The 126,172-nt window shown below is 40.6% G+C and overlaps 2 protein-coding genes across 6 annotated transcripts; one reads left to right on the plus strand and one right to left on the minus strand.

Annotated features, from left to right (window-relative positions):
- Nucleotides 1–47,357: 47,357 nt before the first annotated feature.
- Nucleotides 47,358–84,447, minus strand: klhl31 (kelch like family member 31). Of its 3 annotated transcripts, XM_016996694.2 has the most exons (5): nt 84,358–84,444; nt 79,981–80,121; nt 63,467–63,523; nt 58,718–59,925; nt 47,358–52,687 (listed from the first exon to the last, which is right to left on the minus strand). In XM_016996694.2, the coding sequence occupies exons 4-5, from the start codon at nt 59,887–59,889 to the stop codon at nt 51,955–51,957; spliced, it is 1,905 nt and encodes a 634-aa protein (XP_016852183.2). In that variant the 5' UTR covers nt 59,890–59,925; nt 63,467–63,523; nt 79,981–80,121; nt 84,358–84,444; the 3' UTR covers nt 47,358–51,954. The 3 variants fall into 3 exon arrangements, with proteins under 3 accessions (XP_016852183.2, XP_008116065.2, XP_062839118.1); XM_008117858.3 differs by lacking the exon at nt 79,981–80,121 and having other exon boundaries at nt 84,358–84,447; XM_062983048.1 differs by lacking the exon at nt 63,467–63,523.
- LOC134299643 (elongin-A-like) lies at nt 78,245–118,362 on the plus strand. Of its 3 annotated transcripts, XR_010006883.1 has the most exons (12): nt 78,245–79,108; nt 80,025–80,137; nt 84,193–84,919; nt 87,508–87,604; nt 92,929–93,096; nt 94,968–95,065; nt 96,872–97,052; nt 97,795–97,906; nt 98,502–98,632; nt 116,280–116,347; nt 117,840–117,952; nt 118,156–118,362. XR_010006883.1 is itself a non-coding variant. In XM_062983056.1 (11 exons), exons 1-10 carry the CDS (start codon nt 79,055–79,057, stop codon nt 116,330–116,332), a joined length of 1,734 nt encoding a protein of 577 aa, XP_062839126.1. In that variant the 5' UTR covers nt 78,245–79,054; the 3' UTR covers nt 116,333–116,347; nt 117,840–118,362. The 3 variants fall into 3 exon arrangements, 2 of the variants coding, with proteins under 2 accessions (XP_062839126.1, XP_062839121.1); XM_062983056.1 differs by having other exon boundaries at nt 117,840–118,362; XM_062983051.1 differs by lacking the exons at nt 116,280–116,347; nt 117,840–117,952; nt 118,156–118,362 and adding an exon at nt 100,851–101,388.
- Nucleotides 118,363–126,172: the final 7,810 nt, after the last annotated feature.

Consider the following 126,172-nt stretch of genomic DNA (forward strand, 5'->3'; position numbering starts at 1 on the left):
GTCAGAAGCAAATGCAAAGGAAGAAAAAGGTGAGGCCTGCAGGGATCTTTGCCTCGCCTGGTTATTTGCATGTGCCAAGAGCAGCTTTGTTGGGTGGAGTAGAAACATGTACTTTGTACTTTTGCATGAAAAGGGGGATGTGTGTTCAGTATTTCTAATCTGGGCCCATCAAAGCTTTACAGGGAGAGAGAAAAAGAGAGAATGAGAATGCGTAAAAGAAATCAATGCCCTCACCCTTCTCTCAAGGGGAAAGGTGCTGATTTAACTTCACATGTGTGAAACACAACAACAAAATCCCAGTCTAATTATGCAGCAGGCAAAATAATCCTGAAAAGCATTTTACTCTGATGTCCTATCACTGGTGATAGTCCTGCAGTTACTATCCTGTGAGGCAAGATACTGCCAGTGCATCTGCACTGTAAAATTCATACAGTTTGACGCCACTTTAACTGCTAAATACTATGGAATCAAGGGAGTTATAGATTCACAAGGTCTTCAGCCTTCTCTGCCTAAGAATACTGATGCCTCATAAAACTATAAATCCCAAGACTCCATAGCACTGAGCCTGTCAGTTAAAGTGGCGTCAAGTTATTAATTCTAAGCCGTGGCAATTAAAGTGGTATCAAAACATGGTTGTTCCAGAGCGCGTTTGAATGAACAGGCCCAATACAGCTGGCATTAGAATACTTTTCTCTGTTTTAAAAGCGTACGGCACTTTATCACTCATTTCCATGACACAGCACTTTATGAAACCTGTCCCCGTTGGTTTGTTTTTAATTCTCTGATTTTATTGCTTGGATTTTAATGTATTGTCTATTATTTATTTTGTGAATCGTTGGAATGTTTTTGGTCAAATATCTTGTGTTGTTGTTTTCGGGCTTGTCCTTGTTGTGAGCCGCCCCGAGTCCCTTCGGGGGAGATGGGGCGGGATATAAAAATAAAGTTTATTATTTATTATTATTATCAAAAGGCATTAATTCTACTGTGTAGATCAGCCATGGGCAAAACTTCAGTAGGCTGTTAGGAATTGTGGGAGTTGAAGTCCAAAACACCTGGAGGGCTGAAGTTTGCCCATGGCTTGTGTAGATGCACCCTAAGCCTAGGTTTTTAAATGTTTATTTGATGCTTAGCAGGGAAGTATTTTAATGGCACTATAAGGAAAAACCAGAAAAGTGCCAGGGATTTTTTTTTAAAAAGGAGGAAGTCTGTGAACAGGCTTCTTTGACATGGAGAATAGAGCAACAGCCCCGCCCCCCCATGGCCAGAATTGAGCACAACCTCCAGGACGCCAAAGATGGAAAATGCCTGAATACCTCTATCTGTACTGTTGTCTGTCCTGTCTGTATATAATGGCATTGAATGTTTACGGTATATGTGTTCTGTAATCCTCCCTGAGTCCTCTTCAGGGTGAGAAGGGCGGAAAATAAATACTGTAAATAAATAAATAAATAAAATAAGGCTGCATTTTCTGTTAAAACCAGGACATTTAATTCTATGTCTCAAAATAGTCATAATAAATGTAATTTTGCTAATATGTTAGCTTTACAATTATCCATTTTTGTTCAGAGCTCTTTCATGGAACAGGACAAGATATGCCCTACTCTCCAAAGTATATTATCTTGAACACACAGCTAAATGTTCTGCAACTCACTGCTATGGTGTGAGAAGAGGAAGGCGCAAAGCCATCTTGCCAAGGCCCAAGAACAGAAGAAATGCTGGTTTTAGAGGGAAATGAGAGAAGCCAGGAACAACTCTATCACGCCTAAGCCCAGATACAGATGAAAAGCCCTGTCTTCCATCCCAATGGCCACTGCCCTGGCCTTAGAGAGGAGGAGAAGCAGTACCTACTGGACTTAATACCTTTTGTTCCATGTCTTAATTAGATTGTAAGCCTGAGGACAGCGAATAGATTTGTTCTTTGCCCTACAAAGCATCATGTATGGTGATTGCACTATAAAATAAATAACCACTGATTTATGAAAGAACCTATTCCCAAGGAAGAGTCAGGACAGCAACTTCACAGTACAACCTTCTGTATGTTCATTTGTGTGTTTTCTGGCAATGGGATCAAGTCTCTTCTGCATGGACTTAAGAGTTGTGTAGTAGTAAACTCCCTAGGAGAGGCAGCGTTGTGGCAATATAAAGACACTGCCCAATTGTTCTCATGTTTCATTTAATTTCCCTTCTCCAATAAAAGCACAGTGACAAAGCAAGCCACTGTTTGACCCTTTGCACACAGCATACTGCAATGCTTGTGTTGAGGTTATGCAACGTCCCATGTCAGAAAGAGCCATGTCATGCTGACAGAAGAAATATGATCATGCAGCGATGGAGTGGAGGAACTCTCGGGTTTGACAAAGGCCAGCTTTTTATCAGATTGCTCATACCAATATCCATGGTTTCTTGAAACAACCATTTGTTTACTAAAAAAAACCTCACCAATCTCAGTCTCAGGGTGCATCTACTTTGTGGAATTAATGTAGTTTGACACAGCTTTAACTGCCATGATTCAATCCTATAGATTTTAGGGATTTGTAGTTTGATGAGACACCAACACTCTTTGGCAGAGAAGGCAAAATCCTTGTAAAAGTATAACTCCCATAATTCCATAGCATTGACACCGTGGCAGTTAAAGTGGTATCAAACTGGATTAATTCGACAGTGTAGATGCACCCTATGTCTGCAAATTAATATATTTTTGGTACAGTCAGGGCAATGAGACACTAATGCCTTGGAGGAGCAAACTGAAGACATTATTATAGAAATTCCATTCCAAAATAGGAAAGTTGCTCAGTGTGTTGATTTAAATTACAGTCGCCCCACCATATTTGAGGTTTTACCTTTCAGATTTGATAATTCACATATTGGGGGACACGGAAAGAGCCTCCTCGAAGATTGAGTAAATTCAGTCGGGTGTCCCCTGGGCAACGTTTCTTGTAAGCAGCCAATCTTTCCACCCCAAAAGCATTGGATGAATGGATGAGTACCAAAGGTCTTTATCAAGACCATTGCTAACGATTATGTCTATTAATATAGAAGGTTTGTCACTTGCTAAGGAAGAACTATTAGCCAAAATGTCTGAGGACATTTCGTGTGACATCCTATGTATACAGGAAACACACAGAGACATCACAATGAGAAGACCAAAAATTCTTGGAATGCAACTGGCAGTGGAATGACCTCACAGACAATATGGCAGTGCCATTTTTGTACGATCTGGTGTAGCAATCTCTGCAACTTCCCTCACAGAAGAGAACAATATTGAAATCTTATCTGTGGAACTTGATAGTTGCATCGTATCATCACTCTATAAACCACCTGGGGCTGATTTCTATTTTACGCCCCCAACCAATTGCCACAATCATGAAGCCCATTTTGTTGTGGGAGATTTCAATAGCCATAGCTGTGTCTGGGGCTATGACGAAGATGATAGAAATGGCAAAGCAGTTCTAACGTGGGCCGACAACAGTAGAATGAGCCTCCTCCATGACAGTAAATTACCACCATCTTTTCATAGCGGCCGATGGAAGCGTGGTTATAACCCTGATCTGATTTTTGTAAAGGAAAGCATAATCCACCAATGCATCAAAAGGGTATTAAACCCGATACCGAACACACAACACAGACCAATATGCTGCGTAGCATATGCAGCTGTAAGACCAAAAAGTGTCCCATTCCACAGAAGATATAACTTCAATGAAGCTAACTGGACAAAGTTTACAGAGACCTTGGAAGCTGCTATTTCTGATATAGAACCTTCTATAGAAAATTATGACCTGTTTGTAGAAGCTGTGAAAAGATCCTCAAGGCTCTCAATCCCTAGAGGCTGTCACACAAGCTACCTACCAGGCCTAAACGAAGAATCGCTAAATCAGCTACAGGAATATCTCAGACTATTTCAAGAGAATCCATACAGTGATGGGACTATAGCAGCAGGCCAAAAACTATCTACAGCCTTAGCTAATGCTAAGAAAGACCGTTGGATAGAGCTGCTTGAGAACCTGGACATGTCCAAGAATAGCCGAAAAGCCTGGCAACTGCTGAGACGCCTGGATAGTGACCCTCTGGTCAACCATGGACACGCAAACGTGACACCAGACCAGATAGCTCACCAGCTAATTCAGAATGGGAAAACTAACTGCAGCAGAGTAAAGATGAAAATCAACAGGGTGCCAGAACTTGAAACCCACCAGTTGTCTTCTCCTCTAAACCTGAAAGAACTCAGAGAAGCCATCAAGCGATGTAAGACTGGTAAAGCACCTGGCCTAGATGACCTGATGATGGAACAAATCAAACACTTGGGCCCCAAAGCTGAAAACTGGCTTTTGAAATTCTACAATCAATGCTTGGCACACAAACAGATTCCCAGAGCATGGAGGAAAACTAAGATCATTGCCATTTTAAAACCTGGTAAAGATGCCTCCAATGCCAGGAACTACCGACCAATCTCCCTCTTATGTCATCTATATAAAGTCTATGAGAGGATGCTATTAAAACCACTAGGACCTGTTATCGAACCCAAGCTTATTCCACAACAAGCAGGTTTCAGACCAGGGAAAAACTGTACAGGTCAAATTCTTCATCTGACTGAGCATATCGAGGAAGGCTATGAGAAAGGCTGCATTACGGGAACAGTTTTTGTGGAGCTTACGGCAGCCTATGACACGGTACAACATAGAAAAATGCTGCAAAAAGTCTACCATATCACCCGGGACTTTGACTTTACAAAAACTGTCCAGACCCTCCTGGAAAACCGCAGCTTCTATGTGGAGTTTCAGGGCCGGAAAAGCAGATGGAGGAGGCAAAAGAATGGTTTACCCCAAGGCAGCGTTCTTGCACCGACCTTATTTAACATCTTCACCACCACTCACAAAGAGCTTTATATATGCTGATGACCTTGGCCTTACAACACAAGCGAAAGATTTTGAAACAGTTGAAAAGCAACTCACTAATGCCTTGAAAGATCTCTCCAGCTACTACAAAGAGAACCACCTGAAGCCTAACCCTGCCAAGACACAAGTGTGTGCTTTCCACCTACGTAACCGTGAAGCCAACAGGAAACTGAAAGTTACTTGGGAAGGCCAAGAGCTCGAACACTGTTTCCATCCTAAATATCTTGGTGTCACCTTAGATCGAATACTAACATATAGGAAACACTGCACGAACACCAAGCACAAAGTAGCTGCACGCAACAACATCCTGCGGAAACTGACTGGCAGCTCATGGGGTGCAGACCCACAAGTAATAAGAACATCAGCCCTGGCCTTGTCTTTCTCAACTGCTGAGTACACCTGTCCTGTTTGGCACAAGTCTGCCCATGCAAAGCAAGTGGACATAGCAGTAAACGAAACATGCAGAATCATCACAGGATGCCTTAAACCTACACCTGTTGATAAACTCTACAAGTTAGCTGGCATTGCCCCTCTGACGTGCGACGGGAAGTTGCTGCTAATGGTGAGAGAAATAAGGTTGAACATTGTGAAAGCCACCCACTGCATGACTATCAGCCTCCTCCCAGTAGACTCAAATCAAGGAAGGGCTTCATGAGAACCACCACTCCTCTTGATGTTCCTCCAGCAGCAGCAAGGGTGTCCCTCTGGGCAGCTAAACCTGGCAATTCTAACTGGATGGCCCCCCATGAGGGTCTGCCTCCAGGGGCAAACCAAGAATGGGCAACTTGGAAGTCCCTGAACAGACTCAGAAGTGGAGTGGGCAGATCTAAAGACAACTTGGCAAGGTGGCACTACCTGGAGGAATCCTCCATCTTGTGTGACTGTGGAGCAGAACAAACAACTCCGCATATGTATGCTTGCCCACAATGTCCTGCCTCATGTACGGAGGAGGAGTTGTTTAAAGCTACGGACAATGCGGTTGCTGTTGCCTGATTATTTATTTATTTATTTATTTACAGCATTTATATTCCGCCCTTCTCACCCCGAAGGGGACTCAGGACGGATCACATTACACATATAGGCAAACATTCAATGCCTTTTAACATAGAACAAAGACAAGACAAACATAGGCTCCAAGCGGGCCTCGAACTCATGACCAGAGTGATTCATTGCAGTGATTCCTTGCAGCTGCTCTCCAGCCTGCGCCACAGCCCTAGCCCTAGTTTCTGGTCTAAAACTATTTAGTTGTTTGTGATTTCCTCTATTTTTTTTTCTTCATCATTTTTAAATGTATTTGTTATGCAATGCTTTTGACACGAAATAAATAAATTCACATATTTAACTAAAAATGTTCTTGCTAGGAATCTCTTGGTCCTCCGGTATGATTTGCTGGTCAACCTCAAGCAATCATGCTGGAGGACCTAGAGATTTCTAGAGAAAACAAAAAATCTCATTGGAGGATATAGAGGTTAGAGAGGAGTTCTGGGAATCTCTAGTTCCTCCAATGCGATTATATTTTGAGCTTCCAGCAGAAGTTGATCATAAAACCATATTCAAAGACCTAGAAATTCACAGAGAGGTGAGGTGTTTCTCAGGTTAAAAAAAACCCTTTATTTGCAGTTTTTCACTTTTACAAAGATCCTATTCCCTTAACTCCAGTGAGTGTGGGGGGTTGATTGTAGTTTAGGGAAGAACTGGGAGAAAGAGGGGAAACAAGCACTAGGAAAAAAAAACATCCATAAGAGTATTAGTTTACCTCACAGAGAGGTTCGAATAGGGAGACAAGGAAGGAGGACACTTTAAATCACTCAACCTAACTCTGATACTAGTAGTAAGAGATCCTGATTAAGAAGTAGATACACCAACAACTTGGAGAAACAAACTGTAGCTGTTATTATGGGAACTCCATTCTAAGACAGGAAAATCACTCAGGGTGCTAATCTAAATTATAGTCATCCCTCCACTTTTGTAGTTTTAACTTTGGCAGAGTCATGGATTTGACTAAAAATGTGCTCCCTAGGAATCCCTGGGTCCTTCAGTGTGCCTCTGTGGTCAGTGTTCTCCAGTGATGATGGAAAACCTAGAGATTTCTAGCAAAAACATGGAACTACATCGGAGGATCTAGAGATCCCTAGAGAGGAGTTCTCTCTAGGAATGTCAAGTTCCTCCAGTGCTATTTGATGTTCAGCTTCCACTTTGAGACAGTCATGACTCTTCAGTGCTAATTATTATCACACTTCCAACTACTGTTGTGGGAAATGCACATCATGCCAGTTCCAGCTTTAGGAGCAAGGGCCACATTCAATTCTTATCAAAGAAATTGGCCACCAGCAGTAGCTGTTTAGTGGCCACCAAGGCCAAGCTGTCCCTATCACTGATTGTACCATGTAATGTAATCTGTTCCCATATCATTTATGTCACTCCCCCTCTCCACATGCACATCTATCCATACCTACCACTTCCTTCACGTGATTAATTGGTTCAAGTCTGTCAAAGCTCATGGCACAATACATGTTTTAATTTTAAGCAAGTGTTCTGGAACCTGGCACCCTCCAGATATATTGTACCACACCTTCAACCAGCTAGTTGTGGATAACAGCAGATGTTGCACAATATATCTAGAATGCAGCAGCTTGAGGAAAACTGTCGTTAAATTTGAGATGCCTTAGGATTCTGCTCTGGCATCAAAGTGCATGATACAACACGCCATCCATTGATATAACAAACCGTTTGTATAGTTTGTTTGTTCATATACATATGAAGTTATTTAAGAGCAGCCTCACCCATAATTAAAATGCCTAAAATCTTGCAAATGTATAGTAGCTGCACTTAAAACTTCCTTACACATGTTGACCTGGAAGTAAGACTTATTGTGTCATTAACGCTTGCTCCAAAATATGTTTCCACAGTACTAAACACACAATGTGATTTCATATATACCTCTTCACAAGCCCGTAGCCAGTTACAAAGTTTCAAGTCTTTAAAAAACCTGAAAATGATTCCAAATTGGCAATTTATGCTTACAACAGAATACCACAATGTCTGTTTGAAACACTTGAAAACTGTGTCAATACACTTTGACAGAAATCAGGTTCCATGGATACACTTCAGCGGACACTCAAGAGTGCAAGTCCAATTGGTCTTTCTTGCCCCACTCTGCTTCTTATGCATGTTTTCAAATGTTTAAGAGCTGAAGACTACCTTTGATTTGTAGCTGTTGACACTGGCAATGTTGCCGAAATCTGAAGAAGTTTCTTTACATTCAGAAAAAAACTGTCAATCATAGATGAGATATGCTTCTAATGCATTTGATGGTTTTTCTGCAGGTGCAATTTTGCTTCTCATAGCATGGGGATTTGGTTAACCAGTTAAAATTCATGAGTAAACCAGGTTTTTTTAACCTGAAAATTGGGGGGGGGGGGATGTTTGAACCCCAACTCTCTTCCCTGGCTACAGGCTTGCCTACTCAGTCGTAAAACCCAATGAGCTCTGTGGGATTTATTCCCAGCCAAATGTACATGTGATCATAGCCTTAAGTCTTTTCTGAAGGTCTATTAAATGTTATTCCTGCTGTAGACTAAATGTTTGTCAATTAATCTTTTATCACTCTTTAAATGATAGTTGAAATTACACAAAAATGCTGTTCCATCTGGCTTTCTAATTTGGATGGGATTCAACCTGAAGATTGTCATTGCCCTCCCACTTCAGTTTCCTGGAAAAGTCCTATGTCAAATCCTGTCCTAATAACTGAATTTGTGATTCTGAAGGCTTTTCCTCAACATGAAGTTGGGTGTAATCCTTGTCATTAGATTCAGGATTTCAGTCTGAGTCTGCATTAATATTCCATGACAGCTGAGTTGTTTTCTAGTTATGGGGTGCATCTACACCAGTGGTTCCCAACCTTTGGGCCTCCAGGTGTTCCCAAAGGTTGGGAACCACTGATCTATACAGTAGAATTAATGCAGTTTGACCTCACTTACTGCCTCATCACACTAGAGCATGAATCCACTTTAAATCCTGTTTCTGCTCCCTGCAAAATTCTGAGATTTGTAGTTTGGTGAGACCTAGAACCTGTCTGTCTGAGCTGTTTAAAGCCCCCTCCCTAAAGTGGATTTAAAGTGGATCCAAGCTCTAGCATGATGAGAACTGCCATGGCTCCATGGGAATTGTAGTTTGGGTAGGCACCAGAATACTTTGGCATAGAAGGGCTAAAGACCATGTAAAACTACAACTTCTAGAATGCTATTAATACTGGAGCATTACAGTTAAAGTGATACCAAACTGCATTAATTTTACAGAATAGATGCATCCTTTGTCTTTTTTTTTTTGCAGTGTTACTTTTATCTTCTTAAACTTTTGAGCTACATTCTGAACTGGCAAACTTTTTGGCAAGATAAAATTCCATACTGAAAGATTGCATTCAAACAAGATGGCAAGCACATAGGCACATAATGCTCAAACAAATCACCTCTTGTGCAGATAAACAAGAATAGCAGTAACAGAACAGTAATTCAATTGTGATGGTTCAGTGATGAAGAAAACGCTCAATGCATCCTCAGAAAAATGAATTTCATACCTCATCTAGAGTTTTTCTTATACAGCTGTGTGTAACTTAGGACAAATAATCTGTACATTTGAGGAACATCTTTTCCTGGGGACACCCTCCCTTATACTTCTAGAGTTCAAGATACTGTGTTCACATTTTTTATGTGTGGACTCAAGATAATCAATTTCAAAGCAGATACTGTGGATTGTCCTGCCTTGGCATTCTGGGTTATATAGGTGTGTGGGAGGGCCTTGAGTCTACACTGCCATATAATCCAGTTCAAATCGGATCATCTGTATTTTATAGGTAGTGTGGAAGAGGCCTAACTGAACCCTGGCTGTCCCTTAGCCGAGGGGGTTGCTAGGAGACGAAGTGGGCGGAGCCTACCCTTCTAACTGGCAGCAAGGGGAAAAAACAGTTCTTCCTCTTCCTCTAATTTGGAATTAATTTTTCTAGGTTTTTTTGTTTGAAAGACATATTTTGGATGACTATGTGTTTTGTGGCCAAATTTGGTGTGATTTGGTTCAGTGGTTTTGTTGTTTACTCCATAATAAAATGCACATTACATTTTTATATATATAGATTTTGAGTATGCTGTGAGGCTGGTGAGACAGTTTTATCTGTTCTTTACTTTTCTTCTAATGTTCACATATGGACTTGAAAGGATTGTGGAGTCAGCTGCTTTTGTGATCGAGGTGACCCCCCCCCCCAGGACTTTGTAAAAGATAGTTCAAAAATCAAGACTTTATGTTCTATATTCCATATATTTATAGTAGAAGGTGATTGAGACTTTTTACTGGAGTTTACTGTGGATTATCCCTGCACTCTGAGGCAAGAGATAACAACTTCATGAATTGTAAAATCATGCTGCTAAAACTCCACTTTTATGAATTTCCATGCTGGGTTCTCCAGATGTTATGAACTTCGTTCTTATCAAATATTTTTAATTGTTTATATCATTCATGATTCCCTTTTATGCAATGTAACTCACTTTTATGAATTTTCCCTTATTTCCATGAAATCTATCTATCTGCCTATATGTATTTGTACTCTTTGGGATCCCCGGAAAATATGTATTTTTCCCAGCATGGTTTATATTCCAACTTTATTTTATTTTTCATTTATTTCATATAATTGTCAAGTCATGAAATCAAATAGGAAATATTTTGAACTCAACCTGAACCCCAGAAGTTATCCCATTTCCTATGACCCAGGCTTCCCTTCCCAAAAACAAAAGGATAATCTGCCACCGCTAAACCCAATCAAATTCAGATTGCATGGACAATATAGGGCTTGAGTCGCCGAATTCGGAGTGTTGACCTAAAGGTGATTCGCCCCAAAGCAAACATTGTCATATCTCACCCAAAGGAAAAACCAGGACATCTCAGGAAGGCGCCCTGCAGAGCCTGTCAATATGGCTCATCACCACCCATCTTTGCTTCCATCTCTGACACCCCAAGGCATATCTGAAATCTGTATACGTGACAGAAACCCGGACACCCTTGATTGCTGCCATTAATCCCTTTAGAAATCGGTCTAGCAGGTCTTAATCCAACAGTTCCTGCCCTGTCACCCCATTGTTTCGATAACTCCCGCCTTCTCTTTCCTGATTGGCCCGAGTAGAGACAAAAGGTAGCTTCCTATTGGGCCAACGGAGCAAGGCGGGAAACGAAAGCCCGCCTCGTTCAACCTTCTAGCCTATCAACGATCAGATGGGCGGGGGGAGCGGGGCGGGAAATTCAAAGGGCTGTCAGACTGAAATTTTGTATAAATATGGCTTTATTTTGATTATGTGGTACCCTAGTAGACTGAATGATCGCTACTAGAGTCCTCTTCAGCTGAATTGCTCAATAAAGACTCCTTGGCGGATTTTCCTTCAACTTTGGCGGACCTTCTTCATTTCGACTTCAGGTTGTATTGCGGCTCATATTTTCCTATTGGCTCCCCCAAGGTCCGTTCTCTCAGGACCGGATCGGGTCTCTCCTTAAGGGCCCGATCCCCTAAAACGCGGTCGACAACATAATTTGGCTTTACCACGAAGGGACTTGCTTGGAAGTTCCAAAAAATCAATTTTTAGGCTAAAATTCCAAGCGGCGACCTTGGTCCAGATATTCTGGAACAGGTTGGGGAGAGAAACGGCTGCAAGGAGGGCCCTCCGACCAACAATTTGACCTCATTTCACATCCAAATTTCTCTGGCAGTCCCTTTCTCTCTCTAGATCTGATTCAGGGTACTGAACAAAGGAGCCAGATAGGAGGAAGCAGATTTTTAGCTCCTCGAAGGAAAGGCGCCAACGTGAAACAGGGGACGCCCTGAAAAGGAACCGGTTCCGTTGTTAAGACCCAGGTGGGAGGAGCTCTGGAGGTATTGCACTTCGGATCAGAGCTCGGTAACAAATCCTGGTGAAACGCGGGAACACCTGGCACCTGAAAGCATGTGAGAGCAGTCTAGCTTGCAGATTGCAGGTTCAAGGATCGTAGGGTAGGGGAACGGTGTGCTCCCGGGTCACCTACGGATTCTACGGACGCTAGCCATCCAGCCTTAGTGGAGGGGACTATTGAAAGGACGAGCTGCATCCTACCGGTTGGGTGAGTCGTTACTCCATTAACTGTCGGTGTAGGCAGGGGCTGAGCTAAGGATGGGTGTTTGTTCAGCATGTCTAGGGTGTCCCACCCCAGCAGACATCCCCAGGGATTCTCCATTGGGTAAGATCCTGGCCAATTGGGGTGGGCTTGCATCGAAAAACATGGTGCAGGCCAGGTTGGGCCAACTCAGCGTGCATAAGTGGCCCCTTGTGGCCCTTGAAGGGGGAACAGCTTGCCCCCCCCCCACATGGCAGTGTGAATGAGAGTCTCATCTTGAGACTCCAGAGCCATTGCCATGGGGAGGGCAGGTGGTTCCAGCTTGCTTATGCCGCGATGTTCATGGCCCTAAGCCAGGGAGAGAATTGGAGGGGGGAGGGGGTCCACGTCTTCCCATGCAGAGATTTGGGCTCCAAAAACAACCCCCCCCCAAAGATTCCTCTCTAGACCCTTTCCCCTTACCCCCTCCTCCAGAGGATTTTCTGGACACATTTGCTTGCCTTCTCCCCCACCCCATCAGCCCAGGCCCTCTGCCCCATCCCTATCCCTACTTTTCCCATCCCTATCCCTACTTTTTCTCCTCACCCTGAGTCCTACACTGATCTAGGACTCCCAAATTGGCCTTCCAAGGGAACCCTTACTTCAGGGATCCCCCCCCCCAAGAAATTCCCCTCCAGAGAGTTCAGCCCAGTCTAACGTGGAGGAGGGCTCCCAGCCCCCTCCCCTCTCACCCCGAAACACACCTGATCCAAAACACTGTTCCTCTTCTCAAGTCATACTCTCTCAGCCCCCATCCCAGCCGTTCCTTTGAAGCCTGATGCCCCCCCCCCCCCAAATTGTATCTGCCCCTGCCACTCAACTCCTGCCACATTCAGAGTTTTCCTCAGATGGGAAGAATCACCCCACCATCCCCCCTCCTTCTCTTGCCCCCACCAGGCTCTCTCTCTCTCTCCCTGCGCTCATTCCTCTCTTGGAGAGAGAGGAGAAAGAGGGGCCGCGGGGAGGTTGTGCAAAGAGGACACTTTTTTTCTCTTCCTGTTTTTGGAGGGGCAAAGGGGGGAGAAGATTCAGCCCTGAAGCCTCCCACCAAGATCTATAGTTCTCCAAGGATCCCTTCCTTCTTTCTAATCAAACCTTCTCCAACTTGATATTCTGCCTTGCCTACCCTCAAATTGTACCCTTTTTTTCTTTTCCTCTCTCTCTTCCCCGGCCTGAGTGAAAATCTCTCTCTCTCAAATCTCAAATCCATTTCTCCTCTCCTTCCTCTCTTCTCACCTTTTAAAATCCCTTATTTCCCTTTGTTCCCATTTTCTAGACACTATCCCTAAGATTTTACCTCAGTGTTGTCTTATATTTCCTTTGGTCCTTACAAATGGGGGGAAGGGGGGCATTCCTTTAGCCGCTTCTGTTTCTTAATTTCCCCTTTTCTTTCTCTCCCATCTGGGAAGCATGGCAAAGGATTTGGGTGGGGGAGGGGGACTCCCAGAAAAGTGTTGGTTAAATTTTGTGTGTTTATGTAATGTGTGGGCTGTATACTCTTCTCTACTCACCCCTTTGCCTTAAAAGCCACCAGTGATATATAGTTTTCTGGGAAGGAGGGCTGGAATGGACTAGCTTAGTGCTATGCTCTCTCTCTCTCTCCCTTTTCTTCTGTGCCATCTCACCTCCCTATTTTCAAAGGTTCAAGCCCTAATATTTTGTGACCACCCCCCCCCCCCCCAGAGAAATCCTGCTGCTTCTGTGGTTTTAACTTTTTTCTTCTCTCTCTCTCCTCAAACCTCTCTTATCTTAGGGAGAAAGGGGTGGGGGGTGGAAGAATGGATGTATTTTTCTATATGTGAGTTTTTTTCTCTCTCTCTCTTCCACTTCATGTTTTCCTAGGCCAAAATGCACTTCAACATTCTCCTTTTTCAAAGCTTCCCCCCCCCCCCTTCCTTCCCCTGTGAAGGGGACTCCCAGCATCCCCATTTCTCCTTATAAACGTACAGTCAAAATCCTGGTTTACTTTTATAGTAAAGGCACTCTTTCACTCTCCACAGTTCCCCAACCATCTCCTTTCTTCCTTTCGGGTCCTTCTCCCTCCCTTTCCCTGAGTGCATGCGTGTGAATGTTTTAAAAATCCCTCTAACTGCCTTTAAATATGAGGAGGGCATTAGAGTCCAGGGGACCTTCCAGGCACAGCTGAAGAGATCCAGAGGACCGGACCCAACCACCTGACTGAGGACATCAGACCAGACTGCAAGACCCATAATCCATACCTGCCACCATGAACAGTTCTAAGACCTGGGTAGGGGCTCTCGGAGTGCGCTGTGGATTTCAGCTAGAACCCGGAGGCCATTGGAGATGGTCCTGTGAGGGTAAGCCTGGACCCCCAGTCACCCAGAAGAGACAGCCCCACCTGTGGCTGATCTGAGACCCCCACAGGGGAAGCAGCCCCATCTGCCTGGCTCAGGGGCTAGAGACTAAGACACTGCTGAAAGGATTCTTGCACATGGCAGGCCTTTATGGCCAGACCACCGTATGGTGCCCTCCAGCTGGCCTGATCTGCCCTGGCAAAGGGCTACTGAGTGCAGGTCTGCCTTTGACGCTGCCAAGGAGGCCCTCATGACATCACCAGGGGACAGAATTGGCCGCCATGGCAGGAGATGTCCCAGAAGAAGTGAACAGGATTCTACCAGTGACCACCATGAGGGAAGGATGTTCCACTCTCACCCGAGCTGTGCCAAAGAAGAACCCCAGGACTGCTGGAGCCCTCACAAGGTATGAGTGACTTCCCTGACTAACCCCACCATGGGAGGGAGGGGGGGCTTATAATCTGTCCTTAGTTTCCCTAGGCACTCTCTCCTTTCCGTCTCCTCTGTTGGAGTGCTGGACCTGCCTGCAGTCACCAGGAGGCGCCGTGCTGTGAGGCGCAGAAGCTGTGCCCAGTTGCCCCCAGCTGCCAACTACAAAGGGGGGCCCAAGCTGCAGCCAAGAAAAGGCAGCCAAATGGGAGTACTGCACCACAGCCTCCATCATCCCCAACCCTCACCACCTCCACCTTCATGCTCCAGTTCCCATGACTCCAGACCAAGGGACATCTGCTTCAACACCATGGGATCACCCACCACTGACTGAACCTCAGCTTTCACCTCTTCAAGCTCCTGCCCTCCAACAAAAGGCACAATCTGATCTACCAAGGCAGAGGCCCTGCATGCAGTGAAATGTCGGGGCTTTGGGAAATGTTCATAGCCATTTCCAAGCCCCGAAGGGGGGAAAATGTGATCGAGGTGACCACCCCCCCCCCAGGACTTTGTAAAAGATAGTTCAAAAATCAAGACTTTATGTTCTATATTCCATATATTTATAGTAGAAGGTGATTGAGACTTTTTACTGGAGTTTACTGTGGATTATCCCTGCACTCTGAGGCAAGAGATAACAACTTCATGAATTGTAAAATCATGCTGCTAAAACTCCACTTTTATGAATTTCCATGCTGGGTTCTCCAGATGTTATGAACTTCGTTCTTATCAAATATTTTTAATTGTTTATATCATTCATGATTCCCTTTTATGCAATGTAACTCACTTTTATGAATTCTCCCTTATTTCCATGAAATCTATCTATCTGCCTATATGTATTTGTACTCTTTGGGATCCCCGGAAAATATGTATTTTTCCCAGCATGGTTTATATTCCAACTTTATTTTATTTTTCATTTATTTCATATAATTGTCAAGTCATGAAATCAAATAGGAAATATTTTGAACTCAACCTGAACCCCAGAAGTTATCCCATTTCCTATGACCCAGGCTTCCCTTCCCAAAAACAAAAGGATAATCTTCCACCGCTAAACCCAATCAAATTCAGATTGCATGGACAATATAGGGCTTGAGTCGCCGAATTCGGAGTGTTGACCTAAAGGTGATTCGCCCCAAAGCAAACATTGTCATATCTCACCCAAAGGAAAAACCAGGACACCTCAGGAAGGCGCCCTGCAGAGCCTGTCAATATGGCTCATCACCACCCATCTTTGCTTCCATCTCTGACACCCCAAGGCATATCTGAAATCTGTATACGTGACAGAAACCCGGACACCCTTGATTGCTGCCATTAATCCCTTTAGAAATCGGTCTAGCAGGTCTTAATCCGACAGTTCCTGCCCTGTCACCCCATTGTTTCGATAACTCCCGCCTTCTCTTTCCTGATTGGCCCGAGTAGAGACAAAAGGTAGCTTCCTATTGGGCCAATGGAGCAAGGCGGGAAACGAAAGCCCGCCTCGTTCAACCTTCTAGCCTATCAACGATCAGATGGGCGGGGGGAGCGGGGCAGGAAATTCAAAGGGCTGTCAGACTGAAATTTTGTATAAATATGGCTTTATTTTGATTATGTGGTACCCTAGTAGACTGAATGATCGCTACTAGAGTCCTCTTCAGCTGAATTGCTCAATAAAGACTCCTTGGCGGATTTTCCTTCAACTTTGGCGGACCTTCTTCATTTCGGCTTCAGGTTGTATTGCGGCTCATATTTTCCTATTGGCTCCGCCAAGGTCCGTTCTCTCAGGACCGGATCGAGTCTCTCCTTAAGGGCCAGATCCCCTAAAACGCGGTCGACAACACTTTGTCCTTTGCCTATCATAGGCAGGCAGGCAGGACTACAGTAAGATTGATTAGAGCACTGCTAGTTAAACTCTGAGTCCCCTCCCCTTAACTCAATGTTGGGGTCCTGAAAAATTGGCAACAGTAAAAGGTATCTGAATGGCACCCCTTTACATAAATCTGTTGGCAACAATGTGTAGTGTTTCCAGCGGACTCTGCAGAAGGTGCTTCAGTTGTACTCCACAAAAAGGAAAATCAGCTTGTTTAGCAAGTTTTGCAAATGCTGATTTATTATCAGGAAATGTTTGGTTTTTATACCTATTTTATATACCTATATAAATAAGAGTGTGACCACATATCTGAAAGGATCATATATTTTCCCCCAGTGGCTTGGCATTTAAAGTCCTTGTTTGAAGTTGATAATGGAAAAGAAAACAAGTGCATCTACACTGAAAAACTGATGCAGTTTGATACCACCAATTGCTATGGCTCAATGGATTGAAATTATGGGAGTTGTAGTTTTATAAGGTATTTAGCCTTCTCAGCCAAAGAGTGCTAGTGTCACATTAAACTACAACTCCCAAGATTACAGTTAAAGTGATATCAAGTCAGTTAAAGTGATATCAAACTAACAGTGAAGATAGACCCCAAATCTGAGCACAGGTAGAGCCCTGTAATGACAACAGAACAAAGCATGGCTATTGTGTGCATGTTATAACAACTGAATCTCCAAGATGAACAAATGCTTAGTAAAGTTATATTCTTAATCTTATTGGTTTTTATTATATTATTTCAAAATGCTATACAAAGAAATATCCCTCCATTCTAGGACACTTAAAATAATTATTTCAAAATACTATTATTTCTGTTTGAATTCCTCACAATGTCCTGTTCTACTTTGTAAACGAGTATTAAATTGATTCACTTATCTTCGTCTCTTTTATTTTACAGTAACCATCTCTTTCTTTCCCTGCGCTTTCTCCATAAACATTTTGAATTACGTTGCTAAGAACCGTGTTGTACAATTGTTTAAGTGTGATCTGGCCATTCATGGGGAACAATGGACTTTTCAGGCAATTGGCTGCTCAGCACAAGGCTGTTTTGTGGTGCTAGGTAGAGTAATGAATGGGGAACAATTTTTAAAAGCAAATAATCATGTATTCTCAGGTGGATGTATTTACGCAATTTGGTGTGTCAGTGCAGCAATGCACAAATCCCTTTGCCTCTGAAATGAACTTTGAGTCATATACTGATCGATTAAGAGTTAGGGCTGAAATCAGTTTTGACAGAATTGCCTTAATACATTGGGGCATCTCAATTGGTAGTTAATTTCTCATCACTTGTGGAAGTAAGTCTTGAGCCTTTTTGCAGATATTTTGCCAATTTCTGTAAGTCACCCTGAGTCCCCTCGGGTGAGAAGGGTGGGGCATAAATGTTGCAAATAAATAAATAAATAAATAAATAAATAAATAAATATTCTTTCCAAGCCAAAAAAGCATACTACTGTGTAATGGTAATACTATTGTAGGATCAAACCATGAACATGTAGTATAAAGATGAACACATGCTTATCACAGAATATAGTAAGTCTGTTGGTTTGTTAATCTACAACATTAACAACAATAATGAGTTTAGTATCTTGAGTTATCTTAAATACTAACAGATTTATTATATGCTTTCAGAGACATACATCATGCATAGAACAACCGATTTTTTCTATGAATAAAACCTAGAGTTACCATGTTTTCTTTTTTTCCTGCAAAAAGGCAACTGGAATTCTCAATCCTATAACGCTTTTTTCTGATAATTCTGTGACCATAAGTCATTCAGTTTTAACAGCCAGTCCTCTTTTCTGAGTATCAAATAAAGTCTTCCTTCTTTGTGCATACAATAGTTGAGCTGCGGTAGTCATATATTATAATAGTCTTCTATATTTCTTTCCAATTATTCATCCATTAATTTGGAAAAGAAGAGGTCCAATTTTAATTGATATTAAATTTAAAAGTCTTCTGTATTAAATATGTATTTGAGCCTTAATCTTTTTCACTTTCTCACACATTGACCACCTATGATAAAATGCATGCTGTTCACATTTCAAACAAACCTATTTTTATGCTTTCTAACCAACCTACCTCACTGATACATCATTTAATAAAAGCTCTCTTTAAGATCATAACACCAAGTATATTTTAGCCTGTTTGACCACATCCTTTCTTGCTGTTCCATTCATATAGTACAGTGGTTCCCAACCTTTTTTTTTGACCAGGGCCCATTTGACCAGGGTCTACTTTGACCAGGGACCATTCTCCAACATTAGTACCAAAAGGGTTACAAATCAGTTTTTTGTCAACTTTAGATTCAGTTTGGTTATTTGGGGTGCTGATTCAGAAAATTGCATTGGATAGACCGCATCAGCTCTTGTTTCTGATACAGAACATATGCCATCCAGTAGTTGCCATCTGCTTGCCCACGGAAATCCATATTTAATCATCTAGAGCTGATGTGGTCTATCCAATGCAATGGTCAGCTCTGCAGAAAGGAACAGAAATAAAATTAATAAAATAAAATAAATAATCAAAGAGAAAGGAGGTTCGCGGACTGGATTTTCACTCTCGCAGCCCATTGCTGGGCTGCAGCCCATGAGTTGGGAACCACTGATATAGTACAATGGATCATTGATATCCACTGAGGTTTGGTTCCAGGACCCCCTATAGATACCAAAATCCATGTATACAGTACTTATATCTTATAATATGCAATGGTATAGTAAAATGTATATAAATGGCAAAATCAAGGTTTGCTTTTTTGATTTCTAGAATAATTATTAAGCCAAGGATGCTTGAATCAGCAGCAGTGTGAAAAGCGTTTTGGGGAGGTGCCTCTATATGTAGAAAGACTAAAACAGTCCAGCCAAAAAAAAAAATGTTTCACTGAGCAGCGAATGCTGACAGCTGAAGTGAAGAAAACTGAGTAGAAATGGACTGCACTATTGTGGAAAAATATATCATACCGTACATACTCATGTATAACTCAAGGGCGAGGTTTGGGGCCAAAATTATGGATTTTGATATGACTCATGGATATATAGTTTTTAAAATTGATTTTAAACTAAAATTTCTAGACATATACATGAATATATAACATGTGGGTTCATAAGCTAATCAGACACTGGTGGTTTTTCTTCTTCTTTTGGAGCATGAATCTTCCCCTATTTTGATGATATGACAGAAGAACAGGTCCAACATAACAACAAAACACCCTCTTTCCTTCTTTTGCACCATCCTAATATTCAGACAATTGTCTGATTCAAGGTGTAAAGGTGACAGATGTTTTTCCTGCTAGAGAACCCCTTTGGGTTTCCTTCTCTTTGTCTAAAGATGTAGAGAGATGTACCCCATATCCTAAAGCCTCTGCAAATGCTCTCCAAGGACTGTTTGCATTTTTAATAATGAAAATTTCTGCCATTCCTCTTCCATTGCCTAGGAGTCAATGTAAATGTTCCTTGCCTAATAATTAGAGAGAAATGCAATAGGTGTGTCAACAAAAATGTAATAGCTTGCCTAATACTGATAGAAACGTTGAGCTGAAAATGACAGGTTTTCCTTGATTGCTGCAAAATGCCATAAATATTTCTTGATACTCATGCAGAAGAGTGGACATTGGATGGACAGACATGCAGGTCTAGTCTTTTTTGCTTATTTGTTTTCATATTTTGTCATGCTTTATATGCTTCTTTGTGTGTTTCCAAGCTTATAAACAAATCAACCATGTAATTACATATTTTAAAAATCTGTCAGGCATTAGCATGCCATACAGCCAGGTGTGTCAGGAATGAATGTTAACAAGGTTCCTCATTACCCTTTGCTAAGATTTCCCCAGGGGTGGGAGAAACCTTTCATTTTCTTACTACCTTTCCCCAAGTTCCACCCATCTTTTTGTTGTAAATGAAGCCATAGTAGATGTTCACTAAATCCTAGTGGATCAAGTGTGAATACAACCTGTGGCATGCCATTGATATGTACAATGCCAGATGTAGACAAGTAACATTGGATTACTGGCCTAGACTTGTCCAAAAACAGACCTCTCCCATCATAGTGTTCCATAAGTAAACTTTGATGTTTATTCTGGCTACAAATACAACTATTGAGGCAATATTTGTAATGAAGGAAAAAGAATCATACCATGCTAACATTAAGCTTCTGCTTCTGGTTGTGAGAGAATCAGCTGTCTACAAAGACATTGTCCAGGGGACGCCCGGATGTGTCACAATCCTGATGTGAGGCTTCTCTCCTCCTATTACAATGCAGCCTGAGCCCTGCCACGTGCACAATGGGGGACCTTCTTATAGCAACACCAGAGGCATTCCAACTGGCCAGCTACTGGTCAAAGGACATTTAGTATAATGCCAAGTTTTTAAAACTTTGTTTGTGTTTTCAAACACATTACAACTTGTACCCTCGGTTCACTTCTGACACGATAAATAAATAACATTAAGCTGCAATCTTTTTGCCTCTGGCAACTATAAATTGCCTCAAGGCAAACAGGTAGGCAAGTGGTTTTATTCTTCTTCCCCGCATAAACAGTAACTCTGTATGGGACATCAGGCCAGTGCAAGAGCTCATGTTAGAGTCTTCCATTTTCTGGATTTATTTCCAAGGTTTAACAAGTACAAGAACCTTTGTGTGCATCTACACTGGAGAAGTAATGAGTTTTGACACCACTTTAAATATCATGTTTCAATATCATGGAATTGTGAGGACTGTAACTACAATGTCTTTTGTCTTCTGTGCCAAAGAGGGCTGTTGCCTCATCAAACTACACCTCCCATAGCATTTAAAAGCAGATCAAAATGCATTAATTCTACAATGTAGATGCATCTTTGATTTAACTGTCAGACTTGTCAATTTTATGCATGGGTTTAGAAAACAAATCCTCTTTTTCTTTGCCCCGGGCATCAAGATGTTGTGAACAAGGCTGGCCCTGACATTTTCTAAATTTCAGCCGTCGGTGGAAGCCATTCACTAGGCACAGGAATAAACACCACATGAATGGGTCCCAATGCTGAGATGGTATTAGCTTCCCTGTTCCCAGCAATGGAGTCATTTCTCATAGCCCCTTGCCTAGGTGTGGTCTTGCAACACTTTCACCTGGCCTTGTACAGAGCAAGAGCACACACCCTACAAAATAATCCAGGAACAAAAGTAAATGGGCCCAATGTCATCTGATAGATCAGAGACAGAGTGAAGGCTGGGATTTGTGTTAGTTTTCTCTTTGTTTGCCTGTTCAATTCATGACATAACAGGCTTTTGTTAGATGTCTGCCCTGCCTTGCCTTACCATTTAGCAAGCTTTCTGTGGTTTGTATTTTAGAATAGTATCGACTGGACACTGTTAATGCCGATAAGCTCCCCTTGTATTTAGTCTGGGAATTTTGTAACGTGAGTACTCACATGATTTGAATAATGCCACTGTGCTAAATCAGATTGCATTTTGTGATGGCTGCTTTCCCCATCCCTCTTGCGTATCTCAGCCATTTTGAGTTCAATCAATTGATCAATCACTTTATTTATATCCCTCCTTTCCCCCCAAAATGGGATTCAAAATTACTTACAGGCAGGAAAAATACGCACAAGCAAGGGTGCATCTATCCTGTGAACTAATATAGTTTGACACCACTTTAACTACAATGGCTTAATGCTATGGAAACACATGAGTTGTGAAAGGAAACCATAAAAAACTTCTTCTCCCACATTATAACGAAATCTGCTTGGGATGGTGATGGGTTTGAAATAAATACTTTCCCCAAAGATCCTCGGCTTCAGGTAGACTGACATGGGAAGGTTATCCTTCAGATAACCTGGTCCTTATTTGTATGGGACTTTATCAGTCATAACTAATACTTTTAATTGTACTCAGAAATTGACTGGCTGTTAATGAAAGTGTTGTGAGAAAAGAGATCATGCAATCCCTTTAATCAATGTAGTATGGCCCCTCTATCCATGCAGGGTACATTCCAGAGCTCTACAAGAAAATGCAAAACTGAAAACATGAAAGCACAGTGAGCCCTATTGAATGAAGGACTTCTGGTGGGGCATACCATAGAATCATGATGGAGGACCTAAGAAATCCAAGGAAGGAGGAGTACCTCTAGTCATAACTAGGTCTTCTAGTGTGACTCTATCATTAATATCTGGAAGAAGTATACCATAGAATCATCTGTTGGAGCCAAACATTTCTTATTCGTATTTATTTTGTCAGATGCAGATAAATAAAGCTGTGGACTTCAATCCCACAGATGTAGGTGTTGTACTGTATCATTCTAACTGGATAAATAAATAGTCTGGCCAGATATAAAACAGCTTACAATAGCAAACTGATGGAATACCATAATTATGGAGTGTCACTGTTATTGACTTTCCATGGAACAATAATTTCAATAATATCACATACACCAAAAAAATAACAACTATTTGTTTGACCCCTAATTTATTTGAAGGCTGGGATGCCAAGGGGGCATTACAGCAGTTAAAAGAAAGGAAAGGAAGAAATTATATATTAAATTAATTCATTTTATAGCCCAACCAAAAACAATTTTGGTTTTTAGGCCTGTTCCTGGGGTCATTTGGAGTGCTGATTCAGAAAATTGCATTGGAAAGACTGCATCAGCTCTAATTTCTTAGATATGGTTATCATTACTTTCTGTGGGTGAGTAGATGGGCAACTGGTATTTGGCATATGTTCTATATCTCAAAAACTGGAGCTGATAGGGGAAAATTGGTGCTATTTTTGGAATCAGGAGGTCAAATATACCCAGAAACAGGTCTAACATTCGAAGCACTAAAATGTGTGTTGGATAGTATATTGACACACTCAATGATTTTATCAATGACCTCATCACACTGGGTTATAATTGGCGGCATGTGCCAATTTTAGCCTAGATCACCCACGGAGCTGGCTGGCTCCGATCACATGCCATAGCCGCTCCGTGGGTGAAGGCGGGCGGAGCTAGGGCTTGCCACTGGCAGGGCAACACAGGAGAGCTCACACTTTCCCCCATGTGATCGCCTTCCCTTGGATCTGGGCGATGTGGGGCATGGGGTGTCGGATTCCCCATGCCCCACAGCGAAGTGGAGCACCATCATCGGAGGTATAAGGTCATAAAAGGCAGTCTAAAATGCCATAGTAGTAAAAAAGGTATGAAAATGTAAAGAATCCCAGCATTTCAGATTCCTGGGTATAACAGGCAGGTAGTTAATTCTTAAAGGTCTGTCATTATAAACAAATGGGCCTAAAGGACTCAGCTCTGCTATCATATTATCTTGAATTTTGCACAAGTCCTGCCTTTCCCTTTGCAGTTTTATTCGTCCCACTTTTTGGTTGTTGTAGCCCAGCCTGAGATTGGGCCCATTCAGCCAGTGATTGTCTCTGCACCAGCTTTGCCAGAGGACTCTGGGTTTGGGCCTGAGATACAGCCAGTTTTGCCATAGGACTCTGAGTTTGGGCCTGAGTTGCAGCCAGAGTCTGTCCCAGTGGATTCTGGGACCAGAGACAGAATGGTTGCAAGCAGGCATTTTGAACCACATTCCTCCCAGCAGTCAAGGCCAGATCACCAGGTGTCAGATGGACATTCTAGTTGAGAGGAGGATAATGAGTTTGACAGGAGAGCAGTGATAACTCACTGGAGGGAAAAAGAATGTTTGCAAAGAAGCAAACGGTTGTTTTTGAAGCACTCTAATGAGTAGTTTTCTCATGAGAGCAAGACCTTGGGTTTTCCTTAAAATGCCTTGTGTTTCTTAGCCACAGCCAGAGGTGGCAACTTTGCTTATTCAAGAAAGAAGGGTATTTGCTCCGTGTTCCTGTATCTTGCTTCAAGTATCAGCCTTGCCGTGAATCCAGTGGAATATTCCAGTGACTTTGCTGTTTGGAGTTTATTCCAGTCGAGACCTTTACCTTTGGTTTCATCTTTATACCTTGGAACTATTCCTGCATTCGAGTCTTGCTTTTTCCTGTGTCTTGTTTGTGGATAATCATTGACTCCACACCTGGAACCACTTTGAAATTAATCCTGCACTCCAGTCTTGGTTTCCTGCGATTATCCTTGATTCCTGTCTTGGGAAATAATCCAGTTTCGGACTATGCTCTTTGAATGGTTTTTATAGACTCTTGTCCCATGAACTTTAAATACCTTGCTCTTTTGGATTTAAACCTAATTTACTGACTGAACTATATTTTGCTTTTTCTTGCTTATAATCATCAATAAACAACTTGCTTGCTTATATTCTAGGGCTTCAGTGTGGTTTTGAGGTGCCTACGCAGCCTAGGGGTGCAACATTGGTTCTTTGATACATATTGATGTATTTGATCCTTATATTCTGTGGTATAATTGCTTTTAATCATATTGTTATTATGCATATATTTTGTATATCTTATATACTTGTCTTCCGGGCTTGGTCCCTATGTAAGCCGCCCCAAGTCCCTTCAAGAAGATGGAGGCGGATTATAAGAATAAAGTTATTATCTTCTTCTGTACCAGCCGCAAAACCATGCTGAATACCACAAGGGCAGAGAAATCCTCCTAGAGGTATGGTGATATGTCTGAATCAGAATGAAAAAGGTGTCAAGGTCTAAAATATAGGCACCTATCTATTCACAGTGCCGTAGGCAATTGAGGCCATTTAAAATATGCAGTGTTTGTATCACACAAAACCCATGGATTCTAGGAATGCGGAAAGGTTTCATATAAGCCCTGTCCCATTTATGGCAGTAATTGGATTAATTTTTAATATTTTCTGCCAGAGAGACAAGGATTTCTTGGCCTTTCCATGAACCCAAAAGTAATTTGTCCTCACAAAAATATAACCCTTGCACTCAGAAGGTATCTTGGTATTTTTCACTAACGTGAAGGAAATCCATTTGCTAACCCAACAAAGGAGGCTTTTTGCCAACGTAAAGTTAATGATCCATTATGTCTATAAGGAGGAGAAAATTCTAGAGGCTAGCAAAGTTAGTGCTTGAAGAGACAACATTTTCCTAAGACTTGGAAGGTCATCTTAACATGACATTAACCTGCCACAAATAAAGATGCCTGTTTTCAATTACAGTCTTACTAATCGAACTGAATATAATCCCTTATAGTTTATTCAGGAGCAAAATCCATTGAATTTAATGCAGTGGTTCTCAGTCTGTGGGTCCCCAGAGGTTTTGGCCTTCAACTCCCAGAAATCCTAACAGCTGGTAAACTGGCTGGGATTTCTGGAAGTTGTAGGTGAAAACACCTGGGGACCCACAAGTTGACAACCACTGATTTAATGGATCCAACCAAATTCACTCTTGATAGAATCATGGAATTCCATTGGATGATTACTACTTAGTGGACTTCTTTCCTCTTCACTTAATACAAAAAATCAATTTACTAAGATGATAACAATCCACTGTTCTTAGGATGTGCACTTTATTATATTGAGGTCATTTAAACCGTAAGACCACCATGACAACAGGGATTATATGAATGATTTTTCTGCTAGTTCTAGAGCTCAACGTATTTTGTTGTTGTTGTTGTTGTTGTTGTTGTTGTTGTTGTTGGGAAAGTGTAATACAGTTGGTCCATACACTCTGCATCCATGGATTCAACCAAGCATGGCTCGATAATATTCGGGGGGGGGGGGGGGGATTCTAAAAAACAACCCTTCATTTTGCCATACACCAGGCACTACGCTGATGCCTAGGCATACCCTGCCATTGTTTCACAGGTCTCTGAGGTCTTTCCAGCACTTGTTTGAGTAGTTTGCTGTTTTATTTAATGGATGCATCCATGGAACCAAAGCCCAGTTAAGGCTACTTCAAGCAAAATAAAAAATTAGAATCAATGGGAAATTTTGCAAATCTTGTTTGTGCTCAATATTAAGATTGGGTAGTGAAAACAGGCCATGCCCTGTGGTCTCTTTCCCATGGGCTGAATGCTAGCGGCTGGCACATCTTCTCCTTGCTAGTGTTAATCTTTTCCATTCCAAATCCAACTGAGGCCAAATGCTGATGTGATCAATTTTGGAAAGTGGCCTATAAATCCCAGCTACATCCCATTTATAAATTGACTTCTTGGAAGAAAGGGAACCACTGATCACATAGGCAAACTGATGAAGAAACACAACCTACAAACTATCTACAGACCCACAAAGAAAATCCAACAAATGCTACAGTCAGCGAAGGACAAGAGGGATCCTCTCACCTCTGCAGGAGTCTACCATATACCATGCAGCTGTGGACAAGTCTACATAGGGACCGCCAAATGCAGCGCCCAAACACGAGTCAAAGAACATGAAAGGCACTGCAGACTAACTCAACCAGAAAAGTCAGCCATAGCAGAGCACTTGATGAACCAACCTGGACACAGTATATTATCTGAGAACACAGAAATGCTCAACCACTCCAACAACTATCATGTCAGACTACACAGAGAAGCCATTGAAATTCACAAGCATGTGGACAACTTCAACAGAAAGGAGGAAACCATGAAAATGAACAAAATCTGGCTATCAGTATTAAAAAAAACTCAAAAATCAGAACAGTAAATAAGGAGCAACACTCTGAAAACAGAGGAGTTCCAGACATGAATCAACCAGGGGCAGCTAACGACTCTGAACAAAGGATGCCCCCAGGCAGGAAGAAGCCAGGAGATGAAGCTATTCAATGCTAATTAAGATGATTAACTACAACATTCACACTGGCCTCCAACTGACAAGAGTTCTTCTCTCACCCTGGACTTTCCACAGATATATATAAACTTTCCTTACTTAGTTTCTCCATACCTCACAACCTCTGAGGATGCCTGCCATAGATGTAGGCGAAACGTCAGGAGAGAATACTTCTGGAACATGGCCATACAGCCCGGAAAACATACAACAACCCTGGTTATTTATTATTTACAGTATTTATATTCTGCCCTTCTCACCCCGAAGGGGACTCAGGGCGGATCACAATGTACATATACATGGCAAACATTCAGTGCCATTAGACATATGACATACAGACACAGACAGAGATAAAGACACAGAGGCAATTTAACATTTTCCAGCTTCATGAGAGTATGCTCAATTCTGGTCACAGGGGGAGCTGCTGCTTCATCATCAACTGTGACACTGAGTCTTTGATGGAGTACTTCCTCATTCTTCCGCACATTGCTGGACGATTTTATGGTGTAGTAAATTAGTTAAATTAACCACCCTGCATAAAGCAGTACCTAAATTTCCTACTTGATAGATGCAACTATCTTTTGGGTTGCTTAGGTCAACAATGAGCTAGGCTATTTAATGGTTGGGTGCTCAAACTGATCCGGGCTGGCTTGAACTCATGAGCTCTAGGTCAGTAGTGATTTATTGTAGCTGGCTACTAACCAGCTGCACCACAGCCTGGCCCTTATGTCTATCTGTCTCTGTTAAAACAGAGTTAGGAAAGGATTAAATTATTCTTGGTGTGAATTTTTTGTGGGGGATTCTAGTTCCCGTCATCCTATTGCCTTCACTGTTAATCTATACCTTGAACGTTTGTGTGAGAAGCAGAAAATAGGAATTGCTTTTTGGTATGATGTTTAAGAACTTGCTTTGTGGGATTGCTATTTCTCCCATTTCTCTTGTATACTGTTAATGCACAATCTGAAACACTCTCAAATCCAAAACTACCCACAAGGATGGCCGAGACAGTGACTGTTTTGCTTTCTGGTGGGACAATGTACTCAAACTTTGTTTTATGCACAAAATTATTTAGAATCTTGTGTATAAAACCTTCAGGCTACGTTTATACAGTATATATGAAACATAAATGAGTTTTGTGTTTAGATCTGAGACCCAAATAAATTTTGTTATGTATATAGATACCAATGCAGGTGTTCATAGAATCATAGATCATAGAATCATAGAATAGTAGAGTTGGAAGAGACCTCATGGGCCATCCAGTCCAACCCCCTGCCAAGAAGCAGGAAATCGCATTCAAAGCACCCCCGACAGATGGCCATCCAGCCTCTGCTTAAAAGCCTCCAAGAAAGGAGCCTCCACCACAGTCCGGAGGAGAGAGTTCCACAGTCGAACAGCCCTCACAGTGAGGAAGTTCTTCCTGATGTTCAGGTGGAATCTCCTTTCCTGTAGTTTGAAGCCATTGTTCCGTGTCCTAGTCTGCAGGGCAGCAGAAAACAAGCTTGCTCCCTCCTCCCTATGACTTCCCTTCACGTATTTGTACATGGCTATCATGTCTCCTCTCAGCCTTCTCTTCTGCAGGCTAAACATACCAAGCTCTTTAAGCCGCTCCTCGTAGGGCTTGTTCTCCAGACCCTTAATCATTTTAGTCGCCCTCCTCTGGACGCTTTCCAGCTTGTCAACATCTCCCTTCAACTGTGGTGCCCAGAATTGGACACAGTATTCCAGGTGTGGTCTGACCAAGGCGGAATAGACTTCCCTGGATCTAGACGCTATTCCCCAATTGATGCAGGCCAGAATCCCGTTGGCTTTTTTAGCTGCTGCATCACATTGTTGGCTCATGTTTAACTTGTTGTCCACTTGTTGTTTTGTGTTTCAAAATCCAAAACACTTCTGGTCCTAAGCATTTCAGATATAAAATACTCAACCTGTGTGATGCATAGACACTTACACAATTCTCTTACTTCAGTGGATTTAGTGTAGTTTGGTTTAGTAATTAGATTAGGATTAACATTTAAATTAGTGATGTAACTTTCTTTTACTTGAGCAGTAGGATTGGTGATGTAACCTGTTTCTGCTCTAACAGATTGAGGATGTCATCTGCTTCTGTTCTATAATAAACACATTGTTAAAAAAAGAATAAAGATTGCTTCTGACACAATACTCGCGCTTCTCCATTTCAATTCTAATTTTTCTACATTTGCTTTAGTAGTAGAAGTGTTTTGCCGTTGTGATTGTTCAGTGAAAGGAAAGAATGTGACAGCTGTTCCTGACAAATCAGTACAGAAATCACCTTACTGCCAGCCAGGAATATCAGCCACACTCACTGCAAGACAGGCATCACTCATCATGCTTTCTGTCCTTGTCAATAATACCTTGGAAGTTTTGTTACTCTGTGGTTTCAAGTCATTTCTCATTTATGGCCACCCTAAGGCAACTCAAACATGGTATTTCTTGACAAGACTTGTTCAGAGCAGGGTTGCCTTTGCTTCTCTAAGACTGAGAGAGTGTGGCTTGCCTCAGATCATCCAGTAGACACCGAGAATTGGGAAGCGCTGGCCCTTGAGTGCTCTAGCTGGAGGTCAGCTGTGAATAGCTGTGCTGTGGAATTTGAAGAGGCACAAATGGAGGGCAAAAGAGAAAAATCTGCAAAGAGAAAGGTGTGTCAAGCCAACCCTGACCGGGACCGCCTTCCATCTGGAAACCAAGGTTCTCACTGTGGAAGGACATGCGGATCAAGAATAGGGCTTTACAGTCACCTACGTATCCACCACCAAGACACTACACTTGGAAGGCCTCGAACAACGCGGGATCGCCTAAATAGTAAGTAAGTCCAATTCAAACCACTACGCCACACTGGCCCTTAAGGTACATGGCAGTCATGTTATATTCTTACATAGAAACCCTCGCCAAGAACGTCCTTTTCCTTCTTTGCAATAGAAATATAGCAGATATAGCTGCTCTTAATGACATCCCAAATCTGTGGCAGCTCATGCTGTCCCACAGCTCACTACTATCGTCCTCTTCTTCCTCGTCTCCTTTTGTTGAGTTTAGCTAGATCCTTAGAATGTAGTAGGATTTGAATTGGGTAATAAAACTAGAAAGGTCCAATCAGAGCCAGCCCTAGGTATTTTTCAAGTGTAGGCGAACAGAATTTTGCCCCCCCCCCAAACCAACCACTGAAAAATAAAAGCGTCGGATAAGCGAAAATGTTGGATAATAAGGAGGGATTAAGGGAAAGCCTATTAAACATCAAATTACATTAAGATTTTACAAACTAAGCACCAAAACATCATGTTTTACAACAAATCAACAGAAAAAGCAGTCTCGGCTGCGCCCCCATATGTTTTGCGCCACAGGCGACTGCCTAATTCGCCTCATTGTTGGACTGCCTCTGGGTCCAATTTCTTCCCTCTCCAGCTTTAACATTTGACAGAATGAGGTAGTGACCACTTCAAACCCTCCTATACCACAACGTGTTTACTTCCTATCAACCCTTCATCAACTATCCTTAGAGTAGTTTTCAGAGAAGAAGCCATGCTAGCCACTTGCAACATAAAAAGGAAATAGGAAATGTGCAGCACTTTTAAAGCTAACTGGCTTTTATTTTAGCATGAGTTTATAGAGTGCATTTACAATGTAGAATTAATGCTGTTTATCACCACCTTAATTGCCATGGCTCAATGCTATAGAACCATAGGAGTTGTAGTTTTACAAGCTCTTTAACTTTCTCTGCCAAAGAGTGCTGGAGCCTCACCAAACTACAGCTTTTGTGATTCCATGGCATTCAGCTGTAGACCATGCGTAGATGCTCCCACTGTTAGGACCTTATCACATTAGGAAATACTCAGCTTCTATCATTATGCATCCCATAGTTTTTTATGCACACTGTTTTCAGATGGCATGTATACTGACCCCATCATACCCAATTACTATGATTCTTACCTTCAGAAAATACTGAGCTGTCTATTCAGAAGTAAGTACATTGAGTTCAATGGGAGTTACTTCTTGCTAACTCAGGCCCCATCTACACTGTCATGTAATCCAGCATTAAACTGCATTATATGAGTCTACTATATAAAGCAATTTCAATCTGCATTTTATGGCAGTGTAGATGGGGCCTCAGTTAATTCAAGTGGAAGGACAGATGAGGGTAGGATCTTCCTCTCCCCAGTAGATTCAGACAAAATCAAACTGCGACAGCATCTCTCAACTTGTGTGTTCTTCATTCAAAGCTTTTGCCATCTTGACCACACTTGGATATTGCTTGGCCATGTGTCCCAGTTGTTTAGGCACAAGTGCCTCAGGCCCCTTCTACACTGCCATATAAAATCCAGATTATTTGCTTTGAACTGGATTATGTGGCAGTATAGGATCATATAATCTAGTTCAAAGCAGATAATGCAGATTATCTGCTTTGATAATCTGGATTATATGACAGTGTAGAAGGGGCCTCAGTCAACATCTGTGAAAGGTTGGAGGGTATGCCATAAAAATATTTGATGCAGTTGCTTGGGATACAAATATATTTAGAAATTAATATCTTTTGATTCACCTTTTTCAGATACTCATTAGTCACTTCAAAATTAATGTTCTGTTTTAACCCTGTGCCACTAATCACCACCCTTTGGACTTTCTTTGAAATGAGGCACTCTGGTGGCTTGGCAGAGCCAAATTGCCTGAAATGATTTCTCACTTGGCATCAGATAGAAAGCCAAATATTAATCAGAAGACAAACTATTTATGGGTGAACTTTTCCAAATGCCAGAAAATCTCACTCATAGAACATGAGCTCTAAATAAATACTGATCAAAGAAGTAAGTAAACTTCCTAAGTAGGTCAGCACTGACATTTATGCATTCTCTGACAGCCCACTTTGATTCATATTCACTCAGAGCTAAATCCCACTGCATGAAGTGTAAACTACTCTCTAATAACTATGATTTATGTTGCATTTTTGTTCCTATGTGAAAGGACATTAAAAGACTACTTGAAAACTAGAATCAATAGTGTAGAAAGCTATAATTGAGCAAGATGGGATTTTTCATGCACAAAAATTTAGTTCAATCTGAACCTTCATTATGTATAACAAAAAATAACATATTTAAATTTCATTTTAAAATATTTGAATTGTGGTATATGTCTATAGATAATTAGAGAGCACTTCACAATGCAGACAAAGACATGCAATTACAATTTAATAATACAATGTAGCCAAAAATATTTGATGACTACAGCACTCATTTTAGTAAAGAATTATGTTTCAGAAAATCCAAATAACATTTGTTCCTCAACTTTATATTATGGTAATCTTATCGCAAAGGATTCTTGGAAAGATTTATTCAGAGGGGATTTGCTGTGTCTTTCCTTTGAGGCTGCGAGAGGGTGAGTTGTCTGTGGTCTCCTGGTGGGTTTTCATGGATAAGTGGGGATCCGAATCTTGGACTCCATAGTCCAGCACTCCATAATACAGCACTCAAACCATGTTGCCTTGCTTACACACCTAATTTATACAAATCTCGGTAGAAATAATGGGTGCGCATACACTAGAATTACTGCAGTTTGACTTCACTTTAACTGCCATGGCTGAATGCGATGGAATTGTGGGAGTTGTAGTTTTCCCAAGCTCTTTGGTCTTCTCTGCCAAAGAATGCTGGTGTCTTCCCAAATTACAATTCCCTGGACTTCATAGAATTGAGACGTTGAAGTTAACGTAGTGTCAAACTGCATTCTACAGTGTAGACATGCACTTACTCTTGATTTTAAATCAACTGTTGATACCTGAGCACTTGTTAATGTTAATTTTTAGCTTTCGTTACTGAATATTGCAACAATGTTTTAAGGTACTGCTGAAGTGAGTTCTGCCAGAAAGAACTGGGCAGCTATTCCACCTGATTTGGAGCAGCACATTCTCAATAATACACCAGTCATCTGTTAACACTCAGTAATATAGCTATACATCTATCCCAGTGGTGGGCCATTTTATCATTATCATATTACTGTTGAGGTGTTGTTGTTGTTGTTTTTTAAAAAAATCACTATAGTTTATGTAGTGGTTAAAGAAGTACAACAGACACACAAAAACTCTTAACAGATATAGAGCTAATGACAAGTACTTAGGCCCCTTCCACACAGCTGAATAAAACCCCACATTATCTACTTTAAACTGGAATATATGGCAGTATGGACTCAGATAACCCAGTTCAAAGCAGATATTGTGGGATTTTCTGCCTTGATATTCTAGGTTACATGGCTGTGTGGAAGGGCCCTTAGTTATTTCGACCAAAAGAGAGTGGGATGGCTGAAGCTACGTTTTCTATGACCCTTGACATGTGATTGATGGACTGGCACCCACTAAAATACAACATCCTTTGTCATGAACCGTTTTAAAAATGCAATCTTTGTTTGGAATAAACTTTGCACCTGAAAAATCTCAGTACATCAGCCTTGCACTCTGGACTCTATTTTTGTGTTGTATCAGGCTTTAACCCTTCTCTAATCTAGATGCAGCAGATAATCTTTAATGAAACATTTAATCACTGATCAGTCTATCTTAGCATGGTTATCACAATCCCTGTTGGTTAAAGCAAACATATTGGCATAATCCAGGGTTAAACATCATATTTTTAATTACATAGTATGCAGGTCCTTTTCCTGCTTGTTTTTAATTCTACAACAGAGCTGAGCCATGGATAGATTGCTATTCCTATCAGCTTTAGCATACTCAATGGCGAGAGATCAGAGCTGCAATCTAACAATATTCAGATGGCCAAAGGCTCCCCTTCCTGGCTCTAAAGTAAACAGCCTGGATCACAATGATCAAAGTCTTCCCTATAAAAAAAGGGCAACACTATGGATTGCTGGAAGCCTCCTCAATAAAGATGCTTGCAGATTGAAAAATTAATGGGCTGCTGTGAGTTTTCCAGGCTGTATGGTCATGTTCCAGAAGCATTCTCTCCTGACGTTTCACCCACATCTATGGCAGGCATCCTCCGAGATTATGAGGTATATTGGAAACTAGGCAAGTGGGGTTTACATATCTGTGGAATGTCCAGGGTGAGAGAAAGAACTCTGCTTGAGGCAAGTGTGAATGTTACAATTGGCCACCTTGATTAGTATTGAAAAGCCTTGCCAATTGCAACATTCAAACTTGCTTCAAGCAGACAAGAGTTCTTTCTCCCACCCTGGATGTTCCACCGATATATAAACCCCACTTGCCTAGTTTCCAACAGACCTCACAACCTCTGAGGATGCCTGCCATAGATGTGGGTGAAATGTCAGGAGAGAATGCTTCTGGAACCTGGCCATACAGACCGAGAAAACACACAGCAACCCAGTGATTCCAGACATGAAAGCCTTTGACAACACATTGAAAAATTAATGTCATTTGACACCACTTTAACTGACATGGCAGTGTTATGGGATCATGAGAGTTGTGTTTTTACAAGATCTCTGGTCTTCTCTGTGTCAAAGAATGTTGGTGTCTCACCAATATACGACTCCCATGATTCCATAGCATTGAGCTATGGCAGTTAAAATGGTGTCCAACTGTATTAATTTCACAGTGTAGATGTACTGCTAGTTCATCTCCTCCAGTTGATAGAAAAGCAGAGGGAAGGAATTTTGGGTGCAAGACCATTTCCATTTAAGCAGTGCACTGGTGTGAGGAGCCTCTGGCTCTGCTTTCAGATATTTTAGGTCACAGTTCTTTACCACTGACCATGCTGGATGGGCTGATGTGAGATGGGGTCAAAACATCTGGAGAGTCAGAGGTCCCTTCCACACAGCTGTATAAAATCCCACATTATCTGCTTTGAACTGGGTTATATGGCAGTGTGGACTCAGATAACCCAGTTCAAAGTAAATATTGTGGATTATCTGCCTTGATATTTTGGGTTGTATGGCTGTGTGGAAGGGCCCTGAGTCTGTACTCCGCTTTCGAGCATGTTGTCTCCTCTCTTCAGTTGACTCCAAAATATTTGACCCACATGCTTCCAATCCCAAAGATGTGGAAAGGGAAGTGGGTGGATATCACGAACAAATGCGTACCATTAAATAATCATTCATTTTGATTGAAATAGTTCAAGGGAAAGAGTAGCCCAAGGAGAGTGACAGATGCCTTCCATTTCCCTCTGTTACAGACCGTGGGACAACTAAGAGGAGGGAAAACAGCTTTAAAAATTGTAGTTGGCCCTAGAAATACTATGACCTCATTTGCACTGCAATTCAGTGGAGCAGCAAATCTCTCTTTGAGTTTCTGTAATGAGATTTCAGTGGGAAAGTGACTGCTCATACCTACCACCTGACTTTATTCCAGGAATGGAGTAGAAAAGATTTTTAGCAGCGCCCAAGGCATTTCCTTGATAGATCAAATGGCTATTAAATGTAAATATAATCAGCCTTCTTAATTGTATTAAATATGCCAAAACAAGTCCTACCTGCAAAATAACTGTTTAACAATGGCAACCATAAAAGATCTTGAAAAGGACTGACCAACTGGAATTAGATTTAGAACAAAAGTCTTTTTCTGTAACTCACTCCCTTAATTTCATAAGAATTGGCGTTTCCTGTTGTTGTGTGCCTTCATGTCTTTCCAGACATTACAGATTTATGATGACTTCATGAGAAATGACCATCTAACTTCTGTTTAAAAACCCCTAAGGAAGGAGATTTCCTCTTTCTCAACAGTCTATTTATTAATTGATTATTGTGTTGCTCCCATTGAATCAGTTCTGGGTTCAGTTCTGAGATCAATGAAAGCAAATCTTTACTAACAGAATCAGAAATATTCATATGGATCTGGCAAATTCTTGATGTAATTTTATATTTAAAAAGTGAGATAATAATAATAATAACTTTATAATAATAATAATAATAACAATAATAATAATAATAATAATAATAATAATAATAACAATAACAACTTTATTTTTATACCCCGCCCCATCTCCCCGAAGGGACTCGGGGCGGCTTACATGGGGCCTTGCCCGGCACAACAATCAAATAACAATAACAGAGCAATAACACAATTATCCCAATAAATTAGAGGTGCTATAGATTTTGGACAAGTCAACCTAAAGGGTGCCATATGTGCATGAGCTTTCAAGATCTTTAAATCATTTCATCTTGGTCATGCCACACTCAGGGTCCTTGCTGGTACAGCAGGTAAGGAGGGTGGGATGGCAAGAATTTACCAGATGACGCTGACAAAGTTTTTTTTAAAGCATAGGGTGTGGATGGTGCAATATGAGCACAAACATCTTTTGGCACATGTGGTGTCTCAAAACTTCTGGAAAATCATGCACAGATGGAGTCTTGCCTTTAGCATCAAAATCTTTAATTCATTTCTTGAAAGAGCTCACTTGTTTGTTTTGCTAACTAAAATAGATATTTCAGATTGTGTATAAACAAACCTTTATTTATATACCGCTCCATGTCCTCGAGAGGACTCAGGGCTGTTTCCAGCATGTACAAAACAACATACAACCTAATCCTTGTTGGCTTTTTCCTCTTGACTTGTTTGTTTGTTTGTTTTTTGGGGTTTTTTTGGAGCCTTTCCTTTCAGTTAGTTTGCAGGAACATAAGGGCAGGGACTCTTTGTTTTTATTCACCTCTAAACTGCTCCAGGAAACATTTTGGCTGAAGAGGAGGATATAAATCCTTTTAAAAATACAAAAACGTAATGTTAAGCCATCTGAGAAACAATAACAAATAGTGGTTTGTAATAACCTAACCTAACCTCTTGCCTGGGCTTCTTTCCCAGATGAGGACAACTCCACCCATCATTGCCTTCTGATGTCATATTTTCTTCTTTTGTTACACCGAGAGGCAGCAATTTGCTTAGACAAAGAAGAGACAAATTATACCTTAGGGAGCAAAGCCCAGATGGTTTTTTTCTGTATGACAAAGTACACACAAGGACAAGTAAGTGGCATTGGTGGAGAGCCAGGAAAGTGCTTAACTGACTTGGGATGTATCTATCTACACTGTCGAATGAATGCAGCTTGACATCACTTTAACTGTCATGGCTCAATGGTATGGAATTGTGGAGATTGCAGTTTATTGAGGCACCAGCACTCCTTTGGCAGAGAAACTGCATTGAGCCATGACTTGCAAATATGACGGAAGCCCCAAAGGGGTTTTAAAATGAGCAAGAAAGAGATGACTTTGGGAAGGAGGGAGGGAAGTGATTGGCAGCAGGTAACTATCCACCTTCTCTGTGGTTTTGAGCACAATTACTGGATGATTGTATGCAGAATTGTAACATAATGTACGTTAAATTCACATAAGTATATATAGTCAGTCCTCCACATTTGCGGGAGTTAGGACCACAGAATCATCCCTCCCCATGAAAGTGAAAAATTGCGAATTTTCTCAGTGATTTTTTAAAAAAGTCAATCAATCACAGTCACATTTCATTTCCAACTGGAAGTAGAACACTGTTTTTTCAGTCATTATCAAGGATTTTTTTTTCTCAGTCAGTGTTTGTGCCTTCAAGTCACCTATTGGCTTATGGTGACCTTATGAAATTTGTAGGATTCTTGTAAGGAAGAAATACCCAGAGGTGGTTTTGCCAGTTTGCTACTTCTTCTGAGGTACAGCTTACAGCATCTGGTATCTGATGGCAATCTCTCATTCAAGGGCTGACCCTGCTTGGCATCCAAGATCAGATGGGATCTGGTGACTTTAGGCTATTTGAGACCTTCCCAGACATACACCTCCTGTAAACCATATTGTTAAGGACTTTGAACCTGGTGTAATAAATAGGACAACATGCTGATCTCACTTCTCAGAATGAATCTCTCATGTGCAAATTTGTTGGCTGCCATTGCAAGAAATAACCCATACTTTTTAGAGAATGTGTTTACTTTCTTATCTGCTATATTTGCATTGCAAGGGCAGACTGAGCCTGGAGGTATTGTTTTGGTTCACACATCTTCATAAACAGAGATTCTGGGAGAACCACATTCCATCCATGACATGTTAAACATGACAAGTGAACCAGGAGGACCAATAGTACATTGATCCTCAGACATGCCAGAGATATAAGTCAAGAAAAAGTCATGGCTTATGACCTTGGATTGTTTGGGATGAAGAATGCCACAGTTCCTAGTTAATACTTTACATTAGCAAACCACAAACACAAGATCTGTGGTTTATCGCTTCACTCCCAACTGCAGGAGCAGCCAAGCATAAGAGGTGGAACAGGTTGTGTTCACAATAAGCCAGACTTCTCCCTGTTTTTGGCTTATGATGATACCTGAACAGATAGTTGCCTCCTCTGAGTTTACAAGGCAATTGGGGCATTCATGTGTTATCTTTCTAATTGTAGTGTTTCCAAAGTGAAGGCAACTAGCAACAGTGGGAAAATGATGTCAAAAACAAAACAGCAGGCATTTTTAGAAACATGGTGGTAGGAGGAGGAGAAGGAGGGAATTTCCCCTTTCTCAAAGGAAAAGGTAACAGATTCAACAAGCCTCTCTTGGAATGATGTCCAAGAGAAATCAACACCAAGAAGAACATGTGCCTAAAGAGATGACAGAGGCTCCTTCCACACAGCTGAATAAAATCCCACATTTTCTACTTTGAACTGGGATATATGGCAGTGTGGACTCAAGATAACCCAGTTCAAAGCAGATATTGTGGGATTTTCTGCCTTGATATTCTGGGTTATATGGCTGTGTGGAAATAGAATTCAAATAATCAGTTAAGATAACTTAAATACATAGAAACTCTTAAAACAATAAAAATAGTATACAGCATTGGCCTGGCTTGTACAAGCCTGCCTCTATTGGATTCTCTATATTAGTCTAGCTCAGCGGTTCTCAGAGGTTCTTCAACCCCAAGAAATCCTAACAGCTGGTAAATTGCCTGGGATTTCTGGGAATTGTAGGCCAAAACACCTGGGGACCCACAGGTTGAGAACCATCCCTTTAACAACTGTTGTTGTTAAAAGGGTGGGGGGAGGAGAGAGAAAGCAAGTGCTGCATTCTTTCCTCTTTTTCTTTAATTGATTCAAAGTTATGTCAAAGGCCCTTGAATGTTTTTAGAGTGGTGTTTCCCAGACTAGTCTTCCAGGTGTTTTGGACTTCAGCTCTCAAAACCACAGATCACTGAAATTCAAAACACCTGGAGGACCATTGCTCAAGGTGTCAACATTTCACAGTGCTGCCATAATAAAAGACATGATTTTTCTTTGCATCAAAGAGAGGAATTCTGTGTAACATGATTTTTGTCTCTGGGTTATAAATGTTGGCTCTATCATAAAAACATGAAAAAGTTTATTAAACTGCAAAAACTTTGTTTTTGCAGGAAATCCTGCAGCACATTTTGCTATAGTTTTTCAATGAATGCCCGATAGAGTCTCAACCAATTCAACATAGTTTGTGGCAGCCACAAAAACAAAGTTTCTGGAGTATAGCAACTTCTATAAAAGTAATTACTACATAATTAAACAAGAAATAACACTTTCAAATCAGGAACAAATTTTCTTTTCAAATTTTGTTACATTGTGTTATTTAGCCTGACCCAGCATGGCCAGTAGCAAAGAGCTGCAGGGACTTTTAACAGCAATATATTTATTTTATTTATATCTCTCTTGGAACTTAAGGCAGCTCCCAAAAACAATAAGTTTAAAACATTTGTAATACAATTTAAAAACAATTAAAATCATATCACAATGTATATTAAAATCAATTGAAATTATACAAGTTAAAAGATATGTAAAAGTGCACAGTAAAAAGCCACGGCTATACATTAAAAGTTTGCTAGAGCTAGCAACTCTGCTCTTCTTTGATTCCTAGTATCTCCAACTGTCAGCTTTCTAAAGCATCCTTATCTGATTGCTACAGCTCTTCTTGCTTCCCAGGGTACACCAACACTGTAGAATGAATGCAGTTTGACATCACTTTAACTGCAATGACTCATGCTATGTGGAGCTGCGGTGGCGCAATGGGTTAAACTTTGTCTTGGCTGAACTGCTGACTTGAAGATTGGCATTTTGAATCCGCAAGACAGGGTGATTCCAGGCACCTCTTCTGTCCTCCTTGCTCCAACTCATTGCCTCCACCACTTTTTCCTAAGAATCCTACTTTTTAGACAACTGCCTATTTTGCACTTTTTAAAGGGATGCTCTTTCTGTCTTGATCAGCTTCTCTGGAAACCTCTGTCCTACTTTCCCTTGGGATGCATTTTTTCTCCCTTAAATACTATAAAAATTGTTCAGAGCTCTCTTTCACATTATTTTCACTCCATCTCACAGTACAACATTTGCATCAGTGGGGCCTGTATCTACAGTGACATTTAATAATAATAATAATAATAATAATAATAATAATAATAATAATAATAATAATAATAATAACTTTATTTATATCCCACCTCCATCTCCCCAAGGGGACTCGGAGTGGTTCACATGGGGACCAATCCCAAGAATCAACAAATAAAAACAAAACACAATAACAGCAAATATAGTTAAAACAATAAAAACATTCATAAAATACATATCTGACCTAATTTATCCACATCTGACATAATATGTCCTTTCTAGATATTGTCTATATCCTCCAGTGGGACCTTTATGGTATTTGTGGGCTGGAAGTCCTTTATGTCAATAGGGTTTGCAGTTCTGCGTTTCCATGTGAAGTCCAGGAATGCGTCCCCTGCAGATACGAGGTCCTACAGTATTTCTTTATTTTTTCACTTCCCTTTCCCTGATTCCCTTATTTTGGTCACTTCCCTACTTTCTTCATTTCCTCTGCTATTTAACAGCATCCCACATCTTACACACATCTGTTCCCAGGGCTTCATTTCAATTTTCACTCTGCTTTGTAAGGTTTTAATTCCACTCAGACCAACAATATTTCCTTCCCTCACAGAAGATGGACTTTGAAGTGTTTATTTCTATGAAAAAAATTAACTTTCTTTGCCAGCACCTCCGGAACTAATTTGAGAAATAACGGTCTCAGGAGCCAAAATGCACACTAAAGACTTTTGTCCTATTACTGCCCTCTAGTGTTTATTTCCACAGGGACCTGGCAGATCTTGATTATAGCAGGAGTGATTTGTAATCCGCATAACGTGAAGGGTACATCTACACTGTAGAATTAAGGCAGTTTTACACCATTTTAACAGCCATGGCACATGGCTACTGAACCATGAGAACCTGATGAGGCACCAGCCCTTTTTGGCAGAGGAGGTTAAAGACTTTGGTTAAAACTACAGCTCCTATGATTCCATAGCATTGAACCATGGCAGTTAAAGTGGTGCCAAACTGCATTAATTCTACAATGTGGATGCACTCAAAGAGTTATTTACAATAAATCATGTCAAGACTAGGCTCTTTACTTCCATAGCAGATGAGGAGCTGCTGATATGATCCTAATCATGTGAAATATTCTCTGATTTATCTTCTTCATATCCTTTCCTTTCAATTGCCTGTTTTTTCCTACTGAAGACAGAAAAAGATCCCAGTGTTTGCAAAGAAAACCAACTTTCTTTTGGGTTCTACTGGAGAGAATTCCACAATCCAAGATATGCACTAGGAATCAACCGAGAAGCATATGCATTTAGTGAAGGTATGGACCAACATCCATTACAGAGGAAAATGTTTGATAAATAAGTAATTCCTTTGACTAGAGCAGCCTTGGACTTCTGCCTCAAGGTCTTGCTCTGATGGTAGCATTGGTGATCTTTACAATCTGGAATGGGGATGGACACAGTTCTCCAGATGTGGTCTGGCAAGTGCAGAATTGAATGAAATGTGATTTGGATACTGTATGATTAAAAATGGATCTGCACTATTCATTTGCACATCACAGTTTGATAATATTTTAACCATGATTCTTCTGTCCTGTTGAATCCTGAGCTATATAGTTTGGTCAGTCAATGAAGAAAATGAAGAAAGTGGGGAAGTGACCAAAATAAAGAAATAAGGGAAAGGGAATAAAATTAAAGAAATATTGCAGGACTTTTAGAGAATACCAACGGATGCTGGCAAATATGAATAAGAAGTACAACACATTCTGGCTAATGTTTAAATTAGTTAAGAAACCAGAGCTTTTTAAAACTGCACCTTCCAGTATGTCTTACCATTAAGTGTTTTGGCCAGGGATGTTGGGCAGCCAGCCAGTTTTAATCATTCATTTTAAACTTGCGCCTTATGTTTAAACTTTGTTCTGTGTTTTTAAATATGTATTTTTTCAGAATGTTTTTACATGTGTACTAGCTGTGCCCGGCCACGCGTTGCTGTGGTGAAGTGTGGTGGTATGGGAAATTAAGTATTGAGGAATTGGTGGTAGTTAAGGTAAAGGGTAAAGGTTTTCCCCTGTAGAGTAAAATCTCACTTATCCAACATTCGCTTATCCAGTGTTCTGGATTATCCAACGCAGTCTGCCTTTTAGTAGTCAATGTTTTTGTAGTCTATGTTTTAAATTCATTGTGATATTTTGGTGGTAAATTTGTAAATACAGTAATTACAACATAGCATTACTGAGCATTGAACTACTTTTTCTGTCAAATTTGTTGTATAACATGATGTTTGGTGCTTAATTTGTATAATAATTACCTAATTTGACGTTAAATCGGCTTTTCCTGAATCCCTTATTATCCAACATATTCACTTATCCAATGTTCTGCCGGCCTGTTTATGTTGGATGAGTGAGACTCTACTGTATATTTATAATCTTATATTATCTGCTTAGAACTGGATTATATGAGGCCCCTTCTACCCAGCTGGATAAAATGCACACTGAAGTGGATTATATGGCAGTGTGGAGTCAATATAATCCAGTTCAAAGTAGATAATATAAAATTATAAATGGGTTATATAGCTCTGTGGAAGGGCTTTGAGTCTACACTGCCATATAATAAAATCTGATATTCTGTATTTTATAGGCAGTGTAGAAGAGGCCTAAGTCTGCCTGTCCCCTGGGCTGAGTTGGTTGCTAGGAGACCAAGTGGACAGAGATTAGTCCTCTAACTGGCAGCAATTGGATAAAAACAATTATTCCTTTCCCTCTAATTAGGACTTTATTTTTCTTTTCTTTTTGTTGTATCAACCTAGAGGCATGAATGATGGGTTGTGTTGTCAAATTTCGAGGTTGGGGGGCCTGTAGTTTTGTTGTTTTGTTGGTCGCCATGATGCCATCACTCATTTATATATGTAGATTTTGTAAGACGTTTTTAGACGATTGTGTGCTTTTAGCGATGTTGTAACCCATCACAAGGAGAGGTGGGTAAAAAATTATTTTTTATTATTAATCTGGAGGACTGTACTATTCTTGTATCTGATTTTAGTGTGACATCCTGGAAAAATGTGTTTATGCTTCATCCTCACAAAAACAGCTGGCTGTATGAATCCTTTGCGGGCGTGACTGGTGGGGACGAGAGACAGGGCCTTCTCAGTGGTGACCTCCCCCCATCTATGGAACTCCCTCCCCAATGAAATCAGATCAGCCTCTTCTCTCCTGACCTTCAGGAAAAAAAACTTAAGATGTGGCTTTGGGACCAAGATTTTGACAAGTAATTGGAGCAGTGTAATAAGTAACCATGAATCAAAGTGATTGACAAATGGAATGGCCTTGGATTATGATTCGGATGGCGTGATATTAATTGTTGTTTTAATAATTTATGTTTTAATTGTTTATTTTAATATATGTGTGTATGACACCTAATTGCTGCCTGATGTGAGAAGGGTATAAATATGGCAAATAAATACATAAATAATGTATATCATATTTCTGACTTAATAAATTAATTGGATTACATTTTTATTGTTTGGTTATATAGCCTTTTTCCTTTTCAGACATACATTTTCAGCCATATTTTGTTTATTTGCAGTGCCTTTTTATTTTACTGTAACAACATTGTTTGATTTCAGGTTTCTGTGCTTTTCAGTTTGTCAATATCATTTTAACCCATTGCAAAGGACACAAATCTTGATCTGATCTTCTTAACCTTTATTGTAATTGTACAAGGTCTTCTCTTCCAAAGAATGTAAGTACCTCTCCAAACTGCATCTCTCAGGATTCCAAAGCATTGAGCGATTTCAGTTAAAGTGGTATCAAACTGCATTTACTCTGCAATTTAGATGCACCCGTTGTTAATCTTGCTTAAAAGTGCAATCTAAAATTCTCACTGGGAGATACTTTTCCAGGAATCAATCTGCTCAATCCTATACATATCTATTGAAGAAGTTGGCCCATTGAGTTAAGCTGGAAGTACTTCATGTTAAAAGGGCATCAACTTGCAGCCTAAATAAAATAAGTCTGAATCAGCATTTATTGTACATTTTATAAAAATGTGGAAAGACATAGTAAGGTGAATGGAGTGGATATTGCAGTCAACCTACATGTGCATTGTGATAAGGAACATCGCACACATAATTTAGTTGTAGGCAGAGGCGGTCTGCCGGCAAGGCCAATTAGGCACTTGCCAGTGGCACATTATTACTGGGGGCGCCGTTGAGACGACCCCGCGTGTGCCGGGAGTCTGGCCGCAGCAATCACTCCACGCGGCACCAGGCAGTCAACTGCGCGGACAGGTGGGCCTTCCGTGTCTGCGTGGTCAATTGGAAGGCCTGCGCACGCACCTAGGCCCATCGTCCAAAAAGCATGGTCGATGGGCCTGTGTGCATGCGCAGGCCTTCCAATTGCCCCGTGGACAGGTGGTTGGGCCTTCTGTGTCCGCTTGCGCCGGCGTGTGCCCTCTCCAGGGGGCTGCCGCCCCCGCATGTACTTTTCAGCAATTTGTTTGTGGGGGGGGGGGGGGAGGCCAAAATTCAGGTCGCCTACTCCTGAAAATTACCTCGGGACGGCTCTGGTTGTAGGGCTCTATCTTCAACCACATCACTAAGGACACATGGTGCTATCAGTCCCAATGCTAACATCAAACATCTGCTAAGCAAAGTAGCATGTGAAAATCTCTGCATCTATAAGCTGCCAAGTGAAAGTATTTGGCCCTCAGGTTTTGGGCTACTATTCACACAATTCAAAAATACTCAGAGGAACAAAAATTCTCTATTCTTGACATAGGTTTCCTCATTTATTTTGAAACTCTGCAATATTAGACTTTCAAAATAGTGGAAACATGACATGTGTCACACACAGAATCGTAGCTGTATGGATGAGCTCTTAGCTTCTCTACCAAAAGTATGTGAGTAGTGGGATAAGAAGCATGATACTTGTATTCTGCACACATAAAAGGAGAAGTATTTTTAATGGTGCACTTCATCAGGCATAATTCCCATTGACCCAATGGAGCTCATTGTTGAAAAGTTGACAATGGGGAGAAATAACCCAGCACTGCAGCTCCCAGCAACTTGGACTTGCAGCCCAGCAACGTTTGTAGTGCCATATGACACCCAACCCTGCAGCAGAGAGCCCAAACTGGGCAGAATTTAAAATTAGACTCTTATGTTTGTTCAGTACGATACAATATGAGGTATTTGCACCCAAGCATTCTGCTCTTCTAGCTTGTTTAAGGTGCCTTCCATCAGCATTGACATGTTGTGAAGACAAAGTAAACAACATCAATAACCTGGAACAAAGCCAAACCACTTCTGTAGGTTTCTTTATTCCAGGGCTGCTATTCTGAGGTCAGAAACAGGATGACTAGGAAGAATGATGTGTTTTGCAATTGGTTTTTGTGCATTCACAAAATGTTTTATTTAGGTCCATTTATGCTCTAGTGCATTTGCCCAATGTAGAATGCTGAAGGACATTATTGACAGGGATGGCCTATTGCATATACTCATGTATAAATTGATCTCACATATAAGTTGAAAGCAAGTTTGAATGCCAGAATTATGAATTTTGATATGACCCATGGGTTATATTAAGGGTCATTTCACTGAGGGAAAAGCACCTATGCTATCTCGGGGGGCCAGCAAATCTTGGCTGCCACCTCCATTTTCCTCCCCAAGCATTCAAAGAAAGCAGAAATAGTCCCTTGGAAGGGAGAGTAGAGAGGGCTCATTATGCTTTTAGGTTCTCCTGGGATGGCCTAAGCTTTTGTCTTTCACCACTCTACCCAGAGAATGGGATGGTTCCTGTTTTGATAAGTTAATGTACAGCACTCACATTGACCCATGAATAAATCGACTTAGGTTTAATAAACTGATTTTTGACTGAAATGTCTAGATTTATTCATGGGTATATCACACTAGAGCAGCCTCCAGTGGCTCAGTGCGTTAAAGCGCTGAGCTGTTGAACTTGTAGACCAAAAGGTCCCAGATTCAAATCAGGGAGCGGAGTGAGCGCCCGCTGTTAGCCCCAGCTTCTGCCAACCTAGCAGTTCAAAAACATGCAAATGTGAGTAGATCAATAGGTACTGCTCCAGCAGGAAGATAACGGCGTTCCATGCAGTCATGCCAGTCACATGACCTTGGAGGAATCTACGGACAACGCCAGCTCTTTGGCTTAGAAATGGAGATGAGCATCAACCCCCAGAGTCGGACACGACTGGAATTAACATCAGGGGAAACCTTTACCTTATATCACACTAGAGGATAATCAAATGAAGGTACAGTACTTCTAATATTGTGGATAACGTAATCAGGTCCTGTGAGGACATTTCCCAAGTTCATGTGTGGACTAGGTTTGTGATATGGTTGTACACGTTTCTCAGTCCGTGTTGTGCATCCTCCTGTAGGCATGTTAACTTTTGATATTGGAGACTGCCTATAGGCCAGTAATGGCCTTAAGAGGACAACATTATTGTCCAGAATAGATTGCAGTTCATTGATGATGCCCATAAGTGGTTTAGTTGGAAGCTGTAAGTGCCCACTAATGGGGTTCTGCCATTTGCTGTTTATCCTGTTCTATAACAGATTAATCCTGGGTACAAGTCTTGTCTTGATGACTTTCTTTTTACTTCATATGGTGCATACTGTAGCTTGAGGGCTGCTTATTATAATGCCAATTATAGTACGCACCATATGAAGCAAAAAAAACAAAAACAAAAAAAACCCCACAAGATCCCATTGAATATTTAATGTTGTGCATCTTACTATCAAAACACTCAATATTAATCCATTCCAGGCTAAACAAGATTTAAAAAATAATATTATAATCATCCATCTCTTTAAAGTGTATTTATAGGCATAACAATATGACAAGGAGCTGAGTACAGTTGTTTTCCATTTGTGAATTTATATCTACAATGAAGAGGAAAATGTACACAAACAAAATGTTTCTTCTATTCATTCTCATTATTAGAAAATTACAGTCATTTTTCCTTGTGACCTAACGCATTATAAATCAGTGAACTGTCAGTAGTATTATTAGGAAGCAACACATTTAGTTTCCAGGGACAATAATTCCTGCTTCTCTTATAAAACATGTACTTATCTAGGTACAACAACTGACAATATCTTAAGATCTTTTAAATATTACTATGAAATCAGTTTCAAGCTGAATATTATGCATTTTTCCTCCGTGTTCATTTCATCCTTTGATCTGTCTTCTGTCGTATACTAATTCTTTCTGGTTGGTTGTGGATACCTTTTTTTCCATTCCAGTAACTATTGTATGACCCAAAGAAACACACAGATGAAACTTGCACCCACCTCACCATTCATGGAGAAAGAACAAAGAAACCTGTAACTGACTGTGATCAATTAATTATAAGTACCACTGCAATCGGACCAGCCATTCATGGAAAGTTTTGACCTACCTATTTTTGCCTATCAGGATTCCGTCAACACACAGGTGAGCATCAGTAAAAACAGAGGTAAGTCTTAGCAAATATTCTGAAGACATTCTTGGCCTAAATGACTTTGAGGCTAATCTTCAGATGATGAGATTTTTTTAAAAAAGTATAGTTCAAGCCAATATTTGAACAAGAGATAGCAAATTTGATGGTCATTATCTCTAACATAAATACTTTTTCATCTACAAATATCCTTTTAAATGGATTTGACAACTCAAGATACAGTCATAAATACAGAATCTGAATTTAATCTTACTATCCTTATAGTGGCCCAGAAGTCACAAAAACATAGACTGTTGGTGGATTCTGTACAGACTTTGGATGGTGGAGTTAGGGCTGGATCAGCAACATGGACCAAGATTCTTGTCACTCTTTAAAAGCTAGCAGGTTCTATTTAGAATAAGCTTTTGTGGATGCCAGCTGGCTGCACTGGGTACACAGCGTTCATGAAAGCTTATGCCAAATGAAACTTTATTAGTCTGTTACCTTATACAAGACGTTTTAATGATATTTAATGTGATATTTGGGAAGAAAAGAAATCTAAATGCCACCTCCAATTTCTGAAGTGGAACAATTTTAGTGTTTTTGTGTGCACACACTCCTGACTGGCCCCTGAGAAATTTTAAGTTAAACTTGCTGTTAACAATAGCGTCACAGTAACCTAGATTTAGTAATCTGGTAGGTTTTTTTTTTGGTGGGTGGGGGGTCAAGAGAGGACAGATAACTTAGTTATGTATGTTTAACTAGGTAGCTTATTCAGAATACTAGCCATGTAAATAATAGTTTACTTTCTGCTTGAAAAAGGCCTTTTCTGGGTACAAATAATTGGGGGGGGGGGACGTTAGTTAAAGACAAACAATAACCCAGGAAGGACTTTTTGGGGGTGGATCTTTGCTTCCAAGGTCCTGCAGTGTGTCAATGTTGCCCTGCAACCCCAAGCATTTGTTCACCTGTTTTTCGATTCAAGGCTGACCACATTTAATGCGATGTCATTACTTTTGTGCATCATAAATGCATGTCATACCTTGGAAAAAAGGACATGACCCCAATAAACTTTCCACTGGAGGGAAAGGTCATATAAGATGCTATAAATACACTTTTCATCAGGACAAAACATTCACACAGACACACATATCGCCTTGGTTCTCCAGTAAATAAACATAGGCCTTGGGCAATTACACAAAGGCTTGTCAAGTGCATTACCTTGTTACCTGGCAATCTGTCATCCTTTCCAGACCTTACCTTCTAATTTTGCATCCAATAACATGACTTGGGCGGACAGATGTATTTTGTACTGTAATGAAATGGCTAACAGGAAACAGACAAATCTGGTGAATACTTGTTTCATAGGATCTGGATCTAGGCTGTGAAATATAGAGCGACATGAAATACAAACAACCGCAGGCCTCTTTTAGCATGAGGACAAGATGCAAAATCCAGCTTCCTTTCGGTAAACATTTTCTCAATATGTTCTTTACACCAGGATTGGGGAACATTTTCACCCTCCAGATCTTCTGTGCATTAACAGACAACATCCTTACCCTGCATAGCTAAAGGATTGTGGCATCTGAAACCCAAAATATCTGGATAACCAAAGATTATATCTGCTTTTCATGCCAAGCACTGCTGCACATCTATGCATGAAACCTGATTGTACAGAAGCTGAGGAGAATTACAGTGTAATTTCACAGAGGCCCATTCCCTCTTGCATTTAGAGTATCTGCATTGTTTGACAACATGGAACCTTTGCTCCTCAAGATGCGGGCAATGGGCATGTGTGTTCATAGGTCATATATATGCATATACATTCCATTTAGATGTGGAGCAAGTAGCTTGCCTCGTCTGATGCCAGTTTCATTACCACAATCACAATCACATCAAGCAAGAATATGTATCAAGGTTCTCTTCATCCCTAAGGCATAACTAATCCATATGATCTGAAACAAGCATTCTTTACATAATTCAGTTTAATGGACCTCCCTGGTCAGCACATCTCTACTTTCCATTGGCTAGGCATCTCTTCTGCTCTTCATCCCATTTCTTTCCACCTGGATGCAATGGTAGAAAGGACTTTGTGTTGAAGAGGGATATCAGTGGCACATTACTCATGGCTACTAGGCAAGTGCCACTATAATTAATCAGAATTCTGTGGGAGAATTCGCTGTAATTAGAGCATTCACATTAGTCAGGGAAAAATGGGACTCTGGACAACAGAGGTGGACTATAACAGAAGGGGTTGCCCAAGGTTTTTGCCTATTGATTTTGTTCTTGCTTGTTGATTAATTAACACTGTGCTGCAGTAGATACATCTTCAAGCACACAATCAGGAGCCCCAGTATTACGCAGGCAGTAGAAGACCCACTAGTAGAAATTGGCATGTGGCCCATCAATGAACCACAGTATACCTTTTGACTGTTCCTGAACAGGAAACACATCAAGACATGTAGCACCATGCCTACTGTGATATTTCAAGTTTGGTGAACATTTTTATAGGCACAGAGACATAGCAATTCATGTCTTACCATCTTATGCACTTCCACACGCATACTTATAAATAAACAAAATCCCCAAACACATTGGGCTATTTTTCTTGCATAACCTGAAGCTGACATGATTTCTAATTTTTATATGATCAGTATAAAGTATGATTGAGCAACACTTACCAGGCCATTCAAGTATATAAACAAAAAGAAGCTGCTCAGACTCGTCTAATTATACTCCATTCTTCTTCTACACTACATAATATGAGCAATTCAAGTGATAATGCTTTATTAAATTAACATTAAGATGTTGGATCCCAAAATTTCCCATTTCTTCATCTTAAACAGAACTAATTAAACTTAAACTATTCATTGGACCAAAAGATATTTCAAATTTCACCTTGCTTATTACTATGAGGTATTAGAGAAGGGGGCAATAATTTTCAAAAGTATAAACATTTTTGTTAATGATGTAATGGAACAATATTTGGAAAATTTTGCAATATTTTGCAGATATATATATATATATATATATATATATATATATATATATATATATATATATGGTATTATCGAGATAAATGTAAATGATAAATTGGGCATCAGTCTTTTAGAGGAGCGATGGAAATTTTGCAGCTTTCTAGATGTTGAGTTGCAACTTCCTGCAGTCCTAAGTAACCTAGCTGCTGGGAGTTGTCGTCTAGACAAATATATAATTCTCAGTTTTACCTAGCACATTTATCTGGGAATTAGTCCTACTGAAATCAATGGGACTTATTTTTGAGTACACCTCTATAAGATTGCACACTTACTTAGAAGTAGCCTTATTCAACTCACTGGAAATAACTTTTGAGTAGGGATGCAAAGCACTCAACTATCAAGAGTAGAATTGAAAGATATTATGGTTGGTTGAGAATTTGGGTAGCATCTTCCCCACAAAATTCATTTATTTGCTAGCCTGTTGAAAGCCAGGATTTCAATAATTTTATCTAAGTAAACTATGCAATCTGGAGAATGATTTTGAGAGAAATGAGATGGAATATTAAACAACATTTGTTGTTTAGTGACAAAATTGAAGGGCTCCGTTTTGTGCTAAGAAAGTTTAAAACATTTCATATCTCTTAGGTTACACCATGTATTTCCAATGTAATAACAATTGCAAATGAAAAGCTCTTTTCCAGATGTTATGAGACTTCCCTAGCTTGCCTAACCAGTGAGGAAAGTTTGGAGCCAAAGTCCAGTGATGTCTGGCGGACTGTGTGATCCCTACCCCTGAGCAGACTCATTGTGATGGACTTCAGTTAATAACGATCAATGATTCACACTTATAGATCTACTCTAGATGGGACCAACATTGGATTTAACCCATTGGTCTCCTAATCCCTCTTGATATTGGCATATGTGGCTCCCTAAAGGGATTATGGCAAACTTTTAAATAATGGTTTACTTTACATCTAGCCCTACTAAACCTACATTATGAACTCCTTAAATACTGACTGGCACTGAAGATACTGAGCTTGCCCTGGATTCTCTGGTCTTAGTGCTGGGCATGGCAATGGTACAGCATGACACTCCTACGGTGGCTTCAGGCAACTCATCCTCTTCGGTCCATTCATTAAGATCAGGGTTGTAGCACTGGATGCATTTCTTGTACTTCTTTTCTATTTCATTCCAGCCTCCCACTAAGTAAATCCTCCCATTGAGGGTGGAAGCCCCTGCAGTGCTCACCCCTGTGGGAAGAGGTGCCACATAATTCCATTGGCCTGAGTAAGGGCTGTAACACTCAACCGGCAGCACATCAACACGTTCGCCACGACCTCCCAGCTGGGACCCCCCCATGACATAGACCTTTTCCCCCAGGGAGACGGCACAGTGCCACCCTCTCGGAGTGCTCAGGCTGGGCTTGTCTTGCCAGTTGTCACCAGCAGGGTCGTACATACAAACAGAACGCGAATAAGCATTATTTATGTACCCTCCCGTGACCAAGATCCTGCCATCTATGACTGCACTGGCATGGCAACAGCGAGCCACTTCCAGTGCAGCTTTCATTTGCCACTGGTTAATGGTAGGGACGTAACATTCAACAGAAGAGAGACATCCCTCAGAGTTGCGACCACCGACTGCAAAAAGGAGGCCATTGAACACATTCAGGCTGAAATGCGTGCGCTTTTGATTCATATTGGCCAGATGGAGCCATGTGTTGAAACGAGGATCATATCTGAAAGAAACAAGGATGGAAAGAAAAAGAAAAGAAAATTTGGTGAATCCAAATTCTGGTTTCAATGACAACATTTATATTTCTAAAGAAATATTAAAGAAGATGATATCATGATGTTTTGATATTTCAACCATTTAACTATTGATACATTCCCGCCTTAAAGACTCCAAGGTAGTAACGCCAGCCCTAAATATAGCTTCAGTTTTCTCAATGGCAACTTAATCTTCTCTACTAAAGAGTGTGATACCTCACCAAACTACAACTCCCAGAATTTCATAGTATTGAGCCATAGCAGTTAAAATGGTGTCCAACTGCATTAGTTCTACAGTGGAGATGCACCTTATAATCTATCTTACTGTCACAGAATTCTAGGATTTGCAGTTAAAGGGAGATATTTATATATCTCAGTCAAAGCGCTCCCCTAGTCCTTCCCCAAACTGCAAAGTCGATGATTCCATAGAATGCAGCAATGGCAATTAAAACTAAATCATAGTGCTATAATGGTGGAGTACGAATGGGCTCCAGATCTTAAGTTTCTCCACACCTGTAAAGCAAATGGTTGCCCTCTGCACTCCCAAATCAAATCAGAACCACAGTGTTGTCAGAAAGGATCTTATATCTTTCCTTCCCTGTGCTTCCTCCAAACTGAAATCACATACTCTTCCGGCTTCTTTTTGCTCCATATGGCTGCTGTATGACCCCACCCCCAGGGGCAAAAAGCAGCAAGAGCATGGGACAATTAATAGGTCTGGAAATGGTCTTGAGGGGGAAAAGTCTGTATTGTTCTCTCTTACAAACATACAGGCATACATGTAGTTCTGCTGTTTTCTTTGGGGAAAGAAAACAGAAATTCAAACCACACATCTTGTTTTATTGATTGTGGTGCTGTCCAATTTATGACAACTCTAAAGTGGTTTGAACATTGGACCACGACAGTGGAAACTGGGGTTCCAATCCCTACAAAGCCATGAAAACAGATTGGGTGACCTTGGGCACTATAGGGTCACTATAAGTCAAAAATAACTTGACGGTACACAACCACAATAACAGCAAGTTACGTTGATTAGGGTGAAAACCCAGCAAAGAACAACTGATTTATTTGTCCTGCCTGCTTGTTAAAATTTTTTAAGAAGCAAAATATGAGGATTTTACTTAACAACTAGCTGTGCCTGGCCATGTGTTGCCGTGGTGTAGTCTGGTGCTATGGAAAATCAAGTCTTGAGAAAGCTCTAAATAATAATAATAATAATAATAATAATAATAATAATAATAATAATAATTGTATTACCCAGCTCTCCTTGCAGTTCAATATACAGTAGAGTCTCACTTATCCAAGACTCGCTTATCCAAGCCTCTGGATAATCCAAGCCATTTTTGTAGTCAATGTTTTCAATATTTTGTGATATTTTGGTGCTAAATTCGTAAATACAGTAATTACAACATAGCATTACTGTGTATTGAACTACTTTTTCTGTCAAATTTGTTGTATAACATGAAGTTTTGGTGCTTAATTTGTAAAATCATAACCTAATTTGATGTTTAATAGGCCTTTCCTTAATTCCTCCTTATTATCCAAGATATTCGCTTATCCAAGCTTCTGCCGGCCCATTTAGCTTGGATAAGTGAGACTCTACTGTAGATCTAAAGAGTTGCAATGCCTATATTCCAAAGGCAGTGCTCCTTATATATTGATATAGAGAGATATGGCTATATATTTCATATTTTGCCTATTTATAATAACTATATTCCAACTATCTCCCTATATTGATCTATATGGAGCTCTGACTTTGGATTATAGGCCTGACAGATAGGGCTAGAAGGCCTTTCTCCTTCCAAAGATGCATCATGTGCATCTTCTCCTTCTGCCAAAGGCACCAGACCTGTTTCTCCTTCTGCAGCCCTATCTCTCAATGGCACAATGGCCCCAACAGGGGGCCACCTCCCCCCCTTCCGGCGGCCCTTAGATGGGGGTGGATGTACCTGGCTCTCCCCAGGAAGGGCTCCAGGGCTCCGGAGGCTTTGGCCGCACTGCTCCCGGCAGGTGGAGAGGTCACCCAACTGCCCAGTGAAGGGGTCGTCCTGAGAGCCAGCAAAGTAGGTGGAGGCAGTCAATGCAGCCACCAGGAGGAGGGCAGCAGGTGCAGGCCCAGTAGCCATGGCTGGCACGAGACTCCCGATGGAAGGGGCAAAGGGAAGATGGAGGAAAGGCAGGCTGGGAAGGAAGGAAGGAGGGTAGGAGGGAGACAAGGCATTGCAGCCTGGGGAAGAGGAAGGAGCTGGGTAGGCCGCAAGGCAAGGACGCTTCTGAGGGGAGGCAGAGCCTGCCTTTGGGGGTCTGGGTTTTTTTGACAGTCTTTCTTCCTCATTGGTGATTTTCTCTGCACACTGGAGGGGGAGGGGCTAGGGGGGTTATATCTTGTGCATATGCTGTGTTGTTTTCTGCATTTTTAGGATTTTAAAGTCATTTTCTCTGTGTTTTTTCTTTGTGGTGGTCAGTCATTGGATACTAAGGTGTTTTGTTGCCAAATTTGGTGTTATTTGCTCCAGGGGGTTTGTTGTTAACTTGGTCCTACAAGCGGACAGTACATTTTTATATATAGATTGATGGGTTTTTTTTCATAATCATGTTATCATCAAATATAGCCAGTGAATGCTTAGGAAAAAAACATACCCGCCTCTCCCCAAAGAGAAAGAATTCTCTTTGTTATAAAAGCATTCTTACCATGGGATCATGTGGCTTAAAATACATGACTACAAATCTTACAGTGAAGATCTTCAGAAATAGTCTCTCTGGAATAAAAGAGTCTGGCTTCCTTGTTACATTCTTTGTGCGATTTGCAACACAATCTGAATGACACCAAAATAGAAGTGTGTATTTCCATCGACCTTGGTGAGAATCATATTTTTAACCCTGGCACTCAAGAGTCAGGATTCCTCATCAATGCAATCAACCACAGCATAAGCATTTAACCCATATCATAGCCTTCCATTGTCCGGTGAGATCACAGAACTGTTGACAGGGTAAAAGAGATCATTCAAATAATTGTGTGTTTTCATTTGCTTGGACAACACAATTATGACTAGACATCAGGCTGGGACTTATTGTGTGTAAGGAAGATATTCTACTTTTGAGTTATAATCTCTTGTTCAACAGACATTTCCTTCTGGAAGCAATGCAGTTAAGCCAACAGGAAGCATTGTGTGAAACACCATCCAAGAAGCCAATATGGCAAACTTCCCATGGGGTTTTCTTGGCAGATTTGTTCAAAGGGAGTTTGTCTTTGCTTTTCTCTGAGGCTGAGGGACTACAACTTGCCCAAGATCAGCCAGTGGATTTCCACGTCTAAGCATGAATTTGAAGCTTGTCTCCAGATGCATAATCCTATACTCAAACCACTCTACTATGTTCGCTCTCATCCTGAATATAATATGTCACTATTTATTTAAAGCTGTCCATGGAAGACCCAGGGCAGTGCACTTAAAAGTTCATTTTTAAAGTTTCAGGTTTCACACTGACACTGGGGCACAGCTAAAATGGAATTATCTTTCGTATAGATAGCACTGCTGTCAGAATAAAAAGGCAAACTACATGGATATTGTCATCTGTAATAAATAATAGGGAGCCAGTGTGCTGTAGTGGTGTGTGTTAGACTCTGTAGACCAGGGCTCAAATCTCCATTCAGCCATGAAACCCACTAGCTGACCTTGGACAACTTATACTCTCTCAGCCTCATATAAATATGTTCAACACCGAGCAATAAAGCAGGCCTGATCCAAAGTTTGAGGTATGTGTAGATGCTGCTTTTTCTAACATGAAAATACATATGTGCCAGCACTTCATATAACAAATGGGGCCATTTGGAGAGCCTCTTCCCCTTTCTCTCCATGCCCTGCTATTGAGTTATCGAGTGCAAACTACTTTTGTGCTTTCAACAAAGTTTGCAGCAACTGAAGTAAGCAGAAAGAGGGAAGAGAAACCAGGACATTTTTGAAGCAGCTGAGAAAATAGAGTGATGGAAGATAACTGACATTGTCTGTGCCTCATCACTACAGTTGGCAGGTATGTGGAACATGTGGTTCACAAGGAATATACTGGAGGATTTAAATTCTGCATATTCAGCTGAAACTAGGACTATCAGGCTAGAAAAAGCACCCAGTGCTTTTACATAATACTGTGACATTTTGCAAGGAACACATTTTGAAAGGAGAGTAGTGGTTGCAGCAATTCAAGGCAACATGCCTCTCCCTTGGGTGGTGTGTTGGAAAGTCCACTCACAACAGGTGGAATCCGTCCCTTCCATGCATAAATATTCCCCCCTACCCATCATCTTCTTTTCTCCCCACTTGTCGAAACAAGTGACAAATTTACTTGAAAGTGATATTATTGCCAAGGAACAGTCCTGGGTTCTATCCAAGTGTGAATAGTTAACATATAGCTAGTTCTAAGATACAATTATCTTTTTACTGCTGCATATTTAGCTGTGTTTTCACCCAAATTTTAGGTTTTAGTTATATTTGTTTTTATTTGACATTTACAGTTAATAACCACTCTAAGCACCATTTTAATTTTCTGAAAAGTGGTACACGAGTTTAATAGTAAATAAATCATAAATAAATAACACAAATACCTGCCTTCATCACAGGATGTTGAAATCAGCAAGAATTCACTATAAGGACAAATATTTTTTTCAAACAGATAAACAGAGGAAATGTAGGGATTTTCACCAGGAAAACAGCAAAGAGGGGATATGCTAAACAGAATGAACTGGGTCATGATTTATGCCTCTTGTTTCATAGCTTTTATTTTTTTTAAAAAAAAGATATATATCTATATATCTATATATATATTTCCATATATATATATTTCCATAATATCATGATGTTTGTCCAAAGGAAAATGTGAAATATTTTCCTTTGGGCAAACATAATGAGATTATTTTGCAACCTTTCACCTTTGCCATGTCATTACGTCTTCCCCACAACACATATTTTACAAGGATAAGATACACGTTTTACTCTAATAATGTATATAAAAATATTCAAAATATTCATGATTTTTTTTTGTTATTAGCACTGGCTCTAGATCAGGCTTGTCCAACTTGCAACCCAACATAAAACCATAAATTTACCTAAAACATAAAGGTTTTCAGTTTCTTAGGTTTTTTTTAACTTGATTGTGTGGCTCTTGAGCACGAACTTTGTAGATGACAACAGAATGAAATGGAATAACCGGAGTACGTTATGTCTACAAGTATTATCCATAATTCATGATATAACTGCAAATAGCTCAGCCAGAAGACATGCTCAACCATTTCAAAAGACCCTCCAATGGGGCAATGCATAATTAGGATTATTTTGCAAAACCTTTTTTTGCTTATCTGTGGTGACAAATACCATGAAAATTATGCGCAGATCTTTTTTTTTTTTCCCGCTCATCAGCTATCATAAGTGTTAGGGTTAGTGTATTTTATGTGTAGGCAAGACAATACTTCTTCTTTTGTGGCCCAAAGAAGCCAAAAGGTATTATATATATGTATTACCGTCATTTTACTTTGGCACTAGTTTCCATAATAGTCTTTGTTATTCGTTCATGTATTTGTGCTGGCCTTTTCAGTTTGTGTGTCTATATTGATAGATTTCTCTTTTTCATTTTTTAATAATAATAATAATAATAATAACAACACTGAGAAAGGAAAGTGCCTATTTAGCTTAATTTCTAAATTTTGCATTACTTCCAGAATTTTTCCCTTATGTATCCATAATTCTTGAATTTTGATATATTTTGGCTTTATCAAGTATGTTTGCCATCTCTTGGGTGTAAAATTAATTTTTGCCTTGATTTTTCTTGTTGAATATCACAGATTACGTTTCTCTGCCACAGGCATTTTATCTCAAAGTCCTTAATCAATATTTTTGTCCTGTTCTGTTTTTCTGTATGATCTGTTATAAACAGCTCAGCCTCTTTCTGTCTCCCTCCCCTTCCCTCTGTGGAACATGCTTGCCTCTCCACCCCTATAAATAATCGCTTACCTGGAGAAATTGCTGACCGCATGCTTAGCCTGATTCCTGGCATCGTTCTGGTCTTCACCACCTGCCACATAGAGAAATCCATCCATCACGGTGACACATTGGTTGAAGCTCTTAGCTGGCATTTCTGTAAGCCTCTTCCATCCATTGTCTGGATCTCTGTATAAAATGTCTCTGCTAAGGGATTTCTCTGTTAAAGCTGGGCGTCCCCCAACTGTGACCAGGACTCGTAATCCACCACGAATCCTTGTTCTTCTAGACTGTAGTGTATTCTGGTGATATGGAAGTAGATGGTAATTCATGGCATCCACTAAAAGTCTATGGCAATCCATATCTTGCATCATTCTTGGTATAGTTTGCACATAATTCACCAAGTCTTGAGCTGAGATAGTACCAAACCGGATGTTGTTCAAAAGATCAGCAGCATATTTTCCTCTTTTTTGGTCAAACTCCAGCCATCTCATTGCAATCTGGAATGCAACCAGTTCAGAAGGCAACTGCAAGTCATCATCTGCAAGGAGTTCATTGATCCGGTCAAAAGAAAGTTTTAAGAACTGATCTGACTCAGAAAACTCAATGAAGTTGTCTCGGATGAATTTCTGTGCCGCTTCCTTGGCGGTCTTGAGTCCATATGTCTCTGCAATGTTGGCAATGTACATGTAGTTTTCGACATTGATTTCTTGCATCAAAAAATCACTGCACATCTTTACAAGGGTATGGATCTGTAAGTAAATGGCTGTGGAGATAATGCTCCCTATAGTATACAATGACAGTGTCAGCTTGCCGGTGTAGGCATATGCAATGACAGTAGCTAGACCCAAAGGAGACACATCGTTGAGGTCTACTCTTTGAGTGGATGGATCTTTCTTCAGTATATTATGGAAGTAATCACTACAGGAAGCCATAACTACTTTGTGGACATCAAAAGATTTGGTCTTAGTACCAATGACTAAATCACAGAGGAAGTTTTCCAGCCTCATTTGGCACAATCCTTCCAAAAGATTGGGACTGTAGAGAGCATCAGAAACCTCTGTTGAAACACAACTGAAGCCATTCCCTCCTTCCAAAAGGCCATTCAAACCATTCAGTTTGCTGAGGGGCCCATCTTCCACTATGATGGTCAGCTCATTGATATCCACCTTGCTCTTCTTGATGTTCTTCTTCTTAGGCGCCATGACTGCAATAATGATAGTATCACAGCCAAGAGCTTGCTGGAAAGCAAAGGAAACAGGTCAATTAAAAACAACAATTATTACAAATATATTACAATGATTTGTAGATTTAAGCATGTTGCTGGAAGTAACCAGAGACCATCATTCTGGCCTGTAAGCCGAATCGCAATAGGAAAAAAGTATCAAAAGGACAGCATTTTATCACATTTCTCTAACTTATGTGGTGTTAATTAACACTTGGTAAGTCAGAGTTTGTATTTAGTAAGCAGTGCACACTTACTCATCATGGTAATGTCATGGTTTGTGTTAACAGTGGTTTGCTCTTTTACCCATAAACTGTATGGAAGACAACTAAGGAAGTCGTAGCTTGGCTTCCCCATTTCTGGGCTTTTTCTCAGGTTTATCATTTCATGTTTTAGAGAATAAAACTGGTTTAACAAGCCAAAAACAAATGATGGATATAGTTTTGGATGTCAAAATAAGCTGCTGAATAAACTAGCCAGACTTTTAAAATATATATGCAAAAACAGAGTATTCATTCAGATGAGCATGTCCCCTAATGCAAATTGCATTTATCCACCTTGTTTCTATGCTCTCATACTTGGATGACATGTGAAGGTTTTGTCTGATTTATGTGTGAACACTATTTTTTGATGGAAACAGGATGTGAAAGGAAGGACGGATGGATGAATGGAAGGCAAAATTGATCTATCTAAGTTTTGTCTATATAAAGTTAAGGGACAGAACTAGGATTCAGATTCAAACGCATATTCAGCTGGGGGATTCAATGGATGATCTCGTGTCAGTCACCATCTGTTTCCCAATCTAATAATTGTGAACATGAAATAGGGGATGGCATAAAGCCCCTGAAGCATTTATACCCTGGAGGGACCATGGCTAGCACAGTGGGTTAGATTGCCATCTACAGAAGATCTTGCTGACTGGAAGGTTGGCAGTTCAAGCTGCGGTTCAGGGTGAGCTCTCACCATCAGACATAGCTTCTGCTTACCTAGCAGTTCGAAAGAAGCAGTGTGAGTAGATAAATAGGTACCTCTTTGGCAGGGAGGTAAAAGGCGCCCCTGAAAAACATGCTGGCAATTTGATCCAGAAGGCATCCATGGACAACAAGCTCTTTGGAATGGAAAAATAAAACAACAGCATCTTCCCACGGCCAAATTGAGCACAGCCTCTAGATGCCGATGATTGGGGGGGGGGGGGGGAGTGGAAGCCTTGCCTCTGTTTACGTACTGTCGGTCTTTGTTAATTGTTAATTGTATAATGGTACTGAATGTTTTCCATATGTATGTATCCTGTAATCTGCTCTGAGTCCCCTCAGGGAGATAGAGCAGAATATAGAAGGTAAAGGTAAAGGTTTTCCCCTGATATTATAAATGAAGTGTATTTATTTATTTATTGAAAGATAAGAAACATTAATTTCAGTTAAGGCTTATGATTATTCCATATTTGCATAACAAGTTACTTTTAATCAATTAATTTAAAAAAGTTCATCAGCACTCTCAAGTAGACCATCAATGAAATATGGAACCACATCTTAAAAATAAACAAGGGTATCATTTACTTTAAAACTATGTATCAAGCAGTAACACCTGCATTTCTCTTTTCCTGATGAAGCACTTCCTGCTGAGTTTTGAATCATGTACAGTTCAGCATTTTAAGTATAGAAAATATAATCAGCCCTTCATATCCACAGATGCTGTATCTATGGATTCAGCCAACCACAACCTGAACAAAAACCACCCAAAACAAACCCTGATTTTGTCATTTTATATAAGGGATACGGTTTTACTGCTGATTGTATAGACAGAAGCGGTTCAACCACCAGGCCAACTAGGCAGTTGCCTGTGGCGCCATCTTGTTGGGGGCGCCATCGAGGCAACTCCTGTCTTCTGCGGCCTGCCTCCGCAAGGTATTGAACTGCTTTTTCTGTTGATTTGTTGTAAAACATGATGTTTTAGTGCTTAATTTGTAAAATCTTAATGTAATTTGATGTTTAATAGGCTTTTCCTTAATCTCTCCTTATTATCAAACATTTTTGCTTATCCAACACTTTTATTTTTCAGTGATTGGTTTTTTTGGGGGGGGGGTGTGCCAAAATTCTGTTTGCCTACACTTGAAAAATACCTAGGGCTGGGTCTGTGTATGGAGAATGGATTTTGGTATCAATGGAGTGTCCTGGAAACAAATCCCAGCAGATATCAAGGACCCAATGTCTTAAATAAAAATCAGGCTATGTGCAAGTGAGCAAGGATCTGGGCATGGGGGCAGGGGAACACTACAGTGTCTTAACAGTGTCAGTGTCGCCTGCATGCCAGAATCAGCTGAGATCCCAAAAGGCTGCTTTGCCAAAGTGGTGGCTCAGCTGCTCCCTTTCCCCTCCTCTTTCTCCCCCTTCCCAGTTGCATTCCACAAGTTGCATCTGTTGAAACCTATCAGAGTCATTTCCAATAATAGCAATCTTCTCCAGCCTCAAAGCTGCTTGCCATTTTAAGACACAGTGCAGTTTAAAGTGCATTTCTTTCTTTGGGATATACATTTCTCTCCCTCCCCCACCCCCACCAGCCTTTTCAAATAAAGATTGGCAGTAAATTCCCTTGTTTATGATGAAAATTTCTAATTTCATGGTTATTAATTGAGAATATTTGCTTCAATTTCGATGCTTTAATTTATCTTCAGGTGGTTGTGTTGGCATTGCTTTGGTAACTTTGAACATTTATCCAGAGATCCCTTATTCCATGCAGAGCATGCATATATATACATATCCTTTATTTCACACACATGCACAAACATGCAAACAATTTTATACTATACAGTGTTCCCTCACTACTTCATGGTTCACTTTTCACGGATTCGCTGTATTGCGGTTTTTCAATAAACTCTAAAAGAATATTATAAATCATAAAAAATACAATTTACAGCTTAAAGAAGGGAGGAAGGAGAAGCTGAAGGGAGAGAAAAGGAGCCCAAGCGGCAACAGGAGGAGGAGGAGGTGATTTGTCAACACACGATTGGTTGATAAAGACTTAAAATAGTGTATAACTAGTAAAATAATGTAAAAGTATTAAAATAAATATAATGTCCCTACTTCGCGGATTTTCACTTATTGCGGGTGGTCCTGGAACGTAACCCCCGAGATAAGTGAGGAAATACTGTATATAGTATACCTCGGATCCATTCTATTCTAATCTAGTATCTATCTTTTCATTTTAGAGACTGTTGCTCTCCCTCTAATTACATCAATATTTTCAAGTGTTTCTTATATACTATACAAATCAAGATATGCTTATGTGAGTCACATGAAATTCTGGTAACAATTGTCCTTTAAACAAATTATTAGGGTTTCTTTCAATAAATCATGCATCAATTGGAACAGGAACACCAACACAGATAAAATACTTTAAAAAGTTAATGTTAGCTCAACTTTCCTGGGCCTTTTCATAGCTATAGCTGATGTTATAACCTGGAGGTCATTCACAATCCAAAGGACATCCAGATATGGGTTGGAGACCCCAAACTAGCAAGAGATCCGACTTCATTCAAACAGGATTTAGAATATTCTTACCCTTCTGAGGAAAGTGTCTTCCCAGGGCTGGCCAGCACAATGTCTGTGAAAATATTGCTTGAAAAGAACAAGGAAAGATGAGAAAATACGTTTGAGTTTCACCTAGGAAGTTCTCTTAGCACTTGAGGTTTCTAGTGTGACCCTGGATGAGAGAGAGAGAGGCTGGAGTTTGTGCTCTGGAGCACTTTGCAGTGACTCTCCTCCCTCTCCTCTCCTCCCCCCTCCCCATGAACAGAGGGGCTTGGTGTCCTGTACTTGCTTAGCTTTTTATTTCAAGGAAACATAAGTGGGCACCTACTTGAAAACTTGAAATAAAATAATTGGTGGAGAGCTATGCATGACAATGATTACACCCTTTTCATTACTGAAACCTTCACATCATGATAAGAGTTTGTAGAGGGTTTTTTTTTGCACTACAATTTCCTAGACTCCTTCTACAATGCCATATATTCCAGATTATCAAATCAGATAATCCAGATTATCTGCTTTGAACTGGATTATATGAGTCTGCACTACAATATAATAAAGTTCAAAGCAGATAATCTGGATTTTATATGACAGCACAGAAGTGGCCCTAGCATAGGATTTTGAGGAATTGAAATGAGCCTAGTTTTTATACTGTATTAATCATGGATTTGTCAAAATCAGTACCAACTTGCAAGTAAAGAAGCTGTGTCCAAACCCCCAATTCATCTAATAGAGGAGACGCTTGCTACAGTTTGCAAGTCATAATTGATTTCTTGTTACAACTTATAAGGATGCTGAGCAAGGTCAATGCATTTACTGCTGATTTCTCCCTGCCCCCTGTTCACCAGAACTCTGGATCAACGTTCTGTTTACAGTGGTTCTCAACCTGTGGGTCACCAGGTGTTTTGGCCTACAACTCCCAGAAATCCCAGCCAGTTTACCAGCTGTTAGGATTTCGGGGAGTTGAAGGCCAAAACATCTGGAGACTCACAGGTTGAGAACCACTGGTTTCGAAGCAAGTAAACTAGATTGGTCACCTCATTAGATGGGCTGATTTGCCCATTGTACACCGCTGGCTCTCCTCTTTTGACACGGAGTCCATTGTATGACATATGTATACTTCTGGCCAGACTCCATGCCGAAAAGGGAGAGCCAGAGGCATACGCTGCTGGAGTAGCAATATGGGAAGCTTCCCTTTTTGCCTTTGGATCAATAGGGGGAAGCTGGGTGGTGACACTTCCCCTGTGGGATGAGGTCCCAGGTATGTTGGGCAATGCCGGGCATGGAGCGATTCTCCACGGTCCCCGCTGGGACCCCATGGATTCACCTCAAAGTGTGGCAAATGCTTACCCCTTTGTGATGCGGTTCTAAGTGTTTCTTATCCCTTTCCCCTTGAGAGGCAAGCATTGTGTAGTGGCCTGATTGTTGGGCTACAATTCTGAAAATGAGGATTCAAAATTTACTTGCCCATTGAAACCCTGGGTAACTTATACTCTTTCATCCTTTCAGGAAGTCAAGAGCAAACTCACTCTGAATAAATCTTGCCAAGAAGATATAATACACCTTAGGGATGCCACAAGTTGGAAACAATATGAAGAGGCAGGTGACAACAGCAACCACTACCACTATAAAGGAACAACTTAGAAAAAACTCAATCGTAGAATCAAAGAGTTGGAAGAGACAACAATGCCATTTCAGTCCAACCCTATTCTGACATGTGGGAATACATGATCAAAGTCTTCCCGACAGATGTGATTATTACTGAGTTGACAGCAGAAAAAAGGAGGCTGGGGGGAGCAGTTTAGGAAGGGTTTTGTTTCCATATCTTGCTGGGAGAGCATGCAGCAAGTTATCCCTTCACCTATATTGAGGTGGGAAATATTTGGATCTACAGCTTTTGCTGCGATATAACCCTCTGCATTCCTCCCATGGCTCTAAGCATAAAGCATCAGATATAAAGCTGATTACAAGGTACAAAAATAGGCCCTGTCATTTAATCTCTTAGGAAAGGACAGTAAGAATAACCACACTCTTGTTGACAGCCAGAATATTATTGCAGAGGTGATAATAAAGACACTGATGACATTGTTTCTTGAAGGCTGAGGCATGCATTAGGAGCTCCCTTATAATGAATGCACACACTTCCAGTTGTGTGATGTCATTTACTCACTTCAAAACAGTTTGCAAGCAATTGTTAGGCCGTCACTTTAAATAATCTCATTTTCAGATCTCTCCTGTAGCCTCCATGTGTCTATTTGTTTGTTTATCCCTTACCTCTCTACCCAAACTTTTGTTCAATGAGCTCAAGAAGGGGCACATAAATACATAAATCTCTCCTTCTCCTCACTTTATCCTCACTATCATTGTGTGAGATTGGCACAGGAAATGTGGCTACCTAAGGAATTTTATGGCTCAGTTAGGGCTAGAAAATGGATCATAACAGTCCTCGCCCAAAATCACTGACTCTTTGTTATGCACATGCCTATACTTTTATCAGGCATTTTGTTAACAATGGTCCTTACATACATTCTTATAATGACTATGTGCAGGTCATGTTCATTTAATAATATCTTGAAAGAAGTTAATTTAATTGTCTATGATATCTTCCCCATCTCCAGAGTGTGTCCACCTTCTCTACCACATTGTGCTGCAAGTTAAACTTTCCTCTAACTTTTTAGTTTCCTTGCTACTGAACAAGAATTGGCATGAGCTTTGGGAGAAATGCCTCAAAACAGGAAATGGGTGTGTTTACCATTATTTGTATCCCTGTTAATCTTTGGGGCATGTGCCGAATGCTTGTGAGTGTTGAATTGAAACCACAGAGAAAGGATCATGAGATCTTTCTATGTGAAGGAGTGTGAGCCAAGGCTTAAGCAGATCTCTGGCAATGCCTCCTTTTTCTTAAGGTCACTGCAGGCCGAGTGCATTTTTACGCAGCCCACAGTCATTTATTTGCAACAACTGAGAACTGTTTACTCTCTCAGCGGCTGCCATAAACTGAATTTAATTTCCAGGGGACATGTGTCCTAAACATAAACAAATAAAATGCTCTTCAAGCTGACATCAGCTGGCATTGCTGCAAACCGAATGGGCAGAGAATCCTTTCACCTCTGTAGCATGCGGCCCTAGAAGTAAGAATGATACGGTTTGGCAGATAGTCCGCACTATTTATCACATGCTTGCCTCCATGGGTCCTCTCTCCTCTTATAACTGAGTTTGCTTCATCCTCCTTCCTTAGAGATTTCTTGTGCTTTCAGCTGAATCATGTGTTGTGTGCTACACAGTTTTGGTGTTTGCACCTTAAAAAGAATTGTAAAGAGAAAATTCAGAAATAGGGGTCACTAATTCAGAAAGGTTTAAATCAGTGGTTCTCAACCTGTGAGTCCCCAGCTGTGTTGGCCTACAACTCCCAGAAACCCTAACAGCTGGTAAACTGGCTGGGATTTCTGGGAGTTGTAGGACAAAACACCTGGGGACCCACAGGTTGAGAACCACTGGTTTAGATACTTAGAATTATCTGTTAATACTCGCCTCTGTACTATTGTTTCCAAGGTACTTCTGAGTTGAAAGAAGTTGAATTAAAGGATTGAATTGGGGTATCCTGGGGACTACAGTTTTGGGGAACCTAAGATTATTATGTTAATAAAAACTATGATATGTGCTTGACAATTCAAAGGACAGACTTTCTGCTTTATCAGTGTCTTGATATTAGAAGAGAATCTGCAATGCAATGAGAAATTCAGTTAGATCAGGAAAAGATGTGCTTGTGGAAAATATATGAGCCAAATAACCCAATGATATATTAACAGACATAGGCTTCAATCCTGCAAAAACTCATAAGAAGAAATCCATCAACAAAGTATTCAGAGGTACATTATTTGAAAATTGTAGACAGTTTAAATCAAAGAGTAAATAGCAGGGCAGGAGCAGTTTTGTACATGTATTTTACTATTTTCTATACACCGAGGCATGCATTTTGTACTTGCAAAATATTTTGATCATCAGCTCCCACCCAGTATGGCCAACAGTATGAAATTGTGAGAGTTGTAGTCCAAAAAATCTGGAGGATCAAAGATGATCAACCCATGTCATATTCCAGATGTCTCCATCTGCCTATAAGGTACATAAATGTAATGCTCAGAATGATAGTCATTGAGGTGAATGAGTGTCCTGTGTCTCTTGCTTAGAGCTTTGGAAAGTTAATTTTTTTTGGAATGGCACTCCCAGAAACCCCCAACCAGCAAACTCAGAGAATCTCCAAAAGTTATTCCAATCTTTACTATTTAATTGATCTATAGCACAAACATGTTTCCACTATTCCTGTTTCTTTCAACCTAGTATTACTTGGAGGCAAGAGAAGTTGTCTCTAGACCTTTAGTATTGAATGCTCTATATAAGAGTGTCAGCTGGAAGGAAGTTTAACCTCACGAGATAGCCACTCTTCTTCAAGATAAGCTAGTTGTGTGGTTAGTCTCTAGGTAGAGCCTAAAACCTTAGATATTATGGGAGAGCCTGGGGACATGCTGCAGAGAGTTAGAAAGCTGACAGGACATCTCAGCTATTCTCAGGATCCTCAAAAGGTACATGCTTTTGAATCAGTCCTCTCTTATGTGTATTTTGACAATAAAATATGACATGAAGAGTTTCTCTGTTGTAATGTAAGATGCTTTCCTGTCTAGTATGTATGTTCTATTGTTATTGATTTCACTACTGCAGCCATGCAAGTTGGATTTGATTATGGTTCTCTTCCTTTGTCCTTCTGTCTTCTGTCCCACAGTTGTATCTGAAATGATTTTGAAAGTTACATGAGCCAATTTGCTTTGATTGGTCTTTGTCAGAAATGAAAATCTTTCAGCTTCCCTTATGTTTCTGAGCTACTCTGAATCCACCTTCTAGCTAGAAGCGAGTAAGCTAGAGCAGGACTCCTTAAACTCTTTCCACTCACAATTTCATTCTACTCAAGAAATGTTTGTGTGATCCCAGGTCATAGAAATATAAAATAGGTATAAAAGTCAGACATTTACTGATAATAAATCAACTGTGAAACAGACTGATTTTCCTTTTTGTAGAGTACAGCTGAAACATTTTCTGCAGCATCCACTATATACATTGCATCTTGTTGTTAACTGATTTCTTTAAATGTCTAAGTAGCATTCAGAACCCTTTTACAGTTGCCAATTTTTTCGTGACCTCAACATTAAGGTAAAGGGACCCCATCTGGGGTCAGAAGTCACAGTTTAAGAAATAGTAAGCTAGATTAATTGTTCCTCATCCTGTTTCAAGGGTCAGCATTATGCAGTTGTCTAATTATTGGGCTCCGTTTCTGGAGATCAGGGTTCAAATCCCCACTAGTCCATTGAAACATAATGTCAAGAGTGACATGAGAAATTGCATTGGAGCCCAAGGCGGTGCAGTGGGTTAAACCCTTGGGCCTGCAGGATTGCTGACCAAAAGGTTGGTGGTTCGAATCCAGGGAGTGGGGTGAGCTCCCATCTGTCAGTTCCAGCTTCTCATTCAGAGAGAAGCCTCCCACAGGATGTTGAAACATCCAGGAATCCCCTGGGCAACGTCCCTGCAGACTGCCAATTGTCTCACACCAGAAGTGAAGCGACTCAGTGGATGATCCTAGACAATTCATGCTCTTTCAGCCTCAGAGAAAGGCCAAGGTAAACTTGCTCTGAACGAATCTTGCAAAGTAAACCTATAATAGGCCTTAAAGCAGTCATAAATTGGAAAAAGATGTGAAGGCACACAATAAGTGGGGTGGGGTGGGGTGGCGGAGTTAGATCGTAGATTTGGAGAGACCACAAAAGCTATTTAGTCCAACCCCTGCCTTTACCACTTTTAAAACAAAATTGGGTTATTGCTCCCACATTTTGTTCCATGTTAGATGCCCTGGGCCTTCCAGTTTACAATCTGATGAAACTATATGCCTAGATATTTAAATGAATCCACCTGTTCAATGCTGTAACTCCCCATAGGAAATCTAACCTTCTTTCTAGCAACTACCATCACTCTGGTTTTTGCATGGTTGTTATAAGATGACGATAGTACTCCACAAAATAATGTAAATGCAACGCCTTGTGAAGCTCAGCCAAATTTATAAAGTGGTAGCAAGCACACAGCCCTGAATTACAGCTCGTAAAATATCCTTGATCACAAATTTAGGTAAATATATTATCATATATGGATTCAATTTATAATGCAAGCTTCTGATCAATAGAACATTGTTCCAGTTTATTCTAAAAATGACCACATGTTATATAATCAAAATCATGGACATATGTGATGAATAATTCAGTTTTTAAGCAACTTGGGACCCATTTGTTTATTTTGTTATCTGCAACAATTATATTTTTTGCCAGGAATATAGGTCATATAAAGTTTTATTACAGCTGAAGGCCAGCAGTTTTATAAACAGGGGAATGATGTTCAATGATATGCAATACTAAAGAATTATAAATAAAACCACATAGCTGAAACAAAATAAATGTACACAAAGCACTTTCCTCAACTATAATATTTAAAATAAATAGCCCTATATATTACTGTTCCAACTATGCACTGTTCATTTTCATTTTCCTACAAATGATAGCAGATGTAGAAACCTTGTTGTTTTGTACATAACCTGAGAATTCAGGTCTGACAACAGATAATCCACACGGAATGTGTCAGATATCCCTGTACGTTTCTGGACCACTGGGATAATGATATCAAGATACAAGATACAAATCACACTAGAAAGGACAATGTAATAACCAATAAGTGACTTTTTCCAAAACACCTGTCTTTGTTGTTGCTGCTGTGTTCCTTAAAATTATTTCTAACATATAGGGACCCTAAAGTGACCCTATCAGGAGGGTTTCTTGGCAAGATTTTTTTTAGAGTTTATTTGCCTTTACCTTTTTCTGAGGCTGAGAATGTGTGACTTGCCCAAGGTCACCCAGTGGGCTTTTACAGCTGAACAAGGATTTGAACTCTGCTTCAAATCTGTGACAAAACTCCAATATCACTAGGAATGTGGATCTTAGAAGACCTTTCTGGCAGCATGGAAAGTAAACTATTCGTTCATACATTCACTTTATTTGTTGAACTTGCACCTCTAGGATGGGATCAATCCAATGTTAAAACCCTTCTGTTTTTAATAATCGTCAGACCTGCCATTTCGTTTAGTATTTTAAATGACCCTCATGTTTTCTATAGTGTCAAGATAGGATTGAGAACACAAGTTATTGTTCTTAGTAAGGCTCTCTGGAAAAGTACGAGTTTTCGTAGTTTATACAAAACCAAAGAATTGTTGTATTCAAATAGTTGACAGCCAGGCCCCATGTGTACATCTGCAGTTTAAACCTGAGCAGGCACACAGCTTGGGCTACAAAAGGATCTATGGTCAGGATTCATTACGTAAATGAATGATTGTTCACTTATGAGTGGCTATCCTACTAGGAGCATTCAAAGTTTTACCCATGTTAGTCTCTTTTAGTAGTCAAAGAACTCTTATAGCACCTTTGAAACTGAACAAAAGAGGCTTGTAGGAAAAGGTTTTGTGGACTGGGGCCCCTTCCACACAGCTGAATAAAATCCCACATTTTCTGCGTTGAACTGGAATATATGGCAGTGTGGACTCTGATAGCCCAGTTCAAACCAGATATTGTGGGATTTTCTGCCTTAATATTCTGGGTTATATGGCTGTGTGGAAGGGCCCTGAGTCTACTTCACCAGAGGAACCTCCATCTGCAAATGCTTCTGTTAAAATCCACACATTTCTTTCCCTCAAAGATGTCACAAAATCCCTTTGAATACTACTTGTCACCAGAATGTGGGCAAATTACAGTACTTTACGAGAGTACAAGTCCCAGAATCCCACAGCCATGATGACTGGGGAATTCTAGGATTTGCAGTCACAAGACCTATCTCTTCTGGTCTCTGATCTCCATATGCCTTTGAATAATACCCAGTTGTGCATTGTTCCCTATGGGAGAGTGGTTTCTACATTGGAAGTGGCCCTTGAGTCTGCTTCTAGCCCTGTTCGGGTTCTGGCCTCTCCAGGGTTTCAGGAGTATGAGATCAGCCTTTTCTTTCCTTTCCTGAGCCCCGTCTAGCTGTTGGTATTTGCGCTGCCCATTTATAGTACAGGGTAAATGGAGCTGTCCCTGCTGCGGTATTCCCATACATAGCACTGACCTCATTGCCGACTCAGCTCTTCCATGCTTTCTAGAGAGAGGGAGCAAGAAGAGGCACTTCCCATAAAAGGATAACTGGGGGATCTTGTTGAATTGGGGGCTAGGGGCTAGTTGGATTATTAATTCACTTAGCCAATCAACAGGAGTTCATTAATAGGAAGGGGGAAGATTTTAATAACACATCCCAAAGTTTCTTGTACATGTCACTGAACAGCCTACTGTTGCCAAAGAAATAATCTGTCATTTCCTCTTTGTTCTTATTTAAATACACATGAAGTTAACCAACCTTTGTGCATATTTCAGAAGAAGGAGAATTAAAACCAACATTCCCATATTATTTCTTTAGCAATGAGAGTTTATGACAAACTTCCACTCTATGTCTAACTTTTTTAGGTGTATTTTAATACCTATTTTATGGAAATATGTTTTAATATGTATTCTATGGAGTGTTTTAACAATGTTGTAACCTGCCTTGAGTCGTGAGGAGAGGCGGGTAAGAATTATTATTATTATTATTATTATTATTATTATTATTATTATTATTATTATTATTAGTATGACACAGCAAACAAGATAGATATGCTGGATTTCGTTTCACAAAATCACAAGTCGAACACTTCCCAAGTGTCTAGGACTGTGTGCTGTATTTTCGGATGATGCGCGCAGATCCCAGTAGGGTGGCCTTTTGCAGTTGGCAAATCATAATTTTGTCTATTGTTTCCAAATGCCGGCTGAGATCTTTTGGCATGGTACTCAGTGTGCCCATCACCACCGGGACCACCTGTACTGGTTTCTGCCAGAATCTTTGCAGTTCAATCTTGAGGTGTATTATTATCATTATCATTATCATTATTATTATAGTCCCAAACTCAGAAAGCTCCATGTGTTGTTGAAGGCTTTCATGGATGGAATCACAGGGTTGCTGTGTGTTTTCTGGGCTGTATATACCTCACAACCTCTGAGGATGCCTGCCTGCCATAGATGTGGGTGAAATGTCAGGAGAGAATGCTTCTGGAACATGGCCATACAGCCCGGAAAACACACAACAACCCTCAGAAGGCCCCATTTAGCCCAGGGACATCGGATGCAAACTGTGGGCCCTTCCACACAGCTATATAACTCAGAATATCAAGGCACAAAATCCCACAACATCTGCTTTGAACTGGGATATCTGAATCCACTCTGCCATATATTCCAGTTCAGAGCAGATAATGTGGGATATTATTCAGCTGTGTGGAATTCATCTCCACTGTAGAATAAATAGTGCTTAACACCGCTTAAACTGTCATGGTTCAATGCAATGGAATCATGAGATTTACAGTTTGGTGAGGCACCATCACGCCGTTTGTAGAAACTAAAGAAGCTCTGGCTTCGACGCCATATTAACGGCAGTCTCCGGGGATGTAACACGAGCACCTTCTTGTCCTATTTTGATGGATTCTTTTCAATTAATTGAGCTCGAGGATGCGGACAAGGTGCTTGGAGAGGCGAGGGCCACTACCTGCATCCTAGACCCCTGCCCATCCTGGCTGGTGAGAGAAGCCAGAGGGGGATTGGCCGAGTGGGTGAAGGTGGTGGTGAATGCCTCCCTTAGGGATGGCATTTTTCCAGCGAGCTTCAAATTGGCTGTGATAAAACCGCTGTTGAAAAAGCCATCACTGGACCCCACTCAATTGGATAACTATTGGCCGATTTCCAATCTCCCCTTTTTGGGCAAGGTCGTGGAACGGGTGGTTGCAGCGCAACTCCAGGCATTCTTGGTAGATGCTGATATTCTAGATCCGGCACAGTCTGGCTTCAGGCCGGGGGATGGTACCGAGACAGCCTTGGTCGCCTTAGTCGATGATCTTCGCCGGGAACTGGACAAGGGGAGTGTGTCCTTGCTGGTTCTGCTGGACCTCTCAGCAGCCTTCGATACCGTTGACCACGGTATCCTTCTGGGATGACTCGCCGGGTTGGGCATTGGAGGCACTGTTCTGCAGTGGCTCCGGTCCTTCCTGGAGGGACGATCCCAGATGGTGTCATTGGGGGACACCTGCTCGGCTCCACAGCCATTGTCCTGTGGTGTCCTGCAGGGGTCGATATTGTCCCCCATGTTGTTTAACATCTACATGAAGCCGCTGGGAGAGATCATCCGGAGTTTCGGGGTAAGATGTCATCTGTACGCAGATGATGTCCAGCTCTGTCACTCCTTTCCACCTGTCACTAAGGAGACTGTCCAGGTCCTGAACCGGTGTCTGGCCGCTGTGTCGGACTGGATGAGGGCCAATAAATTGAAATTGAATCCAGACAAGACGGAGGTCCTCCTGGTTAGTCGCAAGGCTGAACAGGGAATAGGGTTACAGCCTGTGTTGGATGGGGTCGTACTCCCCCTAAAGACGCAGGTTTGCAGTCTGGGGGTGAGCCTGGACTCATCGCTGAGCCTGGAGCCTCAGGTTTCAATGGTGGCTGGGAGAGCCTTCGCACAACTCCACCTCGTGCGCCAGCTGCGCCCGTTCCTTGGGAGGTCTGACTTGGCCACGGTGGTCCACGCTCTGGTCACATCCTGGCTGGATTACTGCAACACACTCTACGTGGGGCTGCCTTTGAAGACGGCCCGGAAGCTCCAGCTGGTGCAGCGGGCGGCAGCCAGGTTAATAACAACACCCCTGCTAAGCCAGCTCCACTGGCTGCCGATATGCTACCGAGCCCAATTCAAAGTGCTGGTTTTGACCTACAAAGCCCTAAACGGTTCTGTTCCTGCCTATCTATCCGAACGTGTCTCCTCCTATGAGCCCGTTAGAACCTTAAGATCTTCCGGGGAGGCCCTGCCTCGCAGGTGCGGCTGGTGGGGACGAGGGACAGGGCCTTCTCGGTGGTGGCTCCTCGGCTGTGGAACTCCCTCCCCAGCGATATCCGGCAAACCCCATCCCTCCTGGGATTTAGAAGAAAACTAAAAACTTGGCTCTGCGCCCAGGCATTCAGCGAATAAGCTCATTGGCTGTTGTAATCGGGTCGCAAATCTGTAATTGTAGCAGTAGTGAATGACTGAGGATGGTGCAATATCGCTGCCTTGCAGCGTTTTATTTTTTGTATACTTTTTATCATGTTTTTATCATGTTTTTATCATGTTTTAATTGTTTTGTTTTTATAGTATATTTGTTGCTGACCCTCGTGGCAGAATGTAAGCCGCTCTGAGTCCCCTCGGGGAGAAGGGCGGGGTATAAATGCATGTAATAAATAAATAAATAATAAAGAACCTGCAAAACTACAGCTTCCATAATCCATGGCAGTCAAAGTAGTATCAAACTGCATTAATTCTATAATGTAGATGCACCCAATACCTGCAGTGATTTAGTGATTTGAGTGTTGGACTACAACTGGAAGGCAAAATGTGAATCCTTCCTCGGTTATGGAAACTACCGGGTGGTTTAGAAGAAGGCAAAACCTTTTCTAAACAAATCTTGTCAAGGAAGCCCTAGTGATAGGTTGACTTTCAGGTTGCCCTGGATCAGAACGGATTTTCACAAAAACAAAGACACGATGATCTCATTTCAAACTAGCCTTGTTTACTTTCTGTCTCTTCAAGGAGCAGTGACCTGGAACTATCCTTGTGAAATGGAGCTGGAGGGAGAAGAATGCCAATGAGAATTTTTTATTTTTTTTTTGCTTTCTTGACTGAAAATTAAAATTTCCTGTATTTTTTTCTGTTTTAGGGAAAGGTCTTACTTTTACTGGAACTGATTAGAATGTCAGCTTTATTTCTGTACCATTTCCAACTACCATTCCAAATTGGAAAATATGCTTTTTAATGGGTTCTTAGGCATTGACATCCTCCTCCTAATCATCATCGCGGCATTTCTCCTATCCTAAGCTGCTTCCTTTTCTGATGCTTTACATGCAGTTTTAAAGATGGAAAACTTCCATGTTACAATTGTATTGCTTTTTAGAAATCTACTAGCTGTGCCCAGCCACGCGTTGCTGTGGCGTTGTCTGGTGGTGTAGGTGAGAACTTGTTGAGGTAGTGGTGGTATTGATGTCTGTTGTATGGTTGTCTTTATGTTTAGTATGCATCTGGTTGTTTGTGTACTGTGAAAGTGGTGAGGGTAGAGGGGGTCTATGTAGTATTGTATAGTATTTATACGTTGTCCATGTATTGTGAATGCTTGGATTGTGTCCTGCTACATAATAGAAAGGGTTGGGCTGGATGGCCTTTAGGGGTCTCTCGAAAATCTTGGATTCTATGCTTTTATCATCATCATCATCATCATCATCATCATCATCATCATCATCATCATTATGTAGAGCCTGGATGGCCATCTGTCAGGAGTGCTTGGATTGTGTTCTCCTGCATGGTAGAAGGAAGTTGATCTGAATGATCCTTAGGGTTCACTCCAAACATTATGATTGTATGTTGTTGTTGTTGTTAGTAGTAGTATTAGTATTGAGAGGCTGGGTGGCCATCTGTTGGGAGTGCTTGGATTGTGTCATGCATGGCAGAATTGGGTTGGACTGGATGGCCTTTAGGGGTGTCTCCTAACTATCTGATGCTATGATTCGATGTGTATTATTATTGTGCAGATATTGGATGGCCATCTGTCAGGAGTGGTTGGATTGTATCCTCCTGCATGATATAAGGAAGTTGATCTGGATGATCCTTAGGGGTATCTGCTAACCTTAGGAATGTATGATATTCTTATTCTTACTATTATTGAGAGGCTGCCTGGCTATCTGTTGGGAGTGCTTGGATTGTATCGTCCAAAGGCAGAGTTGGGTTGGACTGGATGGCCTTTAGGGGTCTCTCCTAACTGTCTGATTCTATGATTCGATTTGTATTTACTGTGCAGATCTTAGATGGCCATCTGTCAGGAGTGCTTGGTTTGTGTCATCCTGCATGGTAGAAGGAAGTTGAACTGGATGATCCTTATGACTGTATGATCTTCTTCTTCTTCTTCTTCTTCTTCTTCTTCTTCTTCTTCTTCTTCTTCAGAGGCTGGGTGGCCATCTGTTGGGCGTGCTTGGATTGTGTCCTCCATGGCAGAATTGGTTTGGACTGGATTACCACAGTAATTATTTCATATTACAGTAGAATCTCACTTATCCAACATTCGCTTATCCAGTGTTCAGGATTATCCAACGCAGTCTGCCTTTTAGTAGTCAATGCTTTTGTAGTCAATGTTTTAAATTCATTGTGATATTTTGGTGCTAAATTCGTAAATACAGTAATTACGACATAGCATTACTGAGCATTGAACTACTTTTTCTGTCAAATTTGTTGTATAACATGATGTTTGGTGCTTAATTTGTATAATCATTACCTAATTTGATGTTTAATCGGCTCTTCCTGAATCCCTTCTTATTATCCAACATATTCACTTATCCAACGTTCTGCCGGCCTGTTTATGTTGGATAAGTGAGACTCTACTGTATATTTATAATCATATATTATCTTCTTAAAACTGGATTATATGAGGCCCCTTCTACACAGCTGTATAAAATGCACACTGAAGTGAATTATCTGGCAGTGTGGACTCAAGATAATCCAGTTCAAAGCAGATAATATAAGATTCTAAATGGGTAATATAGTTGTGTGGAAGGGCCTTGAGTCTACACTGCTATATAATCCAGTTAAAATCAGATAATCCGTATCTTATAGGCAGTGTGGAAGAGGCCGGAGGCCCAACTGTGCCTGTCCCCTGGGCTGAGTAGGTTGCTAGGAGACCAAGTGGGCAGAGTTTAGCCTTGTAACTGGCAGCAATTGGATAAAAAACAATTATTCCTTTCCCTCTAATTAGGACTTTATTTTTCTTTTCTTTTTGTTGTATGAACATAGAGGCATGGATGAGGGGTTGTGTTGCCAAGTTTAGTGTTTCTGGGATGTGTAGTTTTGTTGTTTTGTCCTAGGCCGAATTTTTTTTATCCTCTTATATATATAGAAGTGGAAAGTAATTCTTTTCTTCTATAGAAACCTGGTTAAAATATACTTAATCCAAAAACATTCCAAATAAACAGCTCTTTATTTAAGCAAAACTATACGTTTGGGAACCACATTTATGGGGTAAATTAGATAAGGAAATATGAAGAGTGATAAGGAAATAAAGGTAAAGTAACGGTTTTCCCCTGACATTAAGTCTAGTCATGTCCAACACTGGGGGTTGGTGCTCTTCTCCATTTCTAAGCCAAAGAGCCAGCGTTGTCCGTAGACGCCTCCAAGGTCATGTGGCCAGCATGACTGAATGCAGCGCCGTTACCTTCTTGCTGGAGCGGTACCTATTCATCTACTCACATTTGTATGATTTTGAACTGCTAGGTTGGCAGAAGCTGGGGCTAACAGTGGGAGCTCACTCCACTCCCTGCATTCGAACTGGCAACCTTTTGGGCAGCAAGTTCTGCAGCTCAGCTGTTTAATACACACACACACACACGTGTGTGTGTATATATATATATGTGTGTGTGTGTGTGTGTGTATACAGTATATATGTATATATGTGTTATATTCAGTTTTATTATATTTATTTACTGTATTGTTTTAAGTGTCTTATTTTAACTTACTAGTACATAGAGTGTAATCAAGTCCTATAAAGCCTTGTTGTTTGGTTTGGTATTATGATACAGCCTAAGGAATAATCAATAAAATATTATTATTACATTTCAATTGACTTGGTTGGTTATGGTAGAAACATTTGATTAATTTTCTGTCATCCCACATTTACAGTTGCCACTGAAGTGTCCCAGTTTATCTCCCTCTGTCACTCCCCTCCCCCTTCATACAAGCTCACTTTTGTTGTAGCAAACTAAGTCCAAAGCGTGAAAGGACTTGGCTGAGGCTGCCAATGCTTCTTTCTTTAATAGTCTACATATTTCTAAAATTTATGATCTATTTTACAGTGAAAAACTTTGTATTTCAAAAATAGGCACAACTAAAAATGTGCCTATCTGGGGAATCCTTTGTTGGGAGGTGTTAGCTGGCCCTGTTTCCTGTCTGGAATTCCTCTGTTTTCTGAGTATTGATCTCTATCTATCTATCTATCTATCTATCTATCTATCTATCTATCTATCTATCTATCTATCTATCTATCTATCATCTATCTATCTATCTATCTATCTTTTTCAGGATTGGAATTCCCTTCTTAGAGGTAGATTTCTCTCACTTCCTGTTATCTCACCACCATTCTTAACTATGAGTCATTTGTAAGTCGGATGTTTGTAGCTCGGGGACTGCCCGTATAGGAAAGGCAGGAAGGAAACTGAAAAACTCAAGCAGAAAAAGGCTGATCAGATGACGGATATTGTCATTGTACTGCTGTTCCATGTATAATTTTGCGAAGAAAGATTATTAAAAGTCATTAAAATTTTTGCACCTCTCTTCTTCAAATAAAGCAGTCTTCCTGCAGATCCAAAAATCATCGAGCACTAAACATTACACAAATAATACAGAAATTATTTCTATTTGCAGATTATGAAAGCATTGAAGGGACTAAAGAATTTGGAAATCTCTCTGGACATCCTAGTGGTAAGTGATAAAGCAAGTTGTTTTTTTTGGGGGGGGGCGGGGTTGCGTCAGAAGTGACTTGAGAACATACTGTGAGAGAATTGGCCATCTACAGAGATGTTGCTCAGGGGACGCCCAGATGCTTTCCTTGTGTCCCCGCAAGCTAGAGCTGACAGATGGAAGCTCACCCTGTCTCACAGATTCGAACCGGCAACCTTCAGGTCAGCAACCCAACTTTCAGGTCAGCAGTTCACAAGGGTTTAACCCGTTGCTACTGCTGCATCACTTGATGTATGAAAGCTTTACTACCTATCATAGTGTTTATTGTATGTAGTTGAGAGGTAGTAGACAAAAAATATATATGAATGTTTTCTCTTACCATTTTTGCACTCCCAAACTTCCTTTTTCACAGAGGCATTTGTAATATGGCATCACAAGTAACAAGTGATTCAGTGGGACAGTAATGTCTATCTAGTATAAGTCATAGAGGGTGTTTTGTTTAAAGATCAAATGAGATCTCTTGTATTTTGGTCCCAGAGAAGAGTACAAAATATGTGTCATCAGCCATGTTTGAATAGAACTCATGTGCATCTTAAGCTGGTTGTTGTCTCTCTAAAAAAGGCTCTTGGAGGGGACCAGTCTTTTCCCCAGTTGTTGTATATGCTTGTGCATAAGACAACACTGTAGCGTTGTATCCTGCCAAATTACCCCCATAACATTTTTATATTACTCATAAGCAATTTTTGACATATAATGGGGGCTGAGGATTTAGGCTTCTGGTCCAGGCTTGTGGTTTGACGTATCTTTCTCCCCTTCACAAGTACCGTATGTATACATGTATATGTTGACTTCATTCTTATTAGATTAATAGACAAGAGCAATGGGATTCTGACCTGATTGTTGTATCTCTTCTAACTTCTTTATTGCTTTTGCTTAGGAAACAGGAGTGGGAAAAATAGTGAACAGCTTGAGGAAACATGACGTTGTAGGTGATCTGGCAAAGTCCCTGGTACGTCATTGGAAAAAACTTGTTCCTGAAGATGTCACAAGGTAAATGAAAGCCAAAATGAGGAATTAAACTAAAGCATTTTTTTAATAATTTCTTATAATTTAAGATTAGGCATATATTTGTATTTACTCGAGTCTAATGCGCCATTGAATCTAATGCGCACCTCAAATTCCAAAACCCAGAAACAAAAAAGTATTTGCTGCTGAATGTAATGTGCATCAGTAAGAGGAGCATTCTTGGTCAGTTGGTGCATGATTGGGATTCCGTTTTTAAAAATAAAAGTGTTTTTAAAGCTTCCAGCAATGGAAAAGAAAACCTTAGGTGCATCTATGCTGGAAAATGAATCCACTTTAATTGGCCTGGTTCAATGCTATGGAATCATGGAGGCTGTAGTTTTACAAGGCCTTGAGCCTTCTCTGCCAAAACATGATCCCATAGCATTGGGCCAAGGTCTTTTAAATTAAAGATGATGTCCCTCCAAGAGGAGCTCCAGGTGCAGATCCTGAAGCACCTTCCCTGTTGGTTTTGGCTCAGCACTAAGATTACCATATTACACGAATCTAATGTGAACCCTAAATTTGGAGAGGTCATTTAGTCAAAAAAGATGAGCATTAGATTTCAGTAAATACTGTACCGATTGGTGTATCCTACATTCAATGTAACAGCAAAATAATGGTATTAAAATGACTAAATATGAGTGAATTTGTTGCCATATCCACAGAATGCTGGTTACAGGTTTTTACCTTCTTTATCTGACCCAAAATGAAGATTAGATTGTGCTTTGCAAAGTTAGCAAGGGCATATTTTAAATAGTACAGTAAAGTCTCACTTATCCAAACTAAATGGGCCGGCAGACCGTTGGATAAGCGAAAATGTTGGATAATAAGGAGGGATTAAGGAAAAGCCTATTAAACGTCAAATTACGTTATGATTTTACAAATTAAGCACCAAAACACCATGTTTTACAACAAACTGACAGAAAACGCAGTTCAATACACAGTAACGTTATATAGTAACTACTGTATTTACAAATTTAGCACCAAAACATTGCAATGTATTGAAAACATTGACTACAAAAACATTGATTACTAAAAGGCAGACTGCGTTGGATAATTCAGAACGTTGGCTAAGCAAAGGTTGGATAAGCGAGACTCTACTGTATTACCAAATGCCAATGTTGACTACTTTAATTATTTCCCTCAATCTTAATGCCCATTGGTAACTTTTTAAATATATGTGTTACTTTCATCAAAAATTGGATTTTCCTTCTGGACAATATGGTTACTCTATGTTTCTTTTAAAAAGATTGTTCTGGAAATTTTAATTTGTGGTTTGAATGTTCTGAGAAAATGAGAGATGGTAGCAATTACTTATGCTAATCATGTTTACAAAAACATCTTTGTACAAAATAATCAGATCTAGCATTCTCTATACTAAATCATCTAGGAGTAGTCTGGAATGGGAGGAGTGAATCATGTTGTCTGCTTCCTTCAATTCAGTCTCAGAGAAACGTGGGACCTTCCACACCACATAATTATAATAACATGTTTCCACCTTAACTGCCATGGCAACTTCCTAGGGATTTTCAGTTTAAGGACTGACAATTCGAATTCTTAGCCAGAGAGCTCCTCTGGGGTCTCTGGCCAAACTATAAATCCCAGAATTCTATAAGATAGAGGTTGGCAGTTGAAGTGGAATCATTCTGCCATAACTGCCTAATGTGGAAGGGTGCCTCGTAAACTAGTATTTTCAACGGAACTAATTCTTCTCCCATACTTTGTCAGGAGAAAAAGCTGCCAGACTTTAATTGAAGAGATGTCAGAACAATTTACTTTGGGTTCCTCTGTGTCAATGAAAATCTAGCACATGTGTAGCAAATATAGTTGGTACACCATATTCACTGGAGTTTCCACGAAAGTGGAAAAAATCACAAATATCTCTAGCCCCGCAAACATTTATTTTTAATATTCTTGACCATTTTTACATGCACACAAATATAGTAAAGGTAAAGGTAAATGACAGAATTTGGGGCTAACAGCGGGAGCTCACCCTGTCCCATAGATTTGAACCGCCGACCTTCTGGTCTGCAAGTTCTGCAGCTTAGCAATTTAACCCACTGTGCCACCGTGCCTCCCTGCACACAAAAATGCACTACATATATTCTATACATTTATGACTTACTTAACATTTTCAAGTTTTATTTACATTTCTTAGTGTATGTGTAGTGTACCTTCTGTAATTTTTCACCCCCCAATCCCATTTAATTATTGATGGCAAACGTGTGAATAATCAACCCTGTGAAAGTTGATGTCTAACTGTAATTTCTTTCAAGCCAATGAATAGGAAGAATTTTGCTTCATAATACTCACATTATAAATGAACATCAGATATGCTACAATCCATCCACTGCTGCCCTCTGCAGGAAAGCTAGGTTATTTAAGTATTTCTTTTCCTGAGAAACCTCATCAATAATTGAGACCTATCTTCAAAACTTACAGTGGCAAACAGCTCCAGCATTCACATTCTCATGTTGATAAATTAATTAGCTGTGGTTTTATACGTAATCTTCTATTTTTACGGAAGGTTACACATAGAACCAATTGTATTTTACAAACTTTAGGTAGAACTTTGTGGAATACATCATACATCGGCATGGGAGGCTTGAGTATGACCCATGCTGCACGTTGAACCTCAGTTGACAATCTCAATTAGAGGCGGGTACGATATGACCCTGGGGCAACTAATGGGTAACTTGATTAATCTGTATTATACTGTAATCCTGACTATTTTCTATTTTTTTACTTTTTGTTGCTGTATTCCAACAAAGGAGCAATAGATGATAGAAATTGTAAAGGAACTGAAATTGGTGGTGGAAAATTTGATTGTGAAACCCTGGGCACATCTACACTGACCTTATCATGTGGATCGAAGGCAGTTTGATAACACAGTGGTTAGATTGCCTAACATAGTGGTTCTCAACCTATGGATCCCCAGGTGTTTTGGCCTACAACTCCCAGGAATCCCAGCCAGTTTACCAGCTCTTAGGATTTCTGGGAGTCAAAGGCCAAAGCATCTGGGGACCCATAGGCTGAGAACCACTGGCCTAACACGTTTTGCAGAATGCTTTAAGACTTTTGAACCAGGATAGGCAAAGTCAGCAGATACTTCAAAATAGAGTCCTTTATGCACATCAGTGTGCTCTAGTATAAATCACATCATACAGCAAAACTTTTGCAGAATGTGATTTGCTGTGTGCTCTGCTGATGCACATATATAAGTTAAAAGCACCTGCATTCTTCATGGCTGTCAAGGCATGGATACTGTCTGAGGCTGGCTTCTGCAGTTTGTGTAAAGCACCATCTGGGCCACAAACTAGTTCCTGAATGGTAACAAAAATCATCTGCACAGAATGGGGGACGCCTGGCTCGACAGTAGTATGTATGAAAAAGATCTTGGAATCCTCGTGGACAGGAAGGTGAACATGAGGTGAACATGAGGTGAACATGTCATGTGGTGGCTAAAAAAGGCAATGGGATTTTGGCCTGCATAAATAGGAGTATAGTGTCTAGATCCAGGGAAGTCATGCTACCCCTCTATTCTGCCTTAGTCAGACCACACCTGGAATCACACTGTGTTCAACTCCGGGCACTGCAATTGAAGGGAGATGTTGACAAGATGGAATGTGTCCAGAGGAGGGCAACTAAAATGATCAAGGGTCTATGAGGAGTGGCTTACAGAGCTGGACATGTTTAGCCTGCAGAAGAGAAGGCTGAGAGGAGACATGGTGATGGCCATGTATAAATATGTGAGGGGAAGTCATAGGGAGGAGGCAGCAAGCTTGTTTTCTGCTGCCCTGCAGACTAGGACACAGAACAATGGCTTCAAACTAGAGGAAATGAGATTCTACCTGAACATTAGGAAGAACTTCCTAACTGTGAGGGCTGTTTGGCAGTGGAACTCTCTGCCCCAGGGTGTGGTGGAGGCTCCTTCTTTGGAGGTTTTCAAGCAGAGGCTGGGTGGCCATCTATCGGGGGTGCTTTGAAGGTGATTTTTGTTTGCATTTGAATTAGTTGCATTTTTGTTCTTTGCCTTGTAGCACACCCACCCTACAAAAACATAATACCAATAATGAAAAAGGACCTCAAGTTAAAAACACTAGATTGACGACATCAAAGAAAAGTATGCATTTCAAGAAACCTCAGACCAGTCAATCAAATTGCAACATTTCATTTCCATCTGATAAGTCAAAGAAAGCACAAACCTTGGAGAAGAAGCAAAACAATGAAGGATCTGGCTCATTTAGCAGATGCAAAAGTCAATGCAACAGCGAAGCCAGGAATGATGGTACATGTAAGGATTCATCTGGTGACCTAGAAACAAGTGATAGAAAAAATATTTGTAAAGCAAGTGATGAGCAAGAAACACCTTTAGAAAAGGCCACCTCTTCTGTGGCAAACAGCCAATGTTTCAACAGGAACCATTTGGCTGCATCCAGCAGAAAAGATTTTTTACTCCTAGACATAGAGAAATCTGATAAGGATCCACCAACTAAGCAAATGGATACTGGACTGAAAGGGACACGAAAATCAAATTCAGTGTCCCAAAGTCTAATGGCTTTTCAGAACCACAGTATGTCTTTTGAGTCATACCTGAATTATGATCAGGTTTCACAGAAGAGAAGGAAGAGGAATTCTTGCCCCACAAATAGACGGGCGGCAAAAGGACCCACCAACTCAGAATCTTGGAAATTGTTGACTAAAGGTACTGCTGAAGAAGGGGAAAAAGTAAAATCGGAAGAGCTCCTGAAAACATGGAATAATATGGTAAACCTTTGAACAGTTTCTAGAAGCTTAGTGTGAAATAAGAGTTTGGATTGTTTTCATTCATTTTGAAAGTTTGTTTCAAAATCAAGTTCAGGAAAAATTAGATTGGGGATAGAATGTACTGTTCTGATTTGATGCAAATACAGATTGTGTGTCTCTTATCCAGAATCTGAAATGCTCCAAAATTGCGTGGCTGAGAGAGTGAACCCTTGCTTTCTGATAGTTCAAACTTTATTTCATGGATAAGATTATTTAAAGTATTGTTATAAAATTATGTTCAAGTTATGTATATAAGGCATATATCTGTGTCTCGATTTGGGCTCGAAGATATCTCAATTTGTGCATACAGGCAGCACGTTACAAACATCTAACTTACACATGAATCATAGTTACAAATGGAAGTGAGACAACAGGAAGCAAGATAAATCTACCCTTCGGAAGGGAAATTCACTCCTGAAAGAGTTATGGGGAAAAGGTGTCTCCACTGAAGCTTTCTCACCAATCTTGTTTCCACAACAAGACACATTTTATAAGCAAATATAGGTACAGACAATCCACAGGTTATGAACAAGATGGGTTCCGTAGGTTGGTTCCTAAGCTGAATTTTTATTTAAGTGTAACTCCAGCCAGAAACATTTTTAAACCTTTAGATAACCTTTAGGGAAGAGTTAACACTCCTGTGGTATTTGTGTTGCTGTCCTTGATCTCACCTCCCTTTCTGTTCCTATGATAACTGGATTTTGAAAAGATTGGCTTGTTGTGGAAACAAAGATTGGTGATAAAGCTTCAGTGGAGATACCTTTTCCTCATAATAACTCCTTCAGGAGTCATTTTCCCTTCAGAGGGGTAGATTTCTCTCACTTCCTGTTGTCTCACCATCATTTTTAACTAGGAGTCATTTGTAAGTTGGATGTTTGTTACTCAGGGAATGCCTGTCTTCCAAAATCCAAAAACAACTTCAAAATCCCAAAATGCTTCTGGTCCCAGGCTTTTTGGATAAGAGATACTCAACCTGTGACGTTTTTTAAAGGCATGTATATTATTTTGAAAACTAGTTTCATTTCTTTGATGCAGGTAGATAAGGTATACCTTTTTAAGATTACAACTCCCATAATTCTGAGTCAGTGGAGCAGGATCCTGGAAATTGCTATTCAACGATACCTGGAGGGCAGGCCTGTAGCGAGGGGGTGGTTTTAGAGGTTCAAACCCCCCCCCCTAAATTTTTCAGGTTATAAAAAAAACCTGGTTTATTCATGAATTTTAACTGGTTAACCAAATCCCCATGCTAAGTCTATGAGACACAAAACATTAAGAGCCCCTCCAGGCACTATCGCATATTGACAGGTTTGTAGCAGGGAGGGGTGTGTGCTAGGGGTTTTCAAAACCCCTCCCGAATTTTTTTTCTGGCTACGGCCCTGCTGGAGGGGTATGCTTTGCCCACGTCCGTCTGCAGCTAAACCTGACTGTGGCCTGCGCTGTTTGAACCTTAAGCTCTGATCTGTACATAATGGAGAGCAGCACATGCTTTCTCTCCTTGTCTGCCTAGCACCTTTGCCCTTTGGTACTGCATTGTACCTACGTTTGGTGGCCATGGCATTCTTTGACATCTCTCTATCTGTCATCTTAGATAAACTTCGATCATTGGGTTGGATTTTGATCTGGATCTTGAGTGTATGCACTGGCCTCTGTGTATTAATATCCCTATAGTCCAGTGATTCTTAACCTGTGGATCCCCAGGTGTTTTGGCCTACCACTCCCAGAAATCCCAGCCAGTTTACAAGCTGTTAGGATTTCTGGGAGTTGAAGGGGACTCCAGGTTGAGAACCACTGCCCTATACAAACATCAAGCCCAGCGGCACTGGAGATGCAGAAGATACATTGTTGGGCAGATAAAGAATTTGCTTATTTATTCTCTGTCTCTGCAACATGTTATGCAACAGTTAGGGCTAATGGTATTACAGGTTGAGCATCCCTTATCTCAAATTCTGAAATACTCCAAAATCCAAATCGTTCACAGAGGTGGCTGGGATAGTGATACCTTTGCTTTCTGATAATTTGATATATACAAACTTGGTTGCATGCAAACAATTACTTATACTACTGTATAAAATTACCTTCAGGCTATGCGTATGACACCTAAATGAATTTCGTGTTTCAACTTGTGTCTCATCTTCAACATATCTCATTATGTATGCATATGCAAATATAGGTATTTGAAAATCCAAAAAGATCCAAAATCCTTATCACTTTTGGTCCCATGGATTCTAGACAAGAAATATTCAACCTGTATTGTGTTCAGGCCCTGTTTCTGCTATAAGAAATAGTGACGGCCACCAGCTTTGGTTTCTTTCCCCCCCAAGAGTTAAAGCTTGAAACTATGCAGCTCTCCAGTTACTGTTCAGCTGCCAGCCCTAGCATTCATCACTATTGGTTATGCTGGCTAGATCTACTGGGAATTTGGTATATTTAAGCATTCAGCATACAGAATGAAGATGACTCACTTCATGATGTTTCTTTATGGCTTACTGCAAATGTCTGACAGTACAAAGACAGTATATTGTTAAAAGGATTTCTGTGATCACACGCAGGCTAAGGCATCACTTCAAGACTTGCTGAATATCCCACTTCCTAAAGTTCTGCCAGAATTATCAATGCCTTCTCCTCCATATGCGCCAGAATTTAAAGGTAACTTTATAGTATTGGTAAGGAAAGCTTGGAAAATTCAGTGGTTGGATTGCACTGAAATTCACTTGTTCAGTGAATCGTGAAAAAACTACTCTTTGGGCTACAACTTCCAAAATCTCCCAATGAGCATGGCCATGTAATATACTGTAAGCAAGATACTTTCCCAAGTTCTGGCACTATGATGAAAATGGGAGTGTAAGAAAACTCCCTTACTGATAAAATTCTTTAGAAGCAATTTGGCATTTCTGTAATCTTTGAGGAAGCAGAATATATCCTTGACCTTGACTTAAGAAGGGCTAATTCACCAGAGAGTCAAGGCTTTTCCTGTGTTCCTTCCGCAATTTAATAAATCTACCAACCATAATAACCTCCCCTCAATTCTCAGGAATCAAACCTTGCCTTGGTAACACTAGATTATGATATTGGCTTCCAGCTTTCATTCTTGACTGTCTCTTCTGCTCTGTCAATAGCTTGGTTTCACTCCCCATTCCTAGCGTTCAGCTCCCACCAATTTCCGGAGCATAGAAATCACCTCCAGGTGGAACGGCATCAGGTGGAGGCCCAGAAGTTTCCACCCGCTCACAGCCACTCACGAGGAGTTATTTGTACATCCATTCATCTTAAAACAGAAAGCACCCAGCACTCTGTGAAATTAGTCAGCCAGATGTCAGCCTCATCCCCAGACCTACCATTAAGGTGGGCAACTTATGGCGCTCTGGATATTGTTGGACTTTAGTTCCCCTTAGCTAGTAATGATGTGAGTTGTAGTTCAACATTTGCAGGCCACACATTTTCCAACCCAGCATTAGACAGAATGAGGTGTCCATTTCAGGTAGCTGAATGCCATAGACTTGAGCTCCTCAGACATCCCTCTCTGTTGGATAGGACAGTGCAGGATGTTCAGCCAATCCCAATGACACGAAGCCAATCTCTTGCCCAGAAGAGAAGGTACTGCTTCTTTATCATCCTTGAAATAAAATTCAGCAGACAGTATTGACAGAATATCCATTGGTGAGTTAATTTTGTGAGTTGTAGTTTAACAAGTTGGCTTAATATGCACAGTTCCACCTAACAAGGCTGGTCTGTACATTGATTTGTATATTTAGCACTCATGGATTCGATCTTTGAACCAGGGCACCACTTCTGGTGTACCTGTCCTTCTCTGATACCTGGTTTGGTATCATTATCTATATATATAAAAGAGTGATGGCATCACGGCGACTCACAAAACAATAAAAGTACAGGCCCCCAAACCTCAAAATTTGACAACACAACCCATCATCCACGCCTCTAGGTTGATACAACAAAAAGAAAAGAAAAATAAAGTCCTAATTAGAGGGAGAGCAATAATTTTTTTTATCCAATTGCTGCCAGTTTAGAGGGCTAATCTCTGCCCACTTGGTTGCCTAGCAACCAAGGGACAGCCAGGTTTCAGTTAGGGGACAGGCCGATTTAGGCCTCACTTAGACTTCTTCCACAGATTATCAGATTTGCACTGGATTATATGGCAGTGTAGACTCAAGGCCCTTCCACACAGCTATATAACCCATTTATAATCTTAGATTATCTGCTTTGAACTGGATTATCTTGACTCCACACTGCCATATAATCCACTTCAGTGTGCATTTTATACAGCTGTGAAGAAGGAGCCTCATATAATCCAGTTCTGAGCAGATAATATAAGATTAGAAATATACAGTAGAGTCTCACTTATCCAACATAAACAGGCCGGCAGGATAAGTGAATATGTTGGATAATAAGAAGGGATTCAGGAAAAGCCAATTAAATATCAAATTAGGTAATCGTTATACAAATTAAGCACCAAAACATCATATTATACAACAAATTTGACAGAAAAAGTAGTTCCATGCGCAGTAATGCTATGTAGTAATTACAGTAGAGTCTCACTTATCTAACACTCGCTTATCCAACATTCTGGATTATCCAACGCATTTTTGTAGTCAATGCTTTCAATACATCGTGATATTTTGGTGCTAAATTCATAAATACAGTAATTACTATATAGCATTAATGTGTACTGAACTACTTTTTCTGACAAATTTGTTGTCTAACGTGATGTTTTGGTGTTTAATTTGTAAAATCATAACTTAATTTGATGTTTAATAGGCTTTTCCTTAATTCCTCATTATCCAACATATTCGCTTATCCAACGTTCTGCCGGCCCGTTTATGTTGGATAAGTGAGCCTCTACTGTACTGTATTTACAAATTTACCACTAAAATATCACAATTAATTTAAAACACTGACTACAAAAACATTGATTATGAAAAGGCAAACTGCGTTGGATAATCCAGAACATTGTATAAGCGAACGTTGGATAAGTGAGATTCTTCTTTAATATGAAATAATTACTGGGATAGAATAATGCAGAACAATATAATCTCTAAAACCAGGACAGTAAATAAACAGGGGAATTCCACACAGGAAACAATCAGGACCAGCTAACACCTCCCAACAAAGTATTCCCATCATCAAAGTCTGGCAAATCCTCTGTTTTCTCAGGGCCACAGACAGTAGAAGCACATAAAATATCGCAAACAACACCACTCCGAAAACAAGGGAATTCCAGACAGGAAACAATCAGGGCCAGCTAACACCTCCCAATAAAAAATTCACTCAGGGAGGAAACAGCCAGGCTTTAAAGCTGCAAGGCCATTACATCCTAATCATTTTTCCTAATTGCAGCATTCATACTTGCCTCCAACAGACAAAAAAAAAACCAATCAGAAATATTGTATATTCACAACCTTTAGGAAATAATATCCTCTGATGGCGCAGCGTGTTAAAGCGCTGAGCTGCTGAACTTCTGGACCGAAAGGCCACAGGTTGGAATTGGGGGAGTGGAGAGAGCCCCCACTGTTAGCCCCAGCTTCTGCCAACCCAGAAGTTCAAAAACATGCAAATGTGAGTGCATCAATAGGTACTGCTCCGGCGGGAAGGTAACGCCGCTCCATGCAGTCATCCCACATGACCTTGGAGGAGTCTACGGACAACGCCGGCTCTTCGGCTTAGAAATGGAGATGAGCACCAACCCCCAGAGTCAGACACGACTGGACTTAACGTCAGGGGAAAACGTTTACCCTTTACCTTAACTACCACCAATTCCTCAATACAGTAGAGTCTCGCTTATCCAACACTCACTTATCCAACGTTCTGGATTATCCAACGCATTTTTGTAGTCAATGTTTTCAATATATCATGATATTTTGGTGCTAAATTCGTAAATACAGTAATTACAACATAACATTACTGCATATTGAACTACTTTTTCTGCCAAATTTGTTGTCTAACATGATGTTTTGGTTCTTCATTTGTAAAATCATCACCTAATTTGATGTTTAATAGGCTTTTCCTTAATGCCTCCTTATTATCCAACATATTCGCTTATCCAACATTCTGCCAGCCCGTTTATGTTGGATAAGTGAGACTCTACTGTACTTTATTTCCCATACCACCATACTTCGCCACAGCAATGCGTGGCCGGGCACAGCTAGTCTATATATATAAAAGAGTGATGGCATCAGGGCAGCGGACAAAACAACAAAACTACAGCCCCCCCAACCTCGAAATTTGACAACACAACCCATCATCCACGGCTCTAGGTTGATACAACAAAAAGAAAAGAAAAATAAAGTCCTAATTAGAGGGAGAGGAATAATTGTTTTTATCCAATTGCTGCCAGTTAGAGGGCTAAGCTCCGCCTACTTGGTCTCCTAGCAATGCACTCAGCCCAGGGGACAGGCACAAGAGTTTGGAGAGACCCCTAAGGGCCATCCTGCCCAACCCTTTCTACTATACAGCAGGACACAATCCAAGCATTCACAACATATGGACAACGTATAAACACCATACACTACCACACAGGGACATAGACCCCCTCTACCCTCACCACTTTCACAGTACACAAACAACCAAATGCATACTAAACATAAGGACAACCATACAACAGACATTCAATACCACCACCACCTCAACAAGTTCTCACCAACACCACCAGACAACGCCACAGCAATGCGTGGCCGGGCACAGCTAGTTTATCTATAAAAAGATGAAGGCACTGTCTATGCAAGTAAGTGTTCCTACTTTTTTTTTGTTTATTGAAAGATGAATTTGAAGTGTTTTCTTGGAAACAGATCTGTCTATAGGTAATTGTACCAACTTGCCTTTTCAAACACCAATCTAGAGTACATATTAGCAAGTAAAATAATGTAGGAAGAAATGGGCCGGCTGCCACATACTAACAGTGGACTGAAGTTCTTATTAATAGACCCACCTCCATACTGGCTTGCCTTTTCAAGTGTCTTGCCATGAGCAGTGTTGTGGGAAGATAATTAATTCTTTGATGAACTTTTTGCTGCTCTTGCAATAGACTCTGGCAGTAGATTCCTAGACTATATCAGAGGGTTTGGGACGGGGGCGGGGGGGGGTACTTCTAAATGCAATTTATAAACTAACCATTGCTGGATTATTAAATTTGCATTGTGTGTGATGTATTTTGAGTGTAAGTTTTGGGAAACTTGTACTGGAAAACATCAATTAAAAGTGAGAAGGAAGAAGGAAAAGTGGAAGATGGGCAAAATGGAGTTAGAACTGGGAATGTTCCAGGGGATTATCAATAAAGTTTTCTTTGATTTTGAATTTGCTTTAATGGAAGTGAAGATCATGTCCATTATGAAAAATCAGAATATTAATAAATGGAAACCTCAGAGGACTTAATACAATTTTCTTGATTGTTCTATGTGCCTCCTGGTTCCCTCTAACTCAGTGGTTCCCAACCTGTGGGCCGCGGCTCAGCAGTGGGCAACGAGAACGAAAATCTGGTCCATGAACCTCCTTCCTCTTTATTTATGTTATTTATTTTATTTCTGCTCCTTTCCAAAGAGTTAACCAGCCCTGCCTCTTTTATACTAATGTTGGAGAGTGGTCCCTGGTCAAGTGGATTTTGGTCAAAAAAAGGTTGGGAACCACTGCTCTAACTCATGGTCACTCTTTCAAATTTTCCAAGGGAGTTGTCTTATCCTTTCTCTGAGGTTGAGAGGGTGTGACTTGCCCAAAGTCACCCAGTGGGTTTCTATGTCTAAGAAAGGATATGAACCTTGACACCCCAGCATCCTAGACTGACACTCAAATTGTACTGTCCATTGGCTATAAAACAAAAAGTACTGCAAAGTTAATCTATGTATATCATGTTTGAAATGAAGCAGAAGAACAGCTTGTAAAAAGAGTGTCCTTTTCAAAAAATCTCATGAAAGGTCATTAAAAAGAAAACAGCCGTTTTAAATTCTCTTCCCATCCACCTGCAGCTCCACCATCCACGGAAAAACCACCAAAGGAGAATGAAGCCACTCAACTCACACTTTGGAGGCGAAACTCCAAAATGCAAGTGTATTTTGGCTCTAAATTGTTCTGCCTCTCAAAAATGTTAACGCTTTATGAACAATGCATCCATGTTCTTCAAAATAATATTGACTGTAAGTACTGGCAATATACCATTGCTATAGGCTTTAGCTTCATTGGGTACCATTATGGTTCATAGCCTTTTGTAATATCAAATGTTCCACATAGAGAAAGGTTCCTGGACTAATTCTACGAGGGCTAGGCTTTCTTTCATTTAGAATCTGTAGGAACGTTGGGTTATCCTGTGTCTAATATTTATTTTAGTTATAACTATACCAGAACTGAAGTTACAGCAAACCTTTGATGGCTGAGCCAGATAAGAAATGTACAACTTTCTTCAATTGTCAGTCATCCGACCAGCTTGTTTTCATAAGGGTTAATCAGGAATGAGCAACATGTGGCCCTTAAGGTTGCTTTGTGGTCCTCAGCACTGTCCCTGCCCTGAATAAAAATTGTATATTATTTGTTGTTGAAGGCTTTCATGGCCGGGATCACAGGGTTGTTGTATGTTTTCCGGGCTGAATGGCCATGTTCTAGAAGTATTCTCTACTGATGTTTCACCCACATCTATGGCAGGAAACCTCTGAGGATGCCTGCCATAGATGTGGGCGAAACATCAGGAGAGAATACTTCTGGAACATGGCCATTCAGCCTGGAAAACATACAACAACCCTGTATATATATTTTTTAAAGTCTCCCCCGAGATGTGTTCCTTTTGCCACATTTTGAAGCTTTCTGGGCTAATTTAAGAGCTCAGAGTATCTTTTTAAAAACCTTACGTGACTTCTGGTCACTGTTTTGAAAGAAAGACTTTCCCAGGCCTGTAATTGCTTAGGGGACCTAGAACATGGCAAAAATGCCCCCCCCCCATAGCCTTTACTGGACATTGGGGGCAAAATAATAATAATAATCCTTCATTTTTTATTTATTTTTTGTGGTGGGATGATGTGTTTCCCCACTCCTCAATGTCCTAGTGGGTTATTGTGTCCCTTTAACCTCCCTGTTCTCTTGCTCCTCGTTTAGAGCTATACAGTACATTATACTATAGCTAATCTAAAACAGAGGTGGGCACTGGGCAGATTGTGGCCCTCCAGGGGTCTGCTGTTTGATTGCAACTCTCAATATGTTAGCTAGGTGTCATAGTTGCACAACATCTGGAGGGATTTGTCCAGTGCTTATCTAAAGCAAGAGGCAGAAGCTCCCACACTTCTGTAAGGTAGTAGATGTCACATATGAGAAAATATCACTTGGTGATGCCAGTTTATTTCTCATGAATGTGGAGACTATGCTGCCAAGACTGTAGCCCAATGTTATATCTCTCGTTGTTGTTTTTTCTGTTACGACCAAGGCTGAGGAACCTGTTTTATGCTGAGAGACAATTTTTATGTTCTTGCAGTCAGGATATATTCCAGAAGTGAATCTGACGCAAGACTTAAAAGATGCCATCTTGCATTTATAATGCTGTTGTGTTTTTTACCAGTTTTTTCCATTATTTTTTTTCTTACTACAGAATGGGGGGGGGGGTGTCTTTTGATTGGTACGACTAAAAACCCTTCTGTAAAGAAGTAACTCATATTATTTCTGTTTTCTGTTACTTCTTTTCCTTCTTCAGATTTCTCTAGGTTTGTATTTGAGATTGTAAGCTCTCTCTCTTATATTAACCATATAATGTATCTGTCTTTAACTTTAACTGGACTTGTTATTTAGTAAGCATTTTGCAAAAAGTTGGGGTTCAAAACAAGTTATTTTGGGGTTACAAATCCCAGAAACGTGTGCCTGTGTGGCAGTACCATGCTGCAGACTTGCTGTATGGAGAGATTTTCTGAATGTTGTTATCTCAAAAAAGTAACTCTTCTACACTGAGTGAAGTTTTATTGGTGTGACAGGAGTGGAATAACATAGTGACAGAATAAATGAGCTGTATAAAAGTATTCTTTCTTTACAGCACTTTATGAAGTTGGAGGAGTTCCCTTTGAAATCCTGGAGCCTGTCCTGGCTTGTTGTACACCGGAACAGTTGCTTCGGATAGAAAAATTGAATCCGGTAAGCCATTATTTTTCTTTTCTAAAAGTCACTGCAGCTACATTTGGATTTCTTCACATATTTACAAGTGTGTAAATAGGCCTTTTCCTTGTGGAGACCAATACTGGAGAGAGATGTTGATAATGAATCACTGAGAAAATGGTCAACATGAGTAAAAATGCAAATTTATTTTGACATTTATGTCTACTTTACTCCAGGTGACTGTGACATGTACCGTGTTTCCCCAAAAATAAGACAGTGTCTTATATTATTTTTTGCTCCCAAAGATGTGTTAGGTCTTATTTTCAGGGGATGTCTTATTTTTCCATGAGGAAGAATTCACATTTATTGTTGAACAAAAAAAATGAACATTTATTATATACTGTACAGTAGTTGTCATCACAAACCAACATAACCAAACCAGACAAAATGTGACTCCTGTTAAGAATTTCTTGTTACTACCATTATTTCCATTTCCATTTACCAATCCTGCATGCTTTGGTGTTTTGTTTGGCGGGCGCCAGGCATGCTTCCAAACAAAAACTTTGCTAGGTCAGGGAAACAGGGTAGTTGACAGACTTGCGTGAATTTAAGAAATGGCTCACAACCAGGGCTGGGGGGGGGGGTAGGGGTTCAACCCCCCCCCCCCCAAATTTTTCAGGTTAAAAAAAAAACCCTGGTTTACTCCTGAATTTTAACTGGTGAACCAACTCCCCATGCTAAGTCTATGAGATGCAAAAAAATTAAGAGTCCCTCCAGAACTACAAGCACTATCTCAAACAAATATCTCAAACAAACAGGCCTGTCCCCCCCCCCGCGAAATTTTCACCCCCCCCCCCCCATTTTTTTTGGCTATGGCCTTGCACAACTATTTAACTGCATTAGTCAAGTTCAATGCAGGTCAACCGCAATATATGCCAGTGTAGATGGGACCTGAGTTAAGTTTTGCTAAGAGACACCCCTATGGTGTCGAGATTATAAACCATATTCTCAGACTAGAGCTATGCTATCAAATAATAAGTTTTGAGCTACATTATATGTTAAGTGTAGACCCATATAAATGTAGTTCAAACTGCATTATTTAGCAGTGTAGATCCAGCATAAGTGAACTGAATATTGTTTCATTCTGGTGGTTCAGAAAAGGGTATTGATCACCATTCTTCTCCTCCAGTGGTTCTCAACCTTTGGGCCTTCAGGTGTTTTGGACTTCAACTCCCATATACCTCAGCCAGCTTACAACTGTTAGGAACTGTGGGAGCTGAAGTCCAAAACACCTGGAGACCCAAAGGTTGGGAATAACTGATCTACTCTTTGACTCTTTCAAAGTGAACAGACACAAAAGCCAGATTAACAAGTATCACAGTGCCTTAATGAGAATAAAGAAGGCAAAAAACTCATGAAGTTGTGCAGAAGACGACTAGGGGCAGGGATGACTGCTAGTTCTGATAACTGTGTATGCTGCGAATCCACTCCTTAAATCTGCTTTAAAGGAACTGTCCAAGATGCTGACTCCTGCCCCACATATATATTCAAGCCCTTGGATAGCTCCTTTGAAACGTCCAGACTAAAACTCTGCGTGGGTTTATCTGCCTCACTGATATGGCTATCAACTTCTATGGGGTGAGAGCTTGTCACACAGGATGGGAACTCCCACTTCTCCAATGTAAGTGTGTCCTTTCCCTCTTCAATGCACCTGGAATGCATCTGAAGATGCCAGCCCCAGATGCAGGGAAAACGTTAGGAAAGAATGCTGCTGGAGCATGGTCATACAGTCTGAAAAACACAGCAATCCATCTGGAATGTTTTAATTGTCTTTATCTAAAACAGACATTTGTCAAAGAATCTGACCACTTGTGGAAGAAACATTGTCAAAACTACTTTAGAAATGAACAGCACTTGCAAGATGAATCATGGCGTGAGATGTATTTGAGGGTCTTTGTACAAAGAGAAGAAAAGCTGAAGTCTCTCACCAAAAGCATTATTTCAGCTCAGTCTGAGAAACATAAAGGTAAGGTATCCATAAATGCCAACAACTGCAAATCGGTTACCTAAATAGAAAACTGAAGACACTAAGTTGGTTGAAAGATACAGTATGACTGTAGCCATGGGGGATACGTTCTTGAACTTACTGTGAAAACGAAAACAAAAAAAAATCCCTGTGGATGATTATTGGAATGAAAACTTCCACCCATTGGAAGGCCTACAAAATTCCTAGAGAAATATCTTCCCCAGACTTTTTCTAGGTCCTCTAGGGTGACTCCTGAGGTCCCCAGTAAGAGGACATATTTTGTTAAATGCTGGTACCTGAAACCAGAGGTACTCGTCCTGTGGATATAGGAGATCTATTGTGCCATCAAGCCAGTTTGTAATAACTATAGTTTAAGCTACAAACCATGGCTTCTGTTTTGTCATACTTTTCTTGAGAATCCCTAGATATGTTTCAGATAGCTGTCTCTTAGGAGATTGTGCTATCCAAAATCAATCCAAATGCACACAATGCATGTTGTAAACATCTCCATTAGACCAAAGATGCTAAAAAGTAGAAGTGATGGGGCTGAAGTTACAGGCCTATGTTTTGTCTTAGATGCTTTTTCAGTTGTTCAGTTAAAGGAATCTCATGCAGGTAAAGGCTACTCCCACCTACAAGGAAGCAACGTAAAGACCAGTTTATATATGGTCAAGAATATTAGTAGTCCTTCTATATTGTTTTAAAATTTGTATTCAGTGAATGATTTGTTCCTTTTGGTTAGGTCGCCGAGTTAAAATAACTTTGATCCATGGTGTGACAAAGCCACCCAGAAATGTCCACCACCAGCAAATCATCTATGGGACATCAGGGCTGGGTTTTCAGCTTCAACCAAAGTAAGTATTGCTTATGTGTCCTGCTTAGGCAGAGCAAGTCATAGTTGTAACAACCCTATAATTTTTGCATCACTGCTGGAACGCATTTGTGTGATCGTTTTTTATTTTCCAAGAAGAAAAGTGATGACTTGGGTGAAACAACTTAGACCTGCTTTTTACCCAGCCTAACTTAGCTTTCCCCTCCACGTTTCTTCTCCCCATCTTGTCCTAGAGTAAAAATTGGTAAAAAGAAAGTAGTGGTAGTGGTGATAATGGTGAAGCTACCCAGTAGTGTGCAGTTAGAGTGTTAAACATTATGTTCCCCATCTGTGATATGTAAATTCTTGACTGTGGAAGAATGAATATTTATGGTATTTTTCTCCCCACACTGGAGAAAATAAATATTTTTTCTGCAGTATTCTCCCCATATTCAAACGTTCTAAAATGTTGTACAGCAAATGTTCTGTTCTCAACGTTCTAAGTATTGTGGATGTTTTGGACTTTAGATCCTCTAATCACCAGTGAGATTAGTTGTCATTCCTAAAAAAACCTCAATTCAGTGTTGTCAATTCCATTGGTTTTCATATAAATTATCCGTGTTGTCTTTCATTGCTAGATCAAAGAACTTAAAAAAACAAGAAAGAAGTAAGACCTCTTCTGTTTCCAAAAAAAGTAGCAATATATCATCTACTAGACCCCCCATTTACAGGAATGTGCCAACTGAAGTGGTGAAGAAACCACTTAAAAGTAAGTAAAGCTCTTACTGATGTTGCTTTTATATCAGAAACATAGAAGCTACATTCTGTCTTTAGAGGCTTTGTATGAATTACCAGTGTCCTAGATATTGGTACTAAGCGTTCTCAAAATGTTTGGTTTTGCATTTTGTTATAAGATGCATGTCTCAGAATTCAGTCAAGCCTCGCATATATGCAAGGGATTTCCATCTTGGATCAGTCCCACCACCTGAGCCTGGTTTGAGATCAAACTAAAAAAATTAACATGCATTTGATGAACATTTTACATATAAAGTGATGGCTTGACATACAGATGTAATTTGTTCTGTGACCATGCTTGTAACTTAAAATGTTTGTATATCAAAGCAAATTTTCTTACTGAAATGCTATCAATCCTTTCCAGCCACCCCAAAACCAGCGCAAATTCCTCCTTTAAGAGCTTGGTTACAGAATGTATTACTGTAAATCAATTTTAATCTCCCCCCTTCCCTCTCTCCCTGTTGGAGGCTTTGCTGGCCGTACCTATCAAAGACGAAGTTGGAGGCCTCTCTGCGGTGACTGGAGGGGGCTTATGGCAGCTCCACTCCATCCGCTATCCTACTGAAGACCGCAAGCAGGTCCTGCTCTTCACTGGGGCTGGGGCGAGCTCCACACTTGGCAAAAAAGAGGCCCTGCCAAAGGATGTGAGCAGGCCCTGCTTAAGATGGCGAGTACTTTTGTGCTAGCACTTCCTCTCGTGAAGCTAGCAGTAGTCTGAGAGTACCCACCATTTTAAGCAAGGTCTTTGGTGGGCCTCCTCTTTTGTTAGGCGTTCAGATAATCCCAGGCCCAGTGCAGGGCAGCATCTACTCATGGCCTTTAGCAGACTTTCTTCTTCCACCAGGCACGCGGCTTGCCACTAGGGCTCAAGATGGAGGCCAACAGAAAGAGAGAAAAAGCGAGGGGGGGGGGAGCTGCGAGGGCATGAGGAGGGAGAGGGAGGTGGACAGACAGAGAGAGAACAATCGGGTGGGCAGGCTGGCTGACTGAGCCGCCGCGTGAGGGCGGGATATAGACTACGTGGGGACAGAAGAGCCCAGAGGAAGAGGAAGGCGGAGACAGCACTGTACTCTCACACAAGCTCTCCTTCTGGTGTAAGTGCACCCTCTGGGCTGCTTGTAGGACAAAACGGTGTTTGTAAGTTAAAATGAAACTCTAGCCAAGCGATCATTCGTATATCGAAAAATATATATGTTGAGACATTCATAAGTAGAGGTTCCACTGTACATATTTTCTTCAAAATAAACATTAACATTCTTGTCACCACAATGGAAAGACAGCAAAATGCCTATATTACCATCTTCTTCCCCCATCTATGTCCTGGTGAAGGTAGAACAAATTTGATTTCTGTTGCTCCAGAGGAGAGGATCCAGTGGTTTTCAATTATAAAAATATCTAAGGCAAATACGCCAGCTCTTCGGCTTAGAAATGGAGATAAGCACCAACCCCCAGAGTCGGACACGACTGGCCATTAAGTCAGGGGAAAACCTTTACCTTTATCTTTAAGGCAAATGTAAGCATTAAGGAAACACCATAAGAATTGCTATTTAACGTTGGAATCATCTGCTTTGGAAAGAAGAGAACTATTCTTTACTAGAGACTTTTGAACAGAGACTGGATCTGCCAGGCATGCTTTAGGTTGTGGATTTTCTGCATTGGTTTTGAGCTACTTTTGGACTCTAGTTTTGTGGCAGTTTAAAAGATACTCGTAGTGTATCCCTCCAGGGATTGCTATTTACATTTTCTAATTAAAAACAACAAACTCATTGCTTTCACACCATAAGCCACTGCAACACTGAACTCTGCTGACATTGATGAACTTAGAACCAAACAATGCTTCTGTCTTTCCTCTGGCAGGTTTATTATTTCTGTGTGTCTTTATCTTATTTCCTACTTATGGTACCCCAATGTCTAACCTGTCAAAGGGTTTTCTTGGCCAGATTTGTTCAGATTTGCTTCTTCTGAAGCCAAGAAAGTGTGACTAGTTTCTATGGCCAAGTGGGGCTTCAAATTCTGGTCTCCAGAGTCCTAGTCCACAGCTCCTCTCCTGGAGGGCAGGAAAATCAAGTTCCACCTGTTAAATTCACTCACTGCACTATCTTAATATTTGAGTTAATTTGAATCCCTTTAAATTTGATTAATGTAGCCATTCCCAAATGAACTCTCCTCTGTGTCTATCATTTTTGCTACAGAAATTGCTCCAATTATGAGAATGTCACTGAGAGCCTTCAAAAACAGATTTGGACCACGGTAAATGAATATTAAAATATGGCTATAATATTTTCACCAGAGAAGAATGAACATTGCAATATAATACTTCTGTATAGAAAATAACTATTTTTTAAAAAAGGAATTGTTTATTTTGCATATTACCGTATTTTCAAAAAGACTGAGGATGTAAAATGTTACTTTGCATTGAGTAAAACCTTTGTTCAACACTGTAAATGATTCTTCTGTGTTAGAACAGTTTTATGTTATATCATCAACATTTGTTTGACAGCTACACATTTGTGAAATTTCTCAGTTTGATATTAACTCAGTCTGTTTCGTATAACCTCAAAACCATAAATGTGTAATGCAAGGAATAAAGACAACATTTCAAATGTTCATGTTGAATCTTTCAATCATTGAAGTGCACTCCTCAAATGCATTTTAGATCCTGCTTCATTGCTTTGGTGAATAAATGGATCAACCGCTCCAAACTGGGATGGTTATTTCCTTCAAAACACAACAGATTTCATATATAGAGAAAACAAAGTTGAACAATTAAACAGATCTCCAAAAGAGATTTCAGCCAACCAATTGGCACTATTGACCTGTAATATTGCCTATTGATGTATGGCAATCCCATGCATTTTTAGGCAAGGAGGTGGTTTTCCCAGTTCTTTCTTTTGAAATGTAGCCTACAACTGGGTTGCTGTGAGTTTTCCAGGCTGTATGGCCATGTTCAAGAAGAATTCTCTCCTGACGTTTCACCCACATCTGTGGCAGGCATCCTCAGAGATTGTGAGGTCTCTTGGAAACTAGGCAATGGGGTTTATATATCTGTGGAAGGTCCAGGGTGGGATTAAAAACTCTTGTCTGTCAGAGGCAAGTGTGAATGTTGCAACTGGCCAGCTTGATTAGTATTGAATGGCTTTGCAGCTTCAAAGCTTGGCTGCATCCTGCCTGAGGGAATCCTTTGTTGGGGGGTGTTAGCTGGCCCCGATTGTTTCATGCCTGGAATTCCCCTGAGTGTTGTTCTTTGTTTACTGTCCTGATTTTAGAGTTTTTAAAATACTGGTAACCAGATTTTGTTCATTTCATGGTTTTCTCCTTTCTGTTGAAATTGTCCACGTGCTTGTGGATTTAAATGGCTTCTCCAGTATTAAAAAAAACCTCTAAAATCAGGACAGTAAATAAAGAACAAGGCAAGAAGCAGTCAGGCTTTGAAGCTGCAAGGCTATTCAATGCTAATCAAGCTGGCCAGTTGCAACATTCACACTTGCCTCAAACAGACAAGAGTTCTTTCTCCCACCAAGGACATTCCACAGATATATAAACCCCACTTGCCTAGTTTCCAACAGACCTCACAACCTCTGAGGGTGCCTGTCACAGATGTGGGCAAAATGTCAGGAGAGAATGCTTCTGGAACATGACCATACAGCCTGAAAAACTCACAGCAACCCAATGATTCTGGCCGTGAAAGCCTTCAACAACACTCCTGGTATTCATTGATGGTCTCTCATTCAAGTACTAACCAAAGCTGACCCTGCTTAGCTTCTAATATCAGAAGATATCTAATGTCTTAAGGGTATTTAGGCTCTTTAAGAATATGGATGCATAGCAATGCTTCTGGACAAATAAGAAATCACATGAAGATTTTCTTAGTTGACAGCTGGCTAAGCTTATTGCAGTAGAACATGACTTTGATTCTTTGTGAGAGTGTCAGCTGGATTCTTTTGCCCAGGAAAGGACTTGCCTGTTCACAAACATCTGCCTTAGGGCAGGCATAGTTGCCAAATACCCATTTATCAGAAGGCAAAGTAAGTTTAAAGAGGTATCTGTGAACAAAAGTACAAATAAAGGGGTAGCTGATCCAGCCCTCAGTTCACAGAAGGCAAAAGGATGAAGGTCAGATCAAGCAATGTAGTTAAGAAGCTGTAATGGGGAGGGCCTGATCTCTGAAAGCCAAAGCACATGGTCATCTCCACAAAGGTAAATGAAGTAACTGATTCACAGTGACCATTTTGAGTATCTCTGTTCAAACATCAGCAGGGATCAAATGCACAAAATAAGCCATCTCTCTCTCTTCTCCATGTTGTCGCACCCACACAACATAGATTACCTCCCACTACTTCCCTGGACCCCCCCCCCCCTTCCCCACACACACACACATACACAAACACTTATTAATGTCCCAGACGAGCAATCAGAAACATAGGGTGAAATGACTAGTTTAATTTCTCAATTTAAATCTCATGAAAATCCAGGACAAAACCCTGATTCTAAGGCGAATCACACCATTGTGTTAGTATGTGCCTTCAAGTGATCTATAGATACATTGCAACCCCCTGAATTTTATAGGGTTTTCTTAGGTAACGGTAAAGATTTTCCCCTGACATTAAGTCTAGTCACGTCCGACTCTGGGGGTTGGTGCTCATCTCCATTTCTAAGGCGAAGAGCCAGTGTGGTCCGTAGACACTTCCAAGGTCATGTGGCCAGCATGACTGCATGGAGTGCCGTTACCTTCCCGCTAGAAGTAACTATTGATCTACTCACATTTGCGTGTTTTTGAACTGCTAGGTTATTTGGAGACCCTGGTGGGGCAGTGGATTAAACCACAGAGCTGCTGAACTTGCTGACCGAAATGTCAATGGTTCAAATCCAGGGAACAGGGTGAGCTCCCACTGTTAACTCCAGCTTCTGCCTACTTAGCAGTTTAAAAACATACAAATATGAGTAGATCAATAGGTACTGCTCTGGTGGAAAGGTAATGGAGGCATCTATGGACAACGCCGGCTCTTCGGATTAGAAATTGAGATGAGCACCAACCCCCAGAGTTGGACATGACTAGACTTAATGTCAGGGGAAAACCTTTACCTTACCTTTACCTAGGTTGGCAGAAGCTAGGGCTAACAGCAGGAGCTCACCCCACTCCCCAGATTTGAACCACTGACCTTTAATCCGCTGCGCCACTTGGGGAATTATTTCCCCCTCCCCTCCTCCTCCTTATCTTTATTATTATCCTTAGGGAAGGGAATAAACAGAAATGGTTTTGCCATTTTTATTCTCTGAAATATTGTTGTTGTGTACCTTCAATTCATTTCTGACTTGGGGGGCTTCAAAATGGGTCTTTATGATTGAGCAAGGGTGCAAGAACTCTGGCCATCTGGTGAACCTCCCCCAATTGCACTGTCAATAACCACTGTGGGTTGATATGCCTGCAGTGACTATTTTTTGCCACTAGATGCCACGTTTTTTCAAAGATCATTTAACCAAGAGGTTCTCATGTTTCATAGTAAAAGCAATAAATAACCTTGTGACACCTTAAAGGCCATCCCATTATTTTTCATGGGTTGCTGATGGAGTGGCAAGCCCCGAAAGCATATGCCAAATATCACACATTCCAACATTTTACAGATGAAAATTGAGGCCAAGTAAAAATCTATAGGTGGTCCAAATGGCAAAAGTTATAAATAAGCAAGAACAGACAAAGTGGGGGTGTATCTAAACTACAGAATTAATGAGGTTTGACATCACTTTAACTGTCTAGGAATTATAACTTGGCACAGATGGCTAAGGGCTTTAAAACTACAGTTCTCCTAATACCAAAGCATTGAGCCATGGCAGTTAAAGTGGTGTCAAACAGCATGAGAGACTGAGAGAATTGTCTGAATCCAAACATATGCTGTTCTATTTAGACCTCCAAAAAGTTACATTTTTCAGCCATCTTAGCATCTATGGGTCTGACCCTCAGCCTTGATTATCTTATCAAAAACCGTACCCCAAAAAGACCAACCCCAGTGTCCATGGCTCCGTAGGGAATAATAGGAAGGCCGCATTGACTTTCTAAATTCAAGCCATCTTCCATGAACTTCCTTGGAATCTTGCACAAACACTATACACATCTCAGACTCCAGGTGATGGCTGCACATTAGTCTGCATAATCCCTTCACAATACCCTGAGCCACGGTGGCGTAATGGGTTAAACCGTTGTGCTGGCTGAACTGCTGACCTGAAGGTTAAGTTGCTGACCTGAAGGTTGCCGGTTTGAATCTGTGAGATGGGTGAGCCCCCCGTCTGTCAGCTCAAGCTTGCGGGGATATGAAAGAGGCCTCCCAGCTAACACATCCTAGGCATCGTCTCTGTGGACAGCCAATTCTCTCACACCAGAAGCGAGTCACTTCTGACACGATAAAAAACAAAACAAAACTCTTGAGATGACACAGGGAACACTTAACAGGCTTAGAAGTGAGCCAAGGGATTTCCTGATATGATCTGATTCTATTCCTAGGAATGTTTTCTCACCCTTATTACTACATCAAACCCCTTCCCTGGGATCTCCATTGAATTTGCCGACACCCTGGGCACACTTTTGTCTACCTGGCTGACACCGATGGTATTGACCGAGACAGAAACATTAAAACTCATTAAAACCCATTATCTCCAGCTCAGTTGCATTCCTTTTTGCTCGTACCCTTCCCTTGGGTGGATCAATAAACAGACTCAAGCCTTCAATTATACCAATTACATTTTATTAAATTTCCCTCCAAACCCAGAGATCAGTCGGCAACAACAACAGACAACACATCCCAGCCAACCAGCCTTTAGATCCTAGCCTACCACAACCTAGACCAATTGATAGAACAGCAGAAGTCTGTTGTTTTAAACTGCTGCCAATGTCTTATAAATATTTCTATATGTTTGCATTAAGACATGTCAGTCTTTGGAGCGCACACTCTGTTGACATCCACATTGGCTAGGATGAATAAATGCCTCTGATTTTGCCTTCAATCTACCTGTATCTCAATCTGTCCTTTGGGAGCTTGTTACTTTGGGCCCCAAATTCACCATTTTAGTGAAGCTGAAAACACTCAACACTTTTATCTCTGTAGGAATCCTTTTTTTTAAATCTCCCGCAGTCCGTCGATGAATGGATGCATCCCCACATTTTGAAGCCTTTAGAGTGCATTCAGTACAGGGATTACGCTCAAAACATTTCTGCCAACAAGGTCAAAGGAAGAATCTTTCCAGTCAGCAAAACAATTGGTCAACAAAAGCATACATGAAATTCCTCTTAAAGCTGCAGTTATGTAGTAACGGTGTCACAAGCACTCCTGCTATGTAGCCTAGAGAGAAGATTTTAAAAAATGAGGCGATCTTAGAAATAATGATTAGTTAATTCATTATTTCAAGTGAAATGAAGGTTGTTGTTGTGTACCTTCAAGTCATTTTGAAGTTGCCCTTAAATTGTTAGTATATAGAACACAAATGGCAAACAAGCATACAGGTCACAGGTTAGGGCCGTCAAATTGCAAACTGGACAGGGATTTAAATTGTTGTATAGAAGAGGGAATTTCATTAGGTGGTGTTTGCCACACAGACAGTTTACCCTATTGAAGTGCCCTCTTCTACACAACCATTAAGGATACTAGCTGGCAACCCAATCTGTGATGAAATGTGTCCCACTTATATTTAAATTGCAGTACAGGTTCAACATCCTGTATCCAGAATTTCTGAGTCCCCTCGGGGAGATAGGGTGGGTTATAAATAAAGTATTTTAATATATTATCATTCAAAATCTGAAATACTCCAAAATCCAAAAGTGTCCTTATGGGTGGCTGAGATAGTAACACCCATGCTTCTGATGGATCAGTGCAAACAAACTTTAAATCATGCACAAAACTATTTTCTAATGTTGTATTAATACTATCAGGTTATTTGGACAAGGTGTATATCATAGAATTTTGTGTTTAGATGGGTTCCGTTTCCAAGATGTCTCATGTATATAGAAGTATTCCACAGTACAAAATCTAAAACACTTCTGCTCTCAAGCATTTCAGATAAGAGATATTTAACCTGTATTTCTTTCTGAACTGCGCCATTTATATTCATTATCTTATATAAATCTGCACCTTTTGTCCACATTTCTTTTTAGCAATGCATTTATCTTTGGTGTGCCAGCAGCCACTCCTCTTTTGCTGTTGATATCCTCAGATAAAGTAGGAGTGAGGGCCCCTCCACACAGCCATATAACCCAGAATATCAAGGCAGAATAACCTACAATATCTGCTTTGAACTGGAATATCTGAGTCCACACTGCCATATATCCCAGTTCAATAATAATAATAATACTTTATTTTTATATCCCGCTCCCATCTCCCCCAGGGGGACTCGGGGCGGCTCACATGGAGAACAAGCCCAATGTCACATGTAATAAACAGTCATACATTAAAAACAATATAAACACTAAAACCATATAATAGCATAAAACAGGATAGACCAGCATATCAGAACAATGAGTGTGAGCATAATGCAATATATATAGAGGCAAAACTTTGTCATGTCAACTTTGTCATTTACTCATCAAAAGCTTGGGCGCATAGCCATAATAATACACGTAATAATAAATAGAGTAGAATAATATATGCAACAATAATAATAAGATCAGAGTGAAATAATAAATGGATTAATAATAATAATAATAATAATAATAATAATAATAATAATAATAATAATAGAGTTCAAAGCAGATAATGTGGGGTTTTATTCAGTTGTGTGGAAGTGGCCTAAGGCAGCTGTGTTTGCTTTTTTCTTTCCTCTTCCAATCTTTTTGGCCCCATCTACACTGTAATGTAATGCAGTTTGACTGCAATATATGATCATGTGGCTCATATAATCCAGCTCAATGCAGTTAAATCTCATGGGCAACTGGTTGCATGCTATAGGTTTGACTATGTAAACTTTTTGCCTGGTCCAGAACAGCTGTTCTTCTATTCTTTTGAGCAGCAGGGTAAGAGAAACTTCCAAAGCAGCGATCATCCATGTATTTTCCATTTTTTACTTATAATATTTTGATACTCTATTCTTTTTTACAGCAAGGAAATTAAGATTAAGCTATGACGATCTATCTTGGGTCACCCACTGGCTGTCAGCTGCTTCCAGTCACTCAGCCTTCTATTCGCAGGCCCTGGCTATGTTTTTCCCCAGTCCACCCCTTTTCTTTCTGTACATCGTGTACTGTAACATAAGACACATCACTGTTCAGTTGGGGAAAAGGAATGTACAACATATTATATCTTTGCTGCATGGACAGAACAGTTCTTTGCATTTAATAAAGATATGGGACTTATAGCTTGGAGGTAGGACCGTTCCACACAGCCATGTAACCCAGAATATCAAGGCAGAATATCCCACAATATCTGCTTTGAACTGAGTTATCTGAGTCCACACTGCTATATATTCCAGTTCAGAGCAGAAAATGTGAGATTTTATTCAGCAGTGTGGAAGGAGCCCCAGCTGATGGTAAAGTCCATCCATAGCCTCGGATCTTGCCACAGTCCTGGGACTGACCAATGAGGTCCAGGTGCTTCTGCGGTATATGTTGAACTCTCCTCTTGATGAAAAATGTTTTAATTTTCATAGATTTTTAAAAAGAAAAACGGGAAAATAGCACAGTGAGAAAGTTACACAACTCACTCAGAAGTGTGAGCTCACAAACCCAAGGCATTGCGGTTGAATGATAAATGTCTTATTAAGAAGCCACTATCCCTGGTCGCAGGAGCACTGAATGCCAGCAGCTTCCATGTAGTAGTGCCCATGGACTTATAAAGAAATAGCTGTGCCCGGCCACGCGTTGCTGTGGCAAAGTGTGGTGGTATGGGAAATAAAGTATTGAGGAATTGGAGGTAGTTAAGGTAAAGGGTAAAGGTTTTTTCCTGATATTAAGTCCAGTCGTGTGTGAGTGTGTGGGTTGGTGATCATGTGTATTTGTAAGTCGAAGAGGTGGCATTGTTTGTAGAGTCCTTGGAGGTCATGTGGGTGGTATGACTGTATGGAGCGCTGTTAGTTTTGTGTCAGAGGAGTACTGATATTTGGTAGTTTATTTGGATGATATTGGATGTAGTGATATTTGGATGTTTTGGAAGTGTTGGGTTGGGAGAAGGTGGGGTAATAGTGGGGGTTGACTCCATTTTTCGAATTCAAACGTGCGACGTTTCATTGGAGAAGTTGAGTAGGTTAGCGGTTGAAGACGCTGCGTCATTAGGGGATATTATTTCCTAAAGGTTGCGAATATACAATATTTGTGATTATTGGGTGTTTTTGTCTGTTGGAGGTAAGTATGAATGGTGTCTAAGAGATGTTGTAGGTGTTGTGAATGGGTATAGAGTACGTTATCATCGGTATATTAGAGTTGTATAAGAGATGTTGGTGTTGTGAATGGGGATAGAGTACGTTATCATCGGTATATTAGAGCTGTATAAGAGATATTGTAGGTGTTGTGAATGGGGATAGAGTACGTTATCATCGGTATGTTAGAGCTGTATAAGAGATGTTGGTGTTGTGAATGGGTATAGAGTACGTTATCATCGGTATATTAGAGTTGTATAAGAGATGTTGTAGGTGTTGTGAATGGGTATAGAGTACGTTATCATCGGTATATTAGAGTTGTATAAGAGATGTTGTAGGTGTTGTGAATGGGTATAGAGTACGTTATCATCGGTATATTAGAGTTGTATAAGAAATGTTGGTGTTTTGAATGGGGATAGAGTACGTTATCATTGGGATATTGCAGTTGTGCAAGTGATGTAGGTTTTTTTGTGAATGGGTATAGAGTACGTTATCATCGGGATTTTGTAGTTGTATAAGAGATGTTGTAGGTTTTCTGAATGGGTATAGAGTACGTTATCATCGGTATATTAGAAATGTTAGGATTGTATGATGATGTTGTTGTTGTTGTTGTTATTATTATTATTATTATTATTGAGAGGCTGGGTGGCCATCTGTTGGGAGTGCTTGGATTGTGTCCTGCATGGCAGATGGTGGGAGGTGTTAGCTGGCCGTGATTGTTTAGTGTCTGGCATTCCTGTGTTTGAAGAGTGTTGTTTTTCATTTGGTGTTGTGATTTTAAGCTTATTATAATATTAGGAGTCAGATTGTGTTGATTGTCATGGTTGATAGCATATATTTAAAATATTGAGTGTTAAAATGGGTTGGATATTGTAGAAGGGAGAGTATATGGAGAGAAATAACTCGGATGATGGGCGGGCGCTAGGACCCAGGGGACAGCTTTTTTCCTTTGCCTGCCTTCCCTGTTGCCGGCGGCCATTATACTTTCTGTTTCCCTCCCGGGCATGGCTCCCAATGAGGCTTTGTGGGTTCTCTCCATGTGGAGCTGCATGAAGTGAGTTTGTGTTGTTTCAACCTTAAGGCGTGGATGATGGGTTGTGTTCTCAAATTTCGAGGTTGGGGGCCCTTTACTTTTGTTGTTTTGCTCGGTGCTCGAATTCCATCACTCTTTTATATATATAGAAGTGACAGCATGGCAATGTGTGCCATGTCTACTCAGAAGAAAGACCAGCAGAGTCAAATAACGACTTACTTTTGGGGCCCTTTCAGACAGGCCCTATATCCCAGGATCTGATCCCAGGTTTTCTGCTTTAAACTGGATTATATGAGTCTACTGCCAGATAATCTGGGATAAACAAAAAACCTGGGATTGGATCCTGGGATATACCCTGTTTCCCCTAAAATAAGACATCCCCAGAAAATAAGACCTAGTAGAGGTTTTGCTGAATTGGTAAATATAAGGCCTCCCCCAAAAGTAAGACCTAGCAAAGTTTTTGTTTGGAAGCATGCCTGCCAAACAGAACACTAGAGCATGCAGGATTGGTAAATGTACGTACCTGGAAATTGAACATGGAAATATTGTACATGGAAATATTGGTAGTAATAAGAAATTCTTGATAGGATTCACAGTTTGTCTGGTTATGCTGGTTTGTGATGACAACTACTGCACAGTATATAATAAACGTTCAATTTTTTTTTTCAACAATAAATGTGAATTTTTCTTCATGGAAAAATAAAACATCCCCTGAAAATAAGACCTAGCACATCTTTGGGAGCAAAAATTAATATAAGACACTGTCCTATTTTCGGGGAAACACAGTAGGTCCTGTCTGGAACCGCCCTTTGTCACTGGGATTGTAGATGACCCTGATTTATAGAATCCTAAAAGCATTCTATGATTCCCATTTTGAAAATCTGGGTATTATCTTTGAAACTTTCATGTGCTAGTTTCTATGATGCCAGAGTGTCAAATGGCTTTTTTAGGATTCTACTTGAGGAGCTGCATCCCATCCACCCTTGTAAAAAAGGCATAAAGCCTTTTTAAAAGTGGACATTTTAAAGATATAACTATGTCTTTTCATTTGTCTGTATGTCTAAACTAGACCAACTGAAAGCCATAATCCATTGACTTGTGCTGTTACTTCAACCTCCATCTCACATCCCAAACAACTTTCAGGGAGGAAGGCAACAACTTTAGCCATTAAGTGTAAATATTATACAGTAGAGCAGGGGTTCCCAAACTAAGGCCCGGGGGCCGGATGGGGCCCATCGAAGCCATTAATCCGGCCCCCACAGCACAAGGGCAGAAGGAGGTTGGGCTAAATGACCCAAGGGGTCTCTTCTTCTCTTACAACCATTATTATTATTATTATTATTATTATTATTATTATTATTATTATTATTATTATTAACATTGAGGCTGGGTGGCCATCTGTCAGGGGTGCTTTGCTTGTGCTTTCGGTGCACAAAGGCAGAAAGGGATTGGACTCAATGGCCCAAGGGGTCTCTTCCAACCCTTATTATTATTATTATTATTATTATTATTATTATTATTATTATTATTATTAACATTGAGGCTGGGTGGCCATCTGTCAGGGGTGCTTTGCTTGCGCTTTCGGTGCACAAAGGCAGAAAGGGATTGGACTCAATGGCCCAAGGGGTCTCTTCCAACCATCATTATTATTATTATTATTATTATTATTATTATTATTATTATTATTATTAACATTGAGGCTGGGTGGCCATCTGTCAGGGGTGCTTTGCTTGTGCGTTCGGTGCACAAAGGCAGAAAGGGATTGGACTCAATGGCCCAAGGGGTCTCTTCCAACCCTTATTATTATTATTATTATTATTATTATTATTATTATTATTATTATTAACATTGAGGCTGGGTGGCCATCTGTCAGGGGTGATTTGCTTGTGCTTTCGGTGCACAAAGGAAGAAAGGGATTGGACTCAGTGGCCCAAGGGGTCTCTTCCAACCCTTATTATTATTATTATTATTATTAACATTGAGGCTGGGTGGCCATCTGTCAGGGGTGCTTTGCTTGCGCTTTCGGTGCACAAAGGCAGAAAGGGATTGGACTCAATGGCCCAAGGGGTCTCTTCCAACTATTATTATTATTATTATTATTATTATTATTAACATTGAGGCTGGGTGGCCATCTGTCAGGGGTGCTTTGCTTGTGCGTTCGGTGCACAAAGGCAGAAAGGGATTGGACTCAATGGCCCAAGGGGTCTCTTCCAACCCTTATTATTATTATTATTATTATTATTATTATTATTATTATTATTATTATTATTAACATTGAGGCTGGGTGGCCATCTGTCAGGGGTGCTTTGCTTGTGCGTTCGGTGCACAAAGGCAGAAAGGGATTGGACTCAATGGCCCAAGGGGTCTCTTCAAACCCTTATTATTATTATTATTATTATTATTATTATTATTATTATTATTATTATTAACATTGAGGCTGGGTGGCCATCTGTCAGGGGTGATTTGCTTGTGCTTTCGGTGCACAAAGGAAGAAAGGGATTGGACTCAATGGCCCAAAGGGCTCTTTCCATCCCTCTTTTTTATTATTATTATTGTTGTTGTTGTTGTTGTTATTAATTATTATTATTATTGCTCGGTGGCCAACTATAGTCTGGCCCTCCAATGGTCCGAAGGATCGTGAACTGGCTCCCTGTTTAAAAAGTTTGGGGACCCCTGCTTATCTCACTTATCCAACATAAACGGGCCGGCAGAACGTTGGATAAGCGAATATGTTGGATAATAAGGAGGGATTAAGGAAAAGCCTATTAAACATCAAATTAGGTTATGATTTTACAAATTAAGCACCAAAACATCATGTTATACAACAAATTTGACAGAAAAAGTAGTTCAATACGCAGTAATGCTATGTAGTAATTACTGTATTTACGAATTTAGCACCAAAATATCACGATGTATTGAAAACATTGACTACAAAAATGCTTTGGATAACCCAGAATGTTGGATAAGTGAGTGTTGGATAAGTGAGACTCTACTGTACTAGCTGGGCTTTAGTACCGCAGGTTAATCACCAAGCTGCAAAAGATCTTGCCAACCGGAAGGTTGAGAGTTCGAAGCCTGGGTGAGGGTCAGCTCCTGACTCTTTAGCCTAGCTTCTGCCTACCTAGAAGTTTGAAAACAAATGTGAGTAGATAAATAGGAACTGCATTAAAGCAGAGAGGTATATAGGCTTGGTGTTTGATCAGAAAAAGGAGGAAGTTTAGGAACAAAGAAAGCTCTTCGGCAGAAGATGGAGCAACAGCATCCCCCCCCCCCCCGGTGGCTGGAACCGAGAACAGCCCACAAAGATGCTGAAAAACGGGAAAGCCTATATTTACCTCTATATGTTGTCTGTCTTGTTATTGTTATAATTGGCATTGAATGTTTGCCGTATATGTTTTGTGATCTGCCCTGAGTCCCCTTCCAGGGGAGAAGGGCAGAATATAAATACTGTAAATAAATAAATAATAGTCCTCGATACACAGGTAAAAGACATATATGCCCATTCTTCATATCAGAGAAGCATTCTTTGTTCATTGTCTCACATTCTGGTGGTTGTTTATGAAATGAAACTTATTAGCATTTTATGCTTTCTGTTAGCTGCATTGAACGTCACCAGGAAAGGCTGGATGTGATTATTTTATAGTTCAGTCCTGTGCGTGACTAATAAAAAAAGACCAATGCCTCACTGAGTTTGGTGGGGCTTGCTCCCACGGAAATGAATACAGGATTTCAGCCTAGAATCATGTGAGAAGAGATCTGTATTAAATGCGCTGCATTACAGCACATTAAAACTGATACTCCCCCATGCCAAAACTCAAGGCCAACCAAGAAAAACTTTAACTTACTGCCAGTTCTCTTTTTCCTGACTACCTCTGAAAAGTGTTCCTATCATGATGGAATGTGGGTTCCAATATGATCTCAGTGACAGTTAATAACTCCATGTAGGTTGCTCTTTTGTTCCAGTTTTAACATATTCCTGACTAATTTGAATAGTGCTGTTGCTGGTGGTTTCTGAAGAGAACAAAACAGCAATACTGTTCATGAAGTTGAGCAATACCACCATCCCACCTCAGAAAGAGGAATCATCCTTGGATAGAAAATGGCTACAAGTGGCATGATGTTGGCTTCTGGTATGAATGTGGCATTGCGACTGCACTAGATCCAATTGGGAATATCTTAAAATTGTAACAAATGCTCACTTTGGCAGCACATATACTAAAATTGTAACAAGCTCATTTTAATAAAAATGTCAGTGAGCCTTTTACTTGTTCATGCAAACCCTTTGCATGAATGAGCAAACAAACTAGAAAATCTTCCATGCTTTATCCTATCAGGAAATGCTATGAAATCTTAGGAGTTGTGGTTTTACAAAGAGTGTGGTTGCCTTACAAAAGTACAGCTCACAGGATCCAATAGCATTGAGCCATGGCAGCTAAATTGGTGTCAATCTGCATTAATTCTACAGTGGAGGTGCAGCCAAAAAACAAAACAAAGATATTGTACATGTGATAAAAGGCAAACGCCATGGGAAACACTCTTTAAGTAGGCAACACATAGTTTTAAAAGGTAGAGGCGTGCATTCGTATAGAATTGCTGTTCGTTTTGTGTAGTTTCATTGATGTTGTCTCATTTTTGTATTCATGTCCCACTAACAAAAATGGGCCGCCAATAAGATACTAATTTTCATCTGGCTTATGAAAAAAAAACTTTTTTTTTTTTTGGACCATTGGCTGCAATGGGAGGGCTTCCGAGACTCACCCCCCCCCCCCAACTCGGTTTTTGGGCAAGAGGGGTGAAAATTGCCACACATGGAGGACATTTCGACATCAGATGTAATTGGAAGGCACTGCTCTCCCAGACCCAGACTCAGATCCAGAATAACTGCTGTTCTTAATATTAATATAAATATTATCATCAAGACCTATTGATCTACATTGGATGTAATTGGGAGGCACTCCTCTCTCAGACTCAGCTTAGGGTACCAGAGTAACTATCATTATTTATATTAATATTATTATTAACACCCATTGGTACACACCAGCTGTAATAGGAAAGCAGCCCTCTGTCAGTACCTGCTTATTGTTATGGGGCCAAAATGAAAGCAAGCACGATGATTGTGCGGCTTTTATTTTCATGTCGCCTCTCGTTTCCTATGAAAATGTCATCATTTGTTTTGTATAGATGAATGGTTGAAACAAAATAATAGCATGAATGAAATGAAGGAAAATTTTCACGCCCACCTCTATTAAAAGGCTTGATGAGGATTTGATATATACTGAGTATATACTCATCCCATCACACCTGGATCACCCCTTCCCATATCTAATAAAATAATGTGCCTTTGACTTATCACATGCTAAAGGGATGACTCCACTCAATCTGTCCAATTTCCCCCTATTTCAGAGTATTTAGGTTGGGGCTCCAAATGGGGTAGTGCCTCCCTGCCTTTTCTTCTGTCCCCTGTGCCTCCTCTCCTGCATGCACACCTTCCTGCCTTTTCTTCTGTTTTCTGCATGTGTTTTTTTTTGTTTTCCCTTACAAATTTTTAAAGTAAAAAAGGATTGTGATTCAAACTAACCAAAGAAGCCCTATCCTAGGTCACGTCATCGGTACAGCTAATGAACTGCAGACTGGTATACCATCATGCAACAAAAGCCACACTTCTGATGCCCACAGAGAAATTAAAGATGAGTGGAGTTGATTCTCACCTGTTTTACAACCCCTTTGCCTATGTGTTTTTTCAGTTTATCTAAGAAATGGACTATGCTTAATGTGATGGGACCCATAAGAACCAGCATGCAAGGGGCATATTTTACTGTGGGATAAGGTCCTAAGATTAGTGAATCTTGCCTCCTTAGCCATATCATAAACCTACACAAACTCACTTCAACACATAACAATAGCAACAACAACAACAACAACAACAACAACAACAGCAACAACTTTATTTGTATTCCTCCCTATCTCCCCGAGGGAACTCAGGGCGGATTTCAGCAAACACACACAAGGCAAACATTCAATGACTAGAAACAAACACAGATAAAGGTAAAGGTTTCCCTTTCCGCCTCTGAGGATTGATGCTCATCTCCAGCTCTGGGGAGTGGTGTTCATCTCCATGTCTAAGCCAAAGAGCCTGCGTTGTCCATAGACACCTCCTAGGTCATGTGGCTGGCATGATTGCATGGAGCACCATTTACCTTCCTGCCAGGGCAGTACCTGTTGATCTACTCACATTTGCATGTTTTCAAACTGCTAGGTTGGCAGAAGTTGGGGCTAACAGCAGGAGCTCATCCCGTCCTGTGGATTTGAACTGCCAACTTTCAGGTCAGCAAGTTCAGCAGCTCAGTGGTACTGATTTTTTGTATTTTGTATCTGTAAGAAGATGGATAATACTACGCTTGTTTCTCAAACACCTGTTACAATCTCAGCTACCACAGTTTTCATAATTAAATAGCAAAGCCAAATGAGATACAAATGTATTCAGGAGGAACAACAAGCAGTGCATTTAAGCATTTCAGCTTTTAAAAAGATGTTATTGCACCATGGTTTCAGTTTCTCTCATGCCGCAAAGTTGTTTGGAGCCTCTGATTGCATTCCAGGCAAAACACAGATGCATCTATTTTTGTAACTATGGTTTGACTATGTAATTTACACCTTCAAACTCTCTCAGTAGTTTGTGGGTTTGATCCAGATCTAAATATACATCAGGAACCAGAACTTGGAAAAGTTACTTTTTGAACTCTGGTTTCTGGAATAAAATTCTGTAGGGAATTCTTTGAGCTCTGAATAAGACCTGCTCAAATCAAAGGAGCATAACTTACTCATGACTCAATGAGACTTTACTGTGTCTGTTCAGAGCATGACTAATTCTGAGCTCAAATTCTTTATTATATTGGGCTCACAAGTTTGTCTCACAAACACGGCGATGAATATCTGAACCAGGAAAAGATTTCTGTGAACTACAATCCCTACAATTCAGTGGAGGTGGTGATTCCCCTCTGCTTGTTCTGTTCTGATTGTTTTTCTCTGCCTTTTTTAACCAGACACATTCCAACGCAAGAGTTTGGCAAATTGCACAGCTTTGCCCTAAAATCATATACTTGTAATATTTTGCCAATGCACAGACAATTGCATGCCTTTCTAAAGAGAAAAAACCCACTTTCTTAAAAACTCAGTGCTTGCGGTGGCATTGAGTACCAAATGTGAAGGAAAGCTGGCCCTACATCACTCCAATCCTTTTGTAGGAGAGAGAATTTAGATTTGCTGTTGTCTGCTATTTTCTCATCATAAGGATTTCAGAATAAAAGGCATTCAGGAGTTGTTCTGTACAATACTAACTCCCTCAGAGGTAGCTAAAGTGCCATTGTGTTTGAGAGCTCCTCTGTCAGTGCCTCACAAACACACACACACACTGCACTTCTGCTACCACCACTCAGTAGTTGTGTTGTCAAAAAATTGAACACCCTTCCTCAAAGATAAATGCAACACAAGTGTTAAAACCAAATATGAATTTGATCATATATTTTTTACATTATATGAAATTTTGCAATATCAAAATATTAATGTTTCCCCAAAGTGAAATAGATCTCATTTCCAGCAGCTCAGCTTGAAAAACAACTTATTCCAGAGGGGATTAGTTTCACCAAGGGAAACCCCAAAGGGGAATGAAGAGGAAATGTGTGACCTCAAAACTCAGAACAAGGATCCTATCCCCAAACCCCCCAATGAAAGGAGTTTCACTTCATGCTCCAAAACTATATATCCTGGGTAACCTTAAAACAAAATAACCTACATGTGTGTGTATCTGCCCCAGCAGCTTTTCCGGCTCCCCGCCTACCATGAGGCGAGTCCATCAAGAGAATATGATGCCAGCTGGAGAAGTGAATTCTATCAACAGAAACTTCAAACTCCTGCAGGAATCCAAAAATGGTATGATGCCAAGACACTAATAAAAATACATATAAAATCTGTATGTTTTTCATTGAACTGATCATATTAACATAACATGCCCATTGTGTTTCTGAGGCTCACCCTTTGTACAAATCGGACTTGGCCAATAATCCTACCATGTACTGTTTTACATATTGGTTCAACTCATGTTTGCCTGTTTGTTCCTTTCCAAATGACTGCAGGATTGGAATCATTTGGAACTCCTGGCCCAGACTGAAACTAGTCTGATTTCTGACCAATCAAAGGAGAGTGCGAGGACTTTGAATGGATGACAAAGGGCATAAAATACCTTGTACTGTATTGCATGATTATGTCTGATCTTTTGGAGCCAAGTGACTCTGTATCAGACATCCTTTGTGGATTGAAAATAATAAAATTCTGTTCATGTTGCCTTCAACCTGGTTTGTGTCTTTCTATCTGGTCTGCAAAGTACTCGGATGCACTAGGCACTGAACTCTGAGGCCCCTTCCACACAGCTGAATAAAATCACACATTATCTGCTTTGAACTGGAATATATGGCAGTGTGGATTCAGATAACCCAGTTCAAAATAGATATTGTGGGATTTTCTGCCTTGATATTCTGGGTTATATGGCTGTGTGGAAGGGCCCTGAAAGTTGCTTAGCAAGCAGCTGAATTTTGGCTTCAGTTGTTTGGCACATTTAGTCTGGCTTCTCAGCAGTTGCCTATCTAAGTTGGGATACCCTACCAGCAGCAATGAGATCATTAGCATAGCTTCTTATTTTACTGCAACACACAATCCCATCTGGATACCAGAAGGTCAGTTCTGGTATGAAGACAGTGCTGTTGTTGCTGTTGATAAGAAACAGTGCGAAACATGGATGCTTTATATCAGAATGATCCGCCATGGAGGCTTCTGGAGGTATGACTCTCCTGTTTGGGGGAAAATCAGGGCAAATGAAGGAAATTGTTAGGCGCTTTGGGGTTGTACAAGCCACCTGGGACGTGTGAGTCCCAACCCCACTATACAAATAATAGATTGATGAGAAAGCCAGATGGAGATCTTAGACTTATCTACATATACCCTAGGAGTATGCCCCACTGAACACTTCTGAGTAGACACACATACAGTGACTTTATCCCAACGCAAGGAAAATATTTTTAAATTAAAAGCCACACATTCTTTTGACTATGATGAAGTAGTTGCTTTTTGGTAAAGTTAGCAGGGGCTGTTAGCAGGAACCAAAACCCCACATTTCAATGGGAATTTTGTGTAGGGTATTATATAATCGCATATATTGTGCACAGAATTTCTATTTGTATTGCCTTTGGATAGGAGATGGTTAAACATTATCTCTTTGCATTCCTCTCCACTGGATTTGCTGATTAAGGCTGTTTGGACTTGAAACCAATTAACATCTGGAGGCCTAACGGGTTCCTGCCTTATAGGTAAGCAAACCCTATCAAATGCAATGGAACATATCAGCCAAGTAAACTGGGCATAAAAAAGTACTCTTGCCTTGGCAATTAGTCATGCATCTACCTTCCTCCTCATTAGGCTGGATACAGGAATTGTGGAGGTGGCACCCCAGGCTTCCTGAAAATAAATCACCACCTCTGTGTGTGCCATTTGTAAGCTTTTCCAGGGTTTCAACTGGGGTGGGGGTGGAGGGTGGGGGGAGAAACCATTTTTTTCATTGGCAGGTAATTTAATGAAGCCTAGGAAACAGTGTGCATGGGGCATGCGTGCCCTTCCCTTGTTTTCTCCATGAATCAAACTGAAATTTGAACAGATCCAATCCCAGCTACCTGAGGTGATTCACAAATCATTTCCCTTTTAACACAAAGGCTAGGGCTGCCCACAGACAACCATTCCCTGCCTGGAGAGGGCAAGAAAAGAGACGCCTTACAGCGGTTCAATACTGGGGACTATTTATAGTCTTAAATGCAATGGTTAATAGTACTGGCCACTCCAGTTTTGCTAAAGGGCTTATTATGTCAGCCGGATCCTTGGTGGGATTTTAAAACAACACAGTGTACACAATTGTTATATTTTGCATGGTGCATTCTGTTAAGAGCTGCCTAGTTTGAGCATATGTGACCTTTTGTGTGCTCAAAGGCTTGCTGGAGACTGTTAATTGCATTTGCAAATAGCAAATATGTCATTTCAGTAGCATTAACCTGTATCAACAATTTCTGTTCTCTAAAGGTACAATATCCCAGGATGGTTATTCACACCTCTGTTGCTTAATGTCTGAGTATGCAAGGTGAACTCTGAGCTTCTTAATTCCAGTTACCATTTGTTAAACCAACTTTTGTTCCTATGTTTTTAACATTGACATTATCTACTTACATGAGACAAAGATGTTCTTCCCCTCCACATTAGACAATGTGTTCTGTTGATCAATCTGCTGTGAAAACACAAGTGTTGGACAGGCTATTTTCCCCTTGTCTGTTGGCAATGTTCTTCTGTTTGCTCAAGAAAATTAAACGGGCATCTAAAATGTAGAATTAATCAACTGTGACATCACTTCGACTGTCATGGCTTAATGCTATAAAATCTTGGGAATTGGAGGTCTTTAGTCATCTCTATCTAGAAGAAGAGGAGGAGGAGGAAGAGGAGGCAGTGGCGGTGGCGGCAGCAGCGGAGGAGGAGGAGGAGGAGGAGGAGGAGGAGGAGGAGGAGGAGGAGGAGGAGGAGGAGGAAAATCAGGAGGCAGAGGGCTTCTGCAAGTGAAACAAACTGTAGAAGAGAAACATGCACTGGCCGATTATGTCAAGACAGTCAAGAACCGACGTTGATGGAAGTCAATAGTAGAAAACTGCTTAAAGTGTAAAAGACGAAGAGTGAATACTCTAAAAATACAATGCAGAGCAGAAGAGAAAACTTGCAAAAGAAGACTCTCCGTGGACAGTTCCTGGAAAAAATTGAGAGCAAAATTGACAAGGAAAAAACATGGATGTAGCTCACAAATGGAAAAAGGAGACTGAGGGCCTGATTCTTGCAGCCCAAGAACAAGCCATTAGAACAAATGCCATCAAAGCCAGAATTGAAAAGTCGACCACAGACTCCAAGTGTAGGCTTTGCAAGGAAGCAGACAAAACGATGGATCACATACTCAGCTGCTGCAAGAAGATCGCGCAGACAGGCTACAAGCAGAGGCACAATACAATTGCTCAGAGAATCCATTGGAACTTGTGCCAAAAATACCATCTGCCTGTGGGATCACAAGCCTGAAAAAGTTACAGAAAATGAATACGTCAAACTACTCTGGGACTTCCAAATTCAGACTGACAGAGTTTTAGAGCACAATACTCCTGACCTCACGATTGTGTTAAAAAACAAAGTATGGATCGTTGATGTTGCAATCCCAGGTGACAGCAGAATCGATGAGAAGCAACTGGAAAAGCTGACATGATACGAGGATTTAAAGACTGAACTGCAAAGACTCTGGCACAAGCCAGTAAAGGTGGTCCCAGTGGTGATCGGCACACTGGATGCAGTGCCTAAAGACCTTGGCCAGCACTTAAAAACAATCAGCACTGACAAAATGACCACATCAGCTGCAAAAGGCTATCCTACTCGGATCTGCACACATTATTCGCGGATACATCACATAGTAAATGGTACTTGGGAAGTGTCCGACGTTTGATCCAATACAACAGCCAGCATAGTTATCTTATTTGCTGTGTACTAATCTTGTTGTGTATCAAATAATAACAACAATAATAAAAATCTTTTTTTGTATTCCTTCCCCTTCCCAAAAGGGACCCAGGGTGGCTTACAACAAAAAACTGAGGAATTCAAAAAATAAAGTACATTTTTCTTTTCCACTAGCAGCAACAAAGCACGTTTCTTTGAGATCTATCCCTGTGCTCTTCAGGACTGACAGTCACTTCATAGGCAAAGTACAAGGAGTCTACTCAGGATGTCTCTGTTGTGCCACATCCGGAGATAGATTTAGGTGCTGTAACAGGTAAAACCTGCCAATGGTGGTCAAATGGTTTTACCTTTGTTTGAGGTAAACTGTAATTTATCAAACCAATATGCACATACCAGGAGGTGACTCCCCCATAAAGTATACTGGCATTTACTTCTGAATAAATATATTTCAAGCTGTGCTACACTAATTTCTTTTGTTCTTGTGAAATCTGGGGCTTGAAATAAATACTTTAAAACTCTGAGAATTCCAGTTAACATGGGCTGGATGTACACTGTCCTATAATGCAGGTTAAATCTATATTATATGGGGTAGACGACCCATATAAAGCAGTTTGGACTGCACTGAACTGCATTACATGGGCCTACACTGTTTCTCCAAAAAAGGAGAAGGAGAAGGAATAGTTGTCATTGTAGTTGTAGTCATAACTTTGGCTCCTGTGAAACAGCAAACAGAGCTCTCTTAACCTATGACAGGTAGGTTCAAGAGGAAATTTTGGGAAGCACAGCTTTGTGCCATGGTGTTGGACAGCTGGAAAAACTGTTGACACATGATTGCATTTCAAATTGCTTAAGCTACAGGAGTCCTGTTTGCTGTTGCATTATGATCAACTGACCATATTCCTAAAATCACTTCCAGTAAATGAAAGAAGCAAACCGAAGGCTAGAGGCTGGAAGACAATCAGTAGTGTACGGTGAGGATTTATTTGACCTGTACCGAGAGACAAGCAAATTTAAAAGTACATGCACTGTTCCTTGAAGCACAGTGTTTTGAAAAAATAATTGAGTGTAAACAGGATTTCGGGTGAAATTGTTTGGAGAAGTCTGCTAGAAATTGCTGTTTGTTAATTAGGGTAACTCTGAAAATCTATCAAGTTTGTCCTCCAGCTATGTCCAACACTTCACCACTGTTTGTTTGGCAAAAAAAATTGGTTTAATTTGTTTGGAAAAAAATTGGTTTAATTTGTCTGCACTGGGATTTTTTTTTGCTTGGATTATTGAAAAACACTTGGTTGGTTTACTTCTTCTCTACTCCCGTCAGAAAAGTTCTGCTTTGCTTTAGTTTTCTTAAGAATACCAATCTGTTTATTTCTGTTTATTAGAGTCTGTTCATTAGATTTCTACATCATCTTTCTCCTCACAAATTGGACGCAGTCAATGTTTTTGTTTTGGCAAGTGCCCACCTTCTTTCTAAATTGGAATATTGTTTGCTTCCTTAGAGAATCACTGAGTCAGAATGTAGGTTATTATTCTTATTCTTAGTATGTAAATTTATTCAATTATCAATTTGCAGTGGATAACTGTGAAACGGGAGCCCCCAGTGGAGCAGCGGGTTAAGCCGCTGAGCTGCTAAACTTGTTGACTGAAAGGTCGGTGGTTCGAATCTGGGGAGCGGGGTGAGCTCCCGCTATTAGTCCCAGCTTCTGCCAACCTAGCAGTTTGAAAACATGCAAATGTGAGTAGACCAATAGGTACCGCTCCAGCAGGAAGGTAACGGTGCTCCATGCAGTCATGCCGGCCACGTGACCTTGGAGGTGTCTACGGACAATACCGGCACTTTTGCTTAGAAATGGAGATGATGAGCACCAACCCCCAGAGTTTGACACAATTTGTCTTAATATCAGGAGAAAACCTTTATTTATTTTAGTTTAACTGTGAAACAGAGAAACTGAGACTGGAAATATTATTTTTGGAGTACAAATTCCTAAAGTTGTAGTCCAAAGTAAGGATAGTATATTTCCAAGCATTGATTAGAAGTGGGTTGATTATATATGCATATTTGTCTGTGTGTGTATGTGTGTGAGAGAGAGTGCACATGGGGTATTTTGAACTTTCTGGACTGTATGGCACTGTTCTAACAGCATTGTCTCCTGATGTTTTGCCTGCATCTGTGGCTGATATTATCAGAGGGTCCTCTGAAGATGCCAGCCACAGATGCCAGTGAAATGTCAGGAGAAAATGCTACTAGAACATGGCCATACAGCCTGGAAACCACACAACATCTCTGTGATCCCGGCTGTGAAAGCATTCAACAATACAGTGAGTGCATGTATTTAGGGTTGAATGAAAAGTAATGCCTCCACCTTCATTACTTGGGTTTGGATGGGAATATTTTAATAAATTAAACGCAGAAATAATCCTTAGAATGTGCTCTTTAACTACCACTATTCACTTTTCCACATAATCACCAGACAATTGGATACATTTCTGTCAACGATGAACAAGTTTTCTGAAGCCGTCACAGAAGAAGTCGACACTCTGTTTCTGCAACCAGCATCTCACAGTTCTCTCAACGTCTTCATCAGAAGCATAATGATGTTCCTGCAGATCTTCTTTCATATCAGGAACAGATGGAAGTCAGAAGGTGCTAAATCTGGACTGTATGGAGGATGCCGTATGGTGGTGAGATCCAGTCTCTGAAGTTCTGTTGTGGTGGCATGTGAAGTGTGTGTCATTCTGCAGGAAAACATTTACCTTTTCCTTTCGGACCCTTGTTAGCCATTGTTTCAAAGTTCGCAGTGTTGTGATGTAACGCTCTGAATTTTTTTGTTGTTCCACCTTCAAGGAAATCAACATCAATAACACCATCTGCATCCCAGAACACTGTTGCCATGATTTTTCCAGCTGAGGGCTGTGTCTTGAATTTCTTTTTCTAGGGCGAGTCTTTGTGTCAATATTCCATAGACTGACGCTTCGTCTCTGGGTCGTAATGGTGTGCCCACATTTTGTCTCCTGTCACAATTGAATGGAGAAAGGCGTCACATTCATTCTCGTAACGCGAGAGGAGTTCCTGGCAAATTTCAAGTATGTGCTCTTTCATTTCAGGTGTCAGCATCCTGGGTACCCATGCACAGATCTTCCGATAGCCAAGCAAAGCAATAATGTGACCCACACGTTCTTGTGAAATGCCGATTATGCTTGAAATTTCTCTCTGAGTGATACGACAATCGTCCTGAATCAATCTGTCAACCTTTTGCTTGTGAAACTCGGTGGTTGCTGTCACAGGAAATCCAACTCTGTCACGCAAGTCAGATGTTCCCACCTCAACATCCTTAAACTTACTCACCCAACGACACATGGTACTCACATCAACACAATCACCATAAACAGCTTGCATTCTCTGATGAATCTCCTTTGGGGTGACACCTTCTGCTGTCAAGAATTCAATCACTGCACGTTGCTTAAGTCGCATTGACCGGCCGTCTGCGCAGGGTTCCATACTTCGCACTTTAACAACACAAATGTTCAATGCTAAGGCTTCCTGCCAAATGGAACTGTAGAGGAGAGTCTACTGAACAAGCCAGTACCTGCTGCATAGCAGTATTGCCATCTGTTGAGGAGTTACAAAGGTGGAGGCATTACTTTTCATTCAACCCTCATATGTATAATGTGATTCCAATCTTGAATTTGAATGGGACAAAAATCTACGGAAGGCTGTGAAGCTCATAATGCTATTTCTACTTACACTTTCTTTTTGAGATTAGGTATGCACTGCCAATATTCATTTCTATGTAACGCAGGAGCCTACATGCCACATTGAGTGACTCTTGCAGACAGGCCTGTAGCGAGGGGGGGGGGGGGTTAGGGGTTCAACCCCCCCCCCCCCCCCGAAATTTTTCAGGTTATAAAAAAACCCTGGTTTACTCATGAATTTTAACTGGTTAACCAAATCCCCATGCTAAGTCTATGAGACGCAAAACATTAAGAGTCCCTCCAGGCACTATCTCAAGCAGATATTGACAGGTTTGTAACGGGGAGGGGGGGGTGTGGTGGTGGTGCTAGGGGTTCAACCCCCCCTCCCGAAATTTTCAAAACCCCTCCCGAATTTTTTTTCTGGCTACAGCCCTGCTTGCAGAGATCCAGTCAGACCCTTGATTATTCTACCCATCAAGGCTGCACTTAACTCCAAGTCATTTTGGCTAACACAAAATGGGGAGAACCAGTTCCAGTCCCAAATGCCCTGAAAGGTAGCTGGAATTGTGCCATCTTTCTCCTGGGCATTGACATGGCAGATGAGATGGCATAGCCATGGCAGCATTATTTCCAATGGTCCAGATTTCTTAGGGATAGTCCCAATTGATTCCCTATTCTTTGACATCTTCAGACACTTTAAAAATGGCACACTTCCTCTTTCCCCTTTCTGCATTCTCCCTTTCTCCTCAGCTTACTTCCATAAGTACAAACTAATGTAAAAGTAGTTTACATTCCGTCAACTCAGAAGAGTAGAGAAGTGGGGGAGGGGCAGTCTCTTGCCCTTGCCAGGGCATATAGTCAAAGCAAACTGCTACAGCTGCTCCT

Source organism: Anolis carolinensis, chromosome 1, assembly GCF_035594765.1.
Source record: "Anolis carolinensis isolate JA03-04 chromosome 1, rAnoCar3.1.pri, whole genome shotgun sequence".
Taxonomy (NCBI): domain Eukaryota; kingdom Metazoa; phylum Chordata; class Lepidosauria; order Squamata; family Dactyloidae; genus Anolis; species Anolis carolinensis.

Bases quoted from the DNA above. Each gene is read 5' to 3' on its own strand.
- klhl31 (XM_008117858.3), bottom strand. From the start codon at position 59,889: ATGGCGCCTAAGAAGAAGAACATCAAGAAGAGCAAGGTGGATATCAAT. The intron at 52,688-58,717 runs GTAAGCGATTAT...TGTTTCTTTCAG, and splicing joins GCGGTCAGCAATTTCTCCAG to ATATGATCCTCGTTTCAACA.
- LOC134299643 (XM_062983051.1), top strand. From the start codon at position 79,055: ATGAAAGCATTGAAGGGACTAAAGAATTTGGAAATCTCTCTGGACATC. The intron at 95,066-96,871 runs GTAAGCCATTAT...TATCTAAAACAG, and splicing joins GGATAGAAAAATTGAATCCG to ACATTTGTCAAAGAATCTGA. The intron at 97,907-98,501 runs GTAAGTATTGCT...TTTCATTGCTAG, and splicing joins GGTTTTCAGCTTCAACCAAA to ATCAAAGAACTTAAAAAAAC.